This window comes from Phodopus roborovskii, unplaced genomic scaffold (assembly GCF_943737965.1).
Source record: "Phodopus roborovskii unplaced genomic scaffold, PHOROB, whole genome shotgun sequence".
NCBI classification, from domain to species: domain Eukaryota; kingdom Metazoa; phylum Chordata; class Mammalia; order Rodentia; family Cricetidae; genus Phodopus; species Phodopus roborovskii.
Genome location: NW_026126638.1, coordinates 3,506,259 through 3,650,437, shown reverse-complemented (window position 1 = coordinate 3,650,437; position 144,179 = coordinate 3,506,259). Strand labels below are relative to the sequence as shown.

Genomic DNA, 144,179 nt, shown 5'->3' with positions numbered 1-144,179 from the left:
GGGCCCCTCACTGGCCTCTGTCCTCCATTAGTGAGCAGCAATCCCTCCCCATAGATTCTCAGTGGACAATCAAAATGTCGCCTAATGTCCCCTGGGCAGAAGGCAGGAGGGGGGACTATCAGGCCACTGTCTGATTATCTTGTAAGCCTTTTACATGCCTTACTTAAGGGCTGTGCCTGGCTTTTCCTCTCTGCCCCTGTGCTGTACCTGTTCCAGCTGCTGCTTGCACTGCATCTTTAACCCTTCACAGGCCTGAGAAGGGGGCGTGTTTTGACGTGCAGTCATTCTTATTTACTACACCCAAACTTAGCAAGCAGTACTTTCTTTTCTTTTTTTTTTTTTTTTTAAAGTAGGTCCATTTAAGGCTGGGGGCAGTCCATCATAGAGCACTGACCCAGCCTGCTCTAGGTTCTGCTTTCCATCCACAGCATCCGGAGGAAAAAGAGTATATTAAAGAGGGAAAGTGAACTGAGTTTTGGGTTTTGCTGTCTGTGTCTGTCTATAGATCTGTATGCCACACTGGGTGAATACTTGAGGAGGTCAGAAGAGGGCATCAGATACCTTGGGACTGGAGTTATAGGTGTGAGCCAGCTGACATGGATGCTAGGAGCCAAATGTGGGCCCTCTTAACCCAGGTTTCTGCAAACCCACGTTTATAATCCAAGCGAGCAAGTGCTCTTAACCACTGAGCCATCTCTCCAGCCCCGATAGCCCACACACACTGTGTGTACACGTGTGGGCACATGTGCTCAGAGGACATGTGCAGCAGCAGCTTCCTGCTCTCCTTCTACCCTATGGGTCTTGGGGATCAAACTTGGGTTATTAAGTTTGGGATCAAGTATCTTTATTTCCACCCACATCTCCCCAGCCTGAGAAACCTAACTTCTGTCTCTACGCCCTTTTCTGTGCCTCCTCTCCTAAGTCACGGCTATTAATTCTAAAAGTGACTTAAAAGGAGACATTTGTTACAGTCTACATACACCACGGGTACGACTGAAAACAACGAGGCATGGCATTCCCTCATCTGCTCCAGGAGACAGGATACCAGTGAGCCCCGAGGAGCATCTCTTACTCTTTGCCATCCCTGCCCTGCTCTGTCTTCAACAGAATGGTCGCCAGTCAGCATTATAAAAATCATATTCTGTCTTGATTTTGGACTTCAGCAGGATCCCTTGACTTATGTACTCTAGGGTGTGGGCATTGTCATTCAGCACCAGCTTATAGTGTTTGACCGTGGATTTTCTTGGGATGCTTTTTCGTTCATTTCTGTCTCTGAAACAATTGACCAACACACTCCTTTTGATGAGAATTTCATATGTCTGTGAACTTTACTGCGAGTGCTGTTTTGTTTATGGTGGGAACACACCTACCTAGGAGTGACATTGCCAAATGATAAGTTTATACATAGGTTTAAACTTAGTACCGATCGTCAGTTTTCCAAAAAAGTGACATTCATTTGGAGTGTCTTAAAGGCAAGCTGCAACCACATCTAAGGCACAGAAGTAAACTTTATCCTACTTCCCTGTCCCCTACACCCCCCCCCCCACCTCACCATGCACTGTAGTGTCTTACGTTAGCCACTGGGAAATAATTATATGGGCCTTTTAAGTGGTCATGTAGACACCCTCAACACTTCCATCCCCCAAGAAAGGATTTTTGAAATGTAATAGCACCCATAATCACAGCTGGTCTGCTCCAGTGCTTTTTTTTTTTTTTTTTAACTTTAATAACTAATGGCTCATAGTCAGAGACACGAGACCAGTGGGGTGCTATTTATATGACTGGCTTACAGGTTGCCAAGGAAATAAATCATAGTGGTTTAAAATTTTCAGGCTGGAAGGGAGCAGTGAGATGGTCTAAGCCAATGCCCTTTAACCTATAAGCAGTGTCATTAGCCCAAAGACAGGAAGTGGCTGTCCCATGTCTCACAGGCAGTGGCAGAGCCAGTTTTAGAACCCAGGTCTTTTGATTCCCAGTCCAGTGCTCTTTCTACCACACACACTGTTACCCTTGAGGACTTGGGGTGTGGGGTTTGACACATGTTCAAGTACAAAAGGTCTCTTCCTGGGGTGGGGAGGCAGTGTGAGCATTACTTACTATTGGTGGCACATACTGTTGGGTTTTGCCCACATGACATAACATGCCATAGTCTGCTTCTCTGTGACCTGCAGCTATTCTAATTGGCCACTGAGCATGTCTGTTATGCTTGGTGCTCTGACTCTTTGGTTTTCCAGAGTTTTGTGTTGTGATAAGGCAAGGCAGTGCAGAGGTTCCTCCATCTTGTATTCTTACTGAAGCCATTTTAGGTTTGACTAGAATTTGAGCTCCTTGATGGAAAACCCTGTGGGAAATTACCTAACTCTGTTCTAGGAAGCAGGGGTCATTATGTCCAGCTAATCTATCTTGCCTACGTGCTTGCCCAAAACCTCCCCCTGTTATCCAATGAGGCAACAGGATATATATATAAAATTTATTTATTTATTTATTTGGTCTTTAAAAATCCCCTTTCTCTAAATAATCATCTCTACACATGGGTCCCAAATACCTGAGTGTATCCAAGCTGGCTGGGATATTTCAATTGGCTCCTCAGGGTTAGACTCTGACACTTAAGTGTCTGGAGATTCCCGGGGGGAAGAGTGCATTAGCTGGAGAGGCCTCCTAGAGGTTACACACCCCGAGATATTCCAGGTCCCTGGGCAAATCTTTTCCTGACCAATCACTGCTGAGCACTCTGGAGGCACTGGTAGCGCCACCCAAACAGCCAAATTGAAAGTCTGGAGGTAAATGTAGCCTGTGGAAGGTGCCATCTGATTAGGACAAAAGACGGGAGATTGGATGCAATTGTAGATCCTGTGTCTAGGGTCTGTGTGAGCCGTCACTGAGCCCCCTGCTCTATTGGATGGTTGAGTGTTTGGTGGCCACCTGAATTTGTTTGATTTATCTGGTTGCTGTTATTACGTGTGTCTGCATTGTTTGTCTCTGTCTCTTTGAAGGCAGTTTGTTACTTGCTCTTGTGATGGGAGGGAATGGGAGCTGCCCAAGAACCCCTCTGAAGTGTTATGTTTAAAACCCCTTGAAAGGGCTTCTTGGATGGTGACGATTATGGCATTCATTTTACCCAGGGATGCTTTGCAGTCTTTGTGAACTTGAGTGGCCCTCCTTTGAAATGGGATGGCTGCCTGAGGAATCTTTAGATCCACAGCAGTCAGGACAGTCTGGAATGTTGTGACCAGCTTTCCTGACCATCTCAATCAGTTCCCTCATGCCATTCATAGGCAACCCTTGACCTTCATTCACCTCCATGGTTGGAAATGTGTGCTTTTCCTCTTGGGGCCCAGGGTCTGGTTGGTCATGCCTTAACACTACTGATAGTCCATAAGTACCCCAGGTTCTCCCTACTCTACCTGAAGACATGGACATTCCCCCCTCCTTGTGTTCTGACTGGACAAATGGGAAGTTCAAGAGAGTTAGAGGAAATGGTTCTCCTCAGAGGGAAGGCCAGAAGGCTGACTCTACTTCTATCCCCCATGAACAAGGAATGGCTGGACCTATGGGGAGGCTTTGTTTAAGGCTGCAGGAACATTGTTCTCCCCTTGAGGCAAGTGCTGGGACTGTTACACAGAAGAGGAAGTATATGTCATCAGTGATTTATACAATTGCAAGACCCCAAACCCTCCCTTTTCAGAGAAACCACAGGCCTTTATCAGCCTGTTGGAGACTGTTTTAGAGACAAGCTAGACAACTTAGGATGGTTGTTAGCAGCTTCTGCTCACTCTGTTTAAAGCTGAGGAACAAGACCCAATTCAACTGGAAAGTAGGAAGCTAGCTCTGGGGCCGGGCAGCAGGACACCTAGACACATATATCTAGACAGAGCAAACCTTCCTGTCCACCTGACCCAGTTGTGATCCAAACAGCGATGAAGGGAAGGAAGGGAGCATTGAACTCTTTTTTCACCAAACAATATTGGGAGGATTAAAAGCGGTAACCAGAAAAACTACCAACTTATCCAAGGTAAGTCAGATTACTCGAGGACCTGAGGTTGCCTGCTGGTTTCTGAAGAGGCTCTGTAAAGCACATCAGGTATTTGCCTCCATAGACTCAGTGCCTCCCCCCCCCAAAAAAATATACCCTAAAGAGTCACTAATATCTCCTTTTCATGCAGTCAACCCCAGACATAAAGAGAAAACTCTGGAAATTAGAGGGATTTGAAGGGATGACTAGCTCACAACATTAGTTTACAATAGCCAAGGTTCAGTTGAAGACAGACAGGGCGAAACTCTTCTGTGAAGAATCATGGCCCTTAGGGATCCAAACAAGACAGGAAACAGGGGAAGTAGATCAGGAGAAAAGGAAAGAAATGTCTGTGAGAGGACCAATGTGCCTATTGTAAGCAGAAGGGCCACCGGAAGAATGAATGTTCTAACAGAAAAGAAAAAGAGGAGAGTCACCCAATCCTACAGCTGTCTGAAACCTGACGGGGCCAGGGTTCCATGTGACTTAGCCCCCAGGATCCCAGGATGCCAGTGAGAAGGTGGGGGGGCAAATGTGTTAATTTTCCCATAGACACTGGGGTAGCACATTCTTATCTTGACAGAGCTCCTTGAACCCCTCACCTCCAGGAAGACAGCAGTCCAAGGGTCAACAGGCCAAATGGCCTACTTTCCATGGACAACCACCAGAACCATAGACCCAGGGACAAGGTATTGTGACTCATTCTTTTCTGATTATGCTGGACTTCTCATACTCACTGATCAGTAGGAACTTATTACAAAAGCTCAGAGCCATCATCTTTTTGGGGGAGAACTTGGCTAGTCTAACTCTTGACTCAGGTCAAGCCTCTACCAATATTCTGGGCCCCTGTTCTCTATCTGAGGAGTACCTGTTACATGAGGATTCAGCCGAAAGAAGAGCTACCCTCAGGATACCTGTAGGAACTCAAAGCAAGATACCCACTAGGGTTAGCAGCACACTGGCCACTCATCATTGTTTACTTAGTAAGTTCTGTAACATCAGTACAGGTCAAACAACAACCTCATGGGCTGGGAGGCCAAGAAGGGGGTTGACAGGCACACCAACTGATTGAGGGAGAAATTCTTGTCCTCCACCACTCCCCACGGAACACTCTTTTGCTTCCCGTCTCAAAGCCAAGAACTTCAGACTGCCGACTAGTACAGGATTTAAGGGAGGTCAACACATGGGTGGAAACCATCCACCCCACAGTCCAAAACTTTATACCCTCAAAAGGAAGACCTATACAGTCCTGGATATAAAAGATGCTTCCTTCTATCTCCTGTTGGTCCCAGTCAACCTGGTGCAGCCATATGTGGTGGAAACAGCGAAAGTCATAAACCCAGCCAGCACAGCTGCTTGATAAAGATCCAGAAAGGCTAAGTCATGTGATGGCAGCCATGCTACTTTTGGTTTTAATCTCCACGTGCTGCATACTTGGGGGTCTTTTAATATTTGCACAAATTAGGGATATTGGATTGATGGGAAATTTCTTAATAATTTATGCCTTCCCCAGGAGTACTGCTTCCTAGCCTCCCTAGGAAACTCCTGAGTATACTACCCCTCCCACTTTTAGGAAGACATCCTTATCTACCTGAAGGCCTTCCTTACACCTTGGAGGTTGTGATGCACGAGGCTCTGAAACATTCTTAAAACATTTGCCTCTGCACTTACTCAGGAACAAGATAATCAAAACAAAGTTAACTTTAAAAGGTCAAGAAGATTTGGTGGGCTAGAGGAGTTGGCCTCAGATCAGATTATAAGCCTCTACCCACTGTACACTCAGGCAATTATGTGTCATATACAACAACAGAGTTTAGATTAGCTGGAATTACCTCTGCCCTACCCAGAGACTTACACTGATGAACAAAGGATGGTGTGGAAAGATGGTAAAAGACTGAAGTGTTAGGACCTCCTTTTCTTAGAAAAGCTAGCTCATGCAGAGACACTGGGGTGTCTTATGACCAAGGAACAATCAAATGCCATGATTAGACATATAAATGCATTCTATGAAGACATAAAATGTACACATTTTATGGGAGGGAAGGAGGGAAGGAGAGGGAACTGGGATCGACATGTAAAATAATAAATTAAATAAAAAATTATAAATAATGAAAAATGTACACATTGTATTATGCCAGAATTTGAATAATAACTGTCATGGTTTACCAGTGATGACTTATGATCCTGATGCACAAGAAAAAAGTTGAACACATGTCGGAAAACAAAAATGATATGATCTATGTTTTAGATTAACACAAACCTAACCATGCTTACTACATTCTGTATAAATAAAGAAGCACTCTGACTGCTAATCAGGCTGCAAGACTCTTGCCACACACCGCAATGATCTGGTTCACTTCTTCCTTCATGTACTCCTTGCTTCCTCCCTGGCACCTGTCAACCACTGGGGTCCACCTCTGGCATCAACCAGCCCATATTTGTCTTTTAATGAGCCAATCTAGGTGGTGGTATATTGGTTAACTAACATGGACTCAGTTGCCATAATGGTTGAAAAGCTCATCAACATTTTTTGATGAATCCTTGAGTCATATCTGTTGGAATTTAGACAAAGATATTCACAAAGCACTCTAGTATGTAGACGACCTCCTCATAGCTTTGATCACTGGGGAGGAATATAGATAGGCAATAGAAGGCCTTTTAGAAAACTTCCAAGCCCCAGGTTACACGGTTTCATCAAAAAAAAAAAAAAAAAGCCTCGGTTGTGTGTCCCTCAGGTAACATACCTAAGCTACAACCTAGAGGAAGATTTTCCATGACTGTATTTCAGCAATCTTGCAATTTCCCACTCCCACAAAAACAAAAGCAACAAAAAGATAAAAAACCAACCAAACAACAAAACCAAGTACAGGAATGCCTGGGGGGGGGGGTTGGATGTTGCTGACTACGGATAATGGGATTTGCTGAGTTAGTAAGCCCCCCTGCCAGCAGCTGGAAAAACTTGTGGCATATCTCTCCAAGGGACTTGACTGGATATCATGCATGTACAAGGGCCATATCTGCTACAACCCTGATAGAAAAAGAAGCTGGCAAGTTGACTTTAGGGCAAGCACTATTCCTGATAGACACACCCTCTGTTGAGGCTCTCTTGGGGGCAGCACCTGAAAGTTGGATGTCTAACACCTGGGTGACCTAATACCAAGGCTTATTTATGGATCAGCCCCTCATTCGGTTCCACAAGATGCCAACCCTGCCATTCTCCTGATGGACAAAGCCCTTGCAGAACTTCTGCATAGCTGTCCTGAGGTGACTGAGCAGATTCACTCTTATAGGTCTGATCTGACTGATGTCCTATGAGCAACATTAGACCAGGTATAATTCATAGAGCAGTTTTGTCCAAGACTGGATCAGGTATGCAAGGGAAACAGTAGTGACTAAAGATAATAATATCTGGGCATGAGCTTTAAGTGTGGGAACCTCAGCTCAAGGAGCTGAGCTTTTAGTTTTGACTCAAGCACTCCATATGGAGGAAGACAAGGCTATCACCATATACAACAATAATTGATATGCTTTACCTATGGTTCATGCCCATGGACCCCCCTCTATACAGGAAAGAGGATTTGCTAACCTCAGCAGGAAAATGAATAAAAAAATAGAGAAGAAATCTTAGCCCTATCAGAAGCTATCTGGTTACCAAAGAGGGTGACCGTTGTCCATTGCAAAGGACACTAAAAGGTTGATTCTCCAGTATCCAGAGACAACAGAGCAGCTGGCTTGATCATCCAGGAAGTGGCCCTTGAACCAGTGGGGCCTCTCCAGGTCTTGGTAGCCATGCCAGAGCCCAGTTTACCAGACTGTCCAAACATGCCCCAGAAGAGATTGAGTGGATGAAACAGGAACTGGCCACACAAGAATGATGGATGCTCCTGGGATGGCAAACCCAAAGGCAACTGGCTACAGATCTCCACCAAACCACCTACCTAGGGGGCCATAAAAACAGCTGAGTTCCTCAGACTCTGGGGTTATGTTCCAACCTTGGAAAGCCTGGTAAAAGACCCTGCTTTTAGATGTGCCATCTGTGTTTGGGCAAACTTCAGAGTGGAGAGGAAGATCTCACAAGGGATCTGGGCTCCAGGGAGTGGGCCTAGGGAGAATTGGGAGTTGAGCTTCACTGAAATCAAACCTACTGTTTTTCCTATAAATATTTGCTGGCATTTGTAGACACCTCCTCGGGAAGGGTGGAGGCCTACCCCACCTGAAAAGAGACTGTTCCAATAGTTGCCAAGAAACTTCTTCAGGAAATAATTCCTAGAATTGGACTTCCCTTAGCTTTGGGATCAGACAATGGCCCAATCTTCATGGTCAAAGTGTCTCAAAAATCTGACAAAGATATTAAATATTAATAGGAAATTATATTGTATAATTACATTGTATAGGCCACAGAACTTAGTTAAGACAGAAAGGATGAATAGAACTCTGAAAAAGACTTTAACCAAATTGGCCCTGGAAACTGGGAAGAAATGGGCTAGCCTCCTCCCTGCTCTGACCTGCTCAGGGTCTCAGGTGCTCTTACTAAGAAGGGCTTACTCAAGTTATGTTTGGGGGACTACCTTCCTTCTTTCTCAAACTCTGAGATATTCCCCAGGCAGAAATGTCTAATTATTCCCTTTGAAAGTCCTTGAAGGCTTTTCAGGAAGCTCGCCAGGGTATTTACCGGACTGTGAAGGGAATCCTGCCATCTCTCCCCTTGAAATACACCCACCAGTTCCAGGCAGGATACTTGGTTTGTATAAAGAGGACACATGCTCTAGAACCCTTCTGGAAGGTACCCTATGCAGCTATCCTCAGCACCCCAACTGCTGTGAAAGTAGCTCATGTCATCCCCTGAATTCATCACTCCCAATTAGAGAAGGCCCCTGAGGATGACTGTGCTGGCTGGTCTCATGTCAACTTGACACACAAACTAGAGTTATCTGAAAGGAGGAACCTCAACTGAGAAAATACCTCCATAAGATCTGGCTATAAGGCATTTTATTAATTAGCTACTGATGGGGGAGAACCCAGCCCATTGTAGGTAGGGTCATCCTGAGCTGGTGGTCCTGTTCTAAAAGAAAGCAGGCCAAGCAAGCCATGTGGAGCAGTGATGGGAGATGCCATTCTGTATATATGTTTCTCTTATTGGTTAATGAATAAAGCCCTGTTGGCCAATGGGAAAGCAAGATAGGTGGGACTAGGAGACATGGAGGACTCTGGGAGATGTAGTAAGGAGGAGTCAAGATGTAGGACGTGAGAGAAGATGTCTACTGGAGACCCTTTCTCCAGTAAGATAAGACCATATAGAAATACATACATTAGTGATTATGGGTTAATATTTAAGACAGAGCTAGCCAATAAGAAACACTAGTAACTGACCATCAGTTTCATAATTAATACAGTGTCTCTGTGTATTATTTGGGGCTGACACAGCTCTGGAACCAGGCTGGTAGAAAACTGCTCATAACAAAATAGCGCCTACAACATGGGTACTAAGAACTTCCACTTAAAACTTAACAAAAGCTTTAAAAAGGATCTTAAAAAAAATAAAAAAAACAGAGACAAGCAAGGTTTCTGGGTAGTAGCATTTTTCTTGGGCGGGCTCTGTTTTGCTAGAGACAAGCAGAGACTTGCAAGACTCCTTTAAGGGAGGTTTCCTGACTGGCATAAGCAGAAAAAAAAACAAAACAAAACAAAAAACAAAAAAACCTGCACGGCTCTTTTAAGAGGCCCTGCTACCAAACAAGAATGGTGTGTGCCAGCAGCTGGCCCTGGTAGCATGCTGCTTGATGGCAGCATAGACCAAGTCAGTGAGCACAGCTCTCAGTGCTGGTGTTAAACATACCCCTGCCATATAGGAAAGCAATGTTGTTGTTTATCAGATAAAAGACTCGTGGCCAGAAAAAGATAAAAGATTTAAAGACAGATTAAGATAAAGAAAAACCTCTAAAGATTTACAGTGTGTTTAAAATATATGGAGGCTTGAGAGAGAAAAAGGAACAGGATAAAGTGATTTAATAAAAAGATAGAAAGAGACTAGCTGGGCAGTGGTGGTGCATACCTTTAATCCCAGCACTGGGGAGGCAGAGGCTGTCAGGAAAGTGCTAGTAACAGAGCAGGCCATTAAGCAGCACCTTTCCATGCTCTCTGCATCAGTTCCTGCCTCTGGGTTCCTGTCCTGACTTCGTTGATGATGAGCAGAGATATTTAAGTGTAAGCCAAATAAACCCTTCCCTCTCCAACTTGCTTTTTGGTCATGGTGGTTTATCACATCAATAGTAACCCTAACTAAAACAAGTTGGTACAAGGAGTAGGGTATTTCTGTGACAGACATGACTATGTTTTGGGGAGGATTGTGGAAGGATTTTGGAACTTTGGGCTAGAAGAGCCATTGAGTGTTGATGCTCATTGGGTTGTTCTGTGAGATGCTGAGGGCAGTGCAGAGGATGGAGACCTCTTGTGAAGTTTCAGAAGAAAGTTTAAAAACTATCAGAACCATTTGCTGTTTCAGTGTAATACGGTCGTCCTGGTTAGCTGGGGCTGAAAAATCAGTGGTGATTAATAATAATAATACTTGATGCAGCTCAGCTGACAATTTAGCAGTGATTAAGAATAGACCAGCATTGATGGGCATGGTAGCACATACTTTTAATCACTGCACTTGGGAGGCAGAATTCAAGGCCAGCCTGATCTCACAAAGAGTTCCAGAATAGCTAGGGCAGTTAATACAGAGAATCCCAGAAGGAAGGGAGGGAGGGAGGAAGGGAGGGAGGAAGGGAGGGAGGGAGAGAGGGGATCTGGGAAGTGTTTCCTGGGAGTCAGCATACTGTGTTCTTAACAACCAAGGTTGTAAAGATTGTTCCTCACACTAGCAGCCAAACTTGGTAATACATAAGAGTCACTCAGATGGTACTGGTTTTAAAGGCATGAAGGGGTTATGGGGAGCAGCTGAGGCTTGGCACTGTGAGAGGCCAGGAAAGGCTACTGGTGAAGCCACAGCCTGTGGCAGTTGAAGGTCCAGAAATGAAGATGTCCTTGGCACCACCAAGTGAGCCTATGGGAGGGTAAAAGTGCAGTCCAGTTGCAGCAGCAGACCCTAGTGTTTTGGAGATGCCAGGACCATGGGATGAGCTCCAAGAGCAGCAGCAGCAGGGGAGCGGAGCCAGCCAGAGCCGGAAGACAGCTCTGTGTGTGCTGCAGAGGGCAGAGCTGGAGAAGTGATTCAACCTCCTTGGAGGATCCCACAAGATCGTCAGTGAATCCCAGACAATTGGACATCGAGTTATTCACACTGTTGGAGTTTGGTTTTGCTTGGTTCAGACTGTGACTATGCCTAGGTCTTCCCTCCTGAAGGTATTTAAGTTCTTTTTTAAATTAACCTTTATTTTTATTTTATGTGTATGGGTGTTTTGCCTGCATTTTTGTCTGTGCACCTTGTACTTGCAGTGATAACAGAAGCCAGAAGAGGGAGGGCACTTGGTCCCCTGGAACTGGAGTTACAGATGGTTGTGAGCTGCCATGTGGGTGCCAGGAATTGATCCTGGGTCTTCTGGAAGAACAGCCAGTGCTCTTAACTGCTGAGCCATCTCTCCACAGTTCTGAAAGTATAGTTTTTTTTTTTTTTTTTTTTTTTTTACAGGAGCCCACAGCTGAAAGACTTTAAAAATTGAAAAGAAAATTTTGGATTTTTAAAGAGAGACTGAATAATTTAAAGAGACTGAAATTTTAATTTTAATGTGTTTAAATTTGTAAAGACTATGGGACTTCTAATGTTTTCAATGTGAGATCTTGAGGTTGAATAGGAAAGGATTATACTGGAGGATCGACAGGGAGCTTATGTCTAGGACTTTTGACCTAGAATCCTCACTCTACTCTGATGCTTGCTAGAGTCCATTCTCCAGGTCAAACTGCTGCTCTTCAGGTAAATTCTTCTCATCAGCAGTGATACTTTATGGCCCATTAGACCACTTTGTGGGCAGGCATAAAACATGCCTCCTCAGAGGCATTCCAAAACAATAAGCCTCTCTTATGTTTCCTAGTACACACCTTGCCCTAGGTGCACTTATATAATGGGGAAGAAAGGAGAACTCACTGTAACACGTACCCCAGTCTGCAATGGAAAAGCGAACCATACCACACTTATCCTTGTTCAGTTCCTGATTGGAGTCAGATTTATGGGGGTGACAACCATAGGAACATTGGCCCTTACAGTCAGTGATCTTAAAGAATTAGATAAACAAGTGAAGCAGGACTCAGGGATGTTAGAAGACTCAAAAATAAGTAGAAATTTTAGCAGAAGTGGTTCTGCAAAAGCAAGAAGCTTACAGTTTCTTGATAGAACAATGAGGATTATGTATGCCTTTAGAAAAAACCTGTTACACCAAACAATCAGGCATTTTTAGGGGAAATCTTGCCGTGGTCAGAAAAAAAACCTCAAAGAAAGGGAAGAAAGGGGTCATGATCAGATAACTGGTATCAGTCTCTGTCTACCTGGTCCCCATGGCTGACCACCCTATTGTCAGCCAACCATTGATTCTTATCCTGATCAGGCTAGCAGTGAGACCTTGCATCCTCAGCTGCATGGCCAACTACATCAAACAGAGAATAATAAATCCAGAGAAGCTACTTGCCCTTAGAATCAACTATACCCCCCCCCTCCCGCAAATAGGACAAGTCAATATTTGACTCAGGACCACAGAACCAATGGGAATGTAACAGGGCGAGACCATGCAGAGGTTCCTCCACCTTGTTTTCTTGCTGGAGCCATTTTAGGTTTGACTGGAATTTGATCTCCTTGATGGAAACCCTTGTGAATGAAAATTACCCAACTCTATTCTAGGAACCCTAGGTCAAAATGCCCCAGCTAACTTAGTTTGGCTTCTGTTAAACTTCCTGCTTGTACAGAACCTCCCACATCAGCTAGCAACTTAGCTTCTGGCAAACTGCTTCCTTGCACAAAACCTCCCACTGTAGTTGCCCAGTGAAATAACAGGATGTGGTTTTGCCTTTAAAATCCCCTTATTTTAAACACTCAGTGCTATACCTGGGTCCTGAATACCCGAGTGCAGTCCAAGCTTGCTGGAATAAAGACTTTCAATTGGCTAAATACTATGTTTGAGTCTCTTCTCCCATCAGCTCCCTGAAACAGTGTCACCAAGAGAATTTAATGGGTTTTCCCATTTGATTAGGCCACATCGAATTAAAGTGAACTCAAGAGTCTCCTTTCCACCTACATTTTGGTACACTTAGAGGGGGCCACTGGAACTGAAACATGGCTACTGGCTTAATTGAGGTTATGCTGCTAGCCTTCAACCCAACCATAACTTGGAACCACTGTACTTTGTGGCAGATAGGATACAGGCATTCTTTACATAGGGTATAAACCTAGCCAAAATTACTCATGACAATAAAAATGGAAAATTCTTCTCCATGACCTGTGGTTTTATTTGTGAAGCAAGTGCCAGACCTCCTTGGCCTTCAAATGGTAGACTGGAGAAAAGGGGACCTTTTCCTCACAGTCACATCAGAATGCTGTGTGGTCACATGTGAGATAGTACAGGCTGACAGAGGCCAGCAGAGAACTCAGTTCTTTCTAGCCACATTTTTCTTGCATTTTATCACCACAGAGATACAATAGATGCACTATTGCATCTATACAATTTAGATGCACTAAAAAACTTCGTGGTCTCTTAGTGACTATGTCCAACATTGGTAACTAAAGACCCCATATCTTGACAGTCCCTGCATCCAGGAACAGGGATTGCCGTGTTCTGAGACTTCGGCCTCATTAAACTGGGCATCCTAGGATAGGTCCCCCAAATGGTGAAGAGGTGGACTGCAAAACTATTTGATACTTGTGAGTGTTTAAAGGAGAAAGTCCCTCAGCTTCAGCCACTGGGGATGGGGAAGCCTTGGCTCCCCCCAAAGGCTGCTGTAGAGAAACCCAAGCTGCATCTTTAAGAGGAGAGGTAAGAGGATTACTGGCCTAGCCCCATAGACCAGGGTGCAGAATGGCAGTGGGTCTATGGAAGATTTTTGTTTTTCCGAGCAGAACTTCCAAGCTTCAACAGAAAAATTTGAAAGCTCAGATAGGATAATTTAAAACAAGACACAATGAATTGTGGAAGAAGGCTGGAGAGGGGAGGGAATGGAGTGCCTTGGAGGAGGGCAACCTCTTGGATTCCATCAAGAGGAGTCAGAGCTTCAATGGGTAAAGGGGAAGCCTTTCCATCCCTTGTCCCGTCTAGTCCCATCCCCCTCTTCACATGCTCACCCCCAGAACCTGAGTCTTGATGCCTCAATGGGCACTGATGGGAATCTAGTGGCATTTCACACATGCCTGCCTAGTTTAGGCAACAAAGAACGCTTGCAAATACAGACTCCCCAGTCAGTTCTTGCTGAATTCAAGGGAGGCATTTGGAGGCCAGGGCTAGGAGGTTTGGAGGAGCCTTGGGTCATGGTTTTTGACCTCAGAGACCTTGCTTTCACTGGCAAAATCCAGATACTATGTTTCACATGCAGCATAATTTTGAATGGGCTGGGAAGAACTTATTTGGGTGAATAACTGGTCAAGCTCACTTCTAGGATACCCTTCCATGCACAGGGGAGCCAGCTCTTGTCCAGCTCACAGGGAATGACTTGTTCCCATAAATGTACCAATGGAGACCCCACCATCCCCAATGCGGTGTCAGCAACTTTGTCCTCGTTTGTTTGGCTCACACCTCTTGTCTGGGGCTCCTCTAGTTTATGGTCTGATTTGAGTAGCACTTAGTACCTTTGTTTTCTTGTCCATTCAGTCTGTTTCACAGCCTCATTCCTACCCCCAGTCCATCAGCATCTGTCCCATCTGCTCCAGTGGTTGGGTGGGTCTGTCACTGGCCCTCCACCATCATAGTGGGCTTTACACAGCGCCTCATAGGTCCCTTGTCCAGGATCACAAAGCAGTGCCATGCTTAGATCCCCTCTGGTGATGAGGGTTTATTGAAAGGATAGAAATTCAGTTGGGAGCATTGGGGTACCCTAAGTGCCACGACACCCCTCAACTCAGCCCTTCAGCTCTGCTGTCAGCACAGTCATCTTTTTGGCTTTTAAATCTCACTGCCTGCCATCCTCAGTGGCCCTCTTGTCCTTTGCTTTGCTCCTCGGCTGAGTCTCCATTTGCAAGTTCCTAAGCAGGAGGACATCTTGGGGACTGTGGACTAGATGTTTAAGCAAAGTCACTTTGCTGGGTGGCCTCGAAGTGGATGCTGTATGCTGAAATGCCAGCTGTCTACTAGAAAACCTTTGTAACAGGTATGGTGGTGTCACAGGGTACAAAAAGCCTGGTGACCAGTGTCTAAGGCATATCTGGTGCTGCCGTTTTCAGACCGGAGCATGCATTGAAGACAATCATTGTGCTTTCGACAAAAGGCTGTCCATGGGCCCAGGTGAAAGGCGCAGAATCCAGGGCGTCCTGAGGACTCATCTGCTCAGGGAGCAGCATGGTCTGAGGCTCATTTTGGATCATCAGAGCCCTAGCAGCAGCCGCACTGTGTATTGGAAGGCTCCTAAGACTCCCTACTCTCCAATCTACCTTGTCTTTGGAGAGACAGCATCATACACATCCTGCATGCCCCCAGCCTTCACAGTTATTCCAACCACTGCACTCTCTATTCATGTTCTGCCCACCACTCCAGTTTTCACACAGGAGATAGTGACGATAGCCTCGTCTCTGAGCTCTGTCCTGGGGAATAGCTGGCCAACGACCTTTGCCTCTAACCCCTCCTGCAGCATTTTGTCATTTTGTCAATGAAAGGGAAGGTGGAGTGATGCCTACTTTCTCTTATTTACTCTCTGACAGGTTGCCAGACAAGGAAGGGAAAAAGGGCAGGTGGCATTTCCACTGAAGACATGAGTGTGAATTTCTGAGAGCAGGTGATCAGACCATGGCACTTGCACCTCCCAGGCCCCATCTGTGACACAAAAGGTATAAGGTAGTGAAAGCTCATGAACCTTTGGGTCCACCAGTCCAGTTTCCAAGTCCAGGTCTGTCTCTTGTTAGCTTTGTGACATAAGGGAGACTCCTTAATGTCCCTGAGCCTAGTTCCTCGTTTGTAAAATGAGGATAATAAGGGCTGCCTGCCTACCACATGGCAGCAAGTGAAGAGAGGGATCCCAACGCAGACCCTGAACCAGATGTGCAGTCCGCAAGGCATTCTTCCCTTTGACTACTTCCAAGCGTGCTAGGAAAGCCACGCCCACCACACCTCCACAGAGGTGTTCCCTGCGCCACCCTGGTTCCAGCCTCTGTGTCTGATACACTGTTGGCCACAGTGATTCATTTAGGCAGCAGCGTCCTTCAGTGAAATGTTCTGGACATTTTGGGGGGGGGATTCAAAGGCCTCTCTATTGAATGATCATGCCCCTCTCTTGCCAAGAAGAAAATGAACACTCAAAACTCTCAAATGTTTCCCATCTGCACCGTTTTCCACAAAACTTCAGGGACTCCCAGAACTCTGAAACCATGTGCAAAACTCTGTTCCCAGATATAATGTATGGCCACTCAGGCATACAGCCGAGCCTGAGTTACACTACCCTGTCAGACCCCCAACTCACAGTCCTTCTCCTGTGAACTGGCTGGGACAATCCATCCTTTTGAGCTAACCGGATGAGGGATAATGTGAGGAGCACCAAGAGCAGAGGGCATGGCCTTCATACATTGAGCACCGAAAGTAGATTCTATTCCCTTCATTCATATAGTGAGCACCGAAAGTAGATTCTGTTACTTTTATTCATATAGTGAGCACCAAGAGTGGAGGGTGTGCCTGTGATATAGTGAGCACCAACAGCAGTGACCCTGTGGGGTGAGCACAAAAAATAAAGGAGTGCAAATGGAGAGTCAGAAAGGTGCCTTGGAGGAACGGGGTTGTATGCACCCACACCCCCTGAGGCATAGCAGTGAGGGTCAGCTGAGAAGGGGCTGAAACACCCAAAGTCGCCACCCCTTCTCCAAGGATTGTACAAGAAGGAAAAAAAATATGTCACCAGGTCAAAGGCACTGAAAGTCTCCAGCAGAGAACGTAGGTGAACAACAGAACAGGAGCTGTGGGCTCTCGTAACTCAGGGGCTCCCAACAAAGGAGACAGCTGCAGCGTGCTGGCGTGGTTGAGACCCTGGCAGGGCAAGGCACGGGGTTGCCTACACTGGCTGGTTCTGCCAAGGCAACATGAAGGCCACAGAAATAGAGTTCCCACGGGATTGTGCTGAGACAAATTTTGGAAAACAGAAGAGCCTGCTTTTAAAAGACAAACTTAAGACTATTTTCTTCTTGAGGAAGAGTTATCTTAAGATTCCGTTGACTTTTGTTCATCCATCAGTAGGTGAGTGAGCTTTGTAAGAAGGAGAGTGAGGAGTTCCCAGATTCATGCTGTGCATAGCTGTTCTCCCAGGGTGGGGAGGAGACGGTGAACTAGGCTCTGGCCAGCAAGGGACTTCCATACTGCTGCAAGCTCTGCATAGGTTGACTCCTGGCCTAGGACAATGTCTAGACATTGCTAAGCTCACCTTGGACTCTAGCTCCACCTTGACCTTGAGCTTATCCTTGCTGCATCAAGCAATTTATAAATTTGACTTCAAAAACATACATTGCAGAAAACTTGGAAAATATCAGGACTCTGGACTGGTGCACCAAAAGAACTCGAAAACCATTACAGAAAAGAAGAGAGTAAACAATACCCTGCAATATCCAGACTTGGATGCTACTGACACTGATAACCCTAAAGCCACCTCTCCCTCCCTCCAGCACTGTAATCATGCATCCTTTAACCGACTACACTTTGAGACTCCCTGGGCTTCGGTTTTACTATTTAGAAAAATCTCAGAGATCCCTGCAATCAAGAACTAGCCAACATTTGCTCCGGATGGTACTTTGTCATCCACCACAGAGAATGGGGTGGGGACGAGAGCCGAAGGACTGGACAGTCAGCTATGAAGCCTGCCCCTAGCAACTTCAGTAATCCTTTCACTGGACTGAATGTCAAAGAAAAACCTCTCCTCATAAGACATAAAACACTCTGCAACATTATTGAAGACATGCCTGTGAGAGATTTGTCTGTACTGCTGTGATGCAAAACCATTCCCAAAAGATGCCTTTGTAAGTTGTCCTTTGAGTCAATAAAGGCAGGGAACAAACCCCCCTCTTTCCTATATTGTTTCATTTGCATTTGTTTCAGACAGCTCCTGTGACCTCTCTGAATAAGATGGGTCTCCCCTTTGTGGGGAAAAGAATAGTCTGAGGTTTGTTGCAGGCTGCTTGGGTGGTCCCGTGTGGGTTTTCCCATGGCTTGGGTCTCTTTCTAGTTATCCCTGCCTGGAGTCCCTAGGCAGTTTCCCCCTTTCCAGGTGCTTCTTAGTCCAAGCTTTGTTGAGGGGTAGGGCACTTAGCCTCACTTTCATTTCCAAGTTGCTCAAGAGGATCTAGCCATTTAACTGATTAGCCTCTTTTGGGTGGTACCCATCGGCATGTTTTTCTACTTGGCATGTTTTCTTCTCTTCAGGTGTTTGCTCTTACAGTGAATGGGCAGAGGACCTGAGAGCTGTTCTGACTCTCATCTCTAACCAGATACCTTCATTTCCCAAACATTTCTGGGTCTAGCTTTTTCTTACTTCAGAAGTCGGAGCCTGGCTGGACTAACTACAAGTTTAAGAACATCTGGGTGAGGATGGCAGACATTCGCTGTTAGGAGGAGCTGCCATTGCCCTGCCTGTTCTTGAGTGAAAGACAGGGAATCGTTGCCCTTCCTCACATCATTAGTCTCTCCCTGAAGCCTTTTGTCCTACCTCCTAAGTGTCATTTCAAGCCAATACTGAAGGAGCTGAGATTTCCTGAATGGTGAAGGAAGAAACACAGAAAACCAAACTGTCTCTGCCATTAACCAGTCTAACCTAATAAAGAGTTGCATAGTCTCCTGAAAACCTTCTTTGATAGGGAATGTAGTCATTGTATATTCTCTTAAGGAATTAGAACCAGGGCCTCTTAAGAGTTTCCTACCCCCAAGCTTATGTAAATTGGGAAAAAGTTGCCCTTTGGCAGGCGAAATGCTGCTGATGCCTGCCTAGTAAGGGATGGTTTGGGGCAGAGGTTCAAAGTGAACATTGGAACAAAGGCCAGCAAGGGAAAGGAGAGGCTTAACTGACATCTGCAACAGTAAATGGTTAGGGATCTTCTCCCAGGCTTCCTCGCCCTGAACATAAACAGTGATAGAGCAGAGAGGTTTGAGAGGCCCTGCCCTGCCTCTGGTCCACTTCCACCGAGAAGAGGTAATGAGACCCTTCCTAGACTCCATGCTTGCTCTATATTGAAGAAGGGGGAGAGAAGCCCTCATGCCATCCCACTTTTATGAAAACAAACATCATAGTTAACTTTCCAAAAAAAAAAAAAAAAATTCCCAGTGCCCCATTGGGATTTTTTCTTTCTGTGATCCCTGGCTATCCCTGAACCATTTAAACTTCAAGTCTTGAAGTGTGAAACTTTTCTCCATCAGGGCACCAAGGCCCCCTGAAGTGGCTCCCAGACATAGACTGGGGGCTGGGTAACCTCATTCATTGCCCAGACGAGCTTCTGCTATCTAGCTCCCATCTAAGATTACCAGGGAGCAAAATGTACATGTGTTCTTTTAGAGGGAGGGTTGAGGGTCATTTTCTAAATGATTTAACTGGCTTTTGGAGGAATCATGTGAGCTTCTGGACATTACCAGCTACTTAGGCTTTTCAAAACCTAGGCGGCTGGTTGAACTGTCGTTCTGCCTAGACACTTCTGGACTGTCCAACACTGCCTAATTTCGGGGGGTGAGGGTGGGGTAATTCCCTTCTGGCTGTCCATACTAGTCAGGACTTGAGGGGAAGAGAGAGGAGGGAGTGTCAGAGTGGGACACAGGAGTATGCAAGGTAACCACGGAGTGAACATGATGCATATTTCTCACACTATTTAGTGCTTTACCCAATATTATCCCCATTTTACAGATTGAGGAGACTGAGGTTTAAAGAGGTTAAGTAACTTGTCTAAAGTATTGTGCCTAGCATCTAACAGGATCCAGAATTGAAACTCTGGGCTTTCTTATTTTGGAGCCTAAGCTCCAGTACCACATACTAGTGGAGAGTCTAACCAGCCTCCCAAGAAGAAGACATGTCTAAATGGCCTCATCCCCTGCTATTTGACTGACTGGCCTTCATGAGACCTTTTGATACTAAGTGGGAAAGGTAGGAAGGAAGGAGTCCAGGCTGTCCCTGGATTCAGTCAAGACTGACTGTAACTTGCCCACTTACACCGAGGTTGAGAGACTGCATTTTCTCAGCAGATCTGGCCTGAGGGTAGTCAGTTACAGATGTCTGTGTCTTGACTACAATGGATTTGGTAGCTTAGGGCAATATTTTCTTCCCTGTCTTCCTTGCTCCTCAGCTTTACCTACAGGAACCCTGCTGCAAAGGCTTGGGTTGGAGATGGAGATGCTGGGTTTTGAGCACTTAGGTTGAAGTTTTGAGGAAGGATATGGAAGCCAAAGACTAACAAGAGGCCTTGGCATCATTTGTGACTACCCTTCACTCTTGTATTCCATTTCTTTGGGCACTTAAGTGAGGCTCATGATGAAAAGGCCAGCTGCTCACTTAATCTATCCCAGCATCCTTAGCGCCACCTCAGAACTAACTGCCAGTTGCCACTTGCCTGCCCCAACAGAATTTAACGGAAGCTGCCAACAGCCTTCTTCTGACCTCATTGGATAGAACCCACCGTGTCAGCAGATAGAAACGCCTGCCTTTCTTCTGAAATAGTCTCCCTGCAGTCCTTGGAGTGGGCAGTCCTCTTGTGTGGGGTCCAAGCATCAGACAGAAAAGGAGATACTATTCATTTATTCCCACAAGGGACCACTTTTTCCCATACCAAGTATACAAATGACTCCTATAAGGAGAGGCTGTTGAGAGTGGACTAAAGAACAGACCATGCAGGGAGATAAAAAAAATGGTGGGTCCCTTAGCTTCAACCGACTTTGTTGACTCTCCTGCTGAGAGAAGTGGGAAGCAGTTTAAGTCAGATGAATATATTTATTTAACAGACCCGACTAATCTTCTCCCCAGAAATCTTGTAGCATTGCTGGAGACCGATGAAGGTATTCATTACTGGAAACCCTTAGGAATCAGTTCCTTTTGGAAGGCAGTGAGTGGCACATATCTGGGGAACTGTGTATAGAAAGAGTGAAATTAGCAGAAGAAAAGCTCTGGGGTCCAGGGTTTGGTTACATTAAGACAGAGCCATCTGGAAGGATGGAGACATAACTCCCATTATAATTAGCTTTGAAAGGTAGACTTCATGATAACGGATAAAGAAGATATCCTGAGAGTTTCTTCTTAGACATTTGCTCTAGGCTGATGAGCAAATACATGCACACACTGGCATATTCGTGTACCTGTGTTGACCTTTAGAAGCTTTTTTGTCCCCCTCCAGGCTGGGGTTTATGAGGTAGATTAAAATATCAAGGAAGGTTATAGTTGCTTTTTCTCCATAAGCCAAAGAAATTGGACTTCCATGAAATTCTAGTGGGGGTTCAAGGCGCCAGCAGGGGGAAAGCCCTGGTTTTAACTTTGCCTCTTAGCTAAGTATATACTCTATGAGAACTGTTCTCTGAGAAGATTCTTTAGTGGTTAAGAGGGGAAAGGGCCAGAAAAAGAGATGTAAAGAGATATGAAGAGGTTTTACCCCCTCTCCCCCCCCCAGCCAGCGGTGATGATCTTTACACAGAACCCTGGTGTGATCTGTGGGTAGTCTTTCCTGGAGGGAATATGTGGTGGGATGATAGGTATTGCGCGATGAGACCCACCACCTACTGCTTCATCTGCAGTATACATAGACGGAGGGAGGGTCCTTCCATAAGCACTGTTGACGATAAGGAAGGGGGATGACTTCTCAGGGCCTGCTAGCACTGTGAACGGTGAGTGACTGACCTAGGAGCACAAAGCAGCAGTCACAGCAGAAGATGGGGATCACATCTTGCCTCCTTTAAGCAATAAAGTCAGGGGAAAGAATCTCACTGACAAAGGTATCTGTTGTTTCCTCAGCCACAAATGCTGGTTACACAGGGTACAGAAACCATAACACCACTCTATCCCTTCAACTCACTTCTTCAACTCCTCTTCAACTCACATGGTGGGGTTTTTTTTTTTAACTCTTCAGTGTATTAAGGAAGATTTAAAAAGGCCCCAAGCAGGAAATGCCATACTTTTCTCTGACCTGCTCTCTCATCTGAGCTTTATGTGGAGGTTCCTACACCTATTTTCTCTTCTGTAGTAGTTGATTCTTCCCAGGCCCTGAGTGCTTGAGGGAGAATGTATTTTTTCCACAGCACACACCCATTCACTGATTTACTATTTATTCAGGGCTATCGTGTGCTCTGAGCTCTCTGCCAGGTGAGGATGGCAAAAAATAAATAAATAAATAAATAATCCAAAGAGGCTTTACATTTGAGGAGAAAAATTTCTAGTATCTGCATTTGGGTAGATAGTAATTTGTCAAGAGGGAGATAAAAAGGTTTTGGGGAGTGGGGTCAGAAGGATTTGCAGCGATTTCTAGGAGATCTGGTGGACATCAGAGCCTAACACAGGAGCAGTGTGTGATATCACTACGGGGGGCACTAAAGTGGGGCCCAGGTAGCGTTAGGCCACTAACCTCTGAGCATAGTGAGTACATATATTTCAGTTTTCTGGACAGGGTAGTGGTGTCACTGTCAGATGTGACATCAGATCCTGAAATCTGGAATTTCATTTCTGAGAGAGGACTTTAGCGATAATGCCACTGGTGGAATTAAGCATGACTTGAGCCTGTCCATCGGGGAACAGCAGCCTGGCTTGTCGTCTTCCTTTATAAAGGTATTGGCTATTTCCTACCTCCCCTCCCCCTGTGCAGCAAGGACACATGAAGAAAGGAGGGCCTGGATTCTTCTGTGGGTTATCTCCCAGGCCTGAGACAGGCCTCCCGCCTGGTTGAAATGAAATTCCTAGCTACTGCAGTGCAGACATGTCCCTTCCTCAGAGGGATGGAACAGAAACGGGAGACCACAGTATGATCCAGCACAGTGTGGGTGCACATGCTGGAGGGGAAGGGCTGGGTGCTGGCTTGCACCGCACTCTGCCAATCTGTCCTGAAGCTTGGGCATTGCCACTAATTTGCTGTGTGACCTTGAACAAGTCACCTTTCTTCTTGGGGTCCGAGCCTCATCTGTAAACAGAGAGGTGAGGTAGGATGGTCTTTAATGTTGCCTTGTGTTGTCTATGGGCTTATGGGCCTAAGCGAGACTGCTGGTGGGTCTGGCATGTCAGGTCTGATGGACCCCCAGGTTTTTCTTTCCTTTCAATGATGATGAGGGAGACCATACAACAAGATGCATGTTTGCCGCTGACCCTCTGACCAGATCTGCACATTATTGCAGGCCACATAACTTCTCTGAGCCTCTGTTTGCTTTTCTAAACAAAACAAAACAAAACAAAACAATCCCCCCCAAACCAGACCAATGAGTGCCACTCTCCCATCCCCCCCCCACCCCGCTTCCATCCCCGCCAAGGGAGACAAAGTAGTGTTTTGCCAGTCATTCACCTTTGACATCCAGCTCTTGACCACGGCTAACACTTTGGCTTAAAATCCAGAAGTGATTCCAAAGTATGGGCTGTGGAGTTGGGATATGGGGTCCACCCTTAGTGGCTTTTGTTGCAGGGAGAGTCGATTTTCTCTGATTTGACCTCTTAGTGACCCTGGACAGCACTTACCATCTAATTGCAAAAGAGTGATTCATCCCTGTGCCCCACTCCTCAGGGACCAACAACTCAAATCAAAGTTCAGGCAGCAAAAGTTTTCCCAGGATCCACCTGGGGCTGCTTTAGAGAGCCAGGTGGTTTCTATTCTAGTTTAACTCCGCATCATGTTAACTTTGTCACGTTGATATGAGAACAGCAGGAAGTATTGGAGCAGAGGGTTCTATTCCAGGACCTAACAACAAAGGGGCATGACTGTCTGTGATCAGCCACCCCTGGCTCATGAAATTAAAACTGATTTGTTGCCGCCTCCTATATCAGGAGTTCTAGCTCATAGGAACCAAATACAGACTATCTTTTCAGCTCACATTAATACCTGCTATGGGAACTGATGTCACTAGAATGAACATGGATGTTCCTCCCATGGTCTAAGTGGCTTCTTCTGGGGGAGGTGCTTGGTCATTGATCATGTTCCCCTTCAGTGACACCGAATCCAGTGGAGGGACAGCGATTGGATCCATCCAACGGGCTCTAATGGTCATCCCGGGCATATAGGATACATTAGTGTATTGGGAGGTGCACATGAGCCTGATATCTACATTAAGAATGACCCCAGTTGGCCACCCAGCCTGGGTGGGGAAGATAAGCGCCATTTAGCCCAGCAGGACCAAGATTTTTGTCTCTCAGGATAGGCAAGATTCCTAAAGTAGAACTAAGTGGTCCCTGCAAAGCAAGAGCAGGCCAATTAGTGTGGCTAGAAGAACATCCCTCCTCAGTTTAGTTCCTATTCCTGAGGACCTGGGTGTGGCCAGGGTGGCTTGTGGAGACTTCACAGAAGGGTTTCTGGGGGGGGGACAACCAAGTTATTTTGTTATCAAATGATGGAGACTCCTCTCCTGCTGCTCCGCACTTTCCAGAACAGAGTCTGTCAGCCATTCTGCTTCCATAGCCACTTTGATGCCCAGCCCCCTCCTGCCACACATTTCCCTAAGCTTGTCTAATACGCTTAGCGCTCAGAAAGAGAGAGAGAGAGAGAGAGAGAGAGAGAGAGAGAGAGAGAGAGAGAGAGAGAGAGAGAGAGAGAGCAGGGACTCAGGGACCCACCCAGTCTAGTGGATAGGACTGTTGATGGTGGAGTCTTGGTGGTGCGAAGGCAGGTGAGGTGTAAGCAGGGGATGCTGAGTTTGATGTGTTGTCCCAGCGATAGAAGTTATGAAGGAACCTGAGCGGGGAGGCTATTGGGAAAACTCAAGGCCTCTGCAGTGGGTATGGGGGACCGACAGTGCCAGTCTCTCTCCTTCTCTTCCCCCACCCTCATATTCTCTAAGCAAGAACCAAGGTGATTGGAAGGGTTTGTAGAGCTTTTCTGGTTTTGGAAGGTGGTGTGTAGATTGCCCTAAGAGGTGGGTTCTCTCATCAGAGCCTTTTTAATGCTCAACATGACCATTCCAAGTCTTAAGATAGTATTTGCAGCCAGCTTCAAAAATGCTCAGCCTCGATCAGTGAATCAACAGATATATGGATGGACAAATGAATGATGACATGAGTTTGTCATAAGCTCTGGCTGGGGTGCAGGTGGGGAAGGAGAGGGTCACAGTGCTTGCCTTTGTAGAAGACAAGCCTGGATTTGAAAGCCAGCTCAGCCATTTGCCAGCTGTGTGGCAAAGGGACAGGCTAGTTAACGTCTCTGAGCCTCCCTTTCCTCAACTTTGCCCATGCCAAAGATCTTTGGGAAGTCCAAGTGACACCCATTTTGTTCCCTAGCACAGGGCTGTTTGTTACACAGCACTGTGATGATGGACCAGCTTAAGAGGAGAGAGACTGGGAAGATCAGGAGCAGCTTCCTCCGCATGTGGAGACTCGTCTACTCAGTGACCTAAAGTTGAGGGAAGAGAAGAACTGAGGACGGGCCCATCCCCCAGATGCAGGTCTGATCTTCACCACTCAGGGACTTGGAGAGGCCCAAATAGGGGCACTAAGTATTTAACAAGGGTGTGGCTGAGGTGTCTGGCAGCAAAGGGAGTGTGCACTCTGGGAGCCAGATCTTGGTGGGGGGGGGAGCAATGAGAAAGTGAGGGGAAAACACCAGACCTAGCATCCGTGACAAAGCCAGCAGTGGGCATCAAAACCTCTGTGGGATGCAGGGAGGCTTAGAGTTAGAGCCCAAGTCTGCGCTGGTCAGTTTGCTGAGAGGCTGGGCAGGAAGGTGCTGGGGAAGAGGTTGGTCTCTGGGTTGGAGGCTAGGAACGAGTGAGGCCTAGATTATCTAGACCTCTCCCGAGTTAAAGATACATCCCTGGAGTCCCATGAGTGTCTGCTGGTTTCTGAGTGGACTCTTGCACCACACGTGGAGCGAAGTGTGGGCAGTTCCAGATTAGAATTCCTACTGAAGGCACTGCACCACCCGCTACCCTCTTCTGGCAACAGAGGCTTTCTGGGGTTCCTGTCCTGTAAAGCCACCAGGCCCCCACCTGCTACACATAACTGTGTCTCCTCTAGAAGCCGGCAATGCCGAGTTCTCCTCATCTCAGTTTCTCATCCTCTGCACCTTATCACACGGAGTCCTCATCCAACGTCAAGGCCTTGGTCTTTCCGTTTCTTCCTGAGACTCTTAAAGGGGCCCCTGGGATCCTGGCTTGCTTCTCTCTGACCTGCAGTGTCTGAGTCTGCTGCAGCCCCTCACCCCTTCCATGCCTTCAGACACAAAGTCTTGGCCTTATGTAGCCAGGTACCCTCTGCTCCCTGCGGGGGGGGGGGGGGACGGAGACCTGCTAAATCGCACAGTGTGCTAAATCGCACAGTGTGGTGGACTTTGGCTAACACAAGATCTGTGACCTTGGCTTGCCCCAGTGTTGCCAAAAGCCTTCGCCTTTCATCTGGCAACTAACTCCATATTTAACCCTCACATTAATTAGTGGAGACTCATACTGGACTGACTTCTCAGCCCACCTTCTACTTGCTACTCTGATACCAGTTCTCAGGAAACTCACCCCCTCATCCCAAGGCCAAAGGCACTCTAGTTGTACGAGGAAGAACCTTCTCATTGCTGGTGCCCTTCCTGTCTATGCTGCCTAGGAGCATCTCCTTCCATAACTTGCTAGATCGTTTTTCTTGACTAAGTTTTGACTAAGGCTGAGCCTTAGGGAGCTCACACCATTTGCCCTTCCTCTCTTGAATTTCTCACGACCAGCTCTTCTCCAGGCTCTGACCAGCAATTCTTAACTCTAAGCCCTGTTGAACTGGCCCTGCCACCACCACTTCTACAGTCAAAGGTCTTACAAGTTCTGCCTGCAGTTAGTGTCTCTGAGGACTCCCTGCCCCCGCACCCCACCCCATCCCTTCCCTCCCCTTCTCAACCTTTGTAACTCAGGCACTTTCTGTCAACCCGTTCTGTCAACCCGTTCGTTGGACTGAATCTCGACTGACTTGCAGTTCTCAAAAGCCAGAAAGTCTGCACCAGGGGTGGCCATAGTCTGTTGTGCTCCTGCTGTCCTCTCCCGCTGCGCCTTCTGTGACAGTCTGTGCCTCTCTAGCGGGCAGCTTCCAGGCTCCCTATACTCTTCTTCTGTCTACTTTACTGGAAGGCCGCAGCCTGCAGGCATCTTATAGAAGCTTCTGGCAGCGTTTGTTTACAGTGGGACCTGAATCTCAATTGCTTTTCCTGCCTGGAGTCTAGGTAACTCCACACCTCTGTCTTTTTTTCCTTTATTACCTGTGGTCTTGGTAAATACTGTCTTCAATGACTTGAGGTCTGAATTATTTGGGACCTTGATGATAGCTCAACCCAGCTGGCCACTTTCACAGCTCCTTCTCGTTTTGGTGACTCTTCTTATGTGGTCACTGGTCCCATTGACTGCTAAGCACTGCCTGTCTTCTGACTCAGAGCATCTTTACAACAGCCGCCACCTGCCTTCTTGGGACCTCAGCCCATCCACTCCCTGCAGAGCTGTCGGGATGACTAAGAATGCAGACCTGATCATGCCCTCCTTGTGGTTAAAATCCTCGAAGGCTCCCATGTGTTAAGATAAAATGCCAACTCCTTAGTGGGGTGGCCAAGGCCTTTCCCATCACACAGTGCTCATGAGAATGGGGTTCAAAGAGATCCCATTTCTTAGCCTAGCAACATTTGTGCTGTGTGTCTTCATGGGAGCTACTTAACCTTTATGAGCCTCTGTGTTCTTATGCATACAAGGAGAATAAGCCTCCCTCCTGGGATGCTCAGAGAATAGAATGAAGCCACATACATGTTTGTCTTTGTATACTGTGGGCATCTGCCTCCTTTATAGGCACACAGTGAGTGGGGCCTACTATTATCTCCACTCTCCTGTTCACTCTTCCTGGTAGCTTTGCACCCAATGTCTGCCCTCTGCTATTTTTGCCCTGAGGGGCTGGCCCCTCCTAGGAGTGGACATTTTCCATCTCCACCCCTTTATATCTTGTGCAAGCCCCACCTCCATGCTTAGCTCAGCAGCTTCCCTCTCTTGACTTAATTCTCCTCACTGCTTAAGGCGGTTCTCAGGATTAACACAAAAGTTCCTACTAGCCGCGGTTTCTAGATGTTTCTGAGATGGCTTTCCAAGATGGTCACCTTTCTATCTGGCAATTACCTTTTAGTCAAGGGCTTTTCCCTGGGCAAAGATTCTCTAGGACAGGGATCATGTCTTATTTATCTCTATATCCCTAGGACCCAGCATTGTTCTTGAACATGCTAGGCTATTACAGGCACTTGAAGACGAATCAATTCAAACTTGGCAATGTTTCTAAATGGCATTCAAACTTCTGCTCAATTGTTTCTTATTCACTTTTCTGCTCCTCTTGGTGGCAAGGAACTGTCAGCTCAACTTTAGATGGGCAAGGTCCCCAGGGCAAGGGCCCATTGTGGCATGGTGACCTGGAGAACTGGGAATGGGAAACTCACAATGCACATCTCTGACTACTTGGCTAGTCCCAGCAAGGAGGAAACCCTGGATGGGTGACACCAAACTCTGTCTAACTTGTCCCAATCAAATTCAGTGGCTCCAGAGGGATCCTGAGTTGGCCTTCGAGGTTTCATGGTGGGGTCGGAGGAGGGTGGTGTTCATCAGTAGTTGAGAGCTGGCCTCTTATTCTGGCTGTTTGGGCTTCTGCTGGGCTCAAAGGATGTGGGGAGATCCTTTACGAGCCTCTGTGTTCTCACACAATTTGTTCCAGGGGCTATTAATGCTCCACCCCTGACTTTGATCTTGTATTTTAAAAGGTCCAAGAGTCCCTGGCATGTATAGCTAGCTGTCTGACCACTGTTGGAGGACTAGCCTCTTGGGGACCACTTCGGCTTTGCCATCTGGCTGAGCATCCTTGCCAGACTGGCTCTATGGAGAGGCTCTTCTATCATGTCCCATGTTGCTAGACATGAGTAGCTTTTGCTGCTTGGGTCACTAGCAGAAGTGGGAGACAGATGGCAAGGCTCGACCTGTTGGCAAGGCCCCAGCAGTGAGATAGCCTCTGGCCACAATGGGAAGGCCAAGCTGCCTCCTGCCCTGGAATGAGCAGCTAGGGCACTGGTTCTTGGAGACGGGACAGTTCAGCCCAGTGTCCTCTTGAGTGCGCACTCTCTTCCAAGTCTTACTGGCTGGAGAGGGATGTGGGGGAAGAGGGGCTGAAGAGTCAGGAATTTTGTGCCTCGAGTTCTCTTTTTAGACACCTTTCTCCATGTCAGAGCTTTATTATCTTCCAGTATCCTAAGTAGAAATGAGACAGGTCTAGATGCTTCAAAATGCTAAGGACCTTAATTAAGGGAAGTCCTTCCTTTGGGTAGCTGCTCCTAAGACTAGCTTTAATCCAAATTCACTTCATCTTCCTTCCCAACACTCTGAATGTCCAGGACAGAAAACAAAATGTTCTTCAGTCACTCCTGAGGCCAGGTGTTTTGAGTATTTGAAGGGATCTCAGCTCTTGAGGGGATTGTCACACCTTAGATACACACACACCAGCTCTTCTTGCTGGGGCACTTGGGTGTCTGGGCAGAGGGGAGGCCTTTTCTCTGGAGGACACAAGTTCTCCACCTATCAGGGTGCTGGGCTGATTTGGCTGGTGTATGAGCCTGCTGGGTCATGGTTCCTAAGCCTTCTGGTCCTAGGCAGACCATTTCTTTTAAGAAATTTTATTTCTTCCATTCAACAGGTCCATAAACAGTGAACCAAGGAAGTGCCTCCTAGCAGGTCCATGCTTAGGTAGAAGGCCCTAAACTCTTATTGGCCCTTTGACACGAGCCTTGTTCCTATCTTGTTAGCACACACATTCCCTCTGCTTCTCCAATAATCTCTGAAAGGGTTTGCCTGAGTGCTCTTTGGGAAGTCACAAGACAAGGCAGAGCAGACAAGTCCTTGCAAAAATGTCTTGTTAGGCAGAGTCCTTCCCCAGACTCATTAAAACAGAACATTACATTTGACAGCAACTCCTTGAGTGGTTCTTTTCTGTGTATTAGCATCTGCAGCTATGGTTCTGGATGTGAGCATCCAAGCATGTAGCAGTACTGTGAGCTAACAGAAACTGGGCTGGGAGCCTGTCCATCACCTGATGGGTGATGGAGGAGAAAGGCCCCATCTGGAGAACCTGGAGCAGCAAGTTACAGAAAATCACTAACCTCTATGGTCTGATAGGGGTGGTGGCTGTTGTGGAATTCTCAAATCAATACTCTTAAAACTGATTTATTGACAAGGCTTTCTAGTGTAAAAATGTTTTAAGAGTAAGGAGAGGCAGAGGGCCTAAAAGTTATTGCTGACATGTGTTTGTTCGTTCGTTCATTCATTCATTCATTCATTCATTCATTCATTCATTCATTCGACCAGTATACTAAAAGGACCTGTCTCTATGTGCTTAGTTAGCACTTGTCTGAACGCCAGGAAGAATGAAATGAAGGCGTGGCTCTGCCCTCGGGAGCCGGAGCTGAGACAGTGACCAAGAGCTTGTGCAACACAGGAAGGGGCTGGGTGGTTTTCATCTCGCTTGCATCTTGATTTTCCTGCAGTGGATATGATTGTCTTCAAGTTCAGAAACATTTCATATGAAGACATATGATGGGGCCTTTAAAAAGACAGCCCCACTCTGCCTGAGAGAACCAGCGTTCTCTGGACACAGCCTTATTTTAGATGATTCGGTCCTAACTCAATCCTTTGAATGGTTCTGAACTTGTTTTAGTTGTTGGTTCTGTGAGTTCTAAAAGCAGCCACAGTTACTTCTTGTTAAGGTTCTCACTGTGGCTGTATCCTAGTGGACTATTCCCACTGAGAACCAGCGACTGAACTGGAGCTAGGAGAGACCGACTTTTGGTTAAAGAGCATATTTATCTCTGTATCCAACTCCAGGCTACCGAGCTTTGCTTTAGCTGTGATTGAGTACAATGTGGACGATCATAGCTGCTCCCTCCTTTTCTTCCTGCGGGTGTGTTCCTTCTGCCCCTGTTTTTCCTTTACATTACTTTAAACTAAGGTGGCCCAACACTTGACCTGTCGAAGTGACTTGTAGCATCTATTTTGATGCACCAAATAGAGCAAGGAAAGAATTGTCATATTTTGAGACACCCCATTATGGAAATGAAATGTAACTGGGCCTCAGGGTAAGGCCAAGAGGAGTTGAGAGGGGAGTCACATTTTGAAGAAAAGCACAGCCTACACTCAGCAGTGGAATCGGGTGGCATCATTGTGAGATGGTCACATACGTTTCTGGAGTTACAAAATGATACTGTATCACCATGCTGCCAGTCCATGTGAGGTTCATCCTCTAGATTCTGGGCAAAAATACTTGCACAATGTCCCTACAGATAAAGTAGCAAGCCCTTGTACTTACTTCAACATAAAAGTAGTCAGCTGTTCACTTTTAGTTGATTCACGAGCAATCTTCTTTCAAAATTTGTGGGGTGTGTGTGTGTGTGTGTGTGTGTGTGTGTGTGTGTGTGTGTGTGTGTGTGTGTGTGTGTATGGTCTACCTACCTTTTGAGACATCTATGTCTTTGGCTTGACCCCTCCCCTTCCTGTGAGATGCTACAGCACATTTGCTGGCTCTGGCTGATGCCTGGTCAGGGAAGGTGAATGGCAGAAAAGAAACCTATACCCTTGCTTTTACTCAGATGATGTAAAACAAGACATAACATAGAACTTCAATGTGTACTTCAAAAGTGAAGGTGGCAGGTTGGTTTCGTGCACTTCATGTGCTGTTAAAGACCCATGTCATCCCCTGGAACCAAATCTCCCCCAATACTCTAAAGAAAATTAAAAGCTGGATTTGCAACCAGGAGCCACCATTTGGAGTTAACTGTGACATCTGCTAGTAGTGAAACCTCAGGGTCTTTGCCAGGTTATCCTTGGGGAATCTAGAAATTGTTGGAACAATTTCTAGAGATTCTTGCAAACAATCAAAAACATCTGCTACCTGGGGCTTTAGGATCAATTCTACTAAGTTCTGCATTTGAGTTGAATGGCAGGAGAGGCAAGAAATCAGTTTACTAAATTCATGATGCAACAATTCTTTTTCAAAGTTGAAACTGTGGTGAGGAAATACTAAATCCATCCATCCTTTTATTTATCTATCCATCCATCTATCCATCCATCCAACAACTATTTATTGAGGACATATCATGTCTTTTGGCTCAAGAGAAAGGATTGAACAAAAGTGACAATCTCAGTTTTCCACTCAAAATTCTGAGGAAGAACAGGATATGCTTTAAAACCATGAACAAAGCCGGAAAGCAGGAACTGTCTTGGATGTATTAAAACTGGGAGAAATCTCTGGAACCTGGAAGGTCAGTGGAGTCAGTTTTCTGAAGGGAGCATTGCTGTGAATACTGCTGCGGAAGTAGCCTGTGAAAAATGTGCCCAGGCTTCTAAGTGACAGATATGAGGAGGACACAAGCCCAAAACACACAGTGGAGACAGTGGCTATGGCTCCCAGGGTGATCATACAGTCAAGGTGCTTGTTCCATAGCTGCACTTGATCTGGACTTCTCAGATGCGGAGGTCCCAGGGTCCCAGTGGAGCTCTGCAGTCTACCCGAGCCAAGAGACTGACACCCATGCTGCCACACTCTTGGCGATGACAGATACTTGCCCCGTGCTGGATGGAAGCAAGCAAAACTTGCCCACAGTAAATAGAGTGATCTTTCTCCTGCTTGCCAGGCTCACAGAAACTTTCCTGTACACAACTGAACACTATATATGAGGAATCAGAGGAGTTACACTGACTTCAACGGAGAGTTGACAGCACAGGGAGGTCATGTGTAAGCAGAATGGAACTTGGAAGTAAATGTGGCTAGCAGATACACAAAGAGGCCGTGGGAATAAATTGCTCAACATTTAAAACCAACAGATTGGTTCGGATAGCAGAGTTCACGGAACTGAAGGGAAAACCGGTGAAGATGGAATGGGAATTCTCTTGGACTTTGGCACCTAAAAAGATGATGAGGTGTAGAGACTTGCGAACTTAAGGGTTGAGATGGGAAGTATGTCTGAACAGTTCGGCATTTCTCTGCAGGGAGTCTTAGAGGATAGGGTGAAGAAATGAAAATGAACAGTAGACGTACAATAATATACAAATCCAAGTACTAAATCGATAGCATTAAATAACTGCCAAGTTAGAATGCTTGAGAAAATACCCATGAGCAAACGAATACATCGTGGTACTAAGACGATATGAGGGGAGAGGGTTGGGGCAGGAGCGTGCAAAAAGGAGCAAGCACAAACATGTGACAACATCTCCCCCTGACAGGATACTTGTAAAAGAGCAAAGGAAACACAAAATCTGTGGAGGGGAGGAAGACAGGGCCTGGTGCTATATAGCCATCAGAATCGTCACATGTGTGGCTGAAAAGTTATTTTGGGCATCATGGGCTCAGAGTTCATCAATTATTGTCTTATACATACAAATCACTAAAGATCATTATTTAAAAGCAAGGCAATGGGAGGAGGAGTCAAGAAAACTACTCTGTTGTACACACTAGTGCTTTACAGACAGCAAAGTAAGGCAGGCCCCTGTATTCTCCAGCCGAGTGGGGCTGAGGAGGCACCAACTGAGTTTTTCTAAGAGACCAATGGCTAGACTGTAGCAGTGTTTACAAAAGTTCTCTTAGTCTGGAGCAGACTTGTCTCTTTTGCCCCTGGGGACAGTTATGGCTACCTGGGAGAAGGAGGATTGGAGAGACAGCTCAGTGGTTAATAGCATACTGCTTTTACAGAGGACCTGAGTTGAGTCCCCAGTAGCCACATCAAATTGCTCACATGACTGCCTGTAACTCCAGCTGACACTCAAGGGCAAGTGCACTCATGAACACCCCCCCCCACACACACACATAAACAAGTACACACAATTAAAATTTAAAGAAATCTTGGGGAAAAGAGTATGGCTACCTGCCTGGAATTGCCACCCCTTCATTAGATGTTTATTGTCCCTTAGATTCACTTGGGGGCACCTAGAAGTGAGACTGGAAGTGAGACAGAAGCTGTAGTTTGTAGCAAATACAGCTCAATGATTTTTCTTATTGGAAGAAGCACAGAGGCAGGCTTGATTGTCCAGGACCATAGGTACATACCCCGCTGAGCAGAGAGGCATGCATCAGGCCTCTTAAGGCACTCAGTGGCTTGGCATTCTGGGGCATGGCCAACCCTGCTAGATGGAGGAGGGAGGCTAGTCAGAAAGAGGACCTGGCAGACTTGGAGGCTATTTGGGAGGCTATGGCTTCTGAAAGACTGGGGCCGATCCATAGCATGCCCCACCCCGTGACCTTCTTGGGTAGGATTAAGAATGGAAAGGAGACTGACCCAGCTGCATATCCAGCTGCCAGGGTCACAGCAACGGGACAGTAAGTCATCCTGGATCCCTTGAGAAGCCTATCCACACAGCAGGATTCAGAATCAATTCAAATCTTTATTAAAATAATTCTTCACATTCAAATTTCTGTCGTCCGCCTACTGTTGTGTTTGGGAAGACCAAGTGGGACTGTTTCCATCTTGAGTTTGTGATCCCTGGTGCTTTCTACAGTGCATGGCTGGTGCTGGTTCTTGCAGGACAAAGTCCCATTTTATTCCTTTTCATCTAGCTATTTGCTCCTTATTATCCCCACCTCTCCAGAACTGCGAGAGAGCAGGCACTGTGCCTATTTGATTGTGTCCCAAGTTGTACCATGAACCTGGCCAATATGTTTTAGTCCTTTTATTGTAATCATGGAAGTAAACTGCAGAAGGAGATCCTCAGAGTCATGATGTCCTGGCCCGTGGCTCCAGGCAGAATCAGACTGAAAGCAGTTTCCTTAGCTAATCATCTTTGCTTTTTTGCTTTTTAAATACTCCCAAGGAAGCAGTTGCTACTGTACCCATCAGGAAAGCTTGCCTTCATTTCTTGCTGTGACTCAAGAAATGACATGCCTTCCTTGAAGACCCACTGTGACTTAGGATAGGACAAGCATCAGGGTTTTCCTATCCATCCAAGAGCTCCGATGACATGCACACGATCTCCTGCCCTCGCTGTAGTGTTTTTTTTTTTTTTTTTTTGTTTTGTTTTTGTTTTTTTTTTTGTTACATGTTAGTGTCAAGTTCAGCCCTCAGACATTTTACTCATGCTTCATGTGAACCATTCCCATTGCAAAGCCTCTGAATACAACTAGAGGAAAATAGGGGAGATGCATGGCAGTGGGTGCGACTTGTAAAGTGGCCTTGGAAGATAAGGAGGCATTTACGTAAGGCTACCTTGCAAGATGGATACCTAGAAGTACCAGTCTCCAGATGCATGTTCCCAACACATCCCTTCCAATGTACATGGGTAACAGTCCAATTCCAGAGGGCTTGATGGCAAAACAGATTATTTCTACTTGTATTTTTTTTTTTTCAAAATTAAAGTTCGAAGACAAGTATGACTGGATATTCCTGAGACCCAAACACTTGAGCCTCCGGTATTCAAGCTTCCTAAATACTGCTTCCTTCTTACACTTTCCTTCTTAAAAGCTAGGAACAGTGTCTATACTCTGATTATCAACCATAGGACTCACAATAATACTACCAAAGACTTGAACACTTCAAAATGTTGAGGAAGAAGTACAACTTGGTAATATAGAGGACCTTAAGGACAGACTCAGACCGTAGCTGCTTTGAGTCCCAATTTCCCAGGGGTCTTTCTGTCTTAGCTGACCCACTACCTTGGGATCTTCAGTAACATTCAGTATAACTGGGACTAGAATTTGACATTGTTATTGTATATTCCTTCTTTCTTTCTTTCTATAACTTTACACTTTTCCTGAAGCTCATTCACCAGGCTACAACTTAGCAGTCGGCTAGAGAATTAGAATTATATAGCTATAATTATATACCAGTATAAAATGGTTTTATGGATTTGGGATCACTTGGGAGCACCTCTGGAACCACTCCAAGATCATGGTCATACCACCCTGTTTCTGATGCTTGACTTTCCACCATTAGAGATTCATTCTTTTGTGGAAGCTGGACAATCTTCCGAAGTGTCTTCATTGGATGCAGACCCATCAGCAGCTGATGGGAACAGCTCACAGACAGGAGGGATTGTTCCTTCCCGAGAGTGTCACCCAGCCTTGGTGACGATGAGCCAGAGGAGAGAAAGCCATGATGGGGATTTTGGAAATTGTAGTAAGATTTAGGACTTAAGAGATGGTCCCCACTCTATTGCAGATATTCCATAAATGCTGTCACCTAAGCAAGCCTGAAACCCAGAGGGGAAGCTGGGCACACACACAAGCCACCAGGTGAGGCCCCGGGACTCTAGGTCCTACATAACTGAATCTGAGGTCTGGTGAGTTGGTTTAAGGAAAGACTTTGAAGAGGGTACAGTCCATCATGGTGATGAAGGTGTGGCAAGAGGGAATGTGAAGTATCGAATTCCATTGCCTCTACACTTACTCAGGAAGCAGAGGGAGGTGAATGCTGGTACTTAGCTGGCTTCCCCCTTTGTCTTTTTCATTCCATCTTAGCTGGTTTCCTCCTTTGTCTTTTTCATTCTGTCTAGGATCCAGGCCCATAGGATGGTGATACCCACATTCAGGGTAGAACTTCTCGGTTAAGCTTCTCTAGAAACATCCCCGCAGACACACCCAGAGGGGTGTCTCTTGGGTGACTCAAAACTCAGTCAAGTTGACAACATAGATGAGCCATTAAAGGCACTTTTTGTGTGTGGCTGAAAGAGGAAGGACTTTGCACTGGTATTCTGTAAGTAGAAGACAGGAGGAGAGACATAAATAGATGGCAGAAGCCACAATGTACTCTCTGTGTCTTCTGGAAAGTAGGGTGTCTTAGGGGCAGAAATAAGATGAAAAGGTTGTTTCTGGAAGAGACTTAATAAGACTTGGAACAAGGGTGGGTGCTAGTGACTCACTGGACCCACCCATGGCCCTCAACATTCTCAGAGGGTCATTGTCAAAGCAGGTGGCGGCAAGACAATTTAAGGTTATCAGAAGGTGACCCAGGGGAGCTCAAGGTGAAGGAGTACTGTGAATATGCATGATGTGGGTCTCCTAGAAAATTCTGGGAGGTTTGCCCATTACAGGCATGCCAACTGAAGAGGGATCTGGGGAGGACCCCAGAGCAGGCCATAGTCTCCTAGTGATACCATCAGATCTCTGCCTGAAATGCTGGACAAAAATGACCAATGGGCTCATTGGTCCACTCATTTGACATTTCACACACCCAAATGTAGGCTGTGATTCTACAGGTATGGCCAGGTTGGGAAAGAGGAGAGACAACAATGGTTTCGAGTACCCTACTACATAACCAGGAGAAGGAAAAGACGCATCTCTGTCTAACTGATGGAATACTAAATAAGAAATAAGGGAGAGGGCAAGATTTGACCTCAGAGTCTTTCCATCAAAAACTATGACTTGAATGTTCCAAGGCATGGTTCATGGACCAGGAAGAAAAGTTAGATGCCGAGCTTAATTAATCTCAGTGTAGCATAAGATGTCCTGCAAGGGTTGACAATAGATTAGGGAAGAGGGGAAAGAGTAGAAGATGCTGGAGGGGAGGAAAAGAAGGAAGAGGGAGATGAGAGAAGAAATAGGTCAAGAAAACAACCAGACCATCTTTGCATGCTAGAAAATGGACATGTTTTCAATTTGTACTGACGTCATCACCCTTAATTCTTCCCTTACCCTCTTGCCAATGTGCTGGGCTCTCCTTCTTTCCTGTGACAAACTCCATTTCCAGGATCCACTAGCTAACTTCTGGTGTCTTTGGATGGGCATTGTATAAGCTGAATTTTTTCAGCAGTTAAAAAAAAAAAAAACCAACGTCTCCCATACCTGCAAAGATATTATGCAACCTGAGTGACACCCTTGAGAGGGCTTACTAAGCAGATGTGACAGACAGCGATGAGGGCGGGAATATAGGTTGATAGGTGTCAGTTAGGTACAGTTGACCTCATCTATAACCATTCCGAAGTTGACAGGTCCTCTGGCCTCAGGGTTGGGGTGTACTTTCTGCATTTGTCCCTCTGCAACCGAGAGTCCAAGAGCAGATTGAGCTATGCTGATGTGTCACACCCAGCTATTTCAGCTGTATGCTGTATGTCACCAAGCTCATTTGTTAGGACCTACAATGAGCTGCTTTTTTTTTTTTTTTTTTTTTTTTTTTTTTGCTTTATGTGCTTCTTAGCAGCCCCAAACAGTAAGCTTTACCAGTCCTCTACTCCCTTTTGTAGACAGGCATGGAGGTACTTAGGGAAAATAAGTGTTGTGTTCAAGGTCACAGAGTTAGTTACATGCCAGAGTCCAAATTTAAGGCCAAAGTCTGTGACCCTCTGCTGGTGGTGTCAAGGAAAACAAGCTTATGGGGTATTCAGCCGCGGAACGTGTGTGACCTGGTCCTTTAGCTCAAACCTCTCAGCATTTCTGTGTCATCTGCCCTTGACATACACAGTGGGGATAAGGGTAGCCACTGAAGTTGAGGCTGCCAAGAGGATCTGGTGGGGCAGTAATGGGCACACGCTGCACAGAGTCCATGCCATGCATAACTCACACTAAGGACACTAGGTACTCTCTTCTCTACCTTTACGACACTCGGGGAGGAAGACTCCTGGGCACAGAAGAGACGGACTTACCTGAAAAATGCCTATCCCAGGAGAAGATAGACCTTGGCCACATGGAGCCATAGCTGTATTTGGATCACATGGATACCGGTAAGTCCAAGAAACAGAAGTCTCTTCTGTGTGATTTTACCATGTCCTTGAATCATTGTCACTTTTCCTGTAGAATAACTTGAGTCAACCATAGGACCATTGGGAGTGCAGGTTGAGAACTTAGCCAGGATAGTGAGCAATGTATGTTCCCCTGCAGGTAGGCTAGCTGCAGAGCGGGTTGCTCCCAGAAAGGGACACTCCTTGACTGCCTCACCTGTAGCCAGATGGCTGCTCCTGGGGACATCTTTGATCACCCTCATAGTGTGTGCCAGGCTATCCATACATCTGAATCAATTTTGATGTCAAGAATCATTTGTGAGTTTTTTTTTCTTCAAAAAAACAACAACTCTTATTTTATGTATCTTGATACTTTAAGCAGGTCAATTTGCATATTAATTGTGCATCAACCTTCATCACCAGGAGCTGTTTTTAGGTCCAATAGTCCTTGATGGAGATGAATTTATCATTTTCCCCCCACCAAGCTCTGCTCTTGACCAGCAACAGGGAAACAGAATAACTGTGGTATTGACTGCTTGGTTACTGTCACTGAAATGCCTTCTGATCTCTAGTAAGGCCAAGGCATGGCTCACTGAGGATACACACACCATGGTAAACAGGATGGTGGGCCTCCATCAGCCTCTGATCATGTAGGAATTGGATTTACTTTCTACTTTGGTTACTTTTCTCATAGTTGTAGTTAAATACCTGACAAAGGCAACTGAAGAGGAAGATTTTATTTTGGCTCAAGCACATCATGGAAGGAAAATCATGGCTGTAGGTAGCTCTAAGATAGTAGGAAACTGTTTGACAGAACATAGGACAGAAACCAGATGGGAAGTGGAGCTGGTAGATAGACATCAAGGCCTGCAGTCAGTGACCCTCTTCCCTTACCAAGGCTCTGCCACCTAAGGTGCCATGACTCCCCCAAACAGAGCCACCAACTTGTAGAAGAAAGTTTCTGTCCTGCTGGTCCTGCAGCCATTCAGTCCCAAATAAACACACAGAGGTTTATATTCATTATAAACTGTTTGGTCTATTGCTCAGTGTTATTACTAACCAGCTCTTACAACTTAAATTAACCCATAATTCTTAGCCACATGGCTTGGTACCTTTTCTCAATATGGCATTCTCATCTTGCTTCATCTGCTGGTGACTCCCATCTCTGCCTTCCATTTTCCCAGAATTCTCTTAGTCTGAGCCTATACCTTCAGCCCAGCTACTGGCCAATCAGCATTTTATTAAACCAATACAAGTAAGAAATCTTTACAGTGTACAAGAGCATTATCCCATATCACCAGCTGGAGACCAAGCTTTCAGACACAGGAAGGAGCCTATGGGCAATCTTACAGTTGGGCATATTTTGTTCTTCATTGCTCATTTGTACAATTGTGTGAGATGTATCTGGTCAGTCTTCTTGGTTATTGGGGTGTATGATAGAGTCATGATTGTCATAGCATTTCTAAGGAGACAAAGCAGAAAGGAATATAGGCTTTCTTCAGGGAAATCAATGTTTTAAGAGAAGGAAAAGGGTCTTAAGGCAACTTTCCCAGATGTTTTTTTCTCTCCTCTAGTGCTGACATCATCTGAGAAGCAAAACTAGGAAGGACACACCCCTGCCTTAAAACACTGTAACCTAGGAATTGTGCCACATGCCATATCCTGTGAGCTTGTGTGCCTTGCACACCTCTGCTAGCCAGTGCCATTTTTCCGTGTGCACAGAGAAGGAGCAGCTGACTCACTCTAGGCCTCAGATTTTGAAGCACAGACTCAGGTGGAGGATTTTAAATTGTGAGCTTTCCTTCTGTGACAAGTAATAGATGAGTCACACCTGATATGGCAACCCTGAATACAGGAAGCATTGTTCCATAGCGGAGTGGAGCACAGCTCTCCCAGAGGGAGGAGGCTTTGTGATGGTGAGGCTTCTATTTGGTACAAAGAGTGGTAGCTGCTATTGATCTAGGCACTTGACACAGCATAGCCTGGAAGAAAAGGGACCCAAGGGTGCCTGGTTTGTCCTGGCTATATCTTCCAGACAGAAGATTGGTACAATTAAAAAGAGTTCTATTGTTCTTCAGATGACAGAAGGTCTTGGGAACATTGAAACCATTTCTGTTGTCCAGCATTTGGGAGCACACTGGGCACTGGGAAGATGAGCGCTGAAAAGCACCTAGGTCTCAGTGACTCTGCTGAATTTTCTTAGCACTAAGAAGCTCAAGCTATGAACACACCCTTCTGATGGGATTGTGACTTCCATGTCGTAGATCTGCCTCAAGATCCTGATCTCATTTTGGATGCAGTGGGTATTTTTACACACGACATTAGGGCAGATATGGAAAAGAAGGTGGAGTTGTTGTCTTCCAAGGATTTAGGCTATACCTCTAGATAGTAGTTTGGTTAACATTTGACAATATATACTGAGACAATACTGATGAGGGATGTTCTTCTGTATATTTGTTTCTCTTATTGGTTGATGAATAAAACACTGATTGTCCAGGAGCCAGGCAGGAAGTACAGGTGGGGATACCGGACGAGGAGAATTCTGGGTAGAGGAGGAGACGAGGAGAATTCTGGGTAGAGGAAAGCCACCAGAGAGAGATGACATGTAGTGACTGGGAAGATCGGACATACCAGGAATTCTCTGGTAAGATAAGGGCATGTAGAAATACATAGATTAATAGTTATGTATTAATAATTAAGAGAAAGAGCTATCCAATATGAAGCTTGATCCATTGGCTAAATAGTTTAAAATTAATATAAGTCTCTGTGTGTTTATTTGGGGCTAAATGGCTGTGGGACCAGGAGGAATAGAACCTCTGTCTACACAATACTACTGTTGGGAAGCCGTCACATGGAAATAAAGGCTTCTATTCTCAAGACATATGAAAAAGAATATTTACTATAAATTTCTGAGAATGGCAGGGAACTACGAACTACAGATGTGAGAATCACGATTCGCTAGACTCTGTACAGGTGAAGTGAACTTTATTCGGAGAGAATGCACTTACACAAGAAACGTGACTGCCTTCGGTTCTTGCTCCAAAGATGACAACCCTGCCACCCAGATGCTCTCCACTACCCGAGCAGGAAGCAAGACAGCTAGTAGCCCCAAAACTAATTCTTATCAGCAGTCACACACTGTCTGTACCTGTGACCATACCCAAATTGGTGTGGTCGGCACTACAGGGGTGGGGGTGGGGTGAATATCTCACTACAGTGAACAACTTGAAAGTTTTTCAATAAGGGGTTGCTTTTTTTTTTTTTTAAAGTGGGGTTCATCCATGCAAGATGTTTACAGTTTTAAAATTACTTGGCTTATATATGTGATAACCTGCAAAGAGGCCTCATGCACATACATGCACACACATACAAACACATGCACACAACATGTATACTTGCACACACTTGTGCCCACACAATCGCATATTTTATAGCAAGGCAAAGCAGGAAAATGTCAATGGTAACACTGAGAGATGCTGTGTGAGTATGAGTGTGTGTGTGTGTGTGTGAGAGAGAGAGAGAGATAGATAGAGAGAGAGAGAGGTAGGAGAGAGAGAGAGAAAGGAGTACATTCATGCATGTGAAGACAAGAGGACAGCCTCTGGGGCTCAGGGGCTCAGGGGCTCAGGGGCTCAGGGGCTCAGGGGCTCAGGGGCTCAGGGGCTCAGGGGCTCAGGGGCTCAGGGGCTCAGGGGCTCAGGGGCTCAGGGGCTCAGTTTCTCAGGAGTTGTTACTTTGGGATCTCCCACTTCTCTGCAACTTACCAAGTAGACTGGGACAGATGGCCAGTGAGTCCAAATGACCTTCCTCCAGTCTTCATATCTGCTCTGCTGTGATTGCAAGTACATAACACCATGTCTGGCTTTTTTTTTTTTTTAAACATGTGTTCTGAAGATCAGATTCAGATCCTCAAGGCAAGCATTTCACTGATCTCCCCAGCCCAGTAAAGTCTTAAATGAAATTCTAAGACAGAAGAAAGTGATCATGAGGATTGCTGAATGGTCCATGAAGAAAGCGAATGTACTCATGGTTCTATTTTGCTACAGGATCACTGAATTTTCAGGCTATCTGAGATCAGTCTTGTGTGCATACTGTGCTATGATCAAGTGGGATCACAGTGCATTTGGAGAATTGAGGCAGCAACACTTCCCAGAATTGTATCTTCATAATGGAATGTGTGGAAACTTAGGTTTTTGATGCAGAGTTTACACTTTTCAGGGTCTCCCTGTTCGTCTCAACATTTGGTGATAAGCCATTGATCATAGCTGCATTGGACCTATAAGAACCAATTCACAAGACTCCAAAAGTACTTGAGGCTATCAGAATACTGACTGTCCTAGAGTTGGTCACTTAAGAAAAATCTTGCCAGATAAGTACCACCAAGGCCAGGCACTCAGCTTTAGACACCTTAGTCCAGAAAGCCTCGCACATGCATGATCCATAGTCGTTTCTGCATAAGGGCTCTTTGATGGGGGATGTATATATGCTTCTCTTATTGGTTGATGAATAGAAGCTGGAAGATAGGCAGGACTAAGAAATGAGAATTCTGGGAAAAGTAGGCAGAGAGGTAATGTGAGGGGACACCATGGAGGGACCTGGAAGATAGGATTCTCCAGGTGTTCTCTGGTAAGATAAAGCCATGTAGAAATACATAGATTAGTAGTTATGGGTTAATAATTAAAACAGAGCTAGCCAGTAAGAAGCCCTAGCCATTGATCAACAGTATAATAATAAAAGTCTCTGTGTGCTTATTTGGGGCTGAAGCAGATGTGGTACATGGCAAGACAGAATACCTCCATCTTCAGTGCTTAGGAAAATATGCATGGGGAGGCTGAATAAGGTTGCCAGTCAGCATTGATGATGATAGTGGGTGCTTGGAAAGGGTCTACTATAAAAATGTAAATATGAATGACTTGAGAAGGAAGACATGGACAGTTTTATTAAGCAAGTAGAAAAAGATAATTCTGTTGTGACAGTACTGTGGCATATTTTGAAGCCTTAAGGTTCTTTTGTGTCTTCAAAGAAGCTGGACCATTGAGAAAAAACATATTTATCTTTATCTTTTGGCCTTTATCATTCATAAAGTAGGTGACCAAGGTATTAGATTTGGGGGAAAAGGTATATGTGGCTTGGATGTATTCTATGGGGGTGTGTGTATGTGGATATACATGAATGTCTATATGTGCATGAACGTCTGAGGTCAACGTCTAATGTCTTTCTTGATCCCTCAACACTTTGTTTTGAGACAGGGTCCTTCATTGGACTCACAGGTCAGAGTTCATTAGCTGATGAGTCTGGTTTGCCATTGAACTCCATGGGTCATCCCACCATGTTCTCCTCCAGTGCTGGGGTAATAGATACCTGCCAATGCTCCCGGCTTTTACATGGGTTCTGGAGATTCAAAAGTGAGGTGGTTATGCTTATACAACAGGTACTATCCTGTAATCCATCTCACTGGCCTCTAGAATATTTCCTTTTTATTTATTCCTGTCATGTTGGTGATTGGAGCCAGGGCCTTGGCATGCCCTCTACCCTGAGTTGTATTTCAGCCCATGAGCAGTTGAACTTGAAGAGCACAAAGCACCAAAGGATACCCTTGTCAGTTAAGAACTATAACAAAATGCCTCACAAATAATGTTACCATGCCAAATAGTACCACACATAACAAAGAATGACAGTGACTTATCAGACACTATCAGGGGAAGAAAGAAATCATATTCTGGTCTTAATGTCAAAAAAGGAGGAAAGGAAACGTAATGCTTCACAGGCCCTGCTGGCACTCCTGCAAGTTGTTCTTTGCGATGTGATTTAAGAAGCAGTGGGCCTGCAGGCAGGCAGAAGACAGGCGCTCCTGGTTGCTGCTGTGATGAGCGAATATGCGGTAGAGGAACAGGGAAGAGAAGCAGAGCTGTGGAGAGATGCAGAACTGGACATGCAGCGGCATCGGAAACAGGCTGATATGCCTGCTCTGCCTCCTGTTGCCACTTCACTGGGCCATGTCTGGGTCTGTGGCCCCGAATGAAGCTGAGATCTGTGTTGATGTCTGAGGTCCAAGTTATCACCACAGGCCATGAGAATGCCTGAGGTCCGGACTACCACCTACAGCCCTGTTGATGTCTGAGGGCCCTGTTGATCAGGCCTTGACCTTTACTGGCCCTGGGAAAAACTGGCTCTGCCCCCTCACTGGCAGCAGCAGGAGAGCTGGCCCTGACTCTCACTGGCTGCCATGCATGAGGAAGCTAACCTTGCCCCTTGCTGGCAGCAGTGTGGTGGAGCAGGTGATGGTGTAGCATAGGAGAGCTGGCTTCACCCATCGCTGGCTGCCAAGGGGAGAGTTGGCTCTTGCCTGAGTTGGGTCCTGGTAGGCTAGGGCCTAACCAACTCCACCCAGGCCCACACCCAGGGTTTGAGTTGGCCCACCCCAACATCTATGACCTACTGGAGCCGTAAAGGAACCAGTCCTGCAGAACCATAGGTGCAGGATCTCCTTTGACTCTGAGAAACAGCAAGGTTTATATCTGAGATGAATCTCGAAGACCAGAGGCCTTGAATCAGAGCAACAACTCATTGCATTGAACATTTGTAAGTAAAATCAGTTGGGCAAAAAGTTATGTTGGTGACACACCAGCTCCCAACACCACTGCGACCAACTAATATGTGATGGAGAAGTAGAGATGCATGGCATTGGGACGCATGACGTGAACTTTGGAAGAATCAATAAGAAAAAATTAAAACACACACACACACACACACACACACAAACAGTGGGCGTTAGGTCAGGAAGAAAGAGCTGCAGAAGCTTTTGTGCAGGAGAACCCCAGGTATGGGGTTGTTTGCAAGCCAGGTAAGTGGCTCCTGCAGCCTTGGCTGGAGTCCATTTGGCCCAGACAACCCTCAGAACGCTGCTGGGTTAGCTGCCATGTGTGGTGATGAATAATGGCTGTGGCCTGATTCTTGAGGAGGCATGAATTCACTGCAGTGTATGGTCATCCTATGTGAGCCCTAGTTACATGTGAGGGGTCAAGAAGGATGCACAAATCAGATCTATATGCTGGAGCAAACCAGAGTTTGTACCTACATCTTCCCAAGCATGATCTCTCAATTAAGGAAGCTGCATCCTTATTCTGGGTCATTGGGTTGGTGGTAGTGGTTGAGGCAGCCAGGGAAATGTTTGGTTCTGGGATCCCAGCATGGACCTTTAGGCAAAATTATGGAGTTCCAGAATAGGATGAGTAGGAACATATAGGCCTCCCGTGTTTACAAGTCACCTCCTGTTGTGGAATATTTTGATCTCTGAGACTGACAAACTTAAACCTTGAATCAGAGGATGGAGTCAATGTTAAGCTGACCAGAATTAACCATAGAGTTTTGGCAGACCCAGATTAGGATAAAGAGACACCAGAAGGAATAGGAGAGGCTTAGAAAGATTCTCAGGTCTACATTTCCAATCTAGAAATGTCGAGAGGCAGGATCAGATGAGCGTTCCTCCACTGCTCTTTGCATCCATCAGGTTTTACCCCAATATCTGACTCCTAAGTTTTATTTCATAATAGAACAATGTAAATAATCACTTCCTCTGGTGTTTCAACCTCTTTGTCATGAAATGAATCTAAGTAAAGCCCAGCTCCTCAGTTGCATCTCACAGTACCAGAGAACTTCTTCCCATGACTCCCTTCCCTAAGGATTTTATTTCTATCCTACATGCCACCCCAGGCACCAGCACAACTTCATTCCCCTCCACAGATCTCAAGAACCAGTATTGGCAGCAGTGTCACAGCACACAGGTGCAGTTCTGGTACCATGGAAACAAAGGCAGGGGGTTTTCCTAGTCCTAGTCCATTCTGGACCACATAGCAAAACCAAGACCTGTGAATGTGGCTCAGTGATAGATTGCCGACAGAGAACCTGCTGGGATTGTAACCTGGGATTGTAACCTGGCACTGTGAGAAAACACAGTGTGCATTAGAAGCAGACCTTTCCACACTGGGGCAGCTCTTGCGGTTCCAGGGCCGGGTGTCTTTTCTATACTTCAGGGACCTTACACAGTTCTTGTCTCCAGATATCTGTATCCATTTGTCCTCAACATGGCTCTCTATTAGAATTAACTCCTAAAAACTCTTGATGCCCTGATCTACTTAATAACAATCACTTGAGGAGGAACCAAAGCATTGGTGTGTCTAAACCTCACTAGATGGTTCCATCACGCAGCTAAGCTTAGGAGCCACTGTCTTGTTCTTTGAGCTCAGTTAACTTCTCTAGAGCCATATATGGAATAAGGCATCTCAGACTTCCATTTTGATTGCATTCTGAGAGCAATTCTTTGGGTTTTGTCTCTGTTCATTTTCCCTGTGTTTTTTGGATCTCCCCTGTATTTTGTTTGGTGGAGACAATACCCCAAAGAGTAGTCAAAAGGACATGAGAATCTGTTCAGATATAGAGAATACAACAACATAGAAAAACACTCTATGAAGTTTAACTCATGCTCCAAGACAACGTGCAGCAAATGTTTACCTATTTGTGTTCTTACCACCAGGTCAGCATTGTTCTGAGCACCTGTGTGCCATCCAACACATTGTTTTCTGTTGAAGGTCTAGTGCAAGGGAAATGAGCTAATGGGTCTTTGGGACCACTTGACCACAGAACACATCAGACACACACCATGGCAAATGGAATACCTTTATCATTCCACGTTTTCTTGCTTGCCACCAAACTCTCTCCAAAAGCTTTATAAACAGTCTGTTCCAAGCATTCAAGGTGACTAAAAATTGAGAAATCAGAAGTCTGGTGGGTTCTGTTGTCTTGTTAAGCCAAGTTCCTATTGTGAGCAAGGCACCCAAGAGATGCCCAGTCAGTGTTATGTGGGATAATTTAACTTGATAAGATAATGCGCAGATATTTATGCAAAAGAGATGGAAAAGGGCTGGCTTCTTGAGAATGAGGGGATTTGAGGAAATAGACCTTGAAAGGGCCTACTATGTGTTTTCCATATATCATGGATTTTCACAACCCTAGGAGAAGGGTGTTCAGAATTAATGTTGTGTGTGTATGTATTCACTGTGTGTGTGCATATGTGCTCAAGTGTGTGGGTGCATGTGGAGGCCTGAACCACCTATCTCCAGTCTTCAGGAGTAACAAATCACTTGAAGCTCTGCCTTTCCGTTTGTGAATTTGTAATTAGGTGGGTGCACAGCAGGGACAGTATCTCAGCTCCAGGAGGGTTCAAGGAGGGCAGGAGCATCAACCATGATAGGTCACTCATTGCTCTGGCCACTGCAGAGCAACCCTAGTGGCCTAGATAACCTCACTCAGTGTCCCAGACTGCTTTCAGTTGGAATAAAAAACTCTGGATGTCAAAACACAGTTCTCTAGGTCCCTTCCCTATTCCAACAGGAGCTGCGTCTGTACTTGGGGAGAAGCCAAGCACAGCAAAAGATTTCAACAGAGAACTGAGGAAACACCCCCACTGAGGTTCTCATAGCAACACAATCAGGCACAGCAGCAGCCTATTTCGGTGGGAGCCTGCCTGGGCTCCCCTCCTCCCCTGTTAGTCACAGAGCGGATGATCAAGCAGAAGGAGTGTGGGGTAGGGACAGTGTTGGGTTGAAAGTCGGGAGGCTGAAGAGCTGCTTTCAGATGTTCCCACAGCTTGTCAAATGTCCCCTTCTCTCTGGTCTAGGATCCATATCTGCAAGAGGACTGGTCCAATGTGTGGGTGTGGATCTTGCTTTTCTAGTGTTATTTGATTGTACAAGTACTGAGCCTCTTTTGATCCAGCATCCGAGTCTTTATCTGGGAGAAAAAGCTTAGAAAACAGGAGGCGCCAGAGGGTAAGAGTCACTCCTTGGATGCACTTATACCCCAGTTCCCCCGTACAACTTTTGGAAGAATGTCAGGATGGTAGTGAAGAAAACCCAGCTATTACCAAAGACCTATCTGCTCATTTGTACCCATCTCGAATTCAGGTCTGTGGACTGAGAAGGTCGAGGCCATCCATTTGAATTTACTCTTGTTCAGAGCATATACTAAATGGTTCAGTTAACCCAAGCTTCTTGCTGCATTTTCTTTAATCCTTCTCATTCTTCATCGTCTCCATCGTCTCCTCTTCCCGTTCCCCCCCCCACTTCTCACCCCCACTTATGGTGGCAGTGTATCTTTGCCTGGGGATCTGGTCTGATGGAGGAATCCATCATGCTGAGCCTGGTTTGGCCCTTTTCCTCAATGGATCCGGGTTAGTTGAGGACAGTCACTCTTGCAGTCCCTGGCTATCAAAGGTTATGATCAGACTGAGTAGGACAATTGGATTAGAAAGTCCAATTAGAACCGAAATGAAGAGAGCAGAATGCTCCGGTGGGGGGAGGGGGCATCTGTGAGGTCCCGGCCTTGACCTGTGGCCTGGAAAACCTGAAGGCTCAGCTGTCTCTGAGTTAGCCAGCTAAAGGGTCCTGAGTGCTGTCTCCTTCCCCCATTGTTCTACCCCCCAGTGCCTGACAGATGGCCCGAAAGGGAGAAAAAAGCTCTCAAAGTGAAGACAGGGATGCATTGTATAAAAATTCACACCCCCCGCTGCCGCCCAAACTCCCTTAAAAAAGGATCGAGAGAACCCTAATGGGTACGTGACATCCTCACAGCTCTCTCCCATAAAAGGGACTTCAAGATCTGGTGATGGTGGGGGAGGGGCCGAGAAGGGGGAGACGGAGAAACGTTGTGGGCCCAGGGTAGGGGGGGGGTTGTCAAGCAAATCGAGGATAGGAAAGCTGGACCGCAGCCCTTTTATTGACTTGTTCCTGGTCGTTTCCTCCAAGCCATCTAGGCGGCCACCTTTACCCCAACCCGGTCCCTCTGAGAGGGGTTTGGAGCTCTTCTAGTCTTGGGCTCAGAGGGTGAAGGAAAGGCTAAATAGAGACATCCTAATCAGTCTTAGAGTTGAAGGAGTTAAGGGCTCCCCCACCCCTATCCAGACACATCCTTTCACTCCCCAAACCGTAATACGCGAAGAATCCAGGAACCTCCTGGGGGGGGCGGGGGAGGGGCGACAAAGACGAGCTAACGGTGGCTGAGTCTTGCCTGGGGCTTGCTCTAGCTAGGACGACTTGCACCCCGGCTGAGAACCTCCGACAGCCTCGAGGACGCCGGCTTCCGGCAGCCTGGCGCGCGGCCCTGCGGCGTGCGCTCAGCCTTAGCCCCCGCGCCAGGTGTGCGCCGCGTCAGGAGCGGAGCGGAGCGCAGCGCAGGCGGCCCCCAGACCCCGCGGTCCCGGGCCCGGGGGCGGTCTGGGGGTCTCCGCCGTCAGCGCCCCGCCACCGCCCGCTCCCGCGCACCTCCCACCCCGCCCCCACTCACCCGCTCAGCCCCCGGGAGCGCGGAGCAGGACGCGTGTTGCTTCGCCCAGCGATCGGCAGAAGTTGGGAGAGTTGGCGTCCGCCTCCCTCCTGCCGGACTTCGGAACCGCGGCTATAGCCGGCGAGCCCGCGGGGCAGCCTCCCTCCCGCCCAGCCCGCAGCGCAGGGGAAAGGGGCGCGGAGGGGGTCGCGAGCTCGATCAGAACTTGGAAGCGTGCGAAGGGACGCGAGGCAGATGAGGAGCGAGGAAACGTGAACAAAGTGGCGACCGCAGAAGGGACTCCACGGAGCTCGATTGTCGCGGAGGACGCTCTGGCAGAGGGGCTGACTGGGGATTTTTTTCTCCCCTTCCTCTCGCATTCTTTGGCTCTCTTTTAAAGCCATACCAGCCCCCCCCCCATCTCTCTCTCTTTTTACTATCTCGAATCCCCAAACCTTTGCTGGCTCTTATGGGCATGAAACACTCCTCCCGCTGCCTGCTCCTCCGGAGGAAAATGGCGGAGAACGCAGTCGAAAACACGGAGGTAAGGAGGCGACCGGGCCGGGGCTTTGGGCGACCCTGCTGCCCACCCAGATCCCAGTGTGCTGGCGATGGCTGTTGCCACTACCGATGCCGCGGTGCCAAACTTTCCCCATCCGGCTTGTGTCTCTGGCGGCAGAGAGAGAGGGGGGGCGACTGTGCATGTCTCAGCTCCCCCTCTTAAAAATGCAAAAGTCTCTTTCACCCCCAGCACTCTCTTCTGCCACCTGCGCTGCTCCCTTACTGCTCCCCCCAAGTCCCAGACCCTGGGCAACCCTGCTCCCTTGCCCCTGTGCACTGGATTCCTACAGTGATCTCGGATCTCGGCTTTACGCAGAGCTGAGGTGGATTATATTAGGGCCAGGTCTGCTCCCTGCAGTGCCTCGACCATCTCCCACCGCTGCCTGGGCTTTATCCTTCAAGCTCGAGGCGGTCCCCAACCTCCGGGTCCCAGCAGCACCGCGGAGAGCTCCCGGCCTCAGGGGCCGACCTGATGGCGGTACTCAAGCACCTGCAACCAGACCCCTCCAGCCCACACCGCGGCTGGACTGGAGGTCTGCAGTTCAGGAGTGCTAAAGGAGACACGGGAGCGCAGAACCCCGGGAGGGCGCACCGACCGCGGCCCCATTCAGCACCAGGGACAGCGCCTGCCGCAGCCGAGCCTGCACAAGGCGGTGGGGGCTGCGCGCGCTAGGCTGCAGCGCAAAACGGGTCTGCGGTCACTTGTCCCGCAGCAGCTTTTAAGGAGGCCGCTCTAGCTCCGCAAATGATACTCTTGCCCACCGTCTTCGGCAGCCCTTAGGGCAGCTCCTTAGCTGCCCTTTCTCTACTCCGGAGTTTGCCACGATCTTCAGAGAGCCCAGCGGGGCTTTGAGTCCAGAGCAAGTCTGTTCTTTCACCTAGCTCTGACCCTGTTGTCATTACAAAGGGATTGTTCCTTGGCTCTGGGCACCTGTAGTCACAGAGGGGATCGGTGTGGTCAGCCCCCTTACCTTCTTGGAGGAACCGAGTGCCGAGGTGGGGGCGGAGTGGGGTGTGTGTGATCATGCCTTATTCGGTGGCAGGAAAAAGACACAGAGCAAACTCCGGGGCTCTATTAATAGCCCGGTGTCTGGTGGGGCTGCCGTACATTTCACATACGGTAACCCATATGCAGCGTGGGGCGGGGATGGGGGTGTGGCGCGGGAACTGTCCCGGCCTTGCGGGAATGCAAAAACAACGTGAAGACCCTCCCCGGCCTTCTTTCCTAGAGGTCACAACTCATCCCCCACCCCACAGTGTAGGCAGCAAAGCTTAAGAATTCCCATTTCCTGGGCACTAGAGGCAGCATGCTCTGGCAACTGTCGATTTTTTGAAACAAACATGCTCTGGAGCTTGAAAGACACGGGACATTCAGCAGCTAATGTTTTCTCCTTGAGTTAGGGCAAAGCCAGCCCGCATGTCGTTCCTTGGTCCATCCTCTTCCCCACCCCCAGCCCGAAAGCAGACCTTTGAAACCGAGTATAGCACCAGGCGCTCAGCATCTCAGCAGAGCAGCTCTCTCCATTCCCCTCCCCCTCCGCCCTCTGATCGCCCACCCGAGGAACAGGCTTCTAAAAATAGCTTGGAGTCTCAAGGCCGAGCTCTGGTAAAGTGTTGGGCTAGCCAGCACGTAGCAGTCCCTGCAGCTCAGTAGCTATAGCTGTTCCCCTGTGTTTCCCTACCCCACCTCAGCTCTGCTTGTCTTTAAAAATAAAAATAAAAATAGTTTCGTGGGTCCTGGTCCGCCATCACCCGGACTGGCGCGCGGAGTCTGGTGCAGACCCGGGCCACATTCCGCAGTGTGCAGTGGCGGCTGTGGCTCTCTCCCTCTCCGTGAGGGTTAAAGGCGTCCGGAGCAGGCAGAGCGGCGCGCGCGACAGGCTATTTTTACTCACTTCCCCCGCTGCTCCAAGCTCCCCCTTCTCAGCAGTCGCACATGCCAGCTCTGCTCAAGGCATCAATGAAAACAGCAGTAGAGGCGGCGGCGAGGGACAGGGCGGGGAGGGGGTGGGGAAAGGGGCAGAGAAAAAGAGACACAGAGACAGCGACAGAGACACACGGAGAGGAAGACAGAGAGCAGAGAGAGGTGTGCGGGGCATAAAGGCATCTTGATAGGAAAGGGCCCAGCTGGGGGCTCTTGGAGACATAATGAATCAAGGGAGGAGGAAGTTCAGCTCTAGCAACTTCCTTGGAGAAAGGATGGAACACAGACTTGGTCAAACAAACATGCCCAGCGAGGCATCCAGGCCTCGTGACTACTGCTTGGTTTTCCTCCAGGAACGGGCGGGCTGTTTTTGGAATAAGCTAGGAGCAAAGCAGTGCTTCCAAAGTGGGGTATTGTGGGGGTGCATTGCCTGCATGGCAAGAGCAACCCTATGAATGTGTGGAGATCTGGGTCCCTGCTCATTCTGTACCAGGAAAATGAAGGTCCCCAAGACCCCAGTGGCCTGGCTCCTGCCCTCAAAGACCTCTCAGGTTGATGGACACTCTTGCTGGAGAGCCCTGTTGAATCCTCCTGGCCTCTTGCTGGTATTAACACACTCCAGTGAGGCCACAGGGGAGCAAAGGTTAGTGTGAGTTTCTCATTTTATATGAGGCCACAGAGTAGCTTAAGGCCAGGTAGTGCCTACAGCCAGCTGGTGAGTTAAATTAGGCTGGGAACATGGATTGCCCTCGCTTTTGATTCATTGCACTTTGCCCTACTCTCGCTATTTCTAGCAAGATACCATGTGTGAATGGGAGTAGATGGGGAGTGGGAGGAGAGGATTGCTCTGGAAGGGAGGGAGGCTGAGAGGATGGCATGCCGAGAGGAGTTTTTTTTTTCACAAGGAAAAGATCTGGAAAGAGATGGCAGTCATCAGGCAGGGTGGGGTGGTGAGGGGTAACTATGCTGTACTGTGACCACAGTCCCCAGGCCCAGTGCAAGGTAAGAAGCTAGGGTATGGAGCCTCCAGTGCAAGGCTTTGTGGCTATAGCTGGTCCTGGGCACACCTTCAGTCACTTCGATTTTGGTTCCCTAACGTTATTCTGAGCTGATTGTGGGTATGGTGTAAGGATACCCCAGGGCAGGCCATGACCTCACTTCCTGCTTTCTTGTGCGCGTGCGCCCTCAGTTACATTCCTCTTGCCATCAGTTCCCTGTACTCCAGACAAGCCTTGGACTAGTGAGGGTGACCTTGAACTTCTTATTGCTCTGCCTCTACTTTCTGGGTACTGGAATGGGACACCACTGCATTGGGATTTATGCAGTAGTTGGATCAAACCCAGGGCCCTGTGACTATTAGGCAAACACTCTACCAGTGAGCTAAGTCTTCAGCCTGGTGCTGGGGCCTTCTGTGACATCTGTAGAGCCTCCGTGTCCACTCTTTGCAGTCAACCCTCAGTGCCCAAGGGAGGCCCATTAACTCTATGCTAGGATTCTATGCTACAATCCTAGCCTCCAGCAGCTGGCCATGTCTGGTCCAGTCTCATCCGCATGGCTGACTTTTGAAAGGAGAACTCTGCTTTGATAGCTCAGCTCTCAAAACTTAGGTGCTACCTCACTTCCTACAAGGTGCCCACGGTCCTTAGCGTGGTGGACAAGGCCCTTCAACATCTGCCCCATGGGAGTCTCCGAGACAGCTGAATTTAGGCCTGAATGCTTTTGTGTTCACCCCTCCATCTATGATGCTTCTTCCCATTCTCCTTTCTGGGGGAGAATAAAGTCTTCCTCAATCTGCAAAACTAAAAGCAAATGTTGCTTCCTCTCAGCAGCCTTCCCAGATCTCTCATTTAACATCTTTCCCTAGGGAGAGCAATCTATCACTTCTTCTTGGGAATTTGTGCTGCCTGCTTCTTGCCTTTTTATTGCAAGGTGATCATCTTTCATACATGTCCATTTCTCCAATTGGATAGGCAAATTTTTGTTTTTTGTTATTACCATGTCTTATTTTGGGCTTGGTATCTGCCACACAGTAAATAATGTGTAGATTGAATTGATTTGTGTAATTATAATACTTTCTAAAGCCTTCTGGCTTTTTAAAAGTTGAGGTTCCCATCTTGTATTCTTCAGCTGTGCTTGAGCTAATGCAGTCCTTTAGTACTCACAATGAACTAAGATTCTGGGAATCCAGATGTTGCAATACTCAAAGCACTCTAGTACAGTTTTGTTACTCAGGGACCTATCCAATATTTGGTAATCATTGCCTCTTGCTATGGGACATTCATCTACAAGAAAATAAATGTATTAATCACAAGGGCCTCTTACAAGCCAGGGGGTTAACGGACCCTTCTCTGTTTTTCTGTAGTAATTCTTGGTTACTGTCTACTTGCTTGGGGATCCATCACCCTAAAGGAGAACACCAGGGCTAGAAAAAAGATACAGTTTTAGCAACAATCACTTCAAAGAATGTTCTGTTGACTTGCTGTCCCAGAAAGAGATTCATCACAGACTGAGGAAGATTCTACAGCGATGGCAGAGTCTGGGTACCCATGAGCACAGCTGGAGCTGTGGGGATAACTGAGCTGACTTCCCAAGTGCTGCATAGACTTTAATTTCCATTAGCTTCAGCTTCACTTTCAGCTGAAGTGCATGGCCCCATTATCCCAATGTCAGAGAGCTGAGAGACAGGAGTGAGAGGAGGCAGGAGGCAGCTGCCTCTAAATCTCTTTCTGAAGAATGTGGCCACCAAATACCTACTCAGGCCATGGAGTCAGGTATCTGGGTTTTAAGTCCAGTTCTGGACTCCCTAGATGCGTTGCTATGTTGGGCCAGCCATTTCAGAAGATTGCTGTTATGATTAAATAATTCAGGCTTGTGCTAGTGTCATGAGACTGACTCGTTCCTGGCCAACACTTGGTGTTTGACTGTTATTCTGACATCTTATAAGAAGCTTGCCAGGAGAAGTTCATTCTGGGTGGACTCCTCCCTTCCTTGCTCCTCTTGTTCAAATGTCCCCTAATCCGTAATCCACATCCATTTTTCCTTCTTGAGCAAATCCTGATTTCAGCCCTGAAGTGAGTTTAGGAGAATTAAGAAGATACCCACATGTTTTTCCCCCCTGGCAAATCCGGCTTTGTAAGAGTCCTAAATTGGCTTTTGGCTGTCAAAGAGGGTGAAACACAACACTCCTGTCTCCAATTTGGGAGTGAGCTTCATTTCCTCCTCTTTGCTAACTGCAATTCGAAGTGATTCTCACATACCAGTGAGGAACATGCAAAGATCTGTAAAAACACTACTTACACCTTGGACTGTACTGTACCAGCAGGGAAGAAATGGGCAGCCTGACAATGTGTGAGCTGCCAAGGTAACTGCAAGAGGCTATTGTGTGTATGAGACACAGGGGGTTTCATCTTTGCAAACAGAAGCAGTAAATGGATGGAGGATGGAGAGGGACCTCCAAAAAGTTGCTTCGTCATTGCTTTGCCTCTGAATGCCCTTACCCAAGATGCATAGTTGCTCACTCAGTGGTCTCTTGTCAAAAGGCTTCAGAGAAAATGGTCCCCTTAGTTTCTTAGTTATCTCAAGTAGTTGGAAAATTCTTCCTGGAATTTGAGCCTGTTCGTCCTCTCATATTGTAATTACAGTCACCTTTGTAAAACTAGGCGGTTAGCTTTCTAGCTAAGGGTTTAGCTATCAACTCCTATTTCTTCCTTCTTTTTAAAGACAGTGTCTTATTGTGTACTTTTTTTTGACAAATGCAAACAGTTTAATCTGTGCAGTTTATAATGTCACAGTCTTAGAGCCCAGAGAAACTCGAATCTGGACAAAGAGAGAACAACAATTCTGTAGTCTTAGAACAATGATGATTCGGCCCCTTTTAAAGAGATCTTCAAATTTCTGGTTCTGCCCTTTTGGGCATGTTTTCTGGTACATCTTGACCCATACATAGCATCATCCAAAGCTCTATTTTTCTTCACATAGATATTGGAAATTGTGCACAATGAGAGCTCCTTCTTCATATGACCTTTAGATGCCCTTTCCATCCTATGAGACACCATGAGACACATGCTATTCCCATTGACAGGTTAAGAAACCAAGGCAAGGATGACTGGGGTGGCTCTCAAAGGCCCTCACATGTGTGGCTGTTGGAACCAAGACCCTAAACTTTGACTCTCTAGTCACCAAAACCTACATTTTGTCAATTTCATGAGCCTGGAAAGACATGGGAAAAACCAAAGGCAAGAACTGAGAAATGAAAACAAAGGGAGGAAAAATCAGTAGGAGAATGAGGACCTGTGGGCTTGGGAGACATCTGGAAAGAGACCTCTATTGCGTATGTCTGCGTGGGTTTGAATCCCACTCCTGACACCAGATACTGCGGTTAAATAAGGATCAGGATAAATAAATAGGCCGAATAGATGTTTATTCAGGGAGAAAGAACTTACAGCCTAGACAGATGAACACCAGTAATTTCCACCAGATGCGCTCCTGTCCGAGTCCTGCCAGCAAGAGAGCTTTTCCCGGCTCTTCCTCCGACCTCCTTCCACAGGTCACTTCCGCCTATGGCTCCACCCCCAATGGGCGTGGTCAGTGCCACAGAAGGACTATCTCACTACAGACCTCAGTCCTGCTTTCCCTTCTCCAGGAACCTTGCTGTTGTCTCCACCACCATCTTGCCACCTTCACTTCCCAAGTCCTCAGAAATGCCTTGTGGACAACAAGGACTCGTCAGAACTTATGGTGGAGACAACTATCTCCCCTTCCCCTGTGCATCCATGCAACTCCTCCTGGAGACTGTGTTGGTGGGCTAGGAAAACACACTCCTGTCTAATAAAGTTCACAGCCTTGGAAGTTAAACTCCAGGCCATCAGCATTAATTATATCTGGACTCTAAGCTAGCTGCTACTTGGTGGGAATGAAGTGCTCACTAAAGACTGTGTTGTTTGTTTGTTTTTAAAAGATCTCTTTGGTTTCACCACTCATTTTACATTCCCTAGTGTTGTTATAGTAGAGTACCACAAACTGGGTGGCTTAAAACAGAATGAATTTTTCTTTCACAGTCCTGGGAGCCAGAAGTCTGCAATCCAGCTGCCAGCAGTTGGTTCAGTCTGGAGGCTCTGGCGAGCGTCCTTGTCTGTTCCTTCCCTTTCTCTTAGCTTCCTGTGGTTGCCAAGTGTGCTGGGCATTCCTTGGCTTGGAGACATAGCATTCCAGTTTCTGCCTCCATCTTCACATGGTGTTCTGTTGTCTTGTGTGTGTGTGTGTGTGTGTGTGTGTGTGTGTGTGTGTGTGTGTGGTGTGTGTGTGTGCATTAGAAGTCCATTTGCTTATCTACCCTCCTCCACTACAGTGGGATTTCATGATTAAGACTGCAATCCCAAATAAAGTCACTGTCTTAGTTAGGATTTCTATTGCTGTAATAGAATAGCAAGATCAAAGTCAACTTGAGGAGGAAAGGGTTATCTTAGCTTAAAAATCTCAGGTCATACTTTATCAGTGAGGGAAGTCAGAGCAGGAACTCAAGCCAGGAACTTGGAGGCAGGAACTGAAGCAGAGGCCATGGAGGAGCGCTGCTTATTTGTTATGGTATAATATACTACTTATGCTTTTGTTATTATATACTTGGCATAATATACTACTTGATATAAATACTATTTATATTTTGATCACACTCTGACATTCCCAAGACTGACAAAAATTTTACTTTTAATCAGAGGGCAGAGCTAGCTACTAGCTGACCAAAATTAGCCATAGAGGTTTCAGAGGACTGAGGACATATGGAAAGACAGGGGGAAGTAATAGGGAGGGGCTTAGGAGATTCCTGGCCCTTTTGGATTAAGGAAGGAGAGAAGGAGAGAGAGGAGGTCATCGGCCTCTCCTCCACTTCTCTCATCAATCAGGTTCTCACCCTGATATCTGGCTTCCAAGTTTTTGTTGATAAAGAATAATTTGCTAAACACTTTATCTAGTGCCCAATGTTTACATACTGTGTGAAGATGTATTGCTGTGATTGGCATAATAAAAAGCTAAATGGCCAATAGCTAGGCAAGAGGTCAGGCGGGACTTCTGGAGACGGATCTCTACGATGAAGAAAGGCAGAGCCACCAACCAGACATGAGGAAGTAGGATGAGCAGTACAGAGAAAGGTAGTGCCATGTGGTGGAATGTAGATGAAAATAAATGGGTTAATTTAAGTTATAAGAGCTAGTTGAGAACAAGTCTAAGCTAAGTCCAAGCTTTCATAATTAATAATAAGTTTCCATGTTATTTGTGAGCTGGCAGCCAAAGAAAAAGCTTGCCACACATATTGGCTTGTTCCACATAGCTTGCTAAGCCTGCTTTCTTACACAACCTAGGACCACTTGCCCAGGGGGGGCTCCACCCACAAGGAACTAGACCCTCTCATACCAATCAGTAATCAAGAAAATGACCCATAGAGTTGTCCATAGGTGATATGATGGAGGTCTTTTCTCAATTAAGATTCCTCTTCCCAGATGATTCTAGCTTGTGTCAAGTTGAAAAAAACAAACAACCCAATAAACCCAAACACAAAACCAAAACAAAAATGAAAAGCAAGAAACAAAAAACTAAAACAAAACTAACAACAATGTCAACAAAATCCCAAGTTCCAAAACCACCACCACCATTAAAAAAAAAAAAAAAAAATCCAAGACAGTTACTTTCCTAAATCCGTCTTTTGAGAGGGGCACATTCCAACCTGTAGGCTCACCCAGTACCACCCGCCACTTAGTAATGTGTACAGAACGTGGCTGATGAATGATTGGACCGTTGTTTGACCAATGCAGGTTAGTTCATCACTGCTTCCCTTTCCTCTCCCCACATCCCTTCACCTAGCTACTCACTCCACCCAGGGTCTCTTATCGTGGGTTTTCCTTGAGCCGTAGCAATTATCACAAGAGCGATCGTGTTTAATGTTGTTTTTTTCATTTCCATTGGGCACAGTAAATGCTGTGGGGGCTCTGTTTTCCTTAACAGCAGCAGTAAAAAAAGCAGGTCTTATCAATTGCATTTTGAAATTGAAGAAATTGCAACTTGCAGTGGTTAATTGTCTTGACCAAGAGTATACAGTCAGTAGGGAGCTGGAACACAATGCTTTGCATTGCCATGGGCTCTGTTATTGACACAAGGTCTCTCTTTCCCCTTCCTTTTTCTCCATGTCTGTCTGTGTGGCATATACATTGCTCAAACATGTTGCACGTGTGTATACATAGAGGCCAGAGGTCTGTATCAGGTGTCCTCCACCTTATTTTTTCAAAAAAGCCATCCCCCTACACCTGGAGCTTGCCAATCCAGCAAGATCACTGGTCAACAAATCCAGAGATCCTCTCTCCAGTTCTTACTTTAAGCTTGGGTGCTGGGGATCCAAACTCAGGTCGTCATATGTCCATGACAAGTCCTTTACCGATGATGCCACTCCTGACTCTGTCCTACCTACCAGATAAACTTGTAGGCATGGGAAAGAGCCCACAACTGATTGACATCTGCTGACCTGTAACTGGACTAGTGGGGTAGCCCTGCAGGGAATTTGTTTGAGAATTTCCAGTAGAGTTATTTAAGTGGCAGAGTTGTGAGCCCATCAGCAGTGTAATGGCAAGGCTACTCTGGGCAGCAGGGGACAACCAGCCTCTAAGTACTTACTAAATGTAAAAACTCGGCTACTGATTTCTTGGCCTTGAGTGCAGGTTGAATGCAGGCTCTTGGCCTCTGTGGCTGAACTGTGATCTTAGCTATTTGCTGCTTGCCAGCTCTCACAGGTTACTCCATGTATCCACACCAGGCATTCATCCATGATCTGTGACAGTACTTTATCCCTTAGGGTCATCCTGAGCATTAAGTGAGGCTGAGCACAGTGTTTAGATGGAGGTTTGTGCTCAGGAACATGAGCCATCATTCATAACCTGGGCTTACTGGGCAGAGTCTTAAAAGTGGGAGCAGACAAAGAGCCTTAGCTGATGACATCATACAGTCTGTGCGGCAGAGGCAGGAGCCAAGCAGTGGAGGAAAGGCTCAAATTCAGGTGGTCAAAAGACAGCTGGAGACAGGTCCGCAGAACATTGCTGCTCTAGGGTGCCCTGGTCCCATGGCAACAGCCTTGTCACAGGAGGAAGGGGATTCTCTATAAGGCACCACACTGGGAGCTCATTCAGCCCTGGAGGGTCAGCACCTGGTAACATCTACAACAAAAGTACAATCTCAGAACATACCAGCAAATCTGAGGGAAATGGGGATGGGAACATCATTCGGCCAGACTATGGTGTTCCAGACAAATCACACAATGGCTCCGGTGCCTCTGTGCCCCTCCCCAATCTGTCTCCTTAAAACAAACAACCAACCAACCAAAACCAACCCTTACCCGTTAATTACTATACCATTGTAGTACTCTCCTTCATGTTCTTAACAGAGAGAAACTGAGGCACGAGGGAAGAAGATAGACAGGAGAGAGAGGCCCAGTCTCCCAGGATGCAGGGCAGATAGCGTGGTTAATTAAGGAGTTAAGTTTCCTCCCCTCCTGACCATACATCCCTCAGGAGAAGATTTTGTGTGCTTGACCTGGCCCAGGCTAGTCTAGTTAAGTAGGACTGAATTGGGCTAATGGCACCAGAAAGGGAGTGACAATTAACAAATTCATCAATTAGGGCCCTATTTGCCACTGCATTGTGGGAGATAATTTCCTGCTAGAGGAAGTAAAGTGGTGGCCTTTCAAGACTGGGGCTCCCAGGGAACGAAAGGCTGGGATTCCGGCAGATGCATTCAACTCAAGGACTTCGTCTCTCCCCGACAAGCAGGTATGGCAGCAGTTCTCTGATGAGGGTCCATCAGAGAATCCGCAAATAATCGTAGCCCAGGACAAGTGTACACAGGGTTTTAATTAAGGACTATCCTGTGTTAATAGCAACACACATTCGCCTAAATTTGCCTACAGCTGCACAAGCGAGCCAGGGAATGGAGGACTAGTTGATGGCTGCATGATGTTACACCTGAGTCTCATATGCAAGCACCCATCCCCTCGTATTAGAATTTCTTTCCATGTCCCTTTGCTCAAATTAGAGCTGAGGGTCCCAGTGTGAACCCAGGGTGGTTTGGGGGGCATCAGGTTTTCCTCCCTGTGGGATTACAAAGCACATTCCACCAGGTAGCCAGGAGCATTATGCTTAATAACGACTTTGGACACCAAGAAGCCTGACAAATGGTTTCTTCCTCTTGGACTTTACTCGCCCAGCTTTTGTTTTGCTGTTGGCGGAAAATTTATAGTTCAGAGTAGGAACAGTTGCTTCTAATGGTCTGGGAGAACCGGTGTGAAAGAGTCCTGGCAGGCTGTGGGGGTGGGGAATGGATGTGCCTCTGTAGGGGGTCTTCGTACCCACATCTGAGTGGGTAGGCATAGTGCAGACAAGCTTGTTCGCACCCTTACACACTCATCAGACGTGGCTTGAGATCTGTTTGACAGAATGCATAGAGGCAGTTCTAATTGCTGGTTGGAGCTTCTGAGATAGAGGTAGTGTCTGACATCTCAGCGGAGGGGGGCGGGATTACATGTGGGCCGTGGTAAGAATGAGGCTGGTGGACCAGTTACCTTTTCTGTCGCTGCGACAAAATACTCAGCAGAAGCAATTTAAGGAAGGGGGGTTATTTTGGCTCACAGTTTGAGGGTACAGTTCATTGTAGGGAAGGGCGGTGAAGGGACTGGAAGGGGCGGGGAAGGAGGGTGAGGAGCCGGGAAAGGGGTGGGAAGGGTGGGGTGGGGAGGAAGGGACAGGAAGGATGATTGTGTCACCCTGTGTCACTATGTCTACAGGCAGGAAAGAGAGAACTGGACACCAGTGCTTGCTTTCTCCTTTGTATTCATTCCAGGTACCCAGCCCACGGGATGGTGCCACCCATATGTAAAACAACGCAGGAACTCCCTTGAGACACTCACAGTGGTGTCTTTCCTAGGCAGTTCTAGATTTCATCAAAGTTGATAGTCAAGATGAACTGTCACAGGCAGCTGTGGGAATACTGAGGCAGAGCCTTGTGGAGAGAGCTCGGAGTTTGGGGCTCTGCATCCTCAGATCTCCATCATGTGTGCGTCCTGTGCAATGGTCTCCCTGAGGGCTGGGGACTGGGCTGCCTTCTCTCGCTCCCAGGCTTTCTCCAGGTGACCGACCTCATCCTTGTCCCTGGCTTCTCCCTGGAATTGTGAGTTGTGTAACCTAAGTAGCCTGCCTCAGGTGTTTTGTCACAGTATTGTAGCCTCCTTCCTGGTTCATCTGTGCTGCTTCTCAACCGCAGCAGCGTTGCAAACCGAGCTTTCTCCTCTGAGTTCACCCCCATGTTTGACTCCCTACAGGACCTCTCCACTTAGGTGTCTCATTGGAGCCTCAGGGTCCTCAGATGTCCATCTCTGATCTTCCTCTTTGTCCTGCAACGCTCACTTCTGCTCTGTGTATCCTCATCTTACCGAGTATTCAGTCACCAAAGCTACAAACCTAGACTTTCTCTTCAATAACGCCTGGTGTGTGTGTGTGTGTGTGTGTTTCATAGGTACGTGTGGTGTACGCATGTGAATATGTAGGCGCCTGTGCCTGAACGTGCAAAGGCCAGAGCAAGACAGGTCATGGGGTGTCTTTCACTATCCCTTTCCCACCTTATTGCCTTGAGACAAGCTCTCTCACTGCACAGGAGGCTCTCTGGCTAAGGCAGCAGGCCATCAAGTTCTCAGAATCTATTTCCGCCCCTCCTAGTGTTGGAGTTACAGACATGCCTGACTTTTTACATGGATGGGTCCTGGGGATTTGAACTCAGATCCTCCTGGTTCATAGGAAGTGCTTTTATTCATTGAGTCATTTCTCCAGCCCCATTTAGACATCTTAGGTACTTGTTTAGATCTACCAGTATGCTCCCTCTACTTGGTCTGTCATCCCTGGCTGCTCTGAGATAAATTAAATGCCTCAGTCTAGGATCTGAACTACCCATAATGCTCTCCTAACTACGTTCTCGCAGTGCCTCTGCACAGGGAAGTCGATATGACACCCTACGTCAGTCACTTTCCTTGTCATTCTGACAGCAACATCCGACACAGATGACACATAGGTGGAAAGGCTTGCTTTGTCCCACGGCTTCGGAGGGGTCTTCCCACCATGGAAAGGAAGGCTTAGTGGAATAGTTCTGTACGTGTGGGAGCTTGTGGGAGAGACATTCATGTCGTGGCTGGGTCAGGAAACAGAGAGAACTAACCCGGAAGTAAGAGTTGCATATAACCTGCATGGCATACTGCCAGCAACCTACTTCTACCAAACAGGGCCCATGTCCCACCAGCAATCTACTCTTACCAAAGGTCCCATGACCTCTCCAAACAGTAGCACCAGCTGGAGATGAAATGTTTCATCACACGAGCTTAAGGGGGCACACACAGAAGACATTAGACTTCTGTTCCTACGGTGGCCCAGGTTCCTCTGATGCACACCTGCTCTTGGTTCAGCATTGCCTCTCATTCTTTTATCTTCATGGTTAAAAATAGATACTTGCTACTCTCCGATGTAAAGAAACCCAAACTGTGTGGGCAGCCTGCACTGAGGAGCTCTGTGATTTTGCCGCAGGGCACTCTGGTGGCATGTCTCAGAGGCTCTGTTGAGCCTGCACCCTGCCCCACTCCCTCGGTGATCCAGGACCTTTGAGCACTTCAGGTCCATCCTCCAGCTCTACAGTGTATGTCACATGACCTGGTGAAGCCAGAGAGGACCTGCCCTGAGCCCCAAGGAAGAACTGCCTCCACTTGCCTCGTCCATTCCCTCTACTTTCTCTGGTCCCCGTTTAATACCAGGCACTGTAGTCAAAGTAGAGAACCAAGAGGCAGAAGCCATGGTCTGGATTCTGTTGTTGGAGGCCAGCAGACAGGGAGCATGGTGGCTTCTCTGAAAAGCAGGCAAGGTGATTGCTATCCATTTGCTTTATGGAAAGGCCTTTTAATAACCAGGGATAATGGCTTCAGGACCGCTTGAAAGTGTGCTGTCAGGGAAGATCAGTGTCCTCCAGCTCATTAAGCTTAGTGAGAATTAAATAATTTTAGGATGAGGGTCAGATTCGCACTCAACAGCTCCTTATTGTGTGGCTGACCTTTGCTTAGATTGTGTTTGTCCTCCCGAGTGCTGTGAAACCAAGAGTCACGGCACCAGAGGTTTTCCGCTGTCCCACCACCACAGTTCTGATGCTAACCCAATAAATACTGCAGGCCTCTGTACCGGTCACACCTGGTTAAGTTCTCTTACATTTTGGTAGATGAAGGGACCTGTAGATGTGCTTAACATCTTACCTGACAGCAGGGGATTTTGGAGGTCCTTTTAGGAGTTCCCATGCATTAATTTGTTCTTCCAAGTCAACTGAACCCCCAAAGAGCAACCATTTCTTTGCGGTGTAGCCTATCAGACCGCTTGTACTTTGCTGTTCCCAGGTGTCTTTGGAATCTGACTCTGGCCTTCTTGCATGTCACTTCTCCACTACCAGTCCTTTCCAAGCATGTTGACAAAGGGAGCAAGAATCTGAAGAATGTCAGCAGCTTTGGGACTATGTTTAATAACAGCTGTGAATTTCGTTCCGCACCTGGCTGAGGCAGACCCATGCCCTATCGTACATCTTTCAAGAGGCTTCTATCCGGTCCACCTTCAGACAGTGACTACTACACAGTAGCCTGCTGCACTAATGCTTCACTTTAAGGAGCCTAAAGTGACTTAGCAGATCTTGGACTCTTTCTCCAGCCTCAGTCCAGAACAAGGAGGATCTGGGCAGAGGAGGGGGCAGGGTGTCAGTGACTGCCCCTTGATGACAAGCGGCTCTGTCTGAGTCAGAGAGTCGGCTTTGGGGCCATGTGTCAGGTGCTGTGTTCATCTTCTAAGCTCTCCTGAACCCACCCTGCCTTACTGCTCCTGCAAGGCGGTGGGTGGCTTGCCCCCTCCTGAGCACCTGTTTGACTTAGTGTTGGAGCTGGCTGTGGCCCCAAGACCTTCTGGCTCATCTTGCCAGAGGTGCCGGGAATGCCTGCTGGGAATGCCAGGGAACAGCCTGGTGCTGACCATTGCTGCTGCAGAATGGGGGGCAGTAGCTGGCCTGGCCACATCTTTTACACGGAAGGAAATGAAGCATGCTGGTAATCTTTTTCAGCTCCTCCAGCTCGCCCTCTAACTCTCCCCAGAACATTCTGAGGGGCTTATTGTAGAGAGTTGACATGCAGTACCTCTCTACTGTCCCATCTCCAGGTCTGTCCTGGCATAGCAGCAGCAGCAGGGATGGAGGGCAGGGCAATCAACCATGTATCCCCGTTTCTTCTCTGTGTGGTCCCTGTAGAACAAGGCTCCTTTTATAAACTGGAGTTGTCGCCTGTCTCTCTCCCTAAGATACACGGGCTTTGAGTTCTGGCAACTTCTCTCTTCTCATCTGAGACCTAGGCATCATTGTGGAGCCCCCTACAGCTGTGGCTTCCCCTAAGGAATGCTCACAAAGAGAAATGAGTCTCATTTACTCAGCACACTCTGTCCAGGGAGAAGGCACTTTTCAACACACCCAGTGGAGATCATCTAGTTTAAATCTTAAATAATCCTGTGAGTGGGTATGCACCCTAGCCTCAGTTTAGAGATGAAGATGAAGCTGTGAGCCAGTTAGTTTCTGGAAATTTCCCAAGTTCTGGTGGTCACATAACTGGCTTCAAGAGAACCAGTTAACTTCTAGAACCCACATGGGCCTTGGTTGCCCTGGTGCCCCCTGAACCAGTCACAGCAACACTTCCTGGAGCTGTTAGAACTGTAAGCTCCCCCAGAGCCAACTTGCTGTATTTAAAAGCTCTAGAGGTAGGGTCAGTAATCATCTCTGTTGGTGGTTTCCATGGCCACTTGATCACCAGCCTATGAAACTGAACTGCCATCTATTATCACCTGTCCTTACCCTTCATGGGAATTCACTGGCTCCATTATCCATGGATCAGAGCCAATACCATTCTCTAGCCCACTTTGGGGAACAGGCTGTTCTCAGGATCTATTCATTGCCCTTCTTGGCCTTGGCAGTTTCTTGATGATTGGATTCATCCTGGATCCCGGCTGTCTCTGTGGTTGGCTTCTTAGAACTATGTACATACTTTCCCTAGCTTTGTTTCCCATTGCTTTTCTCCTTAATTATGAAGGCAGTGGTGCTAAATAATGGGGAGGCAGGGACCAAGCCTGCCCACACATGTTTCATTTGGCCTTGTGAAGGCTACCATTTAAAACTCAACAGGTGTGTGATCAGCAGATTAAAACATGGAGGAAGCATCCATTTTGCCAGTCACCCTGCTTTCCAAAGGTGGGTGGCATCACCTCCCCCTTCTCACTGCACTCATGTCATCCTTGGAAATGCTTGTTTGATCCTTAGACTTAACAATATCTAACCTAATCCCTCCCATTTCAGAAATGGGACTAGGAATCCAAGATGGGAGAGAAGAAAGGTAGTATATCCTTAATACTTGGGGTTAGGGGCTAAACTGGGACTGGAAATGAGAGCCTGGTCCAATATGGTCTTTGAGGGTAGGGAACTTGGTGCCACCAAACCCTCTAGAACAGCTCAAGTGGAAGCTTTCTTTAAGATCTTTCATGAGTCTAACTAAAGAAAGGTTCTCTCATGGTCATGGAGATGGGCTCTAGGTGCTGCGATTCATGCTCAGGGTCAAAGTTTTGTGTCGTCATGGAGAGTGGGGAGGTTCTCAATGGATATCTCAGAATACTTCATTGTGGGATATAAAGGGAACCTTGGCTGGCAAATGCTCCAGGCAGGGGCTGTATTCATTGGCACTTGTACCAATGACTTTGGAACAGCACTGGCTCTCATGTCTCAAAATATGAGAGGCAGTAGTTTCCTAAGAGTCTAGGGTCTCCTAACTTCTAACTCTATGGCCTTGAGATAGCTAGTTATTTTCTATGGGTTTCATTTTCAACCCGTTTTAAAAAGATTTGTATGATGGTCAAATGAAGAAGCATTGGCAAAGCCGTTATGCTCAATAAAGGGTGGCTGCCATTCTGGTTGTGATGGTGATAGTTGTTTGGGGTTGCTAAATGCTTTTCTCTTATGTGGAAACTGAAAAGCAGATCCAGTTTGCAAGCTAAAATTAAGCTCAAAGAGACCAAAGAGCAGTATCTCAGTCCTAGGTGTCTGGGATGATGCCCAAGGAATGAGGAAGGAGAGGAATGATGGGTTCTGAAGAAGAAGGACTTGAGGTAAAGTCACTTAAACTCTCAGAGTCTCAATCACCCTCTCAGGGATGTTTGTTCACCCATCAATTTGTGTTTTCAACAAATGGAGTTTTTCTGCTGCTAGTCCCATGCCATTTATGATGATGAGAGTGTGCAATCAAAACTAAGACCCGGGCCTACCCCTTGTGGTGTGTGTTTGTGTGTGTGTGTGTGTGTGTGTGTGTGTTGTAATGCACATGCATTCTTGTGTGTTTGAGATGGTCTCATTCTGTAGGCCAGTCTAACTTGGAACTTACTCTGCAACCCAGGCTGGCTTTAAACTCAGGGCAACTCTCCTGTCTTGGTCTCCCAAGTGCTGGGATTATAGATGCATGCTACCATGACTGGTGGTCTTGCCTTTGAGAAGCATATTCTTTTGGTAGAGATTTGGAGGCTTGGTAAGGAGACCGTCAGTCTCATGGGGATTATGGAATGCACAGGAAGGGAGCCAAGAGAGGTATTCTGGAAGGGAGCTGATGGGGGAAAATAGAAGATTCACAACTGAGCCTAGTGAGGTGACATATGCCTGTGACCCCAGCTATCAGGAGACAGAGGTGGGAGAATCAGGCACTCAAGGCCAGCTCTGACTACATAGTAAGTTCAAAACCAGCCTGGGATCCCACAGAAAACTAGGTGGGGAAAGACTCAGAACTTTAAAGTCAGACTTCACTGACTAAGACCTGCAGTATGGAAAGGAGAGAGCCAAGGGCATGCCCCAGAGGGCTGTGAGCTTCAGTGGCCCTGCCCCACAATGCTGTCATTTTGAAACACATCAAAGCCACAGCTTTCTTTTACACAGAGCCAAAGCAGAAGCCTTCCTCAGAAGATTGTCTGTGGTCAGTTGGGAGATGTTGTCTCTGGTGGGGAGGGGGCTGTGACACACACAGAAATGGACGACCCCATCCTATTTAACACCTGTCATCTTGACCTCCTTGAAAACTCAGCAGGGGTGCTCAGGTATGAGCTGAGCAAGTAAGTAGACAGTAGAGAGGGGGAAGGCCGTGCTTCTAAGCAGAGGAAAGTGCAAAGTCTAGGAGGCCTGTCATGGTTTTAAGAGGACTTGGTGAAAGGCCATTGACACCAGGTGGCTTTTGAGAAGGGATTAGGGCCAAGAAAGAACTCAAGGAGCATGTGGGAGTTGGCTTTAAATCATTGTTAATGAACTTAAAGTTTGTCAGTGTGTTTTCTATGACTCCAGCTTCATCTCTGTCCTCATGGATCTGATTTTGCCGGGGTGGGGCTTAGTCTAGCTTGGGCAGGAAGAGGCCCTTTTGTCCCGGTTGTGGCTCTTCCAGCTCCTCTCAGCACCATCCCCCTTGGCAGTTGGGTAAGGGTTCCCCTCATCCATCCAGGCATCTACCAGGGATTTATCAAACACCCACTCAGTACAAGGCACGACGCTCAGAACTGGTGTGAAGGTAGAGGAGTCTGGCACTGCCAGGAGAGAGCTTTCATTCCACGGGGGAGACAGACAACAAACAAGGACGTGAAACAGAGTCAGGAACCGAAAGGAGCTTTGAGGAAAACAGCAGCTATGAGAAGCGGAGTGGAGGTGGCGGTGTTTGCAGACAGGACGGCGTGGAGACCGTGTTCAGAGAGGTGCCATCTGAACAGACACCCAAGTGGGAAGAGCTGAGAACTGTTAGTGGTGCTCAACCTTGGAGTGAGAAGGAAGGAGGCTGTAGTGTGTGAGGAGCCGCAGGCAGGCCAGGGTAGCAAAGGCCAAACAGCACCAGGGTGCTGCAGAGGATGCAACACCTAAGGTTTTGTAGAAGCTACAGGAGTTTGGGTATGTGTTTAGGGCCTCAGCACTCCAAGGGTTGTTAAAGATGCTTCCGACCTTCCTATGTCTTCAGCACCAGCGTTACTTCGCTGCCTTCAGGATCACCCTTCAGGATCTGAGTGAGCCCTTCCTGTAAGGAGTAAGGTTTTTCCTCCTGCCGCCAGTCTTGTCCCGCCGCCGCCGCCGCCGTGCCAGCCCCAATTAACACACAGAGACTCTGTATTTGATATAATCCTGTTGGCCCATTACTTGTTTCTTATTGGCTAGCTCTATCTTAATTATTAACCCATTTCTATGTATTTCCACGTGGTCTTACCGAGAGTGGAGGAATGGTGGTTCTGTTCTCTCCAGACTCTCCATCTTGACTCCTCCTCCCTACTTCCTTTTTCCTCCTTGTCTCCTAGTCCCTCCTATCTCCTTTCCTATTGGCCAATAGTTCTTTATTCATTAACCAGTATGAGAAACATATATACATAACGGCATCTCCCATCACCTTCCCTGGGAAAATGGTCTTTGAACCTGGTCTTTCTTCTCCCCCCTCCCTTCAGAGGAGAAGAGGCCTGATGAATGAGTTTACGCTAAGGTGTTTATTTAAGCAGACACCTTAATTGAGGGAGTTTGGAAGTGATAGGAAGGATAATGTTACCTCATAGGCCCTTAGTCCAACTCTGGTGTATTGAGTGTCTGTAAACCACTCACTGGGATTGCTCTACTTTTCCTTATCCCATCAGACCTTTTCTCTATATGTTTGTAATTTGGTGAAGTACACATAGCCATAGCATTCACCATCTTAACCGCTTTGTCGCATGCTACAGAACCAAGTTCACTCATACTGCTCTGCAGCCTTCACTGATGTCTTTCCCTGGAACCTTCTTCATCTTGCAGAACAGAAACATTACACCCTAACACTATACATCTCTCACTTTGGCCCAGCCTCTGGCAGCTTCTGCTCTTCTGTCTATCTTTATAATATTGATGTTTCCAATTGCCCAGACTGGTGGACTGGTACAGACTTGGCGTTTGTGACTGTCTTCGTTTACCAACTGCCATGTGCTCAAGGTTCCTCTGTGTTGTGGCGTGTGTTGAGGTTTCCTTCCTGATTTTATTTATTTAATTTATTTATTTATTGCCTTTGATGGTGCTGGAGATTGAACTCAGGACATTTTCCATGCAAGGTAACCCCTCTGCTATTAAGCCACATCCCAAGACAGGATTCCCTTCCTTTTTAAAGCTGAATAATATTCCACTGTATGTATGTGTACATTGGCAGGCCCTTGGTTGGCATCATGTGTTAACCATCATGAATGACACTAGAATGAACATGGAAGCACAGATGTCTCATTCAGAACCCACTTCCAGTTATTTTGAGGACTCCCTGGAAATGAATCACTGCATTAAACATCACTCTATTTTTGTTTGAAGACCCACTAAAGTGTTCCCCACAGCAGCACACGTGGTGTTCTTTCCTGCTTGCTGCCTCCTGTGTGACAGGTAACTCATTGCAGTTTGTTCTGCTAGTGCTGGGGATGAAACCCAAGGCCTTGCTCATTCTGTTTGAGTTCTCGACCACTGAACTGAACTCCCAGCCCCTGTATATTTTGATTTAGGGCCTAAATGATTATGTCAGGTTTTTCTTGGTATCTCTTGTAACGTTTTCTTAAGGTGGATAAATGTATACAATTGCCATATCCTCTTGATAAAGTGGACATTGATAAATGATTATGTTTCCTCCTGACGTTATTTGTTCTGAAGTATGTGTTGCTATCAGCATGGCTGCTGAACTTTCATTGCATTGTCACCAACATGGCACAGTTTCTTTGTCCCTTCACTTTTATCCCATTATAACATTAAAGTGCATCGCGGGCATGGAAGTGCTTGGTTAGTTCTAAAAGCCCAATACGACAACTGTTGTTTTATAGAGCTGTTTCAACCATTTATGTTTGATGTAATTCTTGATGCAATTAGATTTAAGCCTATTATCTTGATGTTTGTTTCCTTGTCAACTTAATTTTCCTCTTTCTGCCCACTGGGGAGACTATTTACCTATGTAGTCTATGCATTTATTTTCATAAAATAGTCATTTTAGTGTTCTCAGTTATGTAGCGCCCGCACTACAATTTGTTCCACTAATTGGGCGAAGGCCTAGAGATTTAAATAAGAGACAAGACAGCGGGTCATTCATGCAACAGGAACGTCCTTTACTGAGGGGATAGAGTGGGCTTATAGATTGACTCACCGCACAGTGGAAAACAATCAAGGGTCAAGAGTCTAAGTTCTCAGGATTAGCTCCTCCCCAGCAGATGTGTGCTAGCAAATCAGGAAGAGTACCAATAACAACTCTGGGGCAAGATGTTCCAGCTAAAACTGCATAATGTTCCAGCCAACAGCTCAGGCTTGCTCTGGGTGCCTCGGGAGTCCATGCAGGGCTCTACATAGTTATCTTAGGGTTTCTATTGTGATAAAACACCATGATCAAAAGTAACTTAGGGAAGAGAGTTTATTTTAGTTCATACCTTTCAGCTCACACTCTGTCATTGAGGGAAGTCAGGGAAAGAACTCAAGGCAGGAACTTGAAAACAGGAATTGAAGCAGAGACCACAGAGGAAAAGTTTTTACTTGTTTTCACAGACTGATTTTTTTTATGTACCCCAAGACCGTTTGTCTAGGTACTACCTACAATGGACTGACCTTTCCAAATCAATTACTAAACAAACTTAGTAATTGACACAACATACAAACACATCGCTATTCAGCTATAACCTTTCCTTTCTTGTTTGTTTCCAAGATCCCATATTAATATCAGTATCACAATATCAAATATTTAAATCTTTGAAAGTCCCACAGTCTTTTAAATTTCAACCCTTAAAAGTCTTAAAAGTCTAAAGTTGTTTTAAAAGATCCAAAGTTCAAAAGTTCAAAGCCTCTCTGAAACATCTTCTAAATATCCAGTCTCTCTAACATCCAAAGTTTCCCTAACACTCCAAAGACTAAAAATTCAATTTCTCTACAATTCCAAGTCTCTTGATTCCTATAAAAATCAGGTAAGTTTTGTACTTTCTTAGTCCAAGAGGGAATAAGCAGAGCACCATCACAATCAAATCAAAGCAAAGCCAAAGGCTGGCAGTGCAAAACCCAGCATCTGACTCCTGCGATCTACTCACAATCTTTCAGGCCCCACAAGGCTTAGATAATTCTCTTCTCCATCTCTGCCATCCACAGCACACACAGCCTGTCTCATGAGTTCAGGACAGCTCCACACCACACTTTTCGCTGTCCTTGGTGGTTGTCCCATGGCACTGACATCTTCAACATGCTGGGGTCTCCATTGCAACTTGGCTGCGCCTTTGCCTCTACTGAGCTCTCCTTGGATTCCCACCCTACTACAGTCTCTCTCCATGCCCCCTTCAGTCCTAGACCTTGGATTGACATTGTAGCTGCCTCTGTCATCAACCTCTCACAGTGCCAAGTCTCAGCTGCTCTCCACAACCCTTTCATGCCTTTAAAATCATTACTTACTTGAGAGACTTCTACAGAGGACCAAGTTCAACTACCTCCATGAAATGCAACCCTAGTCACCTCCCTGTAGGCCACAGCTTCTGTGTGCTAAACCTGAGGAAGTAATCTCAGGTTTCACTTTAATGATGCTGAACTCTTCTTAACCACCAACAGCTTCTCAGCTGGGTCGGGCTGACCAGCATCAATTGTTACCAGTAAAGCAAAAGTTCAATTCAGTGGTGCTGACCTCTTGTTAATCACTGCTGTGTCTTCAGTCCCAGCTGACCAGAATCACAGATTCTTAATTTTAAAATACCTCATGAATGAGGGATGTAGAGTTGGCTCAGTGACTAAGAGCACTTGTTGCTCTTGCAGAGGACCTGGGCACCTGCATAGTAGCTTACAATCATCTGTAACATCAGTTACTGGGGATCAGATGCAGGAGCCTAACCTCCAAGGAAACCAGGCATGCATGTGGCACATAGGCATGCTTGTAGGCAAAATACGTGCCCAAGAACAAGTAAATTAAAAAATAAGTATTTTAAAAACTCGTGTGGACAGTCCCAGCAGAGTCTCAGAAGAACTCCCAAACTTCCCTCTGAAACTCCGCAAGCCTTACCTCTGTTGTTTGCGTTGCTCTCAGCTTTATCTTCCAAGTCCACACAGAGCAGCCTACTGAGCTCTGAGCACTCAATGGCTTTTAAAGTTCAAAGTTCACTCTTCCCCCAAAAATAGATGGTCAAGTCTGTAATGACCTGGTACCAATTTTTGTCTTAGTTAGGTTTCTATTGCTGTGATAAAACATCACAGCCAACAGCAACTTGGAGATAAAAGAGCTGATCTTAGCTTAACACTTCCAGCGAGGAGTGCCAGCGCAGGAATCCAGGGCAGGGACCTGAATGAGAGGCGGGGTTAAAGAGTCTACCAGACCCAAGATAAATGATAAATAGGTATTTATTAGGGAAGCCCTTACACAAATAATAGTACTTAACCGCTGTCTCTGCCCCTCTGATGCCCTCACTGCAACCCAAGAGCAAGCCAGCCCCTCCTCTATGGGAGGTCACATCTGCATACCTGAAGCCACACCCACAGGGTGTGGTCACCACTGCAAGATGCCACTACAGCCATAGAGGGGTGCTGCTTGCTAGCTTGCTCCTTATGGCTTGCTGACCCTGCTTTTTTATACAATGCAAGACCATATGCCCAGAGGTGGCACACGATGAACTGGATCCTCTCACATAGTTAAGAAAATGTCCCTTCAGCCAACCTGCAGTTGGATTTTGTAGTGGAGTTTCCTCAGCTGTGGTCCCCTCTTCCCAGAAGACTTCAGTTGGTATCAAGTTGATCACAAAAAGCCAAACAGGACAGCAGTGTATACTGTAAACTCATTATAGTGTGCCTTCAGGTAATACTGTAACATGTGTGTCAGGTTTTGCCCTTAACCATAGATAGTTTTGTGCAGTATTTTCTGCTTCTTTGAAAGTCTGATTGTTTTCAACTGGATGCCAAACACCATGGTCTTCTGCTGTTGTTGTTGGGTACCGGATATTTTTAGGTATCTTGTTCTGGGGGGGGGGGTTAGCAATAAAACATTCTGAATTCCCATGAATTATGAGCTTTCCAAATTGGCTAGGAGGGACAAGAAACTTTCCAGGTCCTACATTTAGGCACCCTGTCCCTCCGGGGCTTTTTCTCCTGGCTTTGTGGGGTTTATTCACACTCTTTGTGTGGTCAGCCTTGGCTGAATGCTTGGGAACACTCAGCAGAACCGCACATGCTCTGAAGACTGCTCTCCCCCAGGACTTTGCTTGGGCAACTCTTGCTTTGCTGGGATCAGGTCCTCACTTTCATCTCTCTCAGCAACAGGACTCATCAGCTCTGCCTGGGTGAACTCTCCTCCAGGCCACAAGCTGGGACAATCCATCTCTCGGATGTCACCTTATCCATTGTCTGGTGTTCAGTATCATAAGAACAGTTATTTCTCTTTTTGAGACAGGGTCTCACTCTGTATCCCTAGCCAGCCTGGAATTTCATATAAACCATACTGGCTGCCTCTACCTCCTGAGTGCTGGGATTAAAGGTGTGCACCACCACACTCAGTCTAATTCTTTTGTTTCTTATGTTTCATTTGGTTTTTAAAATAGTTATTGGAATTGCCTGGGGATGCTTTAAAAAAATCTTACTTCACGTTAGCTATTACATGACAACAGACTTTATTCCTCTCTGGATTATGCCAGTATTGTCAAGAAATATTCATATCAGATTCTTTGATGAAAGGACTAAATTGCTTCTGCTAAGATTCCAGGTGGAAATATATTTATTTGGAGTCAATAAGCTTGTTATGATTAGGTGGAAAATGTCTGAAGGAATTTATGAAAACCAGGTGACAGGCTAAGTTTTTGTGACTGTGATCTGGGCCAGCCACTTGAGACTTCTTTCTGCATGACCTTTAGTTCTTTTTAAGAAATCACTGAGAGCCAGCAGGATAATTCTGCAGTTGATGCCAAGTCTTATGACCTGAGTTTAACTCTAAGGGCCCACAGAGTGGAAGGAGAGAACCAGCTCCCACAGGTTGTCCTCTGAGAACTCTATAGGTGCACCATAGTAAGCATGCTCCTGTACACACACACACACACACACACACACACACACACACACACACACACATTAAATTCTTGTTAAAATTAATTGGCCTGGTATCATGGTATACCTTTAATCCCAGCATTCAGGAGGCAGTTCTCTATGAGTTTAAGGGTAGCTTTCTCTACATAAGGAGTTCCAGGCCAGCCAGGGATATGTAGTCAGATCTTGTTCTCAAAATATAAATCAAAAATAAAAACAAAATCCCCAAACCCAAAGAAAATGAAGTCTAAGCTATCAGTGTAATGCCCAAATGATAGGGCCTGAGGGCTGTGAGGAGCCAGCTCCTGGGATGAGCCAGCAGCGAGTCCATTCCTGTGTACTGGAATGTGAAAAGATGGCTGGGAAAATGCCTGGCAGATGCACTAAGTCTGCACTTGAAGCCACTTGTAGTCTGCAAGGCTGGAGATATTTTTTCCCCTGGAACTTCCCTGAGATTAGGCACTTGTGGTAGGAAGACCTGAGGGCGGTGGACTCTCCAAAGGGACTGAGAACATCATCGGCCTCTTTTTTTGGTGATGCTCAATTTCATCTTTCTTCTAACCATCTTACTACCTTCTCATGCAAGTGTCTGTTGTCTGGTTCCAAGAGGGAGAGGGAGCCTCCTCCACTCTTCTTAGACCAGGCAGAGCTCACAGAAGAGATGGGGGTGGAAGACTCATTGATGAAGGGCTATGCTAGCCCACTGAAGTGTAAGGGCCGTTGCCATCAACATGTCATTGTGTCCATTGTGGCGAGGGAACCAGAGACATATGAAATATGTTTGTGCTGTGGAATAATCCTTCTGTACAGTCTGAAGGGGTTTCCTCTTGAAAAGTGACACCTGTAGCCATGGCGCAGTCATAACTACTGGCATTAGACCAGCAGGTGCTTTGGAGTTTCAGAGTGGAAGCAGCTGAAACTCAGGTCCCCAGGACTAGGAAGAAGGTGTGATTCCAGTGGTGGCCCCTTCCTGCAGAGATCAGCCCCCCAGAACTCAGGACCTTCAGAGAATGCTGGGATGTAGGATGGGAAGTGGAGTGAATACCTGGAGAGCAGACAATGTAGGTGCGTGTGTGCATGCGTGTGCGTGCATGTGTGCGTGCAACAGTTGTCACAGCAGCATTCAAAGGGCAACCAAAATCATTGCCCCCGGTGCTGCTGAAGGGCCCAGTGAACATCCAAAAATAGCACCATGGCATGGGATCAGGTGGTTAGAACTGGCTGTCTCCTGGTACTCATGTTACACTTGAGAATTTCCTCTGATTGCTGGCAATCTAGACTTTTTAATTCACCCCAGTGTCCGCAGGGAAGAGGCAGAATACATTGTTATCACGAGGAAGGGGAGAAACAGCTTTGATATAGTGATGTGATCTTCAAGAGCAGAATCCACAGGTGTGTGTCTGTGCAAAAAGAGATAGGACACAGGTGGGATTTGGTCTCCAGCCTGAGGGGACCAAAGTCTGAAGCCCGCACAAGACCCCACAGGGATGATGTGACTGAAGTCTGGAGGTGAAGAGAGAAGGGCCAGAGTAGATTGTTACTGTGTATGCCCATAGTGGCCGAGGGGAATCTCCTTCCAGCCATGGGAGAGAGAGAGAGACAGAGAGACAGACACAGAGAGACACAGAGAGAGACACAGAAACACGCAGAGACAGAGAGATAAACAGAGAGAGAGAGAAGAGGGAGAGAAGAGAGGAGAGAGAGAGAGAGAGAGGATCCTATTGCTCTAGGGAAGGGAGAGGGAGGAGGAGGGGATGTTAGCATGTGGAAGTCTGCTTTATAAGCCCATTGAAGGGGAAGAGCCAGGAGCCAAGCATCCAATTAACCTGACATGGTTTGCAGCCCAGATATCTGAGGATATAAGAAGAGAATTTAATATGTGGGGGCTTGGGAGAAAAGTGACTAAGAATGGAAAGCAGCCCCAGTTTATTTAAAAAAAAAAAATAGGTCAGGCCCAACAAATGCAGGCGATGCTTTCGCAGTGGTTACTGATCCAGGAGACAGGGAGTGCTGTGTGGGAGCAGTGTGGTTTTGATTTGAGGCAGGCATTGCTGTTGTACCACAAAGAGACAGCCAGGGGCTGTCAGGGAGCATCAGGGCGCGGAGGGCTACACCATCACTGCCTTCCAGGTACCCTGCCAGGCTCTGGTGACTGCGTCAGTCAGGGATCAGTCCAGGCCACACAGCCCAAAGGTGACGGAGCCACCCAATCTCCAATTGCCTTCTGCAGAGCTAATGTGTGCTCTAGAACCTTCAGCTGCTTCCCCCCCCCATGATCCGTGACTGCTCTGGCCTTTGTCAATGTCAGTAGCACCCAGGTAGTGTCCAGTTTCAGTGTTGTGGCCATGTAAGAGCTCAGAGGGGCTGAGAAAGGCAGGCAGCTCCACTCTGCATGGTCAGTGCCAGCATCCATGAGCACCCTGCCCTGGGAATTTATCCTGTTCGACGGTTGTGGGATTCACTCTATGAGTTGCACTTCAGGGCATCAGGGCAGGTCTGGTATCTAGAAGCTAATCTCAATCACAACCCAGGTTTGCTCCCTCAGAACCATGCTGTCTTGCCTCTTGGGAAAGAACAACCCAGACAGGAATTCAGGGCCAATGGACATCTTATCCTCTTTCCCAAAATTGACAGTTCTTTTTCTTTCAAATCAAAGTCTTAAAACCATATCAAAGAACTCATCTTAGTTTATAGTTTATACTTGACCATAGATTTTTTTTTTTTTTTTTCAGCGAGAGTTGCTGTTCCATAACATGCTGGGTGGAGATTTCAAACTGGATGGTACATCAGAATTCCCTGGGGACATTCTGAGCATAGACCGCTGGGTCCTACTGTAGTTTCCGAGGCAGTGGTATCTGGTGTTGTGAAGGCTGTTGGTGGCGGTACAGGACCCACACTCTGAGGACCACTGCCCTTTGCCCCGGTCTCCCCCAATACCACCTTGTTTAGTGCAGTGAACTGGAAGTGGTGAGTGGTGTGGCTGGATGTGGCTTCTGGAAGGTAACTTAGAGGGTGTTTGACTCTGTGACCATAAAACAGCATGTGGAGAGGGGTGGCAGGCAGCAGGGGAGGCCCTGCTCCTACCTACCTACCAGATAGGAGGAGCATCTGGGTGTGGGAGTGACTAGGCTGCCCCTTCAGTGGGAGCACAAGGGAAGCTTCTGGAGAATGATCTTGAGCAACTCAGGGAGCCAGTGAGAGAGTGGGGGGGGGGGAGATGGCAGTAACTTGCAAGGCTTGTAGTGCCTGGACATCACCACCCCAGCCACAGCCCTGGTCCTGGCAGTGAGTGAGATCCACCTGCTGGAACACAGCCTCCACCCAGGCTCACAGGCCACAAGGCTTCCGGACTTCATCCTGAAGCCCAGCTGTCAGAAAACATGGATAGTGATGGGGGAGGATGCACTCTGGCCACCTGTGGCTGAAGCCAGGCTTAGAAGCTCCCTATTTCTGGTGCCGTCTTGGGAAGGTGGAGTGGTCCAAAAGCCCACTGTGAGAATGGTCTCCCTCTGGGATCCACACAGTGGTGAAAGACGTTGCAATCACAGCTAACTGTTCATGCCGCTGTCAACAACACAGCCACAGCTGAGATCACAGCTTTGGAAGTGTGTTTGGGATGGTGGAAGGGTGCAGAGGGGACCTGGGAGTGATCCCGGTGGCAGGGCCAGGCGAGGGGGTGGCAGGGCCAGGCGAGGGGGTGGGCAGGAGGGTGAGGCAAAGGCAACTTGGAAAGAAGACAGTAACGAAGCCCGTGGGGTCTTGTCTTCCACAGTCTACTGCCTCCTTTCGGTGGCAACCCCAGGCCACACAGGAATGTGATGTTAGAAGCTCTCTTGGCATTTGGAGCTCCTGCAGTGGGCCTCTGTCTTCAGGGATTGTCTTAAAGCTTGGTCTGGTGCCAGGAGGAGGCATTTATAGCCCAAAAGGCCCAGGTCTGCTTTTCCTGATGGCTGCAGAAAAGACTGGCAGTTAGTTCTCTGTGCTGCAGCCTACCTTCCTTCCTCTTCCCGGAACTACCATGTGTGTTCTTTGTTCTCGTCTCCAAGCCTTTCCTTATTCCAGATTCAGATCACTCTAAAAAGGCCCCTGTCCTTGTGTGAGCCTCAGTTTCTCCATCTATAACCTGAAATGCATTGTGGATTCTCTTTACATCTTGAAACCTTAGACAAGTGTCTACCTAGTTGCCCTAAAGCACATACTCGAGCTGGTTTCTGCCTTTGACTCCATTTCTGCCCTGAGTGTGAGCCTCCCTCCTGAGCTAGTCTGCCTTGGCTAAAGCTGCAGCTGTATTAGGCGTGGCTGGGCTGAACTGAGCTTGCTATGGTGTCAACATTGATGGCACAGGTTCTGGCCTTGTTGCAGATACTGGTTTACTGCCTGGCTCTGTGACTTGCTAGCTCTGGGCTCTTGCCACTAACTCTAGAGCTTGAGAGCTTTAGTATTCTTTTTTTGTTTTGTCTGTGTATTTCAGCATTTTATCAAGTTGTTACACCTTAATTGAGCAATGTTTGTAACATGTTTAACAGAGAGGGCCTTCAATCAGAACTCACCACCATCTCCAAATCACCTACCATCTCCCTCCCCTTCTAGATGGAGATAGGGTTAGGTTGAAATGTCCATATCCCATCCCAACCAGGGAAATCCTAAGTTCAGAGTCTCTTCTCCAGAAGCCTTCTTCTTGACCTTGGCAGACAGTGGGGATGATTTCAGTACATTGGAATCATAAGCTATGTGGAGAGACTCACAGGAAATAGCACTGAGCATCTTGGAGGAGGCCAAGATAAACATCACAGAGTCTTTCACATGCCCTAGGGCCCCAGGCATGGGTAGGACCAGATGAGGGCCACTGTGCAAAGGCACTTTACATGAGCAGGACAGTCATTCCAAGCAGTCAGGGTCAGAACTGGAGGGTGGATTGGGTTCTATTTTTGCTGGGATATTGTGTTGGAAGGCTATCCATGGGGAGAAGGATTTGGGTATGGAGGCATACCAGAGCTTAATGGCCACAGTGATGGGGGAGGAAGGTGCTGAAGTTGGGGGTGAGTTGGGCTTCACACCCAGTGTACCCTCAAACCCTCCTCATGACTTCTCAGCCATGTATTCTACTAAATCGCTGGAAGATGTCCCTGCTGCCTCTTTGAGCACCTTCCTAGGAAGGGGTCAAGCCTTCTGACCTTACAGAAGTGACTACCAGCCTATGACATTGTGTTCAGCAAGTGTTTCCAGAACCATGTGGGCATGCAGATTGGCCAACGCTCTGGCCAAATTCCCAGAGTGAGCCTTCATTTGTGGCTGAACCATCTTCCTAGAGTGGCTGTCTGAATTCCTCCATGGACCCCTCTATCTAAGGTTTCTTTCCTGGCACATGTACAATGCCCTGTAGCTCATCAAGTAGATGTGGAAGGAAAAGCAATGCCCCATAATATCTCCTCACCCTCAGCCTTCCAGGAGAAGGGAGGCTGGCAGTCTTCTATTAGGACTAATGTCACCTCTTCGTCTCATTTGCCTCCCCTGACTCATGCATTCCATTGTCTCCCTAATGCACTGGTGGAACATGCTATATACTTGGAAGTTGGGAAGAGACTCAGGAAGCCCCATGAAACAGGGGATCTTGACCAGGAATGATGTTTCGACAACTAGGAATGGTCTTCCCTGTATTCATGACAACTGGATGAATAAGGATGCCTAAGTTGGGAGGGGTGACTCCAGGCTGCCCTCTGAGCTCATTGTCATTATCAATAGATGAAGGCCCTGGGCATGCTGCAGGAAAGAAGACTTTGCCTTAGAGTCCCCTCCTTGAAGTCAATGCCTGGGTCACATGTCCCCAGAAGAAGGGCAGTCTGAAGACACATCTTCCCTCTCCACTGTATCCCTGTTCCCATGTCAATCCCCTGGATTCCCCCAAGTCTATTCAGTTCCTCAAAGGGTAGTGACTAGACACATCCTGCATTCTTCCACTGTGGTCTCTCCTATGCAAGCCTTTACTTCACCCCATCCTTCCAATGGCTCTCAAAACAGAGTCACAGCCTCCGTTTCCCTGGGGTCTGGAACTGCATTTTATACACTTTTGCTATTTGCAAAAGTGGCGCCAGAAAGAACTAATTATTCATGACCCAATACCCAGTGACAATTGCTGCCTATTCTGGTACCTTCCACAAGTCTCCTCTCCTCATGCACCAGCATGAACAGGTTTTAATCAAGACACAACCACACAGTCTATTCTCCTGTGTGTCCTCCTCAACCAACAGTTTGTTATGTTCACCTGTTTGTAAACACATTTCCTACATTTTTAAAAGCTGCATAGCAGTCTATAGCAAGGTGCTCACCATAGATTGTTATCAATTTTGTTTTGTGAAGCATCAAAGTTGACTCTGGCTTTTAAGCCACCATGAAATTCAGAGAGATACATACTTAGGCCGATAAATGGCTCTCCTGGTGTTAAATTTAAAGAAAGCAATTGTAGGTTAAAGGAGTTGTGCTCTTTAATGTGTTTAATGAATTTTTACCAAACAGCTTCCTAAAAAGTCCTGACTTAACTCCATTTCCAAAGACATGCGCAAAATCACTTCCCTCCTCACCACCCTACTCTCTTCCCCCAACCCTTCTAATATTGCAAGTGTAGAGACTGATCATTTTGAGAGATGAGATGAGGTTTTCTTCTATTTTAAATTTATCTGATCTCCAGTGGAGCCAAACGTTTATACTGTGCGTTAATTTGCCATTGGTCTTTATTTGTACGTGAACAGATGAGAAGCTTCTCCATCCCCATTAAGCTGGGGTGTGAAGTTATTGGCTTGTCAGCTCTGGCTCCATGAGCACACATTAACCTCTCCTCGCCACATATGTTAGGGTGTGCCGTTCAGTCTTGTTGAAGGTGTTTATTGACTGGAACTGCCTCCATATCCTCTTGCTTGACATCTTTTCTTACGTGGCTCGATGGCATTTCAAACTCCACATATCCAAATTGAGATTCATTATTTCCCACACCCCAGCCTGCTCTTCCCGCTGACTTGCTTATTTCTGTTAATGTCACCACTATTTTCCTACTCATCCAGGCTTGAAATGTGGACAGCATCCCGTATTCCAGCCCCCCCTTCTACAGTTGCCAACCCCTATAGGTTCTATTTCTGTGCTTCGCTGGCAGGCAGCCTCTCCCACACCCCAGGGGCTCAGATGCTCATTATTTCTTGACTGGACTTTGAAAATGGTCTCTTAAATCCCTCCATGAACACCCCTTTCCTCTTTGCCCCTTCCTGTACTCCACGCTCACATTCAATTTCCAAAATCAGTGTTCAGACTCGGGGCCCTGCATACACAGAGCACATCTCTCTAATGTCTGCTGTATTTCATTCCACCCTCTTAGCCTGATCATGACCTCCTCTCAGCCGAATCTTCTGCGATCTCAGCATGTTCTCCTCCATCAAATTCACCACCTTCCCACCCCCTATCCTTTCTGCTCAAACCACCCCTTCCTCTTAGAATTCCCTCCTGTCTCTGTACCTTTCAAACCCCATTGACAAAGCTCCCTGCTCATGGCGCCGCCAACTCTGCTAGGATTTCTTGACTCCCAGTTGAAGGGAATTCACCTCTTTGTGTTTGAACCTCTTTTGTAGACCGCACGTTATTGGAGCTTCTGGTGGGGTTGCTAAAGATCTCCAAGTCCAGAAAGCAGAGTCTCTGAGGGGCTCCTCCCCCCAGGACCATTTCTTCTACACAGTGCCTCACAGCAGCGGGTGTTCAGCAGCTGTCTCTAGAATTCAAAGCGACTCTGGTGTAGCTTAACACTTGTGAATCCAAGGCTACTGTGAGAAGAGTGTGCCTGTCAGTTCAGGGGCAGTGTCCAAGTCTGCTTTGCAGAAGGCTGAGCTGGACTAATGAGTAGCCTTTGGGACAAAGCACCGGCCATGATCATCTCTTTGTCCTCATGACTTGTGGCTATTTATTCAATGCCCTTCTCTTCTCCTTGGTCAAGTCATGTCATGCAAAGTGTGACATGTGGAACTTGCCTCACAAGTTGACTGTTGAGGATGGAAAGACAGGGAAACAAGTCCTTGGGCTGAGAGTTGAATGACAGCTGACGGGTTCTGGGAGCCCCATGACCTTGACACGCAAGTGCCTGCACCTGCTAAGAGTTTTTCTCTCATTAATGTATTCAAATGGAGTCAATACTGGGGTCAACTCTGTGCATAGCCGTCTTCAGCTCTGGAGGTGACTCTTCAGCCTGCACGGGAGTATGCAATTGACACAGTCTATTTTTAGCCTCCCAGAGACCGTGACCAACATTCCAAGCAGAGCGTGGGTACACCTGCAGCATTATGATGAGGCAGCCCCACTTGCCAGTCAGCCTGGCCTCTCCTCGACCCAGAGGCCTGTGTTGCTAAACTGGGAAGTCTTCTGTTTCCTAGAGGGCAGCCCGGGTGCACCATGAGAACAGGACATCACCTCTTACCCCATGCAGCTCATCCCTGTCTAGTCTCAGACAGGGTGGTCTTGGGGCTATGCTTGAGGGAGGAAAGGCGGATGGTACCACTTGTATTGCTCCACCTGCTCTGTTCCTGGGGCCACCTTTTCCCTTGACTGCAAGTCTGAATTGACCTAGTTCATGGAGGGGCAAATTAAGATAGGACAAGGAATATATATATTCCTTGTCTCATATATATATATAATTTCTGTATGACCCACATGGTAGTTATGATAGTAACAACAGTAATGAAGCCCTTATTATATGTACACCATGCAGATGCAGACATCTAGTGCTAAGAGAAACTGGCCTTGACTGTTTTTGCAGAGGGCCCCCTCCCCCTCCCCCTTCCTCTCTCTCTCTCTCTCTCTCTCTCTCTCTCTCTCTCTCTCTCTGTGCATTTTGTGTACACATACATTTGGAGCCCAGAGGTCCCACTAAAGGAAGATACTGTTTCCCCACTTGACAGATATGGAAACTGAGGCTCAGATCCGTTTAGACCAGTCAGTCTGTAAGATCTGCAACTGAGGCCCATCAGGGTCTATTTGGCACATTAAGTAGCCTTCTGTCAATCATGTGGTCAATAAGCCACTGCCGATTAGTGCTGAGGAGAAGATTGGAAATTTCTGAGGCAGGACTAACTTGGGTCCCTTCTCTCCCTTTAGGTGAGCAGTGCCCCCCCTCAGCCCCCTCAGCCTGTCGCCCCAGCCAAGCCTGTGCAATGCGTCCACCATGTGTCCACACAGCCTAGCTGCCCAGGACGGGGCAAGATGTCCAAGCTGCTGAATCCTGAGGAGATGACATCAAGGGATTACTATTTTGACTCCTATGCTCACTTTGGGATCCACGAGGTAAGACACGCATGTTGGGGATCAGTGGGACAGGTGTGGCCCTGTCATTTCTTGTTTTCAGAGGTGGCAAAGCACCTATGTCCAACTCTCCACCACCTCAAAGTGAACCCCTCTGAACCTTGACTCTCTCTTCATCCTGGGGTTCCCTTTGGGACAGTCATGGATGGCCAAGGCAGGTAGAAGGTAGGTAGAAGAGGGTGTTTGTGCATCCCAGCACTTGAGAGCCTGAGGGGAGGTCAGAGGACTGTTGAGGGTTTGAAACCAACCTGGGCTATGTAGTGGGTTCCTGGTCAGACTGAATTACAAAGTGAACTGCTATTCAAAACAAATGAATGGTAACAAATTTGGGGTGGTGACCAAGGGGTTCTTTGAGCTTGTGTTTTACCTCCCGACCCCACGTCTGTCTCTAACCGCTAGACCCAGACATCCTGGCCAACGCACTGAGGCTGCCTTTGCCTTTTGGAAGTCATGATGCCTATTCATTTGTTCAAGGGGCATCTCCAGGGGAAGAGCGGAGGGTGAGATCATATAGACCGGCCTCCTCTGACAGTCTGATTCCATTTTTGCAAGTTCTCAGGGGAATGCTCAGCCCCCTTCCCAACAGAGAAGCCTTGTATCAGTCCCTAAGCAGAAACAAGCTTTATAGCTATTGTGGGTGCAAAACGGGGCCCTATGCCACACCTCATTATATAATTCCCTAGCATTGTCCCAAACTGCCCCCAAAGCAGTTGGCACTGGCCGCTACTTGCCAAGTTATGGCATAGTACTAGTCGTGTGGTATGTATCATTTTCACTTGATCCTAATAAGAACCTCATGAGGACGACATCCCCACCATCCCTAAGCAAAGGAAAGAGAGTCCTAGGGAAGGAGGGAGTATTCAGTGGATTCAGCTCCCTGGCTGTGAGGATGTCTTTGTAAACCAGCTCCTGTGGCTCCCTGGCGATGAGATGATGGCGGAAGGTCTGCTTCCATCCAAATTGCCAGGCTGCTGCCAGGGAGGTTTTTTAATATTGGCAGTCAGCGGTTTTTAGTTGTGAAATGCTTATTGTGTACCTGGTGTTGTTCCAAGCATTCTGGATTAATGGCTCATTTGCTTCTCAGAGTAATCTTCTGCTATGCCTGCTAGTGTGTTCACAGGTGATCCAGGACCTTAACAACCAGCCCAGCCCTCATTCTAGCTGTTGTTTTGTATAAGACTAGTGAAGACAGCTAGAAATTCAACCTTCCCATTTGGGTGCATGCATTTCATTCCTAACTATACTATTGCTATGGAGAGACACCATAACCAAGGCAACTTATAGAAGAAAGCATTTAATGGGGGCTGGCTTACAGCTTCAGAGGGTTAGCTCATGATCATCATGGCTGGAACCACGGCAGTTTTAGTATTTACAATGGATCTCAACCTGTGAGTGATGACTCATTTGGGGGTCAAATATCCCACATATCAGTTGTTTACATTACATTTTATAACAGTAGCAAAATTACAGTTACGAAGTAACAATAAAATAATTTTATGGTGGTGGGGGTCACCACAACCTGAGGAACTGTATTAAAGGGTTACAGCATTAGGGAGGGTGAGAACCACTGATTCAGAAGGAAATATATAGCTTTAAATGCTTCTATTAGGGACTAAAGTGAAAATACAAACACCAAAACCTAGGAGTAAAACTACCTTACAAAACTAGAGAAATGCTGGGCGTTGGTGGCACATGCCTTTAATCCCAGCACTCAGGAGGCAGAGGCAGGAGGATCTCCATGAGTTCAAGGCCAGTCTGGTCTACAGAGCTAGTTCCAGGATAGGCTCCAAAGCAATACAGAGAAACCCTGTCTCAAAAACAAACAAACAAACAAACAAACACACAAACAAACCAAAAAACTAGAGAAATAAGAACACCTAAAACTCAAGTCAAAGAAAGGCAATGATGACATATGGGATCAGGTCAACTAAGAAGAAATCAGATGATAGAGAAAACCATCAGAGCCCAAAGTTCTGAGTTTAGTAGTGTGCATTAACTGTGTAAAGTAACTGCTCTCATTGTGACAGTTTCACAGAGAATACTGTTCATTTTCATCTTATTTACCCCAATCACCCATATTCTGTGCCCTTTTGACCTTCTCAAACCACCCCCTTTTCCTTCTACATCTTTATAAACAACTCGATATTGCTTTTGAAAGAAAATATTTATGTTTTTCTGAATCTGGCTTATTGCACTTAGCATAGTGATCTCTGGTTTATTTCAGTCTCCCTCACGTGGCACGCTTTCTTCTTATTTGTGCATGAGTATGGCCCCACTGTGCAGGTGCACGCTCAGGAGTGGGTGGGGGGATGCCATGGCAGTTTTACTTGCAGTGCTAGGAGGAATCTCCCTACTGATGGCTACAGTGGCAACACTGCCTTACATTCCCACCAATGGCTTCTTCCCACCTTCACCAGCACCATTTGCTTTCCTCCCTCTTTTTCCTTGACAATAGCCATTCTGACCAGGGTGAAAGAATCTGGACATAATTTTAATTTGCATTTCTCTGATGACTAAGAATGTTGATGGGTTTTTTGGTAATTTATTTTTGTTGTTGTTTTTCTTTTTCAGCCTTGAATTCAGTGATCATTTTGTCTTTCTTCTTTGAGAAGTATCTGTTGAGCTCATTTGCCCATTTATCGATTGGATTATTTGTTCTCTTGTTTTTTGTAGCTATTTATGTATTCTGAATATTAATTTACTACCAGATGTATAGCTGGCAAACTTTTCCTTTCACTCTACTGCATCCTTGGCTGGGAGAAGCCTTTTTATTCCATGCAACCCCATTTGTCATTTTTTGTTATTGTTCCTGAGTTACTGAACCCCTGTCCAGAAAGCCCTTGCCCGTGTCTACATCACTAAGTGTCCTTTTTCCAAGTCTCAGGTCTTGTGCATTAATATCTCTGACCCATTTTAAGTTGGGTTTTGTACAGGGTGAGAGATAGGGATCTAGTTACATTCATCAACACGTGGTTATCCAGTTTTCCTAGCACTGTTTATTGAAAAATAAAACCTATCTTTTCTCCAACACACACCTTTCCTCACTTTATTCATAGGTTTCTGGGTTCTCTATTCTATTCCTTTGGTCTGTGTGTTGGCTTTTATACCAGCACCATGCTGTTTTGCCGCGGTTCCTCTGCAGTGTAACTTGCGGTCCCTTCAGCATTGCCCTTTTCATTCAAGATTACTTTGTGTTCTAATCTTTTGTGCTGCCACAGGGACTTTAGGTTTGATTTTCCTGGTTCTTTGAACATCATTGGAATTGTAATGGGACTTGTATTAAATTTGTGGCCATTTTCCCAGTAGTTATCCAGTGAGAATATTTTCATTTTCTGATATTTCCTGGGTTTCTTCCCAGTGTTTTATAGCTCTCATTGCAGATTTTTTTTACTTCATTTCTGATGTCAGATTCATTCCTACATATTTAATTTTTTAAGCCTATTGTGAATTTTTCTGCATTTCATATTTATTATAGGTGTCTAGAAAGCTTCAGATTTTTGAACTTGATTTTATTCTCTGAAAGTGTTTGTTGGAGATAAGTTTTTCAGAGTCTGTATTGTCTTTCAATAAAAGGATCGTGGCTTCTAAAACATTAAATATGTCTAAAAGGTTAAAATAAAAAAAGGATCGTGGCTTCTGCAAATGGGAGTCAGCTAACTTCTCCTTTCTCATCTCTGTCCCTTTTTATTTTCCCTCTCCTCTTACACCCTAGTTAAGAGTTTAAGTATCATTCTGAGTAAGTGTGAAGCAAGTGGTCACCCATGTCTTATCCAGTCTTAGAGGAAAAATTTTCAATCTCCCCATTCAGTGTAATGTGGCTATAAGTTTGCTGTATGTCCCTCAAAAGTTAGTTTCAGACTAATTAAATTAATAAAACATATTAGACTGATTAAGGGGAGGGATGAGTAAGAAGAGAGGGGGAGGGAAAAGGATAGAGAGAGAGAGAGAGAGAGAGAGAACATATCCTGAAAAGGTAATCTCCATCAGGGGTCATACAGTACATACAATTAAAACCATAGTGTTGTGGATTCCTAGAACTAAAATTTCTACAAGTAAAACCACAAAAGAAAGATACTAAGTTTCTAAGATGTGAAAGGTGGTGGCAGAATTGATGTAAGCTTAGGGAGGATAATAGCTTGATGATTCCTTCTGGGATATCTTTTTCTGTGCTGTTTTGCTTTTTCCTTTTGGTTTTAGGTAAACTGGAGTAGGTTTGGACACAGTCTTCCTTTCTTATAACTTTCAGCTCTCTTTCAAGTAGACCTTAGGACTGGCTTGGTTTGGAACGAGGCATGTGACCTGCAAGTACTACAGTATCCTCATCAACTACCCAGTGATGTCAAAGTGGTTCCAGAAGATGTTAGTGGGATGATTCAACTGCCTGTGGTCCAGATGTGCTCCAGTGACCCAGATGTGCTGTTCCCAGATGCCCTGAGTCCCCTGATTTCAACTTTCTTTTCCTTGCCCTGCAGGAAATGCTGAAGGATGAAGTGAGGACACTCACATACCGGAACTCCATGTACCATAATAAGCACGTGTTCAAAGACAAAGTGGTGCTAGATGTTGGGAGCGGCACAGGGATCCTCTCCATGTTTGCTGCCAAAGCAGGGGCCAAGAAGGTGTTTGGGGTAAGCATGTCACCCTTCCTGTGTTGGCTTCTACAGAATGGTCTCTGCCTCTGGCCTTCTCTGGGCCTTCCTACAAAGACCCACCCTGATCCACCATCTCTTTCTATTTTTTTCTGCTGTGCTGGGGCTGGAATCCAGAGCCTTGAGCATATTAGGCAACTGCTGTATCACAATGCTACCTTCTCAGCCCCAGTCCATCTCTCTTGCTAAAGGAGCAGACATAATCAATTACAGTATGTTTCTAATCATCACTGCTTCCATTATCATCACCAACATCAATATAATCATATTTATACCACCACCACCATCACCATCATCACCACCATCACTATCACCACCACCATCAGTCTCATGACTACCATCATCACCATCATCATCACCATCACCATCACTTCTATGACCCTTCCTTGTTTCAGGCTCTCAAATCTCATCAGCATGGGACCCTGATGCCATGGATCTCAGTGGCCTTGAGGCCATCTGGTAATCCTACACTGTCCCTTCGAGGACAGAGGCCCAGGTTAGTGCCAGCATGGTCAGGCTGATCAGAGGAACAGCAGTGCACTGTCTCTGGCTCCCGAGTCATCAGGGGATAACAGCTAAGTTTCTGCCAGGGATACTGCTTGGTGCCTTTCCGTGGAAACTTGGCATAGTCTGCCTATCATAAGCGGCTCTATTCCTGCCAGGTTTAGCCAGCTTCTTCCCGTTAGCTCGTTGTTCCAGTTGTTCCTGTTTCAGGCTTCCCCTTGGACCACTGTCCACTCCGCTGGGGAGGGAGAGAGGTTGGGGAGGGAGACAACAGAAGCCGTGGCTAAGGATGGACACATAGAAGGAGTTGATACGAGGTGCTAGAGAGTTGGAGGAAAGCTAGAGGAAAGCAAATGAAGTAGAAGGTAAAGAAGAAGGAAGCAAGTAATGAGAATAGACACAGAGGGAAGAGAAGGGAAGGGTGATGGCCAAAAGGGGAAATGAGGAGCTAAGTGCACAGCCTGGCCGGTGGGCTCCCGTGGTAGGTGGTCTCTGTGCTTGATGTGCCTGCATTCATCTAAAAGGTTTCACCATTGCCAATAGAACCAACAGGCTAAGGACTGAGATGTCAGCACAAGGGCCTTTAGAGAACACTACCCAGAGAGTCTAGAGTTAGCTTTTGTGTGTGTGCCTTGATAAAGGGGGCTCTTATTTATTTATTTATTTATTTATCTATCTATTTATCTTCAATAATTTTTATTTAAATGAAAACAATCTTATTTTATATACCATTCCCAGTCCCCTCTCCCTCCCATCCTTCTGTTCCCCTCCCTCCCAACTCCCAGCCCACCCCTATCCACTCCTCAGGGAGGATGAGGCCTCCCATGGGGGATCATCAAAGTCTGTCACATCATTTGGGGCAGGACCCAGGCCCCCCCCTCTGTATCTAGGCTGAGAAAGTATCCCTACATAGGAAATGGGTTCCCAAAGTCCATTTGTGCACTAGGGATACATACTAGTTCCACTGCCAGAGGCCCCATAGACTGCCCAGGCCTCCCAACTGACACCCACATTCAGGGGATCTGGTTCAGTCCTCTGCTGGTTCCCCAGTTACCAATCTGGAGTCCATGAGCTCCCACTTGCTCAGGTCAGCTGTTTCTGTGAGTTTCCCCAGCACGGTCTTGACTTCTTTGCTCATCACTCCTTCCTCTCTACAACTGGATTCCAGAAGTTCGGCTTGGCTCAGGACATGGCTTGAATCTCTGCTTCTGTTTCCATAAGCTACTGGATGAAGGCTCTATTAAGACCAATCCTGAGAGCTGTCCTGACCTTCCTGTTAAAGAATGTACCCACTTTACCCTGGTAGCAATTAGTGATGGGATGTAGAGGGACGCTCATGGTAACTCTGGCCTAGCTCTGCCTTCCACCCTTCTTCAAGAGAGCTTAGTCTGTTCTGCCCTCCTCCATCCCACCCCACTCCCCAGGATGGTGAGATCAATCAGCTACTCTTTAGGCTCCAGCACAGAAGCAGGGTCTCCACCAGTGGGTTTGGGTCTCTAGGCAAAGCAGTCGATTTAGTAAAATGACACCCATTGAAAGGGCCAGATCTTAGTTTTCTAGCTACCACAAATTTACTGTGTGGCTGTGGCTAAGACTGTGCACCTCTCTGGACCTCAACTTTTCTATCTATTCGATTGGTTCTGGGTGCTGTGTCAGATTGCCATTATGTAACAAAATACCTGAGATAATCAACTCCAAAGGTAGAGAAGTTTACTTTGATTCAGACTCAGGTCTTGGCACAGATTGTTGGCCATGTTGTTCCAGGCCTGAAGTGAGGCAGCTAATCATGATAGGTGCATTTGGAAAAGCAACGCCACTTCCCTCATGGAGGAGAGAAAGTAAAGAGAGGAAGGAGAGAAGGAGCTGAGGTCTCCGTATCCCTCTCAAAGGCTTGTCTCCAAAGACCTAACTTGGTCCTACTTGGCCCCTTTGCTTCCCCACAGTGCCAATTCTCCCAACCTTTAGTACATGGACCTTTGGGGACTTTGAAAGTCCAGCATTTAGTAGGCAGCTGTGCTCATTAAATCCATGCCTTTTGTTCTGTGTATTTTCTAGATCGAATGTTCCAGTATTTCTGACTACTCGGAGAAGATCATTAAGGCCAACCACCTGGACAATGGTAAGGCCCACCTCTGAGTCTTTCCAAATGGTGAGATAGGGGCTTCTGGTAGCATAGTTGGGCACAGGAGCAGAGAGCACAGGACATGTGGCTTGGGGGAGGTACAGCTTATGCTGAAACCACCACTCACATAACTGTGGCCCTATAGTGCGACATTCCCCTATCTTGCTAGTCAGATGACATCTGCCCCACTCCAGCCATCAGTCAGCCCCTTCTGTGACTGAGTCCTGCTCACATGCGTGCCCTCTGCTGGGCCCAGTGTAGGCTGTCAAGTCTGTAAGGTGGCAACTGGCGTTCTCCTCTCCATTCTCCACACTCGTCTCCGTTCTTCTCTGTCACCTGTCCAAGGGTATTGGCCAGGATGCCCGCCACAAGCCCTGGCACTGATGGAGTGTGGTCCATTGGGCTGTTCTGGAGATTGAGGTATTGCTCAGGCTGGACTCTGATCACAAGGGGAGATGTGTCCCCTTCCCACGATGTGACATTCCCAGCCTCCCTCTTTCAATGGCCTGTCTTCAGTATGCTCAGACCTGCAAGGGTCCTTGACCAGGCAACCTTCCCATGGTTTTTCTCCATCAGCAGGACTAACTACAGGTGCCAGGCCCCATGCTCAGTGTTGGGGTGCTGAGCACTTGGCATTCGGGGAGCATACCTGGTCCTGGGTGGAGGTGGAGCTGGGATAACGGCAGGTAGATCAGAGGCCACATTGTGAAGAATGGGTTGGAACAGAGGTTGGACTGGAAGGAGCCGTGAGGCTAAAGTAGGTGAGTACAGTGGCTGTGGCAAGGTCAGGTCCAAAAGACAGTTCTAAAGGGTGGGACGTAAGGAACCTGGCGGGATGGGCATGCCTGAGAGAAGTAGGGTGGGTTCACCCGCAGACACGGGTGGAAACTGGGTGGAACAGGAGGCTGGGATCCTGGGCAATGAAGAGTTGGCTAGCCTAGCTTCCCATGTATAAGACCAAGAATAGAACCCTGGATGCACTTCATGCTGTACCCCAGAATCCTTCAGCTCCTCCATAGGGAGCCAGATGTCCCCATGGGTCTGACCTGAGAGATCAGACACTATAGGGCCCTCCCACTGCACACTACTTCCAAGTAGGTCAGAGACCTACTTCTGTGTAGCCTCAGCCTGCCACCTGCGCTGTTCGCTGCTTGACCCACTTGCTGCAGACTCTATGAAAAAAAACAGGAGCATAAATCATTCCACAAACTTCTGTGTGTGTCACTGTGAGCCTGGCTCTGGGTGCAGAGCAGGGAATATGACCACTGATGTCCTGACCTAACCGAGTCTACTTTCGGTGGGGAGCAGAATCACAGATGCTAAAGAAAGCAGTGGCCAGTCAGAGAAGAGCACTTGGTGACAATCCTCTTCCGATCATTTGGGGGTTAGGGTAGCTGGGGAACTTTCACTCACGTTAGATTAGACGCCCTCTCAGGCAGCACATTCAAGCTCATGTTTGAAAACCACAAAGGAAGCGGGCTGACCAAGTGTCTGTTTTCCATGGCTATGACAGAATATCTGAGGCTGGAACATTTATACAGGAAAGATGTTTAATTGGCTCACCATTCTGAATACTTGCACATCCCAGGCTGACTGGGTGTATCTGGAAAGAGCCTTGTACTGCTCCTACACACAGTGGAAATGTGGGAGGGGCAAAGAGGCCCAAAATGTGGTGCTCTCCACATGACTGATCCTTCCCCTGAGAGTGACACTAATCCATCTGCAGGCACTCTGTTCCCTTCACCCAGCATTCTGTTGGGCCCCATCTCCCAACACCACCACACTCAGGAACTAAGGATCCTGCACACGAACGTTTGAGGCCACACTCAGCCAAAGTACCTAATGTTCCAGGAGGAGAGCTCTGGGCAGGATTGAACTGGGCAGGCTCAGGACACAAAAAGGCGCTTGGCCACAGCACAGAGAGGGGAGGGCTGAGAGAGGGAGGCCAGAGTGATCACAGCCCACTCTCAGACAAAGCTGGATTTCTTCCTTTGGGTGAGGAGATCGTTTGGAAGGTTTTTAAGCAGGGGAGGAGCCTTGCCGGTGCTATGCTGGGTGCACTGGGATGGGTTACAGACTCAAATGGCACAAGCAAATATCCCAGAGGCTCCCGAGAGTGATGTGTGCCATGAAAGGCAGCCATGGAGGTAGAGAGAAACGAGCTGTGTCAAAACCTCAGAAGCAGAGCTAGAGGACCCGATGCTGCCAGGCTGGACAGGGCGTGTTAGGAGCAACCGACTCAAGGCGGCTGTCTGCAGGCAGAGATCTCCCAGGGGTGGCAGGAGAATCCATGTGCTGTGTTTGCCTGTGAAGGGCTGGGGGTGCTCCACTTAGGGTACCCAAGTGGGTATGTTGTGGGAACTTGGATTTCTGTGTCTAGGGCCTCAGGGGGAGTCACCAGAGACTTCCATTTGGGCTCACCAACATGGTGATGTCACTCAGAGCTACTTAGAAGTAAAGAAACAAGACAAAGACAGGGCTGAAGGGCCCCTCATCATTTGGACATTATGCAGGGGAGGAGGGGCTAGCAAAGAAGCGGAGAAGATGCTACTTGGGGGAGTTGGTGACTATTCAGGAGCAGCCCAGGAAATGCTGAGGTGAGTGAGGCAGGGTAATGGCAGAGTAGCAGCAGTGGGATTTGGCCACATGGCAGGAATCAGTGTCACCAGTGAGTACTCAGTGTAGCAGCGGCCAGAGTCCAGTTAGAGGAGGATCAGTGGAGGCTGTGGTGTGGGGACCACAAATATCTTTTCTTTCATCAATGGGGAATGGACAAATGGAGAGGTAGCTATGGAGGTTATAGGGGTCAAGGAAGGGAGAAGCCGGGGAAATGTATGTGATTCAACAGAAATGCAAGAGGTATGTGAGACAAGGACCTTGAAGGGCTAGCTGCAGATCATAGGGGAGGGGCGACCTTTATCACGGAGTAGGGACAGTCTCGACATAGCAGTGGGGGCTTCTAGGTGGCAGTGGTTGGTGGCCTGAGGCCTGTAGTTGCTTGTTTCGGTTTGCTTCAGGAAGTGAATGCTGTCTTAGGCATGTCTTAGGCTAGATGGGGAGGGGAAGGGGGAGAAGCAAGGCTGGGTGTTCTTTGCAGGGCTTGCTGGGTAGTGAGGATTGCTGGGAAATGTGTTTCTCTCCTAGAGAGCTCTGGACCCCGCTGTGCAGAGGGCCCAGCTCTCACTGTTGTGCAGCTTTTCTCTTTCCACACTCACTGGCTTGTATGTGTGTGGAGCTGGAGGCTGCCTAGCTTTGATGAGAAGACAAGCAGGGGCAAGGAGGATCCAGAAAACAACAACAACAAATGGATAACACAATCTGTCTTTGTCGGTGTTTGTTCCTATAATGAAGTACCAGAGGCCAACTAGCAAGTGGCTCAGTTTTAGGGGTTAAAATTAAGAACCAGAGAGCAGGGGGAAAGGGTGCCTGGAGCCAGGCTCACTGCTTTCCTGACACCCACTGTGCAAGAACTCGGGGCTCTGAGAGAAGCAACTCCCGCTTCCAGTGACCTAAATGTCTCACTTGGCTCCATCATCTTAACATTAATGCCACCCTGGAGACCAAGCCTTTGACACAAGGCATTTGGGGAGACATCGGCCACTTTCAAAGTGTAGCAGAGTCTAGCTGGGTAAAGAAGGAGGCAGGATGAAGAGAGGGGAGGGTGTTGGTAACAGGGGCAAGGCTGGGGCACTGTATGAGCAGTGGCTGTGCTAGGCATGGGCAATGCACTCAGACGGAGGAGGGCAAATGTTGCTCAGACACCCTGACCTCTGGCTTGGTCTCTAGCATCTCTTAGCTCCCTCAGCAGGTATGGGGACAGGTGTTTTCACAAAAGTGCTAGACCTGGACAGAGGGAGTATGGAGAAGGGAAACCAGGTCACCCTGTCTGTATAAGGGTGACACAGAGTGACACTCCCAGGCTTCTCCCATCCCTTCTCCATCCCTCTGAAACAGGCAAGTGATTCTTCCCAATTAACAGATGTGGGAAATAAGGAAAGGAGAGGTGGGGGCTGAGGGGAGCCTAAGCTCTTGTTCCTGTACTCTGTGTGTTTGTGAGCGGATGCAGAGCTCCGCAAGCACCCACAGTCCTAGAAGCAGGAGCAGGAGTGAGTATAGATAGATGTGGAATGAGATTCACTGTTAGAGATCCTGGGTTCCATTCCTCAGCCCCAGGGGCTTCTATTGGTGCTTACACCACCCCTCTGTAGGCTTCCTTGATGGTGACTCCCAACCTCTGGGAGATGCTTTTCCTCCTGTACTTTCCCATTCCTTTTGCTGCTGGTCAAATTAATTTCTCTTTTTGCTATTGTTATAACATATTTGGAGCAAGTTAGTTCTAGGGGAGGTACTTTGAAATCCTGTAAACTTCCATTCCCTATTTGTTGCGTCTGTCTGTCTGTCTACCTATCCATCCATCCATCCATATATCTGCCTTTCTATCCATCATCTCTAGCTATCATGTGTCTATCATCCATGTATGTCGATATCTGCCATGTATCTTTCATCAACCATCTACATGTATCTTCTATTATTTCTCTCTATATTTTCTATTCTGTCTATGGCTATCTCTATCTGTTTGTCTGCCCCTCGTCTCTCATCTTGTCTTGTCATCTCATCTCTCTTTATAATTATTCACCCTTTCACTTAGTTTGAACACTTTTACTGTACACCCATACTGTACTAAGTGGGTTCTACCTGGCTTTCACTACGCGCTTTGATACTCCAGTCACTCCTGATTGGGTCTCAGAAAGCATCTTCAATTTGGCTCCTGTGTGCTTCCCCCCTTTTCTAGACTCCTGACTTCCCAAGCTCCAGCCATTTCAGGCTCATTACCACTTCATCGGCCTTCAATCAGCTCTTTCCTTGTGTCCTTGGCTGGATGATAGCAGCTAGAAGTAAGGAAGGGCCTGGATGTGCTCCTCAGCTTTCAGGTGTCTCGTGCAGAGAGCTGGGGACTGTGTATGTATGTGATGTATGTGTGCGCACATATGTGTATATGTGTGCATGCACGTATATGATATGTTCATGTGCGCTGTATGTTTGTGTGTGTTCTATGTGTCTATGTATCATGGATACGTATGCAGTGTATGTGTGTGATGAATGTGTGTACACATTTATACAACACTCATTCCTGGCTCTTCTCTCACATGCTGTTGGAGCTGAGCTCATATGACTCCTCCACTTCTAACTCAATCCCATGAGTCCACTCTCCTTTTCTCCCTTTCTCTATCCAGACCTCCTTCCTCTGACATTGAAAAGCTAGACTCCTGTTATTGACTTATTGTCTTACTGGATCAATCCTCCTGCATGTAACCAGTCTCCCAGAGTCCCGGCCTCCTGACCCATGTACATGTTTTGTCACTCTGTCACCCTGGGCTAGACAGCTTCCCAAGGGGCATCCCTCCTCCATCTTAAAGGGCCCTCTTCCTCCCTAGGGCACCACCGTCCCACTCAGAGAAGTCCTCTGAGGAATGTCCTCCATTCCCAACTTGGTGTCAGATGTCCGGGCTGGGCCCCTGTCCCCTGACTCGGGGTTCCCCATCCCACACTGCCCTGCGGCATCTACCTCATCTTTCCCCAGCATCACGGACATCTAGTTTGTTCAGCCCCAGCTCATCCATTTCATGCTCTGGATTTTTATGGCTTAGACTGTTCTCACCCCCCCCAATACCCATCTACCCCTATGTCTCAGGCACACACTCCCATATACACCAACAGGGGTCCGCCAGGCCCGGTGGCCTTCCTTTCTTCCTCCCCAGAAGTTAGACTAGATAGGTTGGTTGAGATCGAAGCAGGCCATGTCCCCTGCACCGGCTTACGCAGCCTTGGCATGTGTCCTCGAGAGAGGACAGCTTGACTTGCGTGAGTGCTTCCATGGAGATGAGTTAGAAATGCCGCCACCACCAGTTGTATGAGTGTCGGGAGTGTGGGTGGTGGGCCATAAATAACAACACAAAATACCTGGCACCCAGAATCAGAGTGCGGCTCCCTCACCACCTCCATGCGGCTCCTGGGGTGGGTTTATTCACACGGAGACACACACCTACAGGAAGCCACCTGCACAGATGGGCCACCTTCACGTGCCTCGATCCACACATGGCCCACACATGTTTCAGTCACTTCCCTCCGACTTAAACACCAACAATTACTGTTTCCTTCATTACAGAAGCTGGGGTGGGGAGACACTGAAACATGCTTCAGAAAGTCCCCTCATTTGTGAAGATTGACATCAGGGCAGAGATGGAAGTTGTATATTTCCATAAATAAATAAACAAAACTACAATCCATTTACTCTCCAGAAACCCAAAGGGGAAAGATGTATCTCCCCGTCTCCTTCACCCTGCACATGTCCCTAAGGATACGTGTCACAGGTGGAAGAGACCTTAGGATAGCTGATGGGACACAGTGGCAGTGGACGCCTGCAATCTAACTCAGGAGGCCTCCGTTGCATCATTTTTCACTGGAGAGCAAACTGCTCCACAGAGGAGGTGCGTTGAGATGAGCAGTGAGGCAAGCCAAATGTGAAGCCCATGGCCTTGTGTATGTTAGGTACTCCACAGATACTAGCTGTATGTTATTTCAGACTGATAGAGAGCTGATGCTGCTCTAGTTGTACATCAGCTCCATGTTGGGCACTGTGGGATTGATTGACAAGCCCTCACTGCCAAGCACTTGGGCTTCTGTGGTCATCAGAAGGTACTTCTTTTCACTGGGGTGAATCCTACCTCTCTGCTGCTCTCATGATGTTCTGTTTCTCTTCATTTGCACCACACAAGCCAAGCAGTTATCCCCGCTCACACATTCCCGGGCTACTTCTCCTAGTTTCTCTCTGTCTGTGCTTCACAGGGCCTTGGCTGAGTCTTTCTTGTGGTCCAGACACATGGTGCACTGCAGTTCCCACTGGTGCCTTGGCCGATACCACATCACATGGCTTCTGACTGGACATGAGTGGCTGTGTGTGTGAGGAGGGGTCTTCTCACAGGCTGCTGGCAGGTGCTGTCTCTTAAGCTAAACCTACTTGGTAGATGCTTTGTCCCCAACTGATTTAAAAACTTTAAACTTCAGTGTTGTTCAATTTGGTTTTCACTACAAGCTACCCAGTATTCTCTCATCCGTCCCTTGCCTGAGGTCCTGGCTCCCAGCAACATGCTAGCTGCATCCCATGGTGAATGTGACCTCCACTCACCTATGTAATGATCAGCTCTGGAATGCAATCATGGGACTGTTTGTGAACCTGAATGACAACTCGTCCTTGACTCCTTTTAGGGTGCCGTGGGACTGATGCTTGGCTTTCTCTTTCTTTTTTTAATTTTTTATTTAAAACTTTTTTTTCTTATTTTACATATTGATCCCAATTCCCTCTCCCTCCCATCCTCCCATGCCTCCCCACCAACCCCACTATCCCATTCCCCATCCACTCCCCCAGGGAGGATGAGGCCTGCCAGGAGGGATCATCAAAATCTGTCAAGCCATTTGGAGTAGGGTCTAGGCCCTTCCTCATATCTCTAGGCTAAGGGAGTATCCCTCCATGGAGAATGGGCTCCCAAAATCTATTTGTACACTAGGGCTACATCCTGGTTCCACTGCCAGAGGCCCCATAGACTGCCCAGTCCTTCTAACAGAGACCCATGTTCAGGGATTCTAGGTGGGTCCTATGCTTGTTTCCAAGCTATTAGTCTGGGGTTCATGAGCTCCCCCTTGTTCAGGTCATCTGTCTCTGTGGGTTTCCCAAGCCTGTTTTTGACCCCTTTGCTCATCACTCTTCCCTCTCTGCAAATGGATTCCAGGAGTTTGGCTCAGTGTTTAGCTGTGGGTGTCTGCTTCTGTTTCCATCAGCTACTAGATGAAGGCTCTAGGATGGCATATAAGGTAGTCAACAAACTTATTATGAGGGAAGGGCATTTAAGGTAGCCTCTCCACTATTGCTTAGGTTGTTAGTTGGGGTCATCCTTGTAGGTCTCTGGACATTTCCCTAGTGCCAGATTTCTCTTTAAACCTATAATGGCTCCCTCTATCATGGTATCTCTTTTCTTGCTTTCCTCTGTTCTTCCCTTTCTCCTTCCTGAGACGCTGCAAGGGCTGATCATGAATCACATTCACCTGCGCAAATGCAGCCAGCCATCTTAGACGAGTGTCTGTGTGTGCCTCAGTTTCTTCTCTGAAATGAGAACTACAGTGAGTCAGCCCTCATGGTGTTACTGTGGGGACTGGGGAGTGACTGCTTTAAAGCTGTCACAGCCTGTAACAGTTTTTTATATGACCCTGCAAGCCCATGTGGCATACTCAACAGGTCTGATGAAAGGATGCAGTCACATCAGTGACTACACTTCAGTGGCCTGAACTTAGTCCTCAGGCCTTTTACCCCACATACAGTCAAATTCTAAGGAGCATGCTTTCATCCCTTGGAGACCTAGTCAGGTTTCTCCCTCTAGCACAACGCTGTATGAAACAGAACACTGGTGGGCAGGCGGCAGCCAGTACCTGTTAGCCATTGTTATTATTATTTCATTTATTAACTTGACAAATAATGCTGTCAAAATAAGAAATGAGATTAATCACGTGAGACTCTTTTGGATGAACCTGTACCACTAGCTCCTGACAACTGCCTCTCCTTTTCCTAACTGCAGTGAAATGATCCATTAGTAATTCCATTGATTCAGCCCTTCGAGCATTATTGTCCCATATGCCAGGCCCTGTGCTAGGTATTAAAGGAGTTAACCGTGTGACTAGGAAAACAAAATTCATTGCTGTCACGAAGCTTCTAGCCTCACCGAGATGAACGACCACAAAAGCGGTGAATAAAGACGACTGTGTAATTAGAAGTCGTGAATGTGCTTAGAAAGAACAGGCTGGGAGACCGGGGGCTGTACATTAGCATGGACAGCCATGGAAGTGTGTGAGAGCAGCTCACATGCTTCCTTTAGAGAGACAATTTTGAACATTCATCTTCACCCTGCCTAGAGTGATTTCCTGCCCCCAATCGGCTGTGGAGTGTGTGTGTGTTGTGGGGTTACACCCTAGTCATCAGCAGATGCTAAGTTCAGGACTCCTTCCTTCCCTCCTAAACTCCTCCCTTCTGCTCTCCCCGGTCCCTCTGCTTCCCTTCCCGGATTCGATTGTTAAGCTTTGACAATCACTGATTGAAGAGAGGGCTTTGGAACAGACTTGAGAGAGTTAGAACAGAGGCCAGCCATGCTGAGGGGACAGGACAAGGAGTTTACATGGAGGAACTAATGTATAGTTGCCACTCAAGTCCATGGAGAGTTGGTTCCGGGAACCCCCTGAGGATACCAAGAACCAAGCATGCTCAAGTTCCTTAAATAAAATGGCATAATATTTGTGTGTTGACTTTGAATGTTACCTGTGCATATCCTCTACATACTTTAAATCCTCCCCACATTCCTTAGAACATCTAATGCCATGGAAACACTATGTAAATAGTTGTTATACGACGCAGCCTGGGGAATAAAGACAACAAACATCTATGCTCAGTACAGACACTGCTTGCTTTTTAAATCTTCTTGATATCCTGGTGGTCCAAACTTCAGATGCAAAACCTCTAGTGGTAGAGGGTCATCTGTGTAAATCCCCTGTAGTGTGGGGCATTTTTCTTTCTGTCCCTTGCTGGTGTATCTATCCTTTGCTGGCTTCTGGTTTGGTTATCGAGTGAGAATGAGACCCGGGAATGATATTCTGAACATCCAAGCCAAGTGGAAGCCATTCTCCCGGGTATAATTTCTTTCTTAATAGCCGTGTGGGCCAGGGCCGCACAGTCACAACCCCTTGGCCAGTGTGTTGGGAGTTAAGCAGATTAGACCCTCCCAGTACTTCTCTGTGTTCAGGGATGACTTAGGATAGATAGAAATCATCAGATGGCTTTGATGGAGACAGCATTATGTGGGTGCTGTCCCCAGGTAGAAAAGTCCTCTGGCTAAAGTCAAAGAGTCTTCAGAGCCCCAGTTTAGCAGCTGGTCCCCCAAGTCCTGCAGAGATGCTTCAGGAGAGGGGTGGACGCTCAAGCTCTCGGTTCTCAGGCGAATAGGTATTTGGACCAGGAGAGGGTACCACTTTGCTATATGCAGTACACTGGGGCTGCGGGGCACCCAGGACCTGCCAGCATCACTTATAATACAATCAGATGGTGCAGAGCCTCTGGATATGCAGACAAAACCTCTGATGTTTCTGTCTCCATCACCAATGCACTGTGGTATGCAGACTCTGATTCTGTGAGAGAGATTTATTGAGTCCCTGGGCTCTGGAGAACACAGGCCACTGAGGCAAGGTATGGGTTGATGCTAATGAAGATGGGTAGATCTGACCAAGCCTCACTGCCCACCTTTATTCTGTCTTGCCTTCATTTGCTTGCATGAGAAGGCTTGAGAAGGACAGAACAGACTTTCCCTTCTCAGTTTCTTTCCTTTCCACCTCTCAAGTATTTGCTCAATGAACACACTGTTCCTGGTGGTGGAAAATTAGAAACAATCTTACATTCACAAGGTAGGGACAGGAGCCCCAGTGAGGCTATGTGAGCTGCTGAGGTGACCGGGTGGGCCTGGTTTTGGCTCTATAACTTGATTCTTCTAGACCCCAGGTCTCTTAGTAGACAGATAAAAGCAGCCACATTGTCTCTGGGAGAATGCTTAAGTTCATGTGAAATCACTCTTCAAACTGCTTTTTAAATGTTGATAATTTTTTCTTACTAGTATAATTGGGACTGCTTTGCAGTTCTTTGGTCTTTTAAATCAATGCCCAGGTTTGTTTGTTTGTTTTTAACTGCTTATTCATCTATCCTTCCATGTGAGAAGAAGTTTAGAATGTCTGTGGAGAATCTAGTGCTCTGCCAGATATTGGCAACGGGAAGCCAAGATAGGCCACTCAGAGAGGGCATCATGGGCTGATGCCTGAGCAGGATAATGGTGACTATAGGTCTTACAAAAACAGGAGAGTAAGCAGAGAGAGGGATTCTGGTGTGGTTACAGTGACAGATCTGGGGGCTTTGTAACTGATAATGCATTTCCTGTCCCGAGGAATATGACCTTACTGCTCACTTTTCCATGGGACAGAATTAGCTCTTGGAAGAGCAAGATGGCTCATACCCATAGTCCAGCACTTACAAGGCTGAAAGACAGGAGGTTTCATTCTAGTTTGAGGCTCATCAGGATACATAGTGAGTTTCAGACCAGCATGGCTTCAGTATGAGATCCTATCTAAAAACCAAAACAGTAAGTAAATACAAATAAAAACTAATAGATAATTAAAATAAAATTAAATGGCAGACCATGAACTCCAAGCCTTATGGGGCCATCTGATTTTGATGGATACATTGAAATCCCAAATCAGGTTAGACTGGCCTAATTCACTTTGTAATAACCACTCAAATAAAAAAGGAGAAAAAATCCCATTAAAAGCAACAACAACTGAATTCTGGTTGTCTAATGTTCCTACTGATGCCACAGGGTAAAAGCTCCCAAGTTAGAACCTATTGCTCCCTGTGGTACATTTAGCTATGATTAATCACGGTAAAATTTATGAGCCAGGATCCTGTCACAGCTAGTCAAACAAACTTTCCATCATACTTATGGCCTGGAAACACAGCTCCAGATAGCGACCTCAAAGCCACCTTGAGCTGATGCTGCCCTGGTGATGGAGGGTCCAGACTGGGCAAGCAGGGCTTAGTCCAGCTGTTCTGAGTCTTGGGAACAGTAGATTCTACCCCTCAAAAGACTTCTCTGTGGAGAAGGGAAATAGAGCTCACAGTCCTGTGAGCCAGCCTCATGCTCGATGCTATCCAATAGCCCCAAGCAGCCAACATACACCCTGTCATAGGAGGCCATGTCTTGCTGCTTGTGAAACTGAGCATGGATATTGAGTTGTTACAGGTGTTAGCTACGGACATCAAGACGGTGTCTCTGGTGACTTAGATATGGGTCTGGTTACTTTCCTCACAGTTGTGACAAGGTCCCTGATGCAAGCAACTTAAGGAGGAAAGGGTTTATAGCTCACACTTGCAGGATGACTTCCATCAGGGCAGGGAAGGCATGGAGGTAGAATACGGTCATTTGCTTCTGCAGTCGGGAAGCAGAGGGCGATGAACGCTGATGATCTTTCTCCCTGCCGTCCATTAGGGAACCCAGTCCATAGGACAGGACTGCCCACATTCAGGCTGGCCTATCTGCTTCCTTAAACAATTCTGGAAACATCCTCCTAGACACACCTAGAGGTGTGGTTCCATGTTGATTCTGAATCCACTCAAGTTGATGATGAAGCCATGGAAAACAGATGATATGCACTTTTAGTCTAGTCTAATAAACATGTGTATGGAATATTCCTTGGGTGATTTCCCTGTTCCCTGGTTCCCAGTGTTGGCCTTCTTATTCATTAGCTACTGTATTCTGATTGGTATGGGTTATAATAGATACTACAGTAAGTATGCAGATAGGTAGACAGCTGAGATAGAACATAGAGATTGATAGATAATACACATATTACATACATGCATTCATGCATGGGTGATGGTTGATACTGTCAACTTGATTTAGGAGACAATCTCTGGGCATAGCTATGAGGGAGTTTCTACATTAGATTAATTGACCTGGGAAGACCCATCCTAAGCGTGGGCAGCACCATCCTGAGGGCCAGGATCCAGCACTGACTAAAAAGAGCAAAGGAACTAAAAACCAGCGCCCACCTCTCTGATGCAGGGTAACCAGCTGCCTCACGTTCCTGCTGTCATGACTCCCTGTAAGTGGGCTATGGCCTCAACTATAAGCCCTTTCTTCCTTAAGCCATTTCCTTCTTGAAGGATTTCTGAGGTCACCCTAGCTGGAGCCTTGCATTAACCACCCAGAGTGGGGCTATAGCATCCCAGAGGCAGGAGGGAGTCTGATCTAGGGCCAAATGGAGGCCATGCCATATCAGAAGACAGCAGAGTAAGCCAAAGCTGTACAGCTGCATGTGAGCGTTAGGCGGTGAACAAAGAAAATACAAAAAGGAAGCTATAGACGGCGGAAAACTGTTGACGAAAATAAACAAGCCAGGCTTTGCAAGCTGTTAGTTAGGCAGAAGAGCATGAGTGTGCTTTTTGGCTCTTTTCCAGAGTGAGAAATAAATTAGGGACTATGTGGGCACTTTCCAAAGCCCTTGCTTTTGTCCCCTTGTGAATTCTCAAGGTGTGCCATGGGGCCCTTCTCTTGGTTGATTTCTTTCTTTGTGGTCTCAGGTTCCCCCAAACCGCAGGCTTGACATTGGCCTCTCCCACTTGTTCCAAATTTTTTGGAAAAGTCTGGCCTTACTTGGCTCTTCCTTCTCGGGGATAGGGGGTCACAAATGGTGACCAGGCAGGGCACATGGGCCTCTGTGGTCGGTGATGAGGTTGGGTGAATGTGAGTAGTGTCTGACACTTATAAAATCTGATTAAGCCTTGATTAACCAGGAAGTGGCGAAGGAGCCTCCATCAGGAGCTGTTGATGGCGCCCTTAACTGTGAAAGTGCTAAACAAAGGCCTTGGCCTGTGTGCCCTTTGCTGTACAGGAGCCTCCAGTCCAAATTAATTGCCTTGGATTCAGTGCAGACATAGTTTATTTGGTTTGTGATGCTGAGGTCTGGGCTTCAGTTCAGTTTCCTTAGCGTGATTTTTCCAGGAGCTGTCACAGAAGGAGGGTCTCAGAGCATAAGCGTGTGTGACCTTTTAGCAGGATGCTAAGAAGGGACCAGGAAACTGACACAGCATCCTACCCTACTGTCACTTTTTCGCTCCATCTGTGCATCAAAGAATACACAAATTATGTCTCCTTCTGGGTCACCTGATCAAAAACTCAACTAAGACCATTGTCCTGCTCCAGTGGGCTGCGAAGTCACTCCTCACAGGGGCTTTAACTCTTTCTCTTCTCCGTACGTTGTTAAAGAACAGACATGTCAGCTCTGTCTACCTTCTGTTGAGCCTCGGCTACAGGCCTGGCACTTCCTGGGTATTGTTTCATTTCCTCAGTGCAGTCAGCCTGACAAAGACCTCATGCTCTCTGGTATTCTTCGGGGAATTGGATGGGAATTGCATGGTCAATGTGATGTGATGTGATGTGTGTAAAGTCAGACAGCTAATTAGAAGACCCAGCATTTAACCCTCCCTGGGTTTCTCTGTCTGTGCTGAGTCTGCGGTCTTGTCAAAACACCAATTTGCTTCTGTCACAGACATTTGATGGGCACCCACTGAATACAGGGCATTGGCTGTGCCCAGATGTAAGAGCAAGGTGTACAGTGTCCTTTACTCAGTTCAAGTCTTAGTTGTCATGGTAACCTCATAGGGAGCAGGGAGGGCACAGTAGGGCAGCTACAGTCCCGTTCTATCTGACCTGGACTCCGTTTCTCCTGCCATCGTCCCACCTTGAGACCTCAGTTTCCTCAGCTGTAAGAGAAGGTGGTGATAATAATAGTATGCTTAGCTCTTAGGGCAGATTACAGGACACAGTGTATTCTGCTGGCTTAGCACGGAGTCAAGTGCATAGTAACTATCCAGTACCTTTGATGAGGAACACACTCAAGTTCCTGTGATGAAGAGTAAGGTAAGTCACACCCTTAAAGCCAGATGAGAGCGGAGCTCAAAAGTCAGCAGCCCTGCAGCAAGGGGCCCATGGTACCGAGGGGTCCTGGCACAGCATGGCTCTGGGTTCTTGTTTTCTAGTCATTACCATATTTAAGGGCAAGGTGGAGGAGGTGGAGCTGCCAGTGGAGAAGGTGGACATCATCATCAGCGAGTGGATGGGCTACTGCCTGTTCTATGAGTCCATGCTCAACACGGTGATCTTTGCCAGGGACAAGTGGTTGGTAAGTGGCCCTCATGCTCTCCCCTTATTGCTTTGGTGGCTGTCTTGCCACATTTCCCGTAGCCTCCCACCTGGGAGGACCATGAGAATTGCAGAGAGGAAGGGACTAGAAGATCACGGTCTCGTGGCCCTCTCTTCAAAGCACAACTGCTTCAAGGGAACAAGTGATCAACCCTGGTCCAACACGCTCAGCTGTCAGAATGTATAACCATAGTAGAGCAGAGACCCATTTCTTCTGGTTAGGGCCGGCAGAGAGCCAGGGGTACTGTTTGCTGTGGCTTTGCTGAGCCACAGGCTGGTTCTCTGTCCCGCCTCTGTCCACCTGGGCTCCCCCAGCTTAGGGCATGCTACTGCCATGTCCAGCCAAGCTGTCCGTCCACTAAGTGAGAAATGCTGGCAAGGGGGTGCTTGTCTGGTGACTCTATGTGCAGTTCAAAATGTGATGTCTTTGTCAGGTGAATAGATTACGAGACCCATTTCCCCACAATTCATCAACAGAAACCTGGAGGGCTTATGTTTCCAGACCGGGCAGCTTTATACGTGGTAGCAATTGAAGACAGACAGTACAAGGACTTCAAAATCCACTGTAAGTCACCTTACGGTTTTTTGTTGAATATCTGTTGTGTACCGGGGTCATGTGAGAGAAACTTCAGGGTGGACAGTTAGTGTCCTGGGAGAGTTTATCTGTGACCCTACTGGGTTATTCTATGGAGTCTTTCTCACTATCCCCAAGGGTAGGGGGGGGTCTACAGAGAATAAATGAACAGTGTAGCTGGTAAAGGGTAACAAACACATCTGGGAATGGAGTGTGGGACAGGGGCAGCAAGAGTCGTGTTTGTGCAGAGAACAGCAGGACAGGTGACTTGGAGTCTCACATCAAGCCGACCATTTTGAAACATGCCTCCTGCCTATCAAATCTGTCGAAATCACTGTGACTCTACGTCACAGTAGGTAAAATATGGATTCTTCTTTGAGGTTCCTTTAAGGGTATGTGGGGAGGAGTAGAGACTTTCAGTCAGATTGTGTGTGTGTGTGTGTGTGTGTGTGTGTGTGTCAGAGGCTCATATGTAAATATATGTCCATAGTGTCTTCTCTTGGGCCAAATGGCTCTACGTGAGCCAAAGTAAGAAGATCATAAGTTTGAAGCTAGCCTGGGCTACACAGCAAGACCCCATATTTCTCTCTCTACACAACTCCAAACAAAAGCAAATGTGGTAGCCCATTTCTGTAATCCCAGCATTTGAGAGGCCGAGACCAGAGGATTAACTCAAGTTCAATACCAGCCTGGGCTACAGAATAAGGACCAGTCTTAAATAAAACAAGACAAAAACAAATTTTAAAAGCCACCTTTGGCAATATTTTATCTGGATCTCAAGGACCATTTTATTTCATTTTAAAAGTTATATTTCTTAGTGGCATGGGCCTGGTGTTTGGTGGAATTTCTGTCAGGTGAGAGATGGCCATGTCACCTGGGTCTGCACATGACAACTGAGTGAAGAGTCCCTTAAACAGCACTCAGACCTGGAGCAAGAGGCAGGAGCTCTAACCTGCAGAGGTGACTTGGGTGAACGCTTTGACCCCTGCCAAGCCCAGGGTTTGAAATGCAGGCTTTGCCATTTACTGACCGAGTAACCCTGAGTGTGTCACCTGACTTTGAGCCCCAGTGGGAGGTGATGCCCTCAGTCCCAGTGATTTGCAAGGACTAAATTAGATGATGTATGCCAAAGAACACCACTGTTTGTGGAGCATGTAGGAACAAGCTAGGTCTAGCCTCTGAAGGAGAAGAAGCCACTGAGCAGTGAACAGAACCAAGCATGGTGTAAATAGAATGCAGCTTACCCCAGAACAACATTGTGGAGAGAACATTCCAGCACACTCTTCACACACATCTACTTAAATATTTATCGAGCTCCTAAGAAAGCTCTTGTAAAGAGCTGCCTTCTAGTTTCCAGAACAAAGTCTCCTCCTCCCCACCTCCCTCCCTGGAACCTGTTGGGAGCCCTTGGAGCAGTCACATTGCAATGAGCAATTCTGAACCCATTAGAGGAAAGGACAGTGGCTGCTACTTAGGGGACAGCCAGCCCAGAACTGGAGAGCATGCAATTTATTCTTGCAGTTCCTATTGCTGCCTTTACAGCTCAGGCAAAGAGAAAAACAAATTAACAATCAAACAAACAAACACTGAACAAAACCATAAGTCAGGCCCCATTTTTTTTTCTTTATAAAGTGTTTACTTTGGGGTACTTTTTAAAAAGGCTGAGGCTATAGTTCTGTGGTAGGGTGCCTACTTGGCTCCAACCGCCAGCACCGTAGCAAAAAACCAAACCAAAACAAAACAAAGAAACAACATCAAAACCTCTAAATTCCCAAAGAACAAGATTCTTACGTTTATATTCTATGTAGGATACGGTTACGTTTTCTACTTAAACGCTTTTCTTTCAAAGACACATTTTTAGCTAAAGGAAACAGGCCTGTTTAGACAAACGTGTTTAAACAACAGCTTTTGATTGCTGGTTGCCAGGGGAACAGTTACAGGCTAATTTTAATTGGCCCAAGAACCACAGGAGCAATGTGAATGCGGGGCTGGTCCAGCCCTACAGAAAGTAAACTGTTGAGGTTGAAAGCTTTTTTTCCTCATCACCTCTCCCCTCTCCCACTCCTCGCCTCCCAGTCTCAGCCATGAGCACACAGCACAGAACAGGCCCTGCCTTTACTCTATTGACCAGCTAAAAGGGAACCTGGCAGAAAGGACCAGGTGCCTGACCTGCACTGGCTCAGAGGAATGTGCAGGCGTGTTTGAATCTGAAAGAGGGGCAATCAGTAAAAACCATGGCCGACTGCAGGAGAGACTTACAGAGTCTCAAAGTCAGCTTGTATATTCCAGACCATCCCTGCCACAAATCACCCAATACTGGACTCTCCAGCCAGTTGAGGGGCAAGAGGGTGGGGAGCCAGAGGGAAGGCCTGGTGTAGAGGCAGCTTTACTGTAGCTGGAGGGCTGGGGACCACTTGGTTTTTTCCACTCTATACCCCCCACATCCAGAGCTCTGCTCTCGGACTTACACATTTTTTTACATGAGGTCCTTTCCCCATTTTTCACTTTGCTACTGGCAGCCTAGGACGCACGAGGATATTATAAACACCTTCCGTTCTGCACAGTGAGGCCGTATGTGGGGCCTTGAGAGACTTGTTTTCCTCTGGAGGCATTCTGAGCCAGTAGTCCTGGCCTTCAGCCCTCACAGAGAAACTCAGATCTTTCGGGCCAGAGCGAGGAGGGTCGGGTGCTGCACTTTGCAATGTGGAGCCTGTTGGTTTCCCAGGAATTTGTACTTGTTTGGCTGTTTGGATTTCTCTGGGTGTGCTTCCCTCAGATGCATCCTGACCTGATTGAGGTTAAATACAATGCTTGCATTGATTATCTCATTCATCATCCATACTAATATGTATGTTTCTGTCTGATTTTCCTCATCTTCAGGGAACTTCATTAAAAAAATGTGTTTGGTATCATACTATAGATGCTTTTCCTCACTGTGCTTAATTTATGGTTATTTTTATGAACCAGCTTTAGATTTATTTATTATTTCCTCCATGTGTCTATCCACTCCACTAACAGACTGATCCCAGGAACCCTTCTCTGATAGTGTGATTCTCATCTGGAGAATTTCATTGGCCTTTAAAAGGCATGTTTCTCTCTCCCTGATGAAGCCTTCTACCCATCTGTTGTACATCCTTTACTTTTCCCACCGGATTCCTTAATGTGTTTGTTATAGTTACTCTATAGTCTCTGTTGAGCAATTCTAACATCTGAGTTGTGGCAGAGTCTGCCCTAACCCTTCTCTTTGGATGGTAGGTCGTATGTGTGCCCTTTCCTAGTATCTTATAATTTTTCACTGCTGCCAGGCATTGTGTGTTAAATGGCAACACAGAGAGACAAAGGATATTTATACTCAGACAGGAGGCTTTTTCCTCTGGCAGGCTTTTGGAATAGGGGCTTCAGTCAAACGGGCCTGCCGTCACGGGCTTTTGGGTTGCCTTAATAACATTTATTGGGATATGTCACTGTTTGAGAATTAATGTTAATGTATCAACAAAAGATTTTTCGGGGCTCTCCAATGTTACTTTAGATAAGCAATGGCAGTTCTTCAATGGACAATAGTACGTCCTTGCAATAAAAGATTGGCATGCCTGGCTCACATCCTCCCCTTCTGCTAAAAGAGAGCCTAGTGGGAAACGAATGGTCAGCAGAACCAAGAAAATGCATTTCTGACGGTGCTGGATACTCTGGTACTGAGTGGCTTGAGTGGGGCAGTCTAGCTGGGGATATAAGACATCAGATGGCCCCGGTAAATGTAACTAGAGGATGAGGCACTGGCAACAAAAGACACATTCCATTTGTGAATACCTTCAGCTTGAAAAGAGCCAGCTGCAAGCCTGTGCTGTGCCAGACTCTGTGGGTACCAAGGACATGGATGGAAGGGTCCCCAGTAGCTGGAAAAGGGTTCACTGATGCTTTGAAACTTTAAGTTCACAATTTACAACCTAAAAAAAAAAAACCTCAGACAATCAAGCAACATGAAGGTTTTCCAACTCTGGGTGGAATGGCCATGTCTTTAGAAGTCCAGCCTCCTGAGTCTCCTGTCTAGAGATTCTGGTCCAGTAGGTCTGGTCAAAGACCCAGAGCTGCACTTTAAAAAGCATTCCAGATGATTCTAGAACCCACAAACACTGAGCCAAATCCTTCCTTTTACAAATAAGACAGGAGAAGAGGCTTGGTCTGCACAGGGCTGCTCAGCGTGGCACTCAAACCACATAATGACAACTGCCACATGTAAAGGTCTCCTTTTTGCACCTAGCACTGTCTCAGGAACTTTGTATATAGTGTCCCATCAATGCTCATAAGGGAATAGCCATCATTATCACCAACAGCTCCATTTTAAAGGAAAAGACACCAAGGCTTAGAGAAACTCGTGCCTTTGTAAAGTTACACAGCAAACAAACACCCAGGCCATCAACCATCCTCTGAGGATTTTGTTGAACATTTGCATAGAGCTTTTCCTGGAGGGAGGGGGTACAGGGACTGAAAGAATGTGCTCAGCTGCAGGCTTCTTAATGGAGGGGTTTAATCCTAAGGCAGTGAAGTGTGCCTCAGTACACATGTGTCCTCTGGGAAGAGAACCGATAGCTGCTAGATCCGACAAGGCAGTCCTCTCTGTATGTATGTATGTATGTATATATATGTATGTTTTGGAGGCAGACTAACTTTGAACTCACTTTATAGCCAAGGCTGACCTTGAATTCTTGGTTTTCCCACCTCCAGCTCTGAGCACTAGAATCAGAGGTGTGTCCACCACACTTAGTGTTATGCAGTGCTGGAGATGGAAGCCAGTCCCTCAGCATACAGACAAGCTCTGTACCAGCTAAGCTACTTCCCAGCCCCGACAATGTCAGCTGGGAAGTTCAGCAGCAGCCATGCCTAGCATCGTCTCTGCAAGCAGGAACTCACCAGCCCTCGCCCTGGGGAAATTATTGTTCTCTCTGCCTGCTTCTCCCCACCCCCAACCCCAGAGATCTTTGTGTACCTTAGAAAAGAACAGCAATTCTTTTCATTGGCCATTCACACCTTCCTCTTCCACACCCACTCTCTTCAACACACACACACACACACACACACACAGGACCTGAGTTCCCCAAGGCAACATTTGTGTGGTGAACACTAAAAGAAAATTTAATAAGATTTTAGACAAAAACATCTTTACTTCAAAGCTTTTATGAACCCTGCAGAATAAACAGATATATGAGATCCAGCTTTCCAGGGACCAAAGCCTGGGTCCAGGCTGTCCTCTTGGGAGGAAGAACTTTGTATGCCTGGCTGTTGTTACTTTGGGACACAGCTGAAGGGTTAGGAAGTCAGCTTGGCTCCTTTTTTAGCTCCATTTGGTGTCACTGGGCTGGTGTGTGACTTTGGGTCAGGCTTTGTGTGTGATCCAGATGTCAACTTATCTGGGCCAGTTTTCTCATCTATAACCTGGAGGTGCTATCAAGGGTTGTTGGATATCTTAGGCAAAGGTTGCTAATCTGAAATAGGAATTAGCACTATCACTGAAGTCTTAAGCCATTAGACTCAACTCACCAGCTCCTGTACCCTAATTCTTCCTCTTCCCAAAGCATCTCATGAGTAGCCCATGCCACCCAGAGTCCCATAAGAATGGTTACCCCCCCACACACACACACACAACACATGATGTCTTATGGAGTGAACCCTCAGTGAGTACTTTTTGCTTTTCAGACTAATGGCATAGGGGTAAGGTGAGCATCCTCCTGGATCCACCAGCTGAGCAAGCTGAGGTCCTGAGAGATCAGGGCAGGAGTCTGCCCAGTGCCCAGAGAATAAGCTATGATGCCGGGACTCCAACCTGAGTCTGTTTCATTTATGAACCTGTGTTTTTCTCAGTTGCATTAAAGGTTCAGATGGCCCCTAGGGGACAGGAAGTTTGAGCAAAGGCCTAGAAACAGGAAACTAAATGGCCTGGAAAGGAGACAGCAAGCACATACCAGAAGAAGTCTTGTTGTCTTCTGGATGTGTGAACTTCCAGAAGTTTCACAGCCTCTGGCTGATCTAACAGAATGGGAGGCTTGCATTTTCTAGAGGTGTGAATGACACCGTGTGAAGCAGCTGTTGGTTCATTGCAAGGTCCCCCTTGTAGGCGAGTGGTACTTTCAGGGCTCTGATGGAAGGGCACAGAGGCTTCACCCTGCCCCCTTGTTGTAGGCAGGCTGGGCTAGAGCACGGGGGGTGGAGGGGTGGGGGAGGGGGAGCTTGGCTGAGCTGGGGGTCCTACTGCCTGCTTTCATGCCTCACTCTGTTTCCGCAGGGTGGGAGAACGTCTATGGCTTTGACATGACCTGTATCCGAGACGTTGCCATGAAGGAGCCTCTGGTGGACATCGTGGACCCAAAGCAAGTGGTGACCAATGCCTGTTTAATAAAGGTCTGGAGATTCGTCTGCGTTGGGCCTGGGTATGCAAAGGACCCAGCTGTGCCACTCTGGAAAGTCCCGTAATGTCAGTTCCTGCAGAGCTCCCCACCGAGGGCACTGAGGCCGCTTTGGTCAGAGCCTGGTGACAAGTCAAAAGCTAATGTTCTTACTGAGCAGAACTGTGGAGACGACTCCAGAGTGGCACTGCTGGAAGTGAGACCCAAAGCGGTGTCCCTGGCACACTGCTGGGAGGCAGGAGGCATGTGGGGACTTGGGACAGGAGGGCAATTTAGGGCTGAGTGTCCACCTTGGGGTAGACCTCCCAGACCTCATGATCCTGCCACTCCAAGCGCGTCAGCTTTGCATAGCCAGAGCCTCCAGCCTTGTCCTGGTGCCTCCTGCTTTGTTTGTGCTCTGCAACCCTTTCTTGTAAGTCATCTCCAGTGTAGATGACTGGCTAGTCAGCATTTTGATTACCCAAAACATGCCTAGTTACAAATAGTAACTAACCATAAGCATTGAACCTACCCCGGCCACTTTTCCTACCCTAGCTCCTCCCCGGAGGCAGCACTGTTCAAGGCCAGCTGGATCCTTTCAGCCTTCCCTTCTGTGTTTTAGCACTCCTATGTACTAAACGACACTGAAACAGATACATGTGACTACTTGTAGTAGTTTAGGTTGAAAGACTTCCACTGCATAGGATGCACGTTCGCTTTCTGTTATAAATCCATGACTACTTATGAAAGCCTCATCAGCCCACCTGTCTCTCTCATTACACTGGGGCATCCTTGTCTTCTCTGGGACTGGTGGCTTGGAACCTTTCTAGCAGAAGTAAGGACCAATTCATAGCCTCCAAAGTTGAAGGGATGTTTCTGAAAGGCTACTGTTTGCTCACGCCAAGAATGCTCCCTGTAGGGATCCACTGCAGACCTTGGGAAGGGCTACTTGGGAAAGGTATCACCTGATGAGCCTCACTTTGCAGCATCCTGCCTATGAGGTTTGGCATCAGATCTGAGTCTTGACTTCTCATCCCCAGGCTTACAGTACTCCTAGCTCATTATTTTCCTACTGCACAATGGCAGGGAGCCATTATGAGGAAATATGCCTACCTCTTCCTATAAACCCATACCCCTGAGACCTTTCCCTCTTGGAACTCTGAACAAGAGCAAGGAGAATGGGGGAAGCTCACTCTCAGGGCATGACACACCCCTCAAAATTCAGAAGAAGAGCTGTGGCTGAGTTCTCTAGTCTCTGTGTTCCAGGAGGCTAAGGGAGAAGGTAGAGGTCGAGACCTCCATGAGCAACTGTCTCCTCAAAAACAAATGCAAGAATGGGAGAATTCAGATCAGTAGTTCGGCAGTAGATCACCTGCCTAGCATGTACCAGGTGCAGAGTTCAATCCCCTGTACCAAAAATAAACAAACAAATTGATTAACTTATTTATTAGTTGATTTCAGAAAAGATAGGAGACAACCAGTGCTATTGAATTTCTCAAAACAATATGTAGCAATCACTGCTGCCACCAGGCACCTGCACGAAGCAGCTTTAGCTTGGAGATAAAATCAGTGTTCTGGGGCACCACTAAGTTACCTTCTGTCCTTGACAAAGTCCCATTGCAATGTGGACACTGCCTTCCTGTGTGTCACCTGCTGGTGGCCTCACAGATGGACTGGGTTCTCCCCCACCCTCAGCCCCCATCATCTCTTTTCCTTTCCCTCCTTATCCTTCTTCTAGATGGGTACCTAGGCAGCAAGATCCTTGGCCACCAGACTGTACTTGGGTGTATCTGTGTGCCAAGTAGCCAGACTGGACAAGGAGGCTGGGGAAGGATGGGCATCGTATCTGTTCCTCCTGCAAACTCAGAAGTGTTCTGAAGATGTCTTAGGACCAGGGACTCCACTCTGCGATGATGCCCCTTTGCCCGCCTTCCCTGCCTCACTGCCATCCTCTTCCTATTAGCATCTTCTGAGCTAGGAGGGGGACTGTCTGCCCCTGCCGTGCTGGCTCCCACACCTCTCTCTCTCTCCCTGCAGCATCTCACTGAGCCTTCTGGGAAAACACTTGCCCTTCTTCACACACTTAATTGCTGTTTTCATAGCTATTAACACTGCTGAGTGTGACACTTTATTATAATTAAGACTCTGTTTTGACCAGACTCCTGCCTGGAGACATCTATTTGTGACATTATTGAGAGGTGGGGTAGCAGAGGCCAGGCGCTCTTCTGAAGCTCCTTCCCTGCAGACCCTTGTGTTATCTGGGGTTGCCTGAGGCCAAGGCAGTGAATTTCCTTGAGGTCTCCAGGGTACAAATGAGAAACAAAGAACCCTTCCAGCCATAGCGCTTGGGCTCTGGGGCATCAGTGGGGATAACTGTGACTGAGCTGTGGACTATGGCGTGCACCTGAGCCCACGGCCTTTGTGTCCCCAAAGCCCAGCCAGGTCTGATCCTATTCCCACAGATGGGACCCATCTACCTCTACTGTTGTGGCATCAATGAATGCACAGCATCATTGCCCTTTGCCTGGAAGCCTTTTGTTTCCTCAGAGGCCCCCATTAAAATGCAAATGTCTCCAGGACCTATGGGACACTGTCAGCTAACACAAGACATGACAGATGACATTTGGTTGATGGATGGTCTGAGGCTGTCTGGAGATGGGATTCCTGCTAGATGATTTGCATGGTGTGTGTGTGTGTGTGTGTGTGTAACCATGAATACGAGTTTGTTACTCAGCACTGGAAAACTCTAATGACTCCAGAGCAGGTTGTTGGGGCCAGGAGAAAAATCCTGAACATTGGCAAGATCAGGATTTGCCTTGGGTTTACAGGCTAGTGGAGGGAAACATGAGGGCACTTGAGGTAAAAGGACTTGAGGATCTGAACCACCAGTGGCTCAGATGTGTGGACTGCTGTTCACTGTGATAGCTAGCTGTTTCGGATTCTGTAACCCTGAAGGAAAGTTACTGATAAGAAAGTGTCTGCCAGGTATAGTAGGACACACCTGGGATCCCAGCACTAGGGAGGTAGAGGCCAGAAATCAGGGTTCAAGGCCGGGCTCATCTATTTAATGAGTTGGAGACCAGCCTGGTCTATGTAAGAAGACCCTGTCTCAAAAGCAAAAACCAAACCAAACAAAATGAATCTCTGACTCCTGCTTTTTGGAACTCCATTACCAGAAGTTAATTCTGCAGCTAATTAATATAAAATAAAAAGTCTTATTTTCTCCAAAGAATGGGGAAGATGGCAAAGGGCTACTTTACTGGAAGACCCTAGGGAATAGAGGAAAACCACTTCTCTGGAGGACCAAAGACAAGCAACTATAGTCAGGCTAGACAATGAAATGCAATTTTCACACAGCAGGGTGGCTTCATTCAGAGTGTCACTTGGAGCAAAGCCAGTGTGAAGCCAGTTACACATTGATGGCTGCAGAGTCTCCCAAATTAATGGCTTTGGAATCAACTAAAGGGTGTGGGGTAGAAGCTTATTTAAGCTTCCACTAAGTAATGTGTGCATACATGTTTGTGCATGTCTGTATGTGTATCTATGTGTATGTGAGCATCTATATATGTGTGTGCATGCGTTTTGAAAGTGACAGAAGAGAAAGGGAAGTAATAGATGGCGAAATTATCAAGATCTGGGTATAAGTCATGGGGAATCATTGAAGGCTGCAGACCAAGTGTGACACTGTTTGAGTGTGTGGGTGATTGGGAAAGAAAACCCAGGAAGGAAGGAAGGAAGGAAGGAAGGAAGGAAGGAAGGAAGGAAGGAAGGAAGGAAGAAAGGAAGGATTCTAGGCTGGGGGTCCTGTTCTAGGAGGATGGTGAGCCCAGCAGCTGTTAGTGCTCAATTATTTGCCAAGGACACACAAGACAATGAAATATAGCTCTGGTCCCCAAAGGATCCATTCTAATGGCAGGGGCTGAGGATGGAGGATCTAGAGAAAGATGTGAGGACTGTGAGAGGACCTGCATGAGAAGGAGGCAGAAAAGTCACCAGGTGCTTATGTACACCATCCGTCACTGCTCGGTTCCCCGAGGCATTCTCTGCAATGCCCAGGGAACTTGCCGATGAAGTGTGGCCTGGAGGGACCATGAGCACTGAAAAAGTCTGACATCTCCTCTGAAGTGGTTTCCTACCCTGGAACAATGCCTGCTCTCCCAGGCAGGGTCTCTGCTGAAGGAGTGGGGTGGAGAGCAGACTTAAATGCAGACAGAACTCAGCAGAATTGGGATTCCCAGCAAGAGGGTGAAGGCCTCCGTGTCAGTTGGAGCAGACATTTGGCTTTCCCTGGAGGTGGAAGTCAGGAAAACAGCTGTGATCTCTCCACTGCTGCTGAAGATGCTTGGACCAGGAGGGCACTATGTGGTGGGCAGAGGACCAGCATCCCTGGACTGTCCATAAAGGTCAGGATGGATGGGATGCTTTATACCGTCTGTGGTGGCCGATCTAGCCCAAGGTTCACCCTCCTGTTAGTTCTCATTCCCCATCTTTGGGCTCTAGAAACTACGTAGTGTCCAGCTCATAGAAGGCTCCATCTGACCCTGCAGCCCAGCGGCTTGCTGCTAACTACGGCAGGGCTTCACTTTCTAACCCTACACCTGCCCTCTTCCTGGTAAGTCTGAGAGCATCTCCCCTTCTCCAAGGGTCATGGTGGCTCACTCAGGACTGAGATCAGCTTGGGTTCCATGACTCCATTCCTTTTTCACAAGTCCTATGACTTTTGCAACCCCTTTCCCTTTAATGATTCTAAAAACACAGAGACAAGAGCCCTTTGCCTAGTGCCATTCTGTCTCTTCATGGTTCTTGTTGCTGGGTATCTGCACCACTTCCTGGAGCCACCAGCCACACAGGGGTCTGACTGTCTCTCCCAAAATTCCCCAAGTAGTGGTTCTTGCTATACACCCCAACACGAGGGAAGTTCTTCTTTAAGTTTCTCTGGCAGGCATCTGCCTGGATGCCTCTTAAGTCCCCAGTAGGGCTTCCTGCCTCAGACCAGCCAATAAAGGAACAGCAGGTCACTCAGCATCCTTCACACAGAGAAGAGCAGCACACAGAGGGAGAACAGCTCTCCATTGCACTTGCTCCCCATGCAACATCGATTTTCAGTCACTCTCCAGCTGAACTTGGGAGAATTATTAGTTCTTTGTGCTCTACTTTCCCAGTCCAAACTGAGACTTCTCATCTCATGTTTCCCCCTCTTATTTATTTTTTAAACCTGTCCAGCCTTGTTATAAATGGTCAGTGGAATTTCCTCCAGCCACTTTATGCTTCAGTCCTGAGGCAACACCTAGTGTTCTTGACTTGGAGAACTTGAATACAAACAAACAAACGAACATCATGGTGGGGGCTAGGGAATGAGTCTCCTTGCCCCTCTCAGAGTTTTCTTCCAGGTAATAATGATGCTGAGCAGGGGGGACCCACAGTTTGTGAATGACTAGGGGAAGGGAGCGGTGCTGGGTTCGCCACTGGAAGCCACTCTGACTTGCTTTGGTGATGTGTGGTCACGTAGATCACTCTCGTCTCAACTCTTAGCCCCTCTCTCCTCCTCCCCCAGCAGCTGTCCCTTCCTGGTTACTGAACCAGGTTACTGCTCAGATCTGGATTCAGTTCCATTTGCACCATTCCCCAAGCATCCTTCGCCTTAGAAAAACTGGAGGAGGTAGCTGGAAGGGCGGTGGGTGTGTCTGTAAGTCACCCCAAAGTAGTGGCTAATTCAGTTTCTCTAGGGGTGAGCCTACTGGGCCCTGGCATGCCAGAGGTTGTAAGCCTGTGGCTTCTCTCTCCTCTGGGTTGCAGGAAGTGGACATTTACACTGTGAAGACGGAAGAGCTGAGCTTCACATCTGCCTTCTGCCTGCAGATACAGCGCAACGACTACGTCCATGCCCTCGTCACCTATTTTAATATTGAATTTACCAAGTGCCACAAGAAAATGGGCTTTTCTACAGGTGGGCTCCCCACTCTTTCCCTCTATGCTTTCTTGAGGCTCACAGGTAAAAACCAGGGCTGGCCTTAACTTGGCCAGACATCAGTTGGGGCTGTGATTTGGCATCTCCCTCTGAGGAGAGGAGGCAGCCCCCACTCTCTTGCATGATAGGGGTAGAATTTCTAGAGCTGAGAGCCGGCATGGGGGCCAGCAGGATCTCACTCTGGCCTCCCCTTTGTTCTTCTAGCCTTGCAGTCTTTAAGAAAAGAGTTTCTATGAGACACGGTATAGTTACAGGATATAGGCTGAGCTTGTTGCAAAACAACGTGAGGTACTTTTGAGGCTAAGAGCAGACTGTGGCCAAAGGGACCACTGTGAAGGAGGACACTCTGGAGGTGCAAACATGGACAGTGCTCAGGGAGACCATCATGCTAGCTTAGTTACTTAGATCTACCTCAAGCTGTGTCTTGTGTTTGAATGTGCCTGTGTGCTCACTTGTTTGAGCACACAAGTATGGAGCTCTTCTAGTTTGCTCTCTGCTGCTGTGATAAACGCCATGGTCAAAACAACTTGAGGAGGAAAGGGTTTATTTAATCCTACAGAGTACTGCTTATCACTGAGGGAAGCCCAGGAAAGAACACAGACAGGAACCCAAGGACCCTGCTTATTGGCTTATTCTCAGGTTACCTCCTTTTTTATATATCCCAGATACACCTGACTAGGGATGGTAACCATCTACGGTGGCTGAGGCTCCCCACGTGGATTAATGATGAAGAAAATACCTCATAAACATGCCCACAGGCCAGTCAGATGGAGCCAATTCCTGGAAGTTCAGAATATCATGTCTCCACATTGTTTTGACTAATAGTCCAAGTCTTGCTGTCTCCATTCCTGGGTTTACAAGCTGCGATTATGAGGGAGGGCTCATCCCCATTCACTTTCACCCTGCTCATGTAGGATGCCCTACTTAACACTGGTGAGGGCAAGGTAGGAGACATGGACTGGGTAAGGCGATTCCCTTTTGAACATTTTAATTGACTAATATTATAATGTGTGTTATGATGTGTGTGAGGAGTGGCTTGTACATGTGAGAGTCAGAAGACATGCCAGAGTTGATTCTCTCCTTCTTTGTGTGGGTTCCAGGGACCAAACTCAGGTCATTAGGCTTGTGTGGCAAGGGTCTCTGGCTGCTGATCCATCTCACTGTGCCTGTCCTCTGGAGATTTTTAATATATGTTTGTCTGATTAGCAATTTGTGGAAATAATCTGTGTGAGGGGCAAGAACAGCACGGGGTGTCCTGACCCCTGTATCACCTATGCACAAGTGGGAGGTGATAACCTCTATGCAAGACTACCCCTCTCTCTCTCCCTCTCTCTCTCTCTCTCTCTCTGGGCTATGAAACAGCCTCTCTCTTTCTTCCTGCTTTTCCCAGCTGCATCCATGCATCATTAAGCCTGTGATTGTGCTCCCAGAAGATGACTTCCACTATCATTTGAGTCTGGGTAACTTAGAAAGAGTAGAAATTTATTGGCTCAATGTTCTGGAGGTTGGCAAGTCCAAAAACATGGTGCTGATATTAGCTTGGCATCTGATGAGGGTTCCATGCTGCCTTATAACAAGGCAGAGGGTACCAAAGGCAAGGCAAAGAAAGCCTCAGAAAGAGCTTTCCTGGACAGTAGCCCTCTCCTATGATGTGGTGGCTGAGTAAGAATGGCCCCCTTAGGCTCATATATTTGAATGCTTAGTCATCAGGGAGTGACACTTTTGGGGAAGGGTTAGGAGGTGTGGCCTTGCTGGAGATTGAACTTTGAGCTTTCAAAAGCCCACACCAGGGCTTTCCCTCTGTCTGCCATCTGTGGATCAGGTTGGAAAGCTCTGCTACTGTTCCAGCCCCATAACTGTCTACTTTCCACCACGATGGTCATGGACTCACCCCTGAAACTGTAAGCAACCCCGTCCCCAACTAAATGCTTTCTTCCATAAGAGTTGCTGTGGTCATGGTGTCTCCTCACAGCAATGGAAAGGTAACTAGGCACGTGATAACCCACAGGTTCATCCATCCATGAATAAATTTGTATATCGTGAGGATAGAACCCCAAGGCCCAATTACCCCTTACCCCCCAAAAAAAGATTTCAGTTCTCACTATTGATGAACTCACTGACGATCACATTTCCAACACATGAGCTTTGGGAGATACATTCAAGCCATGTCCTTTTTCTAGTCTGCTTTGAGAGACGCTTCACCTCCTTTGGGCCTGGCAGGGGAGGGCTCCATGGCTTGGTCCTAGCCCTCTAGTGGGTCCTCAGACTTTTCCTCCTTGCTGGGCATGCCCAAGCTCTTATCACTCACAGCCACTGTGAGCTCCCTCCCATACCCTAGGCTCAGGAGACTTCATCATCACCAGGCTATTGTTTATGCATGTTCCTTTGGGATGTGACCCAGAAACAGGAGGGTTCTTTATCAGAGGGCTTCTGTTACCCCTTTCTTCCTGTAGTGCTCTGCTTGAGCTTCCAGGGCAGAGGTCCAGAGGCTGAATGACCTCCACATGAGTTCCTGGAGACTGTGAGTGTGCCTTTGGGGGCTGAGTGGGTGTGCTAGTGGCAGGGGGAATGTAACCACTTATTTCTTAGATACTTGGGGACAGAGAGGTCCTTTCACCTGTGGACAGGAGGCAGGAGACTTTTTAAGCATAGTCAATACCAGGCCAGGTGAGGATCTCTGTGCGTTTGAGACCAGCCTGGTTTACACAGCCAGTCCCAGACCAGCTAGGTTACAGAGTGAGGTCTTGTCTCAAAACAAACAAACAAACAAACAAACAAACAAGCAGACAAGCAAATCTTGTCCAAATCCCGAAAGTGTTCTCCCAGATCCAGTGCACAGCCTCTGACTGCAAAGACTAGTATCTCCCCGGCTGTATCGTCTAGGCTGGACTGGAGCTCTCCTGGCCCTGCTCTGGGCCATTGCTGAAGGCTGTCTTCCTTCAAGGGTCAGTAAGTGAGCTGAGCTCTTTTGCCCAGTGGGTAGGAGCAGTCTGGAGAGGGGATGTCAGGTTCTGCTTGAACCGGAAGGATAAAGGGGACACAGTCCAGCAATGGAGAGGGGAGGATGGTCGTGAGGGAGCCATGGCATTTAGCCCCGTCTCTTCCATCTCCCAATGATGATAGCTCAGAGTCTGCCCTGTGGGTGATGTGACAGCCAGTGGCAAGGGCACGCTGAAAAAAGCTATAGGTGTCTAAAGCCTGGATCCTGGCCCATGACTCGTACTAAGGCTTATCTTTCCTTAAAGTGATTTACTACGGGTCCCAGCAGCCTACTGAACTTCTATCTAGAGTTGATCCCCTGGCTCTGTGGTGGCAAGGCTGACATTCTGATGGCCCCATGAGGAGGAGGCTAGGTTAAAGCTCAGCCCAGACTCAAATCTGTTGCTTCTGGGCTTCCTGAAAAAAGGTGAGGACTTGAAGTATCTTGAACCCCAGGCTCAGTCCCCTGTCTGTTGACCATCCCCCTACCATTACCCTTCAAGCTGAAAGCTCATGGTAAATCCAGGGGGAAGGCTCTCCTCTGTCTTTGTGCCATTAGCAAGCCATATTCCCTCTTGTTTGAACAGAACTCCACACATCTGAGCTCAAGAAGGATTTTTGTAGGGCCTAAAATCTTTGATTCCTGTGTCTGGGTTCAGTGACTCTCAAAGTACAGTCTGAGGACAATAGCCTCAGCATCCCTCGGATCCAGGAAGGCCTCATCCTACAACCACCAGTTCAGAAACTCCGGGGTGGCCCATCCTTGTGTCTTGGCAAAACCTCCAGGTGGCCAGGCTTCCTACTCAAGTCTGAGAAGCACTGCCTTCAGGAAAGACCATCTTGAACTAGACAGTTGAGAAATCAGCTGAGCCCGACTCCCTTCTGGTAGGGCAAGCTTGTCTCTCCACCAAGGCACGCCCCCTGCACTCACCAAGTCTTCATCTGGCCTCTAAACTCTTACTCTGCTTGACAAGAACCAGAGGAAACAATGTGGTTGGTTGTTAGTCTCTTAGCCCTCTCGTGAGGTTAGCACCAGTTTAGTCTGTCAAAGGCTTTACTGGGCCATGTGAACTTGGAACTTGGCAGAGTTTTCACTCTGGCCACTGGCAGAGTAATTTTATTTATTTATTTATTTATTTTGGCTCATGGGTACATAGAATTTGTTAAATCTCAATGTTTGGTTCAAGACATACCATCACAGTTTGAAAACCTATGCATGATTCACTTTGGGCTTATTTGTTTATTAATATAATGAGTACTCATGAACTTACCACCTAACCCAATAACTAGGATGGAGATGAATTATTAACTAGAATGGAACTAAATTATTAACTACAATGCAAAGAGTAGCTGGAAACAAATTCATTATTATTTCTGTTGGAATGTAAATGTACGAGTCATTGAGCGATACTTAATTAAAATATAAATATCAGCTAAAACGGATGATGAATAAATGATATATGGTTATATTTATAATTAATAAATGTAAATAAACTAATTTGTATTCACAGAAGAGCTCCCTTCGAGCCCACCTCAGAACTTAGTGGCTTAGATGCTATCAGTATCTCTGAAATTTTTATCTAAATGTCCCATTTCTAGCTGTCCTGCTCCTAAGGCACTATCCTAAATTAAGTACTCCTGTGTCCTGGCTATGGTAAAAAGAGTTTTCATGCAATCATGCATGTGCAAAAGCAAGACATTGGTTGTGGGACTCTGTGGAGTCACCCTTCCACTCCCTGGCAGGTGCCCTTCCTTCTGGTTCCCCACTGAGTTTTCCATTTCAGACTCAGTGCAGCCAGCTCTGGGGGTCCACTCAAAAAAGCAAATCACATACTGTGTAGCTTGCAAATGCTGCTGTTAATGGTTCTGGCTGCTTTACAGCATCAGGCAGAAGCATCCAAGGTTCCAGGCTCTACCGGCCAGGGGCACAGCTGTCCCTGTCCCCTTGAACTCATCCTCTGTGAGGGTGGGAGGATCTGATGCTGTCATGCGGTCCAGGAAAGATGAAGATGTGAGGTGGGTGGAAGGCAGTGGCCCTCAGGGAATCTGGCTTCAAATATCAGTTTTTCCAAGGTAGAACGATAATCACCAGAGATGCCCTTGAGCTTGTGACTTTGTGGGACTCAGGCAGCCTCTTTCCTGATTTGTCATCCCATGGCACTGAGTCATTTTCCAGGTTAAAGAAGCCTCTGTGTGCAGTCTTTAACTTCCAAGAAGCTCAGTAGGCAATGCAGCTCTAAGTACATAGCTAGAAAACTTACAGCCTACATAGAAACACTAACTTCTTAACCTTTAGGAAGTGAAACAGGAAGCCCAGTTCTCTTCCTCAAAGCACAGGAGGATAATTTCACGAAAGGCCACTCCCAATGGCTCTCCTGGCTCACTATGTTTCCACTCCTCACCCAAGGTCATAGTTCCCAAAGTGCTGCCTGTACTCTCCACTGCTTGCCTGATGGCCTTCTAAGGGTGTAGGATCAACAGGAGGGGTGGGGGTGGGGATGCAAGGCTGTGTTCATCTGGGTGTTGTTGGACAAATCCAGAGCCACACCTGGCACACAACACCCGAAGCCGAAGACCTTTGAATACATGTTCTTATACTTGCAGCGTTGCAGACAGTATTAGTTATACTCAGCCTAAATGTAGACTGAAAAGCATCAGTAATCTAGAACCAGGGAGGCTAGGCTGATGTGTGGGCCCAGAATAGTCCCAAGAGGAGCTCGTTGTCATAATGACTGAAAACTGTGGCATCCTGGATGGCAGGTTGGGTCTGGGGAGAGAGGAAAACCTAGTCACTGATAAAGAGAGCTGTAGACCTCATTCACAGCTCTGAATGCATGGTATAGCATGAGAGCCACCCTGTGCGTTGCAGCACTCCAGATAACCCAGCAGAGTGCCAGAGTGAGGCAGGGTACCTTTGCAGGTATCCCTCAGTTTATGGATGGGTACTTACACACCAGTTCATGTAACGAATCACTATCAGCTGCCACAGCTTAGCGGGCCCCTAATGCAGTTTTGTTCTAACTAATAGGTTGTAAGTGGGGTGTCCGTATGATTCAGCTTTCAATTAAGGATTCTTTGGCAAGCAAAAGGGTGAGCTAGTGGTGATTGTGCTTGGTGAACAGACATGAACTGTGTCCCCAGTCACAGAGGGATGTGTGGTCACCCTTTGTGATCCCTCTCTCCCTTACAATACCTCAGAGGATAAATAGCATGACCTTTATCCCACGTGGTGGTGCAGGATTTCCAGGGTCACAGAGCAAACCTATGGCAAAGAAGAATATAGAACTAGGGCCTCTTGTCCTTCTCACCACATCTACCCAGGAGAATGCAAGAGAAGCCAGCCACTTTAGCCACAGGGGCAGATAATATGTCGTCACGCCTGCCCCCCGCCCCCCCCCCCCCCGTGTACCGCCTCCCCGGAGTTATTGAATTAGAAACACAAGCAGAAGCCGACCAAGCTTCTAAATTCTGCTGTTTCTACTGGACATAGTGGAAAACCCAGATGAGAAAACACGTTGAGACAGTTAGGCCATGGCTACTGGTTCCACTATGGAAATGATGTTGGGAAAATCTTTTGAGACAATATCACTTCCACCCAGGGATGGCAAGAATGCTCTGTGGCCATTCACTGAAGGCCGGCTGGCCTCCCTGGACAGCAGAGCTAAGCCAGCGAAGCTCAGACCCTCACCGTCTCTGATTGGGTGATAGAGGAGGCAGCTCCAATCCCCTCAGCTGAAGGTCTTCAGGAACAGGAGAGGCACCTGTCTGAGTGGGCGGAGGTAGAGATGGGGGCGAGCATGCTGTCAGTCACACTCCCAGCCTTGCATTCTGCATACACAGCCAGAACTTGTCTTTTGACAGTTTATTTAGAGGTAATTGGCAGGGAGCCTGCTGAGAGCAGGTGGTGTGTAGACAGCAGCACGCATTGTAGGCTGGGTCAGTGCTAGCTGGGCTTGAGGCCCCAGGGTCTGCAAGCACAGGCTGTGCTATCTCAACCCTCCTTCTCCGTCCTGACACCCAGGCTGTGCTTTCCGGTGACCTTGGGTATTCATTGATTTATTTCCAAATGCACACACTGAAGGCTGCCCTGGTCTCTACCTGACCACTGACATTTGATCAAGCCAGCTCACTGCAAACAAGGGGTGGGGGAGGCCACTTTGCCAGCATTAAAATAGACCTTGGGGGGTTGAAGGATACGTGAGGTCATACTGCATGACTTGGCGCATGACAGCTGAGCTCACTTCGGGTGGTGTCCTCAACACCTCCGGGAGGAACAAACAACTCGGTCCCCATGGTTGTAAGTTTCAAGTCCTCCTGCAGGTGCACAATTGATTCCTGGTAATCCCCCAAGCCAGAAACTCCCATGTAAACAGTCTGCAATGTGTTTGAAGGGTCCTTATGCCCTTCCCAAGTCTTGTTGCTGCTAGCATTGGTTTTAGGCAAGAAGAAAAGTCCACTGGGGGAAGACAAGGGTCTAAGTCAAGAGGAACTCACCCTAAAGTGAGTCTTCTGTAGCCGTAGGTCTCAGCTGAGTATCTTTGGGCATATCACACATCCCAGGATACTGTGCTTTGGGCTCTTGACACTGCCCACTTATCAGTGTCCACCTGGCACTTGACTCGGTGCTTCTAGATTGAATTTGGTGAGAGCTAAGCAGCACTAAGGCAAGGCTGGCCTGGCCTCTAGGAGCCTGCAGAGGATGTAAACAAGTGAGGAAGAAGCGTTTATATTCTGAGGCACTCTAGACATGGTCATGACACTAATTCTGAATGCCTTTGGAGCACCCGATCCAGGTTGGAGTGGTCCAGGAAGGCTGTCCTTGAAGGATGAGGATGTAGTGAATGGGAGGAGAGTGCTCCAGAGGCAGTCACTACTGAAGGAAAGGACTGCATCCCAAGACACAGGGCCCCTCCCAGTTAGCTAGAGACTACATGGGATCCAGTGACAAACAGTGGGAAGGTGCAAGCATCACGATGCCCTTAAAATATGCAGGAAGGGTGATCCGTGGAGTAAGAATCCCCTTCTTTCTGGTCCTGTTGGGAAGGCACAGCAGGAACCCAACAGCAGAGCAGGGCCAGGGTGCTGGTACAGCAGCAGGGCAAACTCCCAGGCAAGGGAAGCTATTTGAGGGATGGAGGAGTAAGGAGGGGTGATGGTTGAGCTGCTGAGTTTGCATAAATGATGTCATAAATCTACAAATGATGGAGATAGATAGGATGGTCTGCTCTATACACCTTACACTCTGAGTTGCTACTGCACTAATAGAGGAGCCTGGGGGGAGGCACATTAATGCTAATGGATTGGTTGCTGAGGGGCTTTTAGCTACCAGATGCTCCCTGGTAGAGGCTGCCTGTTTTCTGACCCCTCATTAAGATCCAAGCTCAGTGAGGCTGGGGCTGGGATGGGAGGAAGGGCATTTGGTCCTGAGTCAGGAGTTCTGAGGCTTGAACTAGACACCCGCCCCCTTGAGTGTTGGTGCGTGGTCGTGGCACATGAAACCCCAAGGCCAAATTCTTAGCACAAAGGAGATTTATTTTCCCCAGAGGGACAAAGAGCAGGGAGAAAGAGACAAAGACAGGAGATAGAGGACAAGGGGAAAGGGGAAGACACAAGAGAAAGGGGACAGGGGTATTTGTCCCAGAGAGAGAAAGGATGGTATCTGGATAGAGAGGAGGCAGGTGTGGTGCATAGGCAAATGGCAGGTGACAAAAAAAGGAAAGGGGAACCCAGTGTAGGGATGAGCTGTTTAATTTTAACTGTGCATGCTAATTAGGTTAGCCAAAGGGGACTTTTAATTATGGGGCTTCTGATAGTCAGCCTCGGGAGGATGAAGTGGCCAAATAAGGGAAGGGACCTTAGCAGCTAGCTTTAGGAATGTGATCTAAGGGTTTAGCAAGACAGAGGGGGTGGGGGAAGAGCAGGCCTCTGCCACAGCTCTGTCTGTCATGCTCAGGCCCCTGTTTGCCAGGCTTGAGTCCTGCACCATGGGAAGCTCAGCACTTCTGGGCAGATCCGAGGCCTCTCGTTGCTGACTTTGTTCATGTCTGATTCTTTGGACTTCCATTTCTGGTGTTCTTCCCCAGCCCCCGATGCTCCCTACACTCACTGGAAGCAGACCGTCTTCTACTTGGAAGACTACCTCACTGTCCGGAGGGGCGAGGAGATCTACGGGACCATATCCATGAAGCCAAATGCCAAGAACGCGGTGAGTTTGAGGGGGCTCCCAGAAATCACCTGCCCCTGCCCACTCTAATGTCTTGTGTCCAAACGGAAAAGCTTCTTGGGGAGGCAGACAGCAGCTGTGTTTGCAGATGACCAGGCCTAACTGGACGACCTCAATGTCGAGTCTTTCAAACCCCAGTGGCTAGAGGCTTTCTGGACTCTGAACCCAACCTTGAGGACAGCTCCTGGAAGCCCACAGGACAGCCTTTGAGAAAGGATGTTGTATAAATGGGCTCTGCCTCAGTTAGGGTGAGCTGAGCCAGGAAATGCAAGTGCCTGGTATAGAGTGAGTGTTTGTTGGGCATTTCGGCAGCTGGCCTGGTGGGACCTTTCTCAAGTGTCCCTGTATCTATCTGCACAGACACTGAAAGTCTGCAGGGTGACTGAGGGTGATGTCGAGCCAGAGCCATTACTGACCTCAGTTATCACCTGGAGGAAAGAAATCCCAGGACTGCTCTCATGTGTGGGCATGAAGGCTTAGGTTAGATGTCAGAGCCCTTCCTATGAGGATAACAGGCCACCAGAATGGATTCCTGAGGACTGTCCACGGAGACCCCTTAGCTAGAAATGCCTTTGCTGCCTGTCCCTGTGGTTCCGGGAGAATTCCTATGCCTGGGAAGAGCTGTGATCTCCTACCCAGACTCATACTGTGGCCCCTTTGCTCTTTCTTCACAGCGAGACCTTGATTTCACAGTAGACTTGGATTTTAAGGGACAGCTGTGTGAAACATCTGTATCTAATGACTACAAGATGCGTTAGCACATATGAGAAGCTGCAGAGAGCAAGCAAGAAGAGGCACTCACTTCAGTCTGCCACGCTGCCCCAAGGAATACTGTTAGGAGGGCCACACTCAACAACCAGAGCTTTCCACTCTGCCTTGAAGATCGGTGAACTTGCTGGGGCTCTCCTAGGTCCCACCATGACAGGGAGCTCCCAGCTCCTCCACTCCGCCCCTGGAGCCCTTCACAGAGGCTTTGTTGTTGTGCTGTGGTGGGGGCTCCGAGGATGGAAGCATACCCATGTGCCCCCATTGTCCTCCTAAACTGACTATGGATCTTCCAAGTTTTGCATGCTGCAGACATCTAGGACAGACTACTTCCACTAGAACCTGGAGACTTAGTGTCTTTGATAGCATAAGCCAGATTTTCTGTCTGTGCCGTGGTGTGTGTGAGTGTGAGTGTGTGTGTATAAGTGTGTGTGCGTGCAGACAGCATATACATTAATTTACCTGCCCACAAACACCTGTATATGCATGCATATACAACTAAGTGGGCACACCTGGGTGTTCATTCTGAGGGGTGTGTGCACGTGTGTATGCGTGAGTGTGAGGGCGTATGCCTAGAATCTATATTACTCTCAGAGGAGGTTCTGTTGCTTTTGAATAGGAATTTGTTTCGTGATTAGTTTTCCCCATCTCGATCCCTTAACAGATGTTACGCAGCTATGAAACATTCTGTGTACTAGCTCTGATCTTGTTTTGACTAGACTGTGGCTCTGACTCCTGACTGAGGCACAGTACCACGGGCTCTGTGGGCGCTCAATAAATACACATGAGAACGAAGCAATATGGGTTACCTGTGTTCCTGAGGCATCGGGGTGTAAGGGTGGGTGGGGAGGGAGGGCGGGGTGGGTAGTTGGAAGCCACAATGGGGCAGAAAATTGTGGCGTGCAGCCCCTGCTTGTGATTATGGTTGTCCATTGGAATGAAGTTCTATGGAAGAAGCAGCTGGGAAGTTGAGTTGGTCCTAGCACATCTAGGTCCTGCCATGAGGGGACCAGAGTCCTGGAGCTGTTGAGGGTGGTGGGGAGGTCGATGGGAACTGATCAACATTGCTATACATATAGCCAGGAAGCTACTTGTAGTCTGAAGGCCCTTATCTGAGTATGGAAACAGAATTTCCACAGGATAGAAACCCAGTGTGCTTTGTCTGACTTGGTCTTTGTTTCTAGATTATTCTTTGGCCTCTGAACTATCACCTGTTTTGTCTTCCATGGGAGAGACATTCCAAGGGCTGGGAAGGAAAGGGGTCCATTGAAAGATGGAGTCCATTGTGGAGTGATGGTGCCACCCAGGATCCCAGGATGGGTCAGATGCAGGGGACTTGGGCCTGGCTATGCATGGGAAAGGCATGCTGGTAACAGATTGCCTAAATAGAGTGAGTTACAGGAGGTGGTGACAGGGACAACATATTCCAGCATGACCTGACTCTATGAAAGGCTCCCACAGCCTTCTCCAGGACCCCAGGCTCCAGTCCCCGGCGTGCTCCTCAGAGGGATCTTAACATTTCTCTCTACTTTCACAAAAACCAACCTAGAGAGACTATCTTTCTAGACAGGGCCACACCTGCATAAAGTCTTCGGAGAGTCCTCTGATAATGACAAACAACCCTAATGGTAGTTGCTTTTGTTTCTAGAACTCTTTGTTATGAATTTTGTTAACTTCCCCAAGGCCTTCGAGATAGATGCGAAGGCCTCGTCACCCACTTTGTAGCCGGCATTTATCGGGAGCTGCTGAGGAGCCATGGGGTTGATACAGAGATGGAGCAGGCTCCAGACTATTTCCACATGCCCTGCCCTGCCCTGCCCTGCCCTGGGCTGATTCTTCAGAGCCTTGACATGAAGTGGGAGACTTGTGTTTAGGGGAAAACAATCAGTGAGAAATATATAATAATTTAATATGCCTATGCCAGTCAGGGAAGCAGAGAGACTTGAGGGAGGGCAAAGCCTGGAGTTAGAAAAAGACATGTAATGGAAAGGGGCATTGGAAGGCTCCATTACCAAGGCACTTGGAGAGGTCCTGAGTTCTCCCTACTACAAGGGGCCCAACCTTGAATTCCGCTTGGGTGGCTGCGGTAGGGGGTGGGGTGCTCCCACCAGGGGGAAAGTCCCATGTTGCCAGAACCCATAGGACTCAACAGGGTAAACATCTTGTGGGAGTTACAGGTATCCATAACACCATTTCATCCTCTCCAGCCACCCCAGCCTCTCCCTGCCCCCAGTCCTCATATTCAGCCTCCTGGGTGGCCTCAGACCCTGTCCTGTGGCCAGCACTCTCTGCCCAGGGACTTCAGAAAGGAAAAGTAAAATGACAGCCATTTCCCCTCTTGCTACTGGGAGGCATCAGTGGGAGCTGACCACGTTTTTGTTTTGTTTTCTGATTCAGTGAAAATAAACCATATCTACTTTGACTGTGTTCTGAATAGAAGTCAGGGTCTGAGATACGGTCCCAGGGTGATAGCAGAGCTACTGTAGAAATGATGTCACTTGAGAAGTCCACCCCTCATCCAAGCCCATTGCTTTTGTTGTTGATGAGGCTCCACAGAGCCTAATAGTGGCTTTCTCCTATCACTCGTCTAGAGGACTTCCACAGATCCATAGGCGTGGATCTGCAGTGCCTCTTTTGCCATTGTGTGTGGTGGATATGGTCCAATATGGGCCACTGGGCATGCTCTGGAGTCCAGGTTTAGAAGGTCTCTCTCCCCCAGCTAGACGACAGGCTCTGAAGACGGGACTCCTGTGAATGAACAGAGTGTAGAACTGGGGCATCAGGACAACAGCAGAGCTCGGCAAACCTTCCCTCCATGCGATGTTCCAGGCCCTTGGCTTTCCAGTTCCTGGAGGTGCTGGCATTTTCTTTACCTCAGTAAGTAAGATGGTTCACGGAGGCCATCTTCCCTGGTGGCTATGGGCAGATATGAAGCCTTTGCCAGGCTTCCTAGTGTCCACCTCTACAGCTCTCCTCTCATGCTATTCCTGGCACTCTATCTGCAGACACTTCCTAGCGCAGACACTGCCTAGCTCCAGACCTCAGCAGTGGCATGTAATGTCCCCGGGAACCTCAGCCATCCACAGTGGCTGGAATATGGTCTGTCCCCAGCAAAACTTGGGCGGATGCTTGGTCCCTAGTGAGATAGTGCTGCATGGAGGTCTCGGTGGGAGAGTTTCACTGTGGACCACAGCCCTGTGAGTAGACTATAGCTTTTCTCATGCCAGTGAGTTTTTGCTCTCACCGAACTGGATGGTTAATAATGGAGCTGGTTGATGCAAAGCAGGATGGAGGATGGCCTCTCATGCTTCATCCTGTCCTTACCCATGCTTGTTTTTCTGCATGAAGTCCTAACCAACACCATGACCTGTCCAGCTTCCAGAACCAAGAGCTAAAATAAACTCTCCCCTCTGCATTATCCAGTCTCAAATATTTTGTTATAGCAACAGAAAAGGGACTGAGATACCATCCCTGGGACCTTGGGGCGGGGCCCAGTGGCTTAAGAGTGCCTGGGTAGTACCATCCAGTGAAGAGCAGGGTTATTGACACACTCACTAGGCATTGGAATTCAGAGCAGGCAGTTCTTCCCAGGGGAATTCTTCCCCTAGGCATATTTAGTTTCAGTTAATAATGTACTGAGTTTGTATACACAGATTACTTGTGCTCAGAGTTAGTGGCTCAGCACTCCATTCTGGAAGTCAGCTGTGAGAGCAGATCCGGGACCAGGATGAGAACTGAATGCTGATTGTCCATACCAACCATGTAAGTCCTTGAGACAGTCTGGGACAGTTTTAAAGGAGATAACCAATCAATTCCCAACTGTCACAAATTGCTGTCAACACAACAGAGGCACATCCACATGGGATCATGTGTCAGAAGAACTGCAAGTCCAGAACCACAGGCATCTTCTCTATGACCAGGAAAGGCCACGAGGCCAGGGAGGGATGGAGTGGGCCTCCTGGGAACATTGTACAGGAAGAAAAGATCAAAGCCTGAGATGTACGACATAGTACCGTGACCAATAACTGATACTGTGACAAAAATACCCAGGATAATCAACTTAATAAGAGGAATGGTTATTTCAGTTTATGTTTTCTGGGGTTTTAGCACATGGTTGCTTGGTCCTATTGGACCTGCAGCCTTCTAACAGTGAGGGATACAAGGCAAAGCAGGCTGCTCCCCAGTGTGTCGAGGAAATAATAACAGACAGGAAGAGGCTTGGGCCTCAATCTCCTTCTACAGCTATGCCCCCAATAATCTGCCTTCTTTCCATTACATCCCACCCCCAGAAGGTTCTGCCACTCCCCACAAGAGCAACACAGGCTGGAGACCAAGTCTTCAACACATCCAAATTACAGCAGCACTATTCAGAAAAGCTGATGGCTTGGGAGTAGTGTGTCACCATGAAGCATTGATCTAGTTAGAGGTAGGAGGAAGGTGCTCTTGTGTCTGTCTCTGCGACACAAGGCAACGATCTCAGGTAAAGCATACGGCCCCATTCCATCTTCAGCACCACGGTTTGTTTTCAGTCCCCATTAGAACCGAGAGATCTGAGGGATCTCTCCCAGAATCCTCCATCCCACAGATACTTTTTGGGCGGTGTCTCCATAGAAGACTATATATTGTGCAGAGAATATAGCTGTGGACAAACAAGGAGCCAATGTGCCTTCCTGGGGCTCCCTGTGTCTGGGAAACAGACATGAACATGAATGATCAGATCAAAATCATGAAAGAGAAACTACAGAGGCTGAGGGAATAGGAGGTTGCTAGGGCAGGTGTAAGATCAAGAGAGCATCCATCCCTGAGGACACAGCTTTAATCTGAGAGTCAAAGGGGGGGGGTAGAAAGGAGGGTGGAAAGGGGTGGGGGAGGAAAGATCCATTGCAAACAGCATGTGCTGAGGCCCAACTGAGGGAATCCAAAGGGCTTAGTGTGTTGGAAGCAACCAGATCTGGGCAAGTAGAAGGCCAGAAGCAGAGTGAAGAGAGGCAAGTGGAACAGTCTGCGCTCCAAGGTCAAGGGCCCTGCAAACCATGTCAAGGACACTTATTCCTCTGGCAACAGGAAGACACTGAAGGGTTTTAATCAGGAGTGTGACAGCAAAAGATATGCATGCCACACATGCACTCCATCTAATGAGCTCAATTTGCAGCCGTTTCCCCTGGAAATTGGTGATAGGCTTAACCCATTGCCAGCTTGAGAAAAGGAACCTGTAAAGAGGAAACGCTGAACAGCTGGTAAAGCTCCAGGGCCGTAGTGGAGGGTGGCGAACCAGGCTGCCTTGGGTTGCTGGGCTCGAAAGTGGCTTACAGATGGATTTGTCTTAAAATTCCCTGGTTTACAGACAGAGAATCTGTGACGGGCTGACTTGTGTGACTTCACTGGCATTATCCTTTCTAGTGAATGCTACTCTGTTCCTCCAGCATGGATGGCTTCTCCTCAGCTCAGAGAACGTAACTGTCTGGCAGGCAGAAGGTGGTCAGTCAGTAGATCTGTGCAAGGCTGTATCTGTATTTGGGGACTGCTGGACTGTCTTCAAGCCCTGGGCAGCTGTTTCCAAAGAAGTCCATTGCTTGGCATCACTTTCAACTCACAGAGCGTACTCTTGAAGCATCTTTTGAAGGCTCCGTGGGTCATAATGGGTTTGGGATGTGCTGACAATTGCTTTCTGGCCACGGTTGGTTAGCTCAATTGGATAGCACACCTGCTTGAAGCCAAAGCTCAGGGTTTACAGACTGACAGCTCAACTTCACAGTCATGGATGACGCCTGGAATTCTTGCGAGTCTCGGAGATAAACAATCCTGAGATAGAAGCCTGTCTCTTCCAGTGCACCACTGTGAGACCTGCAGCCAGCTCCTTGGCTTTTTGTGTCTGCTCCTATGTGAACTCTTGCCCTGTTAAATAGCAACGATATCCTTTTTCTCCTGGGGTTGTTACAAGTATTGCATGATACAGCATGAGGAGAGGGCACAGTGATGCCCCCTGTGTGGTGAGTGGCTCACAATGGCTGCATAGAAATCGGAACTCTCCCTGTTACTGAAACCAAAAGCTTCAGCTGAGAAGGCACAGAGGAGAAGCTAGCTCCAAGACAGCACCTCTTCCTACAGCGGGTCAGGAGGCTGACCCGCTGTACGTGAAGCTAGAAGACAGATGACCCTCTGTCACTTGGAAACAATTCTGAAGTTGGCCTTGAAGATGCCTGGATTGGGACCCCATAGGGGTTCAGAGCAGTTCCAAACTCTTGGAAATGTTAGATCATCAAGCACAATTCAGGGCTGGCTGGGATGAGAGGCACCAAAACCTAGTACCACCAGGCAAACCTTGGACAGCTCAGGGAAAGGGACATGGCGGTAGTCAGGAGCATAGAATGAGATCATTAAAACCCTTACTCTCCCGCTTGAGGTGCTGTAACTGCTGTCAAGGCATTAAGCCTTTCTCTGCTTCAGTTTCTTCCTTGTAAAATGGTGATGACTCTGTTGTCTGCCCCACAGTGGTGTGGGGAAGGGTTGGATGAGGAGATGGCTACTCTCTTGCTGAATGTTGCTCCACTGAACCATGTAAAGGTTTGAGTCCAGGGCCTGCTCAGTCCCCTCTGAGATCCCATACCCCTGTGCCCACATTTTCCATGCTGTCTCACTAGGATGTTTCCTTCTTTCCTCCACAAGTCAGACTGTCTCACTTATGTTTGTTCTTCAGTATGAAGACAGATGCTGGTTCATTCCAATGTTGTCGAATAGCCAGAGTGGACAGTGGCCTTGAGTCCTGTGCTACTGCAACCGCAGCTCTTATTCTCCTTGGGAACCCACTGTGTGACCTAGGGTTATTCATTCACTCACCATCTCAACCTCTGTTTCTCATTTATGAAAATGAAGGCGTGAGGTAGGATCTCCAGGATTCTACCCAGCTGGAGGAATCTTTCTGATTCTGCTGGTTTTCATGTCATCACAATGTGCCCAATCCTTTCCAAGAAAGGCCTGTCTCCTACTTTGAGGGAGTGTAATGAATGCTGGGATTCCTTTTCCTCCTTCTTCTCCTCCTCCTTTTCCTCTTCTTCCTTCTTCTGGGAATGGGATGGTAAATAAAGCTTCAAAGAGTGAAGGAAGTTTCCTCCTGGGCTGCTGGAGAGCATCCTGGAGGGGTTGAATGCATACCAACAGGAAATGGAGACAGGTCTGCAGGAAAGTCTTCTCCTGGCCTTGGTTTTGCTTATTAGTCTGGACTCCATGGAGATAGGCTATCTGGGGGAAAATCATTTTAATAACTGAGAGGAAATGGAATTAAGGATGCTGGCTGCCGGCTGGCCAGAGCAGGGTAACTCTTCTGTGGGGAGTTAATTTGTGTCTGCTCAGGTTGCCTAGCTGATTAGATGCTCATTCGTGTGTCACTCTGCCAAGAGTTTCCACTGAGATGGTCCCTTGTGATATGGCTTCAAGGGCTTTGTGAGGGCAGAGGACTGGGGAGGTGCCAGGGTCAGGGGAGGCATAGTGATGGATGCTTGGGTCTAAATGTGGAGTGCACACGACAACACAGAGGACTGGACCAGAGGGTCATTAGCCTCCCTTTGAGGAAGGTCCTTGGCTTCCACAGCATGCATTGTTGACTATGCCCTATAATCTCTACAGTTCAGTGTGCACCGGGGCTTTCTACCACCTACTCAGTGCACAAGCCACATATAGCTTTGACCTCTATGCCAGAAAGTGTGACCTGTGACCCTTCAGGTAAGCGATGATACAGGATTCGGTTTGCCTCGGGGTGTGAGTCCTGATATCACCTCATGCTGAGAAGCGTGTGCACTCATCGATGTATGTGGTGAACCCGAGGCTCAGGGCAGGCACTGAGCCTCCAGTCCTGTATGTCAGCAGTCAGAGTGCTCTCAGGCCTGGTCATGGGGTGGCATGGCAGGCGTGGGGAGCCTGAGGACCCTGTAGCATCTGCTAATCACCTGCTGCATTCACAGAGAAGTCAGTAACACTCCCCTGAATCAGGATCCGTTGCTCTAGACTGGACTGGACAAGGACAGTAACATCAAAGAGCAGATCCAAGGTCAAGGAGATGCACACGCTTTTGAGACACTTCATTTCCTCCTAGTCCCTTCTGTTACTGTTGCTACTAATAGTAAGGTTGCTTGATAAATCTCTTCAAGTTTTATTATTTTTACTTTTGCGTCATCCTGGAACCAGGATTTTAGATGTGTAGGCATGTCCCCTATTACAGTGCTACTCTCTCAGTATTAAATATCTTAAAATTTGAGACAGGGCATCACTATGTTGCCCAGGCTGACCCTGAACTTACTTTGTAGCCTAAGTACATCTTCAATCTATAATCCTCCTGCCTCAGCCGCCTGAATGATTCGGATTATGGGCCTATGGCACCACCCAGCCCCAGCCTGTTGGTTAGCTTCTTTTGAGACAGAGTCCAACTAAGCAGCCTCAGACAGCATTGCACGTTTAAGCCTCTTGCCTCGGTCTCTTGGATGTTAGGATTATGGGAACGCCCCGTTGTGTCGGGTTTCTTCCAGCATTTAATTAAATCAGACTCTCCAGGTGTGGTGAGTGAAAAGGATTGATGTTTTTTAATTAAGTAAAGCTATCAAAAGTAGCATAAAACTCAACTATAGTTAAACTCCCAGATGGTTTGAGCACATGCCAAAGGTTAAGGAGCAGAGCTAAGGGTCATGGCCTGGGCTAGGCAGGGAAGGGGCACAGGGCAGGCTGGGTGTGATGGGGCTGTGGTTTGGGGACAGCACAGTACAGGCTGACTAGGAGCAGTAGCGCTCTGTCCACATAAAGTCCCTTTCCTGATTTCAATGTCAGTAGCCCTAGCGGGGTCCTTGGTGGCCGTCACAGATGGGACATGCAACAGTCACTTATCAAACCTCAGAAAGATGAAACTCTGGCTCAGAGATATGTGGATTAATTTACAGCAAGGGAAACCTGGGTTAGGCCTAGGAAAGTGGGCCATGGCCCTGAAAGGGGTCCCGGTGAATGTAGTCCTCTGAGATGAGGGAACAGAACGTTGATGACATTTCTGGGAGCTACAGAGCTCTGGCAGGTGCTTTACAAGGGGTAGCAGGGCTGGGGCTCACTGGGAATGTCATTTGAGGGTGGTGCACTTCTTAGCTGGAACACCAAAGGAAGGCTCTGGAAGGCTGAGGGCAGCAAGAACAGTGGAGCAGAGCCAGCAGCTGCTCACTGGCTCAGCAGCCTAGGTGGGTCCCGCCTCCTGCCAGCGTATGGCCATAGTCCCCGTGTGCTGAAGGAAGTGGAGAGGGCAGGTCAGCTGGATCTTCACTGAACACAACAGTAGTGAGGAGACCCATGTAGGGTTGTGGCTAGGCCTCAGATTTCACTCTGGGGTTCCTATGGAGCTGAGAAGGGACCCCCCTCCACCTCCCCCTCCCCACCACCACCGCTGCAGACTTCCTGTGCCCAAGAGGAGAGGGATGGGCAGAAGTAGAGACATGGATCTCATGAACGGAAACTGCTTTGGGAGGTGGCAGGGTGGAGGAGGGGAGCAGGTAGGGAACAGGAGGAGGGCTAGGAGGAAGGAGAGAGGTTTCATCAGCTTGCTTGTGTTTTCTGAATGCAAGACTCAAGCTTCCAGCATGTTTTTAAATCCGTCAGATGTGAAAGGCTGTTTTGAATAGACCCATGGGGTGAAGCTGGTAATTCCACTTGCTACAACAGAGAAGAAGGTGGCAGGGCCCTGGCAGGGACACAGAACCTCTGCCCACACCAAGAAAGCTATAGAGCTCTCTGGGGGACACTCAGGCCAGCTGCTTCTCTCTGCAAGATGGGATCTACAGGACGAAGGGGACAGAGGATGGAGGGAGAGGACCTGGGTGATAAGGAAGTGGATGGAACCTTTCCTTTCATCAGGTCTTAACTTGGGTGTGGGTCTCAGGATTCATCCTTTCCATTTCTCCCATTCTTAGGAGCAGGGACCCAGGAATGCTTGCTCCGTTTCTGGTCCGTGCTCTGGGAGGTCAACTCTCCTGGGAGGTACTTCAACCTTATGCTCTGTTTCTTGGCTCTAACCCAACCTCTGGAGCTGCTCAGAGCAAGCTTAATGCCAGCGTCTTCCTCTGCCCTGGAGTATTAGCTCCCCTCTTTATCTCTAGCCTTCCTTTGTCAGTAATGGTTTCAACGCAAGTCTCTTTAAAGCTCAGAAATTCCTGGGTGCTTTTGAATCCGTTTCTGCTGTAACCAATGCAGTAGAATTCCAGGAGCAACAAGAGTCGTCTGTTGATGTCACTCAATACACTCTCATATCTACTCTGAGACCTCTAGATACTCCTGTTGGCATACAGGGATCCCACTGATAGGGGACTTGTCCTAAAATGGTGGAGGCAAATACATAGACAGAAGCTAGTGTATAACATGGATAACATGCATGCCAATAGCCCAGAGGGCTTTCTTCTGCAGGGTCTAGGCAGGAGCAGAGAGTCCGGGTGTTGGAAGATGTCCTCAGGATGGGAAGACTGTAGGTGCCACAGTGACTTGTACATGGCATGTTCCTTATGGGTTTTTATGGGTTTCTTCCTCTCGTGTGTTTTGGATTCCAAAGGCAGAAGTCTGCTTGTTTTCATCTATAACCTCTCAACTCTTCATGTACCCAAAACCCAACTATAAGCACACTTGGGCTGCACTTTTAGATGGGAGAAAACCAATCCTTCCTTCATGTGTAGACTAATGTTCCTAAAAATGCTTTTTTTCCCCTTCTTCTTAAATTGTGATCAAAATAGGTGCAAAATTTAGTTTAAACCATTTAAAAATGTTTAAGTCAATACCTTTAAGTACATTTACAATATCACACAAAGCCACTCCCACTCTCCATTTCTAGAACTTTCTCCCCACCCCATTGTCAGAGTGTTCTATAAACCATGTATATAAAGGTGGGTCATTTTAGAGCATGCTGTCTCAAGAATTTTCAGGGTTATCTACCAAGAAAGAACCTATTCTTGGCCACACCCTGGTAAATACAGAACTGAAAGAGGTCAGAATTCTGCTGGGGACACCTTGTGATTTACGATGCCAGGCCTGCACATGTTCAAAGCACAGCATCAAGAAACACGGCAAACTTAAAGATCCTGAAGAAGCACTTTTCAGTTAGTTCTTCAAGGCTTAATGAGAAGCACCTTTACCCGGGAGCCCTGCTTCCCTTAGTCATCCAGCAGTGTGTCTTCCCCACCCGCTGCCCTCCAATGCTTTGGTCCCTTTCCTGGGAGATAATGTAACTGTGACTTGCTTCGAGCCATCCCGTTAACTAGACTTTCCCCCTGCGTTTTCATTTGTCTTCCTTCCACGTCTACAAGGGTAAAAGAGTGTTAAGGTACAGATGTGTAGGTGGCCTCAGAGCCATCCCAGGGGTTGTTCAAGGCCACAGAGCTTGTATGTAGGACCTTATTCTGAGCAGGCCTTTGGAAACTGGAGAAAGCTTTCAGGACGGGCACAGTGGGGTAGACGAGCTGGTTCCATCCCAGGGTGAAGAGGAGCTGGGCAGGGAAGCATCTGCTGTGCACGGGGCATTGAGCCCAAGTCAATTGAGCTGTTGGGCTGCCCGGGGGTAATGGATTGCCACTAGCAGCTGGGGTGGCTGCGGGGGATGAGATGGAGCACTCTGATGGGCATCACACTGTCTGAAAGGCAATCGAAGCACAGCTGCTGGGATGCTCCCAGGCATGTTGTTTTAAAGCCAGAAGGAGTACCTCATTTGAACCAGCTGAGTCTGCCTCCACCAAGTTGCCCAGCCTGTAGGCCCTGGGCCTTCAGCACTGCAGCTCTCCCTCTGAAGAAATGATTCTGTTCTCTCAATCGCTCGTGTAGACCAAACTGGAGGGGTAAAGATGAATTGTCCCGCCCTTGGGAGCTCAGTGCCATGCCTCTCATTCTCTAGAGCCCTGTGGCCAGTGTTTGAAGAGCAGCACACACCCCGGTTACCCATTGGACTAGCATTATTACAGAGGGGCTGCGAGAGCCCATACTTGTGGCATTGAGCCACAACCCAACACTGCCCTTGACCTAGTGCGCCTGCTTAATAAATCACATTTCCACAGCCACCTTTACAAAATTCATGATGGGGCCCATAGCATTTTGTGTCTCACACCTCTCTATTTCAATTCTTGTTTCCACACTAAAAGTAGCAATCCCATTCACCTTGTCTGTGTTCTTCACTTTTTTTTTTTTTTTTTTTTTTTTTTGCTTAGGAACAGAGGCCTTTATGGGTTGTACTTTTTATAGGTCAGATGGATCCAGTCATAATTCATCATGATGGCACCAGCCTTACTGGTCCTCAGAGTCCTCATTTGTAGGGAAGGGAGCTTCCTTGTACTATGACAAGGCCCCTCTGGATGTGAGCCATAGCCTTGATGAAGTCCCAGCTAAGAACAAGGGTCAGTTATTGGACCTGATTCAGCCAGGATGATAAATGACACCATCTTACCTGTGCTCCTCAGTTTCCACGTTGAGTTCAGGTCCTCTGCCAAGCACCATATGGTTTCCCAAAATCCCAGCAATCCCAGCCATGTTCTTTTAAGTAGGACATTTGATTAAATTGGCCCCATTAAATCATGTGGAAGGTCCTTCAGTGTGGCTGCTCCTGGTAATGAATATGTCCACTAATAGAAACACCACTAGAGGTGGCTAGGGAGGTGCTGGAGATTCAGACTGCTCTGGCATCCTTTCATCCATCCGCAGGAAGGGTGGGGTTAGTCTATAGAGTTGCATCCTGTGGATCCTGGCTTAGCATGAAGAGAGGAGAGGCAGCAAGCTCCAAGGGCAAGGACCAGATCTGGAAGTCAAATAGAGGCTTTGATTCCCAGCAGCAGGCGCCACTTAGTAATTACACTTACAGTGCATATACGCTCTACTTTCATTGTTTTGTAGTAAACTGCTTTTTACTTTTCAATCCTAGGATCTCATTTCCAACCTTCCCATACTTGTCCTCACCTAGTGCCTAGCAGAGCTTTGCATAGTTTCTGTTTATTTTCTTTTGTTTTGCTTTATGTTTGATTGTTTTTTTTTTTTTGAGACAGGATTTCTTTGCGTAACAGCTCCGAGCTGTCCTGGACTACGTGGCTCTGATGCAGGGAGCACATGGGTATCTATCCGAGGACACGGGCATCCCTTCACCTACCCAAGGGACTGAACCTTCCCGGAGGAGCTCATCTCACCCAGGGCTTCCAGGAGCACAGTTGGAGGGCAGAGTTTCACAGATTGAAATTCCATCTTCCCTTGTACAATTCAGAAGAGAGGAGAGGCTGAGAAGGAGCCCAGAGGTGGAGCTGTCCGTGAGCCCAGATCCCTGCTGCAGGGTATACACTATGAAGCAGGAGGGAGGGACTTGATTAGCACACAGGGAAGATTTGAGACTTGAAATCTAAGCTGTTTAAAAATTATTTATGAATTATTATTATCCGTGGGGTGTGTGTGTGTGTGTGTGTGTGTGTGTGTGTGTGTGTGTGTGTGTGTAGCTGGAGTGCACAACAGCCATGCATACATACAGAGGCCAGAAGATAACTTCCAGGAGCCAGTTCTCTTCTTCCACTATGGGTTCCTGGGCTCAGACTCAAGTCATCAGGATTTTGTGGCAAGTGCTTTTGGCCACTAAGCACTCTAAAGGTAAGCCATTTTAAATGTGCCCAGATGACCCACAGGGAAGCCATCTCTGAAGAACTAAAAGGAAGGGTGAGTCATATCTTACCAAGTAGAAGAAATCAACCAGGACAGAGGAATCCAAACAATGAACAATTGAAGTTCTCCATACTGGAGAACACAAAGAAAATGGGATGAGGAGAAACAAATGGAACTTCAAAGACCTGTGGAACTCTCAAGAATACTAACTCTGCATAATGAGAATTCCGGAAGCAGAGGAGAAGGTATGTGAAGAAATAACCACACTTCCCGGACTTATGAAAACTATCAACCAAGTCAATCATCCGAGAAACTCACAGCATCTAGGTAGGA

At 47.4% G+C, this 144,179-nt stretch overlaps 1 protein-coding gene across 1 annotated transcript; it reads left to right on the top strand.

The window, feature by feature from the left end:
- The first annotated feature begins 50,678 nt into the window (after positions 1 to 50,678).
- Positions 50,679 to 130,339, top strand: Prmt8 (protein arginine methyltransferase 8). Its single transcript, XM_051173222.1, has 10 exons — positions 50,679 to 50,794; positions 85,010 to 85,195; positions 89,686 to 89,841; positions 92,422 to 92,485; positions 107,166 to 107,308; positions 107,806 to 107,893; positions 114,180 to 114,295; positions 120,076 to 120,226; positions 129,310 to 129,431; positions 130,124 to 130,339. Exons 1-10 carry the CDS (start codon positions 50,720 to 50,722, stop codon positions 130,205 to 130,207), a joined length of 1,185 nt encoding a protein of 394 aa, XP_051029179.1. The 5' UTR covers positions 50,679 to 50,719; the 3' UTR covers positions 130,208 to 130,339.
- The last annotated feature ends 13,840 nt before the right edge of the window (positions 130,340 to 144,179 follow it).

Bases quoted from the DNA above. Each gene is read 5' to 3' on its own strand.
- Prmt8 (XM_051173222.1), top strand. From the start codon at position 50,720: ATGGGCATGAAACACTCCTCCCGCTGCCTGCTCCTCCGGAGGAAAATG. The intron at 50,795-85,009 runs GTAAGGAGGCGA...CTCTCCCTTTAG, and splicing joins ACGCAGTCGAAAACACGGAG to GTGAGCAGTGCCCCCCCTCA. The intron at 89,842-92,421 runs GTAAGCATGTCA...TGTATTTTCTAG, and splicing joins GGGCCAAGAAGGTGTTTGGG to ATCGAATGTTCCAGTATTTC.